Genomic DNA, 144179 nt, shown 5'->3' on the forward strand with positions numbered 1-144179 from the left:
AACTGGTTCATCATCACCTGTGTGACAGTGACATAATTGAGATCTTTCCTTTGTCTATAAATCTCATTATGTTCAACATGATATGTTGTCATACAGATTTCTTAGGGTTTTGTCCCACTGGTGGTTTCCTTGGTATGCTTACATAATTTTTTCCAGATCCAATCAGTTTTGACATGCACTCTCAGCTCCACGTCATTGTGTTCATCTTATGTTCCAGTCCAGGCATTTTAGACCTCTTGTAACTGTTGTAAGAGTATCTCATGTTCCACCTAAATGATTTAGCGTTTTATTTAGGCTGGGTTTCATCTTCCATCACTGAGTTCATTGACTTTCCTTGGGCGTAATTCCTGGGACACTGAGCCTAACTCCTGGGGGATTCCTCCAGTTATTTCTCCTTTCTTAGATAGTTTATACTCTCACTATTACTGTGAGAGTGTTTCTGTAGCAAATATTCTTCTCAAGATGAGAAGAAACTTCAATATTACAATCCATTTGTTATTGTGATTTAAATACACACACACAAACACACACAAGTTAATGCACATACACTGATGATATCTCAATTTATGGGGCCATTCTGGGGATGTCAAGATCGATATCTCTCGAGTGGTTCTCAGAAGGCCATAGGGTGACCCTCTCTAGGTACTTAAGCAGGGAGGAGAAGTTGACCACACTGTGACATGTCCCTAGGAACTATGTGTGCCTTGTCCCATAGTCAGACTGATGACTGACTATCTTGAAAACCACCATGGAACTTTTGTTTGGCAAATGATGGAGATAAAGTCAGGGTCAAATCAGAAAACTAGATGGAGCTTCCAAGCTCCAGTGGAAGAGCAGATGGATGGAGAAAAAGAGCAAGGATGTCAGGAATATAAGGGCTTGGTCCACACTATGAGACACTGTGCCTGAACTAAGGGGATTTCAACTAATCCAGTGACCTGGGAATGAAAGAACATGGGATCAAACTGGAAGCTCTGAATGTGGCTGACAATTGGGGCAGACAGAGAAGCCAAAGATAATGGCACTTGCAATTGTCTGCATATCATACACTGGCTTTTTGTGATCATATTTTTTGTGGATGCATACCTTGCTAAATCTGGATGGATGAAGGGTGGGCTTGGACTTCCCACAGCTCAAAGTACCCTGCCCTCTATTTGGACTGGTGTTTGAGTGGAGAGGTTTATTTGCGGAGCAAGAAGAATGTGGGAGGAGGAAGAGAAGTGGAAAGTTTGATAATTATTATTATGAAGTAATGGAAAAATCAATAGAAAATAACCAATGAGGACATTGGAGCTAGGAAAAAAAAACATTCATGTGAGTTGTTGATTCAGACCAAAAATTATTTTACAGAAAAATAAAAAACACATAAAGGGGTTGAGTTACTTGGAAAATATGACTCAAGTAATTGGGAAGAAGATTGGGGTTTTTATTTTGGGTCTTCATGGGGCTGTATGAGCAGCATTTTAGGACCTGTATGCTGGATATTTCTGGGGGTTAGTAGGGAAGAAACCTGGCTAGGAGGAGTTTTATGACATAAGTAGAGCCTTGATGATGTCACAAAGCTTTGGTTGGGGGTGGCAACTCTGTTCCACATGAAGCACTGGTCTTCTGTGAAGGTGGGCTTACTATGTTCACGGTGGCTGAGGAGGTCAGTTCAGCTCTTGGGATCCACAACTGTTCAACCGAATTTCCAGAAGTTGGAATCTAGAGAGCCAAGATATTTTCTTTTGGTAAATATGTTTAGGAAGCAACTAGGACCTCTGTAGTCAAAGAAAGGTTTCTTTCAAATCTGCTCTGGGTCCAAAATTTATGTCGTTAACAGCTCCTATATTTGATAGCTGGGGGACGGTTAATGTCAGGTATTCTCCCCACTCTATCTTTGCTAAAAATGTCCAATTCCTCTGTCCACTTAAATGGCAAAGATCCTCTTTGTCCATATGTGTTTTAAAAGATAATTATTTCTAATAGGTGCTGTTGCACAGATTAATGTTTTTTTCTTTTGGCAGTTTGACACACAGTACTCACTTCTCTATTGAAGATACAGAATATCTTTATGTAATCAACCTGGATCTGGATCAGGAGACACAACAGAGAGAGCCAGTGGACTGGAGTGCCATGACCTTGGGCAGGTGGTTATAGATCAGCCAACTAACCAGTAGCTTGAGTGGTAAGGAGAGGAGTGGCTGTTCTTTGAATTCTTTGCCATCTGTTCAGATATTTCTTTTTCGCTATAAGTATAGGCATAGATTCCTCTCTCATTGATATAGTAAGTCAGGAAGTAGGTTTCTCAGTAGAGGTCAATTGCATTTTGCAGCAGGAATATGTCTCTGATACACATATACTGAGCTGTAGACAAGAGTTTGATAATTTTCCTATTAATTTCTTAAGAACATATTCCATTTAGGTATCCAAATCTATTCAGCCCTGCCTTTTTCACCTGCTCCAAAGTTATTCCTAAAAAGAGCCTTGACCTCACATCCTCACCTTCTTATCCTTGCAGGCACTTATGGTGGAGGAAACCACTTTGTGTCTGATTTAAACTGAAGAGTTCTTCCTATGCAGAGATTGGCAGCTATGAAGCCCAAGCACAGAAACAGAGCCAAGAGACAGTGGAACAGGAGTGCTGTGGCCTATCTCAGAAAGTCTCCCGCCATGATGAAGATGCCTCTTAGTATGAGTGGCATGCCACATCTCCAAAAGAAGAATGGGCCATCGCTCCAGAAGCAAAAACTTAGTAAGCCTTTTGAGGCCCTGGAGAATATTGTTGGCCGCAGAATTTCTCATGGCTGGAAGGAAGCCAATGAACCAGTCACCCATTGGAAAGCCATCATTCTAGATCAACTGCCAACATATCCCTCTCTCTATTTGTTGAAATATGATGGGATTGATTGTGTCTATGGCTTGGAGCTTCATAGTGACGAAAGGATTTTAAACCTGAAGATCCTGCCTAATAATGTGCCATTTCCTCAGGTGACAGACACTCATCTCTCAAACACCATAGTTGGCAGAGCAGTGAAACATACATTCATGGGCACAAATGGCTCTAAGAATGACTGGAACGGGATGGTCCTAGAAGAGGTGCCAATCATGAAGACCTGGTTTTATATTACCTACAAGAAAGATCCGGTCTTGTACATTTACCACCTCCTGGATGACTACCTGGAAGGCAACCTCCACATCATGCCAGGCTCTAAGGAAGAGTGGAGTGGCATGGTCCCAGATGAGGTGCAGACCATAACGACCTGTTTCTACATTGTCAACGAGAATGATCCGGTCCTGTACCTTTACCACCATCATGATGATTCCATTGAAGGCAACCTCCACATCACGCCTGAATGTCCTCCAGTAGAGGTGACTTTGGAATTAGGCAGGGATTCCTTGGAGGGCAAAAGAGTGCAGTACAACAAAAAAGATGGAACCCAAGAGATAGGTAAAATTATTTGCCAAGTTCCCAACAAACCTTCTGTGTATTTCATCAAGTTTGATAATGACTTCCATATCTATGTCTATGATTTGGTGAAGATCTGTTAAAGTGAAATTCTCAAATTTTGAGGGGCAGACTTAATTCTCTCTTTGGGAATGTGTTTTTTCAGAGATACCTCAGGTCTTCTATGAATCCTGGTATCTTTTCCAATGGATTATTCTTTCTCAAAGAATAAAAATTTGTTAACATGTTGTGTTATTTGGTCAATGATGGATTGTGTTTGGTGGATGGGGCATCACAGAAATACATGCCTCAAAACAAAGTAGGATTTATGGTCTTTTCCTTTTGGACAGTAAAGGACTGGGGATGCGTGGTGCGGTAGAGGACAAGATGGCTGTCAAGGAAGCAGTGGAGAGGGGACAAAAAGTTGTATGATCTCGGGGCGGTATGAAGCTTGAGGGAAAACCATGTCAAATGGAAAGATGTGACCGATATCAGCGTGAGGTATTGGGACTTAAGAGGATAAAGAGTAGATTAATCAGGAAGGGACACAAATGTATACTCAAAATCAGAGAAAATTAGGTTTCATTTGATGAATGGTTTAATTCGTACTGGCTGTAAGTCAAAGGATGTTTGATCTCCACTAGAGCATGTTGCTTAGTGAAAAGTGTCTCCGCTCAGTTGCTCTTCTCCAGTAAGTTGGACATCAAGCTACCTACTTAGTTTTGCCAGAATTCTGTCTGCCACCTACTTTGTCATGCCTGGATTCGGTATGCCTTGAACTCTCATAGGTCTTATCCATGCCATCCAACCCTTGTCAGTTCATTTAAATAATTGCCCTGCCATATCTGGAAAACAGTGTTCCCTTTCATTGATCATGTTCTGTAGTACTTGGGCTATAAAACTCATGAACACACTCACCCACACACAGGATAAACATGTACATATGATGCCCACTAGTGTGTGACATGCACACATATGATGAATGCACCGAACTCCATAATATCAGTAAAGTAGGGAATCCATGATGCTAGGTGGAGTCTGGCAAAGACCCCACACACCCATCAAACCGCCAAATACCAGTATGGTACTGATGTCTGACTCCCATCCTGTAAGGAACCTGCCATCCTGTAACTGGGCTATTTTTGGTTCCTTCATCTTCACAAACTTGGTTAAAATGTTAGAGTTGTCAAACTGGGAGTTAGGGTCCAGCATGTAGATCAGCTGTCCCAGGTCAGGTGATTTGGCTACAATTTGGGTGAGAAATTGTACCAGGGAATTCTGGTACACCCTCTCCTCTTCTTCTCCCTGTCCTCATCATCACTCGTGTGGGTGGACCTGGAGCACAAAGAAGGTAAAATGGAATAAGCCTCCTCCTTAGTGGAAAACCTTGTCAATCCTTAATTTGACCTGACTCTCTGAGGGAATGCAGCACATTTTTTCCTACTAGGTCTTCTCATTCATTGGTTCACTCATTTTTCCAAGGAATGATTGAATTCATCCATTCTTCCTTGTCTCTCTCTCTTCTTTCTTCCCTTCTTCCATTTCCCCCTTGATTGTAGAAATTTGAGCAGCAGGGCTGCATCCCCATGGGGCCGCCTTGTAAGGTTATGCTCCGAAATAACAACACAAAACTATTCATTTCAACACTGCCTGCCCCATTATTTTCAGCCTCTTAACCCATGTCTAATAATGTATGTTGCAGCACGAGGTGCGCTTAGAAGGAAAGATTTAGCATGTCTGACCTGGTGGCTGGCTGTATCGCCATCTGCCTCAGAGTGCAGAGCTACCATTTCTGCCCATGGCAGAGGTGCATGGCATCTCTAAGCTCAATTCCTATTCCTCCCAGCATTCTCTTATGTTTATTCCACCCACCTATGTTCTAACCTTTCAGGCCAAACAGTTTCTTTATTTAATTAACCAATGACCTATACTCCATCATTACTCCTATTTCTGTTTAAACAAGAACGGAATCTTTAACTTTAACATAGCAAAATTACATATAACAAAACAGTTATCAAGCAAGAATTACAGTTACAATATTTATATCTATTTTATCTTTTATCATAACAATGGAAAACTATAACTATCTATCTATTCTTCAACTCCATCAGAGACTCCAGAATAATACAGTATTACCTAAGCAAACAAAAAGTAAGCCATTTTCAAACTCTAGAAATGACAGAGACATCTCGCTGCCTGGACAGTCACCCAAAGTTCCTCTGTACCGTTGCTGTTTCCATCCTCAGCCTACAGGCCCATAGTTTCCAGCAGACATTTCCATGAAGCAGGAAATTTCAAAGGCAGTCACTATCTGCTTGTCTGGAAGAATGTTTTGCTGACCCTTTCCTGAATCAGGAACATGAAAAGATCATCTCACCTTTAGGCAAGTTCAGTAGTCCTCTCTCTGAGTGTTTTCTGTGTACAGTTTATGCAACAATCCAGGCAAGAGCAGTTTCTTCCCCAAATGGCTATCAAACTCCATAAGGATCCTCTGTGATGCCCATCTTCTTCCTGAAGTAGATATGTGCTGCCAAGAGTAGAGTGTCTCACTGTCATGAAAAACCCTAAGGTACTAAAACATTAAATAGCCTATTTTGTAGTCTAGAGTGTAGTAGTAAGAGCGGCGGGCTGAGTCCCCACACCCGGCCGCCTGAACGGCTAGCTTTACCCGAAATAATTACACGGAAACTGTATTCTTTTAAACACTGCCTGACCCATTAGTTTCAGTTTCTTATTGGCTAGCTTTTACATATTGATCTAACCCATTTCTATTAATCTGTGTAGCCCACAAGCTGGCTTACCAGGAATGATCTTAACCTGCGTCTGTCTGGAGTGGGAGAACCATGGCGACTCCTTGACTCAGCTTCTTTCTCCCAGCATTCCATTCTGTTTACTCCGCCTACCTAAGGGTTGGCCTATCAAATGGGTCTAGGCAGTTTCTTTATTAATAAGAAATCACTCCCACATCATTTCCCCTTTTTCTGTTTAAACAAAAAAGAAAGGCTTTAACTTTAACATAATAAAATTACATATAGCAAAACAGTTATTAAGCAAGAATCACAGTTACAATATTTATATCTATTTTATCTTTTATCATAACAATGGAAAACTATAACTACCTATACATTCTTCAACTCCATCAAAGACTCCAGAAGGATATAATATTACCTAAGTAAACAAGAAAATGACAGAGACATCTCGCTGCCTGTACAGTCACCCAAAGTTCCTCTGTACCATTGGGGCATCCATCTTCAGCCTTCAGGCCCATAGTATCCAGCAGACATTTCCATGAAGCAGGCAATTTCAAAGACAGTTCAGTCACTATCTGCTGTGTCCTGCAGAATGTCTCGCAGACTCTTTCATGAGTCATGAACCCCAAAAGACCGTCTCACCTTTAGGCAAGTTCAGCAGTCCTCTCTCTGCGGGTTCTCTGTGTCCATTTTATGCAACAGTCCAGGCAAGAGCAGTTTCTTGCCCAAATGGCTATCAAACTCCATAAGGATCCTCTTCGATGCCCATCTTCTTCTTGAAGTAGATTGGTGCTACCAGGAGCAGAGTGTCTCATTGTCATGAAAAGTCCTAAGTTATTAAAACATTAAATGCCATATTCTGCAGTCTTTGAAAGATATGAAGAATGTCTATCTAACTGAAATGTATCTCTATATATCTAGAAAATCTAACTAATATGACTACAAGCTTGACTATTACTGATGATTATCCATTAACCTATATTTCTTAATTATACATTACATTTTTTAATGAACTACACAATCACAATACCTTAATCAAGATCAGAAATACATATACATATAACAAAATTGACTGTAAAATCCATACCAATGCAAACTATTCATACCTATATCATACCCCCCTTTAAATGTAAAAGAACATTTATAAACAATTTTTGGGAATATGGGCGCAGTTTTTTCTCTCCAAACTGCTTCCTGCTGAATGGGGGCGTCGTTAATTAAGTCTTTCATGGTATAACCTGTGTGCCAGGGTCATCTCAGTTGGCAGTTGAGTGAAGTAATTTTTTGAGGGTGTTACAGCAACCTTTCAGGAGGGCGTGGTCTATCATACCAAATTGGAATAGAAGAAATCCACAGGGTCTGGTCCTCTGTGAAAACAAAAGAAGACCCTTTCCGAAGCATCATATCCTTAGACCCAAATTTTGAAATCGTAATACCCTTATATCCATTCTGGTTTAGCTTGGCAGCCCATGTAATGAAATGTCTCTCTGTACTTAGCTCCTTCACAGTCAAAAATTTTAAAGAAAACACAATGTACATAATCCAGACTTTCTGTGAATTTTCCATTTTTACGTGGCTTATTTTTCTTTATTTCTTTTAATCTCTTAACTATCTGTACTCTGTCTCTTTAAAGACTTTACCTTTTTTTTTTTAAACCATTAACTTTATTCTCTATATTCTTTTTCTTCTCTCTCTCAAGCCTACGTACATTCATCCAACAGTATGGTCTTTTATGTCTGAATCTGTTTTATTGTGAATCTGTAACATTTTTTTTACTATCCAGGAGCATTTCTTAAAATGTTAAGCAGTTCTTAAAAACTTAAGTTGCACCATGTACAGGTAATACGGTAATAAGGTACAGCCTGTTTCCTGCCCAATCTAAACCTTAACTGCACTGTTTTTATGGTAATTACGGTAGTTCCTACCTGAGACCAGCACAGTTCAGCATGGCGGAGCTGCTCAGCTCCTGCCTTAGAGCCATTTGGTGCCCCTGAGCCACACACAGTTCCAGGCACACAGCAGTCCACATTGCCATCAACCAAGCCGTAGAGCTTTACTCCAAATGCTCCATTCAAAAGCTCTGTCTCCCACAGAGGCCAGACAGAGATCACAATGGCGGCACAGCCCAGAAAGCCGGCATTTTAAAACAGCCAGTTTTTTCCTGCTGCTGAGTCAGGACAATTTCTTTGTGGCGCGCAACCCACAAACAGCAAAAAGCTGTCTAAAATTCTCTCTCTCTCTCTCTCTCTCTCTCTCTCTCTCTCTCTCTCTCCTTTTTAAGCCCTCTCAGGTTTTACGTGGAGTTCATTAGCACGTTGGGTGCCACTCTGTAGTAGTAAGAGCGGCGGGCTGAGTCCCCACACCCGGCCGCCTGAACGGCTAGCTTTACCCGAAATAATTACATGGAAACTGTATTCTTTTAAACACTGCCTGACCCATTAGTTTCAGTTTCTTATTGGCTAGCTTTTACATATTGATCTAACCCATTTCTATTAATCTGTGTAGCCCACAAGCTGGCTTACCAGGAATGATCTTAACCTGCGTCTGTCTGGAGTGGGAGAACCATGGCGACTCCTTGACTCAGCTTCTTTCTCCCAGCATTCCATTCTGTTTACTCCGCCTACCTAAGGGTTGGCCTATCAAATGGGTCTAGGCAGTTTCTTTATTAATAAGAAATCACTCCCACATCACTAGAGAGTTATGAATAATGCCTATCTGACTGAAATATATATATCTATGTAGCTAGAAAATCTAACTAACATGACTACAAACTTGACTATTATTAATGATTATCCATTAATAACCTATATACATTATATTTTTAAATGAACTACACAATCAAAATACCTTAATGAAGATCAAAAATGCATATACATATAACAAAATTGACCTAAAATCTCTATCAGTAAAGCAAAATCTATACTAATGCAAATATTCATATCTATATCACATCCCACTTTAAATGTAAAAGAACGTTTATAAGCCATATTTGGGAACGTGGGTGCAGTTTCTTCTCTCCAAAATGCTTCCTGCTGAATGGTGGCATCATTATTGATTTATCTCAGTTGGCAGTTGAGCGAAGCAATTTTTTAAAGGTGTTCACAGCAACCTTTAAGTAGGGCGTGGTCCATCCTACCATATTAGGATAGAGGCATCCACAGACTATCACCCTCTGTGAAAACAAAATAGAAACTCCTTTCCAAAGCATCATGTCCTTAGATCCAAATTTCAATGACAAGGCATTTTCAAAATATCTATGTTGGATTATTTCAGCAGCTTTTATAAAGAAACATCTTTTAGCAGCTATTGCTACTGCCTCAAAATTCAAATGATTCAAAAAGAGCATAATAGCATACAATATCAAAATTCGCTGTGAATTTTCCATCTTTGTGTGCTTCAATTTAACCTCTATTTTGTTTGTTTTTCCTTTTTATTTTTTGCCTTTTCAGACAGGTTCTCTGTATCTTTGACCTGGAATAACTCTGTATACCTGTCTGTCCTTGAAGTCTCAGAGATCTGCCTCTCTCTGCCTTTCAGGCATTGGGATTAAAGGTGTATGCTACTACACATTGAACTCACAAAGATCTGTTTGTCTCTGCCTTCAAGGCACTGGGATTAAAGGTGTGTGCTACCACACCCTGAAGGTACAGAGGTCAATCTCCCTCTGGCTCCCATGTGTTGGGTTTACAGGTGTGTACTACCACACCAAACAACTCTCTTCCTTTTTTTAACTTTAAGAACTTCAAATTTTAGCCTGCACATATTTTTAACACACTGTAAATCATTTAAAAATTTTCTTTGTCTTTGAATCTCTCTTTACTCTATTTCTCTCTCTGTTTTTCTAAGCACATGAGTCTTTCATTTACCAAGCAATCTCAGTAGGACTAAAGCCGTGGCTTTGCTGGCCAGATGTAGCCCATTCCTTAGCTTTCTGCCATTCCAACCTTGTGGCTGAGGTACCGAACAGAGCCGCATTCAGTGCCACAAGTCTACAGTGTTTCAAGGTCCTTGCCATCAAAGAGGCTGCAACAGACAACACTCAAGCCTTCTTTCTGTAGCTGGCCCTCCTTCCTCAAACAGTCAGAGTTTGCCCAGGCAGGATGGCCCAGAAAGCCGGCAATTTAAAACAACACAGTTTGTTTTCCTGCTACTGCTGAAAACATACAAGCATTCAGTTGGCTTTTATCAACACCATTTAACTGTTTTGTGGCAGGACCTCTTAAGGGCTGCAGGGTTTTGCAGCTGAAGCTGAGTCAGCAAGCCTCTTTTAGATGAGAGGCCTTGCTTTCTTCTAGCAAGCAGAGCAGACCGAGAAATCGCTGCTACCAAGAAAACATGCTTTACTCTTTCCCAAGCTTTCTCAGGCTTTCAGTGGATTCAGTTGTCCACAAGGCTGCAAGCCATTCTGTAGTTATTTGAGCAGCGAGGCTGTGTCCCCAGCACCACGGCCGCATGAAGGTTATGCCTGAAATAAATACACAAAAACTGTATTCTTTTAAACACTGCTGGCCCATTAGATTCAGCATTTTAACCCATTTCTAATAATCAGTGTAGTATAATGAGGTGCACTTACCAGGAAAAATTCAGCATGTCTGACATGGTGGCTGGCTGCATCGACATCTGCCTCAGAGAGCAGAGCTATGGCATCTGCCGGGGAGAGGGGAGCATGGCTTCTCTGAGCTCACTACCTCTTCCTCCCGGCATTCTATTTTGTTTACTCCACCTACCTATGTTCTAACATATCAGCTGAAGCGGATTCTTTCTTTAATTAATCAATAAACTTCTTCTGTCACTTTATCCTTTCAACAGCTTGCCCATATAAATCTCCCATGTGTCTTCTGTTGTATAATCTTTCATTTGTAAAGAACTTGCACTCTCAGGGGAGGATTTTTCTGACATCTCTGTGGATGGAGATCATATGAGGAAGGTCAGATGAGCAACCATGACAACTCTAATTCTGTAGAGTTAGGTGGAGCAGAGATTGATGGCTGACATTCCTGTGCTATGCATCAGATGCCCCTGAACTCTGGCCCTGTTGACAGACAGGCAGACATCAAGTTGGTCACACATACTTAACTCATTCAGGTTCACAGATACTGTAAATGGAGTTTTAATTCTTCTCCTAAACTAATAAAGAAACCAAGATTAGGAGAAGAGAAGAGCCTGAGGTAAGGCTTCAAAATGGGTCATTTTGCAAAGGAAAGGTTACCTGCCTCCATGTATACTGTCTCCCTTTCTTAGTCAAATCCATCCTTCCAGTGTCTAGCTAACAGATAACCATAGGATTGAACCCAACTGCCTTTGATTTCTGAAATAAGTGCTGTCCCCTTAAGGTCTCATAACAGCACAGGAAGGTTTGTAAGACTGTCCCAGCAACAATTTAAAGCAATTCTAGGACACCAAAGATGCAGCAAATTTGGTTAATTGGTAATATAGATCGTTCTGATGGGACAAAATAATTTAGAATTAAAAAAAACAGATTGGTGTACTCACGATGAATTTATGTGATATGGCACACACAGGCTTCTGGTTCTGAATACTTCATGCTCGGTGGGTTTTGGAGATTGTCGTGACCCTGAACCTAGCTGGAGGCTTTGGGGCCTTGAAAGGACAAGACTTAATATTTCAGGACATCCTTGTACTTGGTGCCCACTGTTTACTGATTTCCTTACAGAGAATGAGCAGCCATCTACTCCTGCTGCCAAGCCTTCCCCACATGAACAGAGAGAAGACCCTATACACACAGGTCGCTTGTATCACATGTGAAGGCATAAGTCACAAACAAACTCCCACAGCAGTTTAGAATTGTGATTAATAGAATGATTAGTTCTTGAAAGGGGAAAAACTTAGAGATCACAATCCCTTACAAAAGCCCTCTGCAGGATCAGAAAAGGAGCCTAGTAGCCGGAAGGGAAGCTCAAGCAAGAGATCAAGCTGAAGGTAGAAGTTGCTTTTTAAAAGAGAGAGAGACCACAACTCAATGGGCTGGTATCTCAGTGGCTATTCAGGAAACATCACAGAGAAAGGATCTGCTTCATGCATGAGAGTCACCGATGATTTCCCTTTAAGAAAAAAATCCATCAAAACTCCAAATAACATCATCAGCATTCAACGACATGTCTATGATTTCTTTGCCTTGCCTTTGATTGTGCAGTAAATGATGCTGATAGTTAATCTGTGCAATTAATGCAAATTTCCTTGTAACTGACTAGACAGAATTGACAGGTTATCTTAAATACAGCAGGGAGTCACTCTACGATGGAACTGGTTCATCATCACCTGTGTGACAGTGACATAATTGAGATCTTTCCTTTGTCTATAAATCTCATTATGTTCAACATGATATGTTGTCATACAGATTTCTTAGGGTTTTGTCCCACTGGTGGTTTCCTTGGTATGCTTACATAATTTTTGCCAGATCCAATCAGTTTTGCCATGCACTCTCAGCTCCACGTCATTGTGTTCCCCTTATGTTCCAGTCCAGGCATTTTAGACCTCTTGTAACTGTTGTAAGAGTATCTCATGTTCCACCTAAATGATTTAGCGTTTTATTTAGGCTGGGTTTTATCTTCCATCACTGAGTTCATTGACTTTCCTTGGGCGTAATTCCTGGGACACTGAGCCTAACTCCTGGGGGATTCCTCCAGTTATTTCTCCTTTCTTAGATAGTTTATACTCTCACTATTACTGTGAGAGTGTTTCTGTAGCAAATATTCTTCTCAAGATGAGAAGAAACTTCAATATTACAATCCATTTGTTATTGTGATTTAAATACACACACACAAACACACACAAGTTAATGCACATACACTGATGATATCTCAATTTATGGGGCCATTCTGGGGATGTCAAGATCGATATCTCTCGAGTGGTTCTCAGAAGGCCATAGGGTGACCCTCTCTAGGTACTTAAGCAGGGAGGAGAAGTTGACCACACTGTGACATGTCCCTAGGAACTATGTGTGCCTTGTCCCAAAGTCAGACTGATGACTGACTATCTTGAAAACCACCATGGAACTTTTGTTTGGCAAATGATGGAGATAAAGTCAGGGTCAAAATCAGAAAACTAGATGGAGCTTCCAAGCTCCAGTGGAAGAGCAGATGGATGGAGAAAAAGAGCAAGGATGTCAGGAATATAAGGGCTTGGTCCACACTATGAGACACTGTGCCTGAACTAAAGGAATTTCAACTAATCCAGTGACCTGGGAATGAAAGAACATGGGATCAAACTGGAAGCTCTGAATGTGGCTGACAATTGGGGCAGACAGAGAAGCCAAAGATAATGGCACTTGCAATTGTCTGCATATCATACACTGGCTTTTTGTGATCATATTTTTTGTGGATGCATACCTTGCTAAATCTGGATGGATGAAGGGTGGGCTTGGACTTCCCACAGCTCAAAGTACCCTGCCCTCTATTTGGACTGGTGTTTGAGTGGAGAGGTTTATTTGTGGAGCAAGAAGAATGTGGGAGGAGGAAGAGAAGTGGAAAGTTTGATAATTATTATTATGAAGTAATGGAAAAATCAATAGAAAATAACCAATGAGGACATTGGAGCTAGGAAAAAAAAAACATTCATGTGAGTTGTTGATTCAGACCAAAAATTATTTTACAGAAAAATAAAAAACACATAAAGGGGTTGAGTTACTTGGAAAATATGACTCAAGTAATTGGGAAGAAGATTGGGGTTTTTATTTTGGGTCTTCATGGGGCTGTATGAGCAGCATTTTAGGACCTGTATGCTGGATATTTCTGGGGGTTAGTAGGGAAGAAACCTGGCTAGGAGGAGTTTTATGACATAAGTAGAGCCTTGATGATGTCACAAAGCTTTGGTTGGGGGTGGCAACTCTGTTCCACATGAAGCACTGGTCTTCTGTGAAGGTGGGCTTACTATCTTCACGGTGGCTGAGGAGGTCAGTTCAGCTCTTGGGCTCCACAACTGTTCAACCGAATTTCCAGAAGTTGGAATCTAGAGAGCCAAGATATTTTCTTTTGGTAAATATGTTTAGGAAGCAACTAGGACCTCTGTAGTCAAAGAAAGGTTTCTTTCAAATCTGCTCTGGGTCCAAAATTTATGTCGTTAACAGCTCCTATATTTGATAGCTGGGGGACGGTTAATGTCAGGTATTCTCCCCACTCTATCTTTGCTAAAAATGTCCAATTCCTCTGTCCACTTAAATGGCAAAGATCCTCTTTGTCCATATGTGTTTTAAAAGATAATTATTTCTAATAGGTGCTGTTGCACAGATTAATGTTTTTTTCTTTTGGCAGTTTGACACACAGTACTCACATCTCTATTGAAGATACAGAATATCTTTATGTAATCAACCTGGATCTGGATCAGGAGACACAACAGAGAGAGCCAGTGGACTGGAGTGCCATGACCTAGGGCAGGTGGTTATAGATCAGCCAACTAACCAGTAGCTTGAGTGGTAAGGAGAGGAGTGGCTGTTCTTTGAATTCTTTGCCATCTGTTCAGATATTTCTTTCTCGCTATAAGTATAGGCATAGATTCCTCTCTCATTGATATAGTAAGTCAGGAAGTAGGTTTCTCAGTAGAGGTCAATTGCATTTTGCAGCAGGAATATGTCTCTGATACACATATACTGAGCTGTAGACAAGAGTTTGATAATTTTCCTATTAATTTCTTAAGAACATATTCCATTTAGGTATCCAAATCTATTCAGCCCTGCCTTTTTCACCTGCTCCAAAGTTATTCCTAAAAAGAGCCTTGACCTCACATCCTCACCTTCTTATCCTTGCAGGCACTTATGGTGGAGGAAACCACTTTGTGTCTGATTTAAACTGAAGAGTTCTTCCTATGCAGAGATTGGCAGCTATGAAGCCCAAGCACAGAAACAGAGCCAAGAGACAGTGGAACAGGAGTGCTGTGGCCTATCTCAGAAAGTCTCCCGCCATGATGAAGATGCCTCTTAGTATGAGTGGCATGCCACATCTCCAAAAGAAGAATGGGCCATCGCTCCAGAAGCAAAAACTTAGTAAGCCTTTTGAGGCCCTGGAGAATATTGTTGGCCGCAGAATTTCTCATGGCTGGAAGGAAGCCAATGAACCAGTCACCCATTGGAAAGCCATCATTCTAGATCAACTGCCAACATATCCCTCTCTCTATTTGTTGAAATATGATGGGATTGATTGTGTCTATGGCTTGGAGCTTCATAGTGACGAAAGGATTTTAAACCTGAAGATCCTGCCTAATAATGTGCCATTTCCTCAGGTGACAGACACTCATCTCTCAAACACCATAGTTGGCAGAGCAGTGAAACATACATTCATGGGCACAAATGGCTCTAAGAATGACTGGAACGGGATGGTCCTAGAAGAGGTGCCAATCATGAAGACCTGGTTTTATATTACCTACAAGAAAGATCCGGTCTTGTACATTTACCACCTCCTGGATGACTACCTGGAAGGCAACCTCCACATCATGCCAGGCTCTAAGGAAGAGTGGAGTGGCGTGGTCCCAGATGAGGTGCAGACCATAACGACCTGTTTCTACATTGTCAACGAGAATGATCCGGTCCTGTACCTTTACCACCATCATGATGATTCCATTGAAGGCAACCTCCACATCATGCCTGAATGTCCTCCAGTAGAGGTGACTTTGGAATTAGGCAGGGATTCCTTGGAGGGCAAAAGAGTGCAGTACAACAAAAAAGATGGAACCCAAGAGATAGGTAAAATTATTTGCCAAGTTCCCAACAAACCTTCTGTGTATTTCATCAAGTTTGATAATGACTTCCATATCTATGTCTATGATTTGGTGAAGATCTGTTAAAGTGAAATTCTCAAATTTTGAGGGGCAGACTTAATGCTCTCTTTGGGAATGTGTTTTTTCAGAGATACCTCAGGTCTTCTATGAATCCTGGTATCTTTTCCAATGGATTATTCTTTCTCAAGGAATAAAAATTTGCTAACATGTTGTGTTATTTGGTCAATGATGGATTGTGTTTGGTGGATGGGGCATCACAGAAATACATGCCTTAAAACAAAGCAGGATTTATGGTCTTTTCCCCTTGGAGAGTAAAGGACTGGGGATGCGTGGTGCAGTAGAGGACAAGATGGCTGTCAAGGAAGCAGTGGAGAGGGGACAAAAACTTGTATGATCTCGGGGCGGTATGAAGCTTGAGGGAAAACCATGTCAAATGGAAAGATGTGACCGATATCAGCGTGAGGTATTGGGACTTAAGAGGATAAAGAGTAGATTAATCAGGAAGGGACACAAATGTATACTCAAAATCAGAGAAAATTAGGTTTCATTTGATGAAAGTGTTAATTCGTACTGGCTGTAAGTCAAAGGATGTTTGATCTCCACTAGAGCATGTTGCTTAGTGAAAAGTGTCTCCGCTCAGTTGCTCTTCTCCAGTAAGGTGGACATCAAGTTACCTACTTAGTTTTGCCAGAATTCTGTCTGCCACCTACTTTGTCATGCCTGGATTCGGTATGCCTTGAACTCTCATAGGTCTTATCCATGCCATCCAACCCTTGTCAGTTCATTTAAATAATTGCCCTGCCATATCTGGAAAACAGTGTTCCCTTTCATTGATCATGTTCTGTAGTACTTGGGCTATAAAACTCATGAACACACTCACCCACACACAGGATAAACATGTACATATGATGCCCACTAGTGTGTGACATGCACACATATGATGAATGCACCGAACTCCATAATATCAGTAAAGTAGGGAATCCATGATGCTAGGTGGAGTCTGGCAAAGACCCCACACACCCATCAAACCGCCAAATACCAGTATGGTACTGATGTCTGACTCCCATCCTGTAAGGAACCTGCCATCCTGTAACTGGGCTATTTTTGGTTCCTTCATCTTCACAAACTTGGTTAAAATGTTAGAGTTGTCAAACTGGGAGTTAGGGTCCAGCATGTAGATCAGCTGTCCCAGGTCAGGTGATTTGGCTACAATTTGGGTGAGAAATTGTACCAGGGAATTCTGGTACACCCTCTCCTCTTCTTCTCCCTGTCCTCATCATCACTCTTGTGGGTGGGCCTGGAGCACAAAGAAGGTAAAATGGAATAAGCCTCCTCCTTAGTGGAAAACCTTGTCAATCCTTAATTTGACCTGACTCTCTGAGGGAATGCAGCACATTTTTTCCTACTAGGTCTCCTCATTCATTGGTTCACTCATTTTTCCAAGGAATGATTGAATTCATCCATTCTTCCTTGTCTCTCTCTCTTCTTTCTTCCCTTCTTCCATTTCCCCCTTGATTGTAGAAATTTGAGCAGCAGGGCTGCATCCCCATGGGGCCGCCTTGTAAGGTTATGCTCCGAAATAACAACACAAAACTATTCATTTCAACACTGCCTGCCCCATTATTTTCAGCCTCTTAACCCATGTCTAATAATGTATGTTGCAGCACGAGGTGCGCTTAGAAGGAAAGATTTAGCATGTCTGACCTGGTGGCTGGCTGTATCGCCATCTGCCTCAGAGTGCAGAGCTACCATTTCTGCCCATGGCAGAGGTGCATGGCATCTCTAAGCTCAATTCCTATTCCTCCCAGCATTCTCTTATGTTTATTCCACCCACCTATGTTCTAACCTTTCAGGCCAAACAGTTTCTTTATTTAATTAACCAATGACCTATACTCCATCATTACTCCTATTTCTGTTTAAACAAGAACGGAATCTTTAACTTTAACATAGCAAAATTACATATAACAAAACAGTTATCAAGCAAGAATTACAGTTACAATATTTATATCTATTTTATCTTTTATCATAACAATGGAAAACTATAACTATCTATCTATTCTTCAACTCCATCAGAGACTCCAGAATAATACAGTATTACCTAAGCAAACAAAAAGTAAGCCATTTTCAAACTCTAGAAATGACAGAGACATCTCGCTGCCTGGACAGTCACCCAAAGTTCCTCTGTACCGTTGCTGTTTCCATCCTCAGCCTACAGGCCCATAGTTTCCAGCAGACATTTCCATGAAGCAGGAAATTTCAAAGGCAGTCACTATCTGCTTGTCTGGAAGAATGTTTTGCTGACCCTTTCCTGAATCAGGAACATGAAAAGATCATCTCACCTTTAGGCAAGTTCAGTAGTCCTCTCTCTGAGTGTTTTCTGTGTACAGTTTATGCAACAATCCAGGCAAGAGCAGTTTCTTCCCCAAATGGCTATCAAACTCCATAAGGATCCTCTGTGATGCCCATCTTCTTCCTGAAGTAGATATGTGCTGCCAAGAGTAGAGTGTCTCACTGTCATGAAAAACCCTAAGGTACTAAAACATTAAATAGCCTATTTTGTAGTCTAGAGTGTAGTAGTAAGAGCGGCGGGCTGAGTCCCCACACCCGGCCGCCTGAACGGCTAGCTTTACCCGAAATAATTACACGGAAACTGTATTCTTTTAAACACTGCCTGACCCATTAGTTTCAGTTTCTTATTGGCTAGCTTTTACATATTGATCTAACCCATTTCTATTAATCTGTGTAGCCCACAAGCTGGCTTACCAGGAATGATCTTAACCTGCGTCTGTCTGGAGTGGGAGAACCATGGCGACTCCTTGACTCAGCTTCTTTCTCCCAGCATTCCATTCTGTTTACTCCGCCTACCTAAGGGTTGGCCTATCAAATGGGTCTAGGCAGTTTCTTTATTAATAAGAAATCACTCCCACATCATTTCCCCTTTTTCTGTTTAAACAAAAAAGAAAGGCTTTAACTTTAACATAATAAAATTACATATAGCAAAACAGTTATTAAGCAAGAATCACAGTTACAATATTTATATCTATTTTATCTTTTATCATAACAATGGAAAACTATAACTACCTATACATTCTTCAACTCCATCAAAGACTCCAGAAGGATATAATATTACCTAAGTAAACAAGAAAATGACAGAGACATCTCGCTGCCTGTACAGTCACCCAAAGTTCCTCTGTACCATTGGGGCATCCATCTTCAGCCTTCAGGCCCATAGTATCCAGCAGACATTTCCATGAAGCAGGCAATTTCAAAGACAGTTCAGTCACTATCTGCTGTGTCCTGCAGAATGTCTCGCAGACTCTTTCATGAGTCATGAACCCCAAAAGACCGTCTCACCTTTAGGCAAGTTCAGCAGTCCTCTCTCTGCGGGTTCTCTGTGTCCATTTTATGCAACAGTCCAGGCAAGAGCAGTTTCTTGCCCAAATGGCTATCAAACTCCATAAGGATCCTCTTCGATGCCCATCTTCTTCTTGAAGTAGATTGGTGCTACCAGGAGCAGAGTGTCTCATTGTCATGAAAAGTCCTAAGTTATTAAAACATTAAATGCCATATTCTGCAGTCTTTGAAAGATATGAAGAATGTCTATCTAACTGAAATGTATCTCTATATATCTAGAAAATCTAACTAATATGACTACAAGCTTGACTATTACTGATGATTATCCATTAACCTATATTTCTTAATTATACATTACATTTTTTAATGAACTACACAATCACAATACCTTAATCAAGATCAGAAATACATATACATATAACAAAATTGACTGTAAAATCCATACCAATGCAAATTATTCATACCTATATCATACCCCCCTTTAAATGTAAAAGAACATTTATAAACAATTTTTGGGAATATGGGCGCAGTTTTTTCTCTCCAAACTGCTTCCTGCTGAATGGGGGCGTCGTTAATTAAGTCTTTCATGGTATAACCTGTGTGCCAGGGTCATCTCAGTTGGCAGTTGAGTGAAGTAATTTTTTGAGGGTGTTACAGCAACCTTTCAGGAGGGCGTGGTCTATCATACCAAATTGGAATAGAAGAAATCCACAGGGTCTGGTCCTCTGTGAAAACAAAAGAAGACCCTTTCCGAAGCATCATATCCTTAGACCCAAATTTTGAAATCGTAATACCCTTATATCCATTCTGGTTTAGCTTGGCAGCCCATGTAATGAAATGTCTCTCTGTACTTAGCTCCTTCACAGTCAAAAATTTTAAAGAAAACACAATGTACATAATCCAGACTTTCTGTGAACTTTCCATTTTTACGTGGCTTATTTTTCTTTATTTCTTTTAATCTCTTAACTATCTGTACTCTGTCTCTTTAAAGACTTTACCTTTTTTTTTTTAAACCATTAACTTTATTCTCTATATTCTTTTTCTTCTCTCTCTCAAGCCTACGTACATTCATCCAACAGTATGGTCTTTTATGTCTGAATCTGTTTTATTGTGAATCTGTAACATTTTTTTTACTATCCAGGAGCATTTCTTAAAATGTTAAGCAGTTCTTAAAAACTTAAGTTGCACCATGTACAGGTAATACGGTAATAAGGTACAGCCTGTTTCCTGCCCAATCTAAACCTTAACTGCACTGTTTTTATGGTAATTATGGTAGTTCCTACCTGAGACCAGCACAGTTCAGCATGGCGGAGCTGCTCAGCTCCTGCCTTAGAGCCATTTGGTGCCCCTGAGCCACACACAGTTCCAGGCACACAGCAGTCCACATTGCCATCAACCAAGCCGTAGAGCTTTACTCCAAATGCTCCATTCAAAAGCTCTGTCTCCCACAGAGGCCAGACAGAGATCACAATGGCGGCACAGCCCAGAAAGCCGGCATTTTAATACAGCCAGTTTTTTCCTGCTGCTGAGTCAGGACAATTTCTTTGTGGCGCGCAACCCACAAACAGCAAAAAGCTGTCTAAAATTCTCTCTCTCTCTCTCTCTCTCTCTCTCTCTCTCTCTCTCTCTCTCTCCTTTTTAAGCCCTCTCAGGTTTTACGTGGAGTTCATTAGCACGTTGGGTGCCACTCTGTAGTAGTAAGAGCGGCGGGCTGAGTCCCCACACCCGGCCGCCTGAACGGCTAGCTTTACCCGAAATAATTACACGGAAACTGTATTCTTTTAAACACTGCCTGACCCATTAGTTTCAATTTCTTATTGGCTAGCTTTTACATATTGATCTAACCCATTTCTATTAATCTGTGTAGCCCACAAGCTGGCTTACCAGGAATGATCTTAACCTGCGTCTGTCTGGAGTGGGAGAACCATGGCGACTCCTTGACTCAGCTTCTTTCTCCCAGCATTCCATTCTGTTTACTCCGCCTACCTAAGGGTTGGCCTATCAAATGGGTCTAGGCAGTTTCTTTATTAATAAGAAATCACTCCCACATCACTAGAGAGTTATGAATAATGCCTATCTGACTGAAATATATATATCTATGTAGCTAGAAAATCTAACTAACATGACTACAAACTTGACTATTATTAATGATTATCCATTAATAACCTATATACATTATATTTTTAAATGAACTACACAATCAAAATACCTTAATGAAGATCAAAAATGCATATACATATAACAAAATTGACCTAAAATCTCTATCAGTAAAGCAAAATCTATACTAATGCAAATATTCATATCTATATCACATCCCACTTTAAATGTAAAAGAACGTTTATAAGCCATATTTGGGAACGTGGGTGCAGTTTCTTCTCTCCAAAATGCTTCCTGCTGAATGGTGGCATCATTATTGATTTATCTCAGTTGGCAGTTGAGCGAAGCAAATTTTTAAAGGTGTTCACAGCAACCTTTAAGTAGGGCGTGGTCCATCCTACCATATTAGGATAGAGGCATCCACAGACTATCACCCTCTGTGAAAACAAAATAGAAACTCCTTTCCAAAGCATCATGTCCTTAGATCCAAATTTCAATGACAAGGCATTTTCAAAATATCTATGTTGGATTATTTCAGCAGCTTTTATAAAGAAACATCTTTTAGCAGCTATTGCTACTGCCTCAAAATTCAAATGATTCAAAAAGAGCATAATAGCATACAATATCAAAATTCGCTGTGAATTTTCCATCTTTGTGTGCTTCAATTTAACCTCTATTTTGTTTATTTTTCCTTTTTATTTTTTGCCTTTTGAGACAGGTTCTCTGTATCTTTGACCTGGAATAACTCTGTATACCTGTCTGTCCTTGAAGTCTCAGAGATCTGCCTCTCTCTGCCTTTCAGGCATTGGGATTAAAGGTGTATGCTACTACACATTGAACTCACAAAGATCTGTTTGTCTCTGCCTTCAAGGCACTGGGATTAAAGGCGTGTGCTACCACACCCTGAAGGTACAGAGGTCAATCTCCCTCTGGCTCCCATGTGTTGGGTTTACAGGTGTGTACTACCACACCAAACAACTCTCTTCCTTTTTTTAACTTTAAGAACTTCAAATTTTAGCCTGCACATATTTTTAACACACTGTAAATCATTTAAAAATTTTCTTTGTCTTTGAATCTCTCTTTACTCTATTTCTCTCTCTGTTTTTCTGACCACATGAATCTTTCATTTACAAAGCAATCTCAGTAGGACTAAAGCCGTGGCTTTGCTGGCCAGATGTAGCCCATTCCTTAGCTTTCTGCCATTCCAACGTTGTGGCTGAGGTACCGAACAGAGCCGCATTCAGTGCCACAAGTCTACAGTGTTTCAAGGTCCTTGCCATCAAAGAGGCTGCAACAGACAACACTCAAGCCCTCTTTCTGTAGCTGGCCCTCCTTCCTCAAACAGTCAGATTTTGCCCAGGCAGGATGGCCCAGAAAGCCGGCATTTTAAAACAACACAGTTTTTTTTCCTGCTACTGCTGAAAACATACAAGCATTCAGTTGGCTTTTATCAACACCATTTAAATGTTTTGTGGCAGGACCCCTTAAGGGCTGCAGGGTTTTGCAGCTGAAGCTGAGTCAGCAAGCCTCTTTTAGATGAGAGCCCTTGCTTTCTTCTAGCAAGCAGAGCAGACCGAGAAATCGCTGCTACCAAGAAAACATGCTTTACACTTTCCCAAGCATTCTCAGGCTTTCAGTGGATTCAGTTGTCCACAAGGCTGCAAGCCATTCTGTAGTTATTTGAGCAGTGAGGCTGTGTCCCCAGCACCACGGCCGCATGAAGGTTATGCCTGAAATAAATACACAAAAACTGTATTCTTTTAAACACTGCTAGCCCACCAGACTCAGCATTTTTACCCATTTCTAATAATCAGTGTAGTATAATGAGGTGCACTTACCAGGAAAAATTCAGCATGTCTGACATGGTGGCTGGCTGCATCGACATCTGCCTCAGAGAGCAGAGCTATGGCATCTGCCGGGGAGAGGGGAGCATGGCTTCTCTGAGCTCACTACCTCTTCCTCCCGGCATTCTATTTTGTTTACTCCACCTACCTATGTTCTAACCTATCAGCTGAAGCAGATTCTTTCTTTAATTAATCAATAAACTTCTTCTGTCACTTTATCCTTTCAACAGCTTGCCCATTTAAATCCTCCATGTGTCTTCTGTTGTATAATCTTTCATTTGTAAAGAACTTGCACTCTCAGGGGAGGATTTTTCTGACATCTCTGTGGATGGAGATCATATGAGGAAGGTCAGATGAGCAACCATGACAACTCTAATGCTGTAGAGTTAGGTGGAGCAGAGATTGATGGCTGACATTCCTGTGCTATGCATCAGATGCCCCTGAACTCTGGCCCTGTTGACAGACAGGCAGACATCAAGTTGGTCACACATACTTAACTCATTCAGGTTCACAGATACTGTAAATGGAGTTTTAATTCTTCTCCTAAACTAATAAAGAAACCAAGATTAGGAGAAGAGAAGAGCCTGAAGTAAGGCTTCAAAATGGGTCATTTTGCAAAGGAAAGGTTACCTGCCTCCATGTATACTGTCTCCCTTTCTTAGTCAAATCCATCCTTCCAGTGTCTAGCTAACAGCTAACCATAGGATTGAACCCAACTGCCTTTGATTTCTGAAATAAGTGCTGTCCCCTTAAGGTCTCATAACAGCACAGGAAGGTTTGTAAGACTGTCCCAGCAACAATTTAAAGCAATTCTAGGACACCAAAGATGCAGCAAATTTGGTTAATTGGTAATATAGATCGTTCTGATGGGACAAAATAATTTAGAATTGAAAAAAAAAAAACAGATTGGTGTACTCACGATGAATTTATGTGATATGGCACACACAGGCTTCTGGTTCTGAATACTTCATGCTCGGTGGGTTTTGGAGATTGTCGTGACCCTGAACCTAGCTGGAGGCTTTGGGGCCTTGAAAGGACAAGACTTAATATTTCAGGACATCCTTGTACTTGGTGCCCACTGTTTACTGATTTCCTTACAGAGAATGAGCAGCCATCTACTCCTGCTGCCATGCCTTCCCCACATGAACAGAGAGAAGACCCTATACACACAGGTCGCTTGTATCACATGTGAAGGCATAAGTCACAAACAAACTCCCACAGCAGTTTAGAATTGTGATTAATAGAATGATTAGTTCTTGAAAGGGGAAAAACTTAGAGATCACAATCCCTTACAAAAGCCCTCTGCAGGATCAGAAAAGGAGCCTAGTAGCCAGAAGGGAAGCTCAAGCAAGAGATCAAGCTGAAGGTAGAAGTTGCTTTTTAAAAGAGAGAGAGACCACAACTCAATGGGCTGGTATCTCAGTGGCTATTCAGGAAACATCACAGAGAAAGGATCTGCTTCATGCATGAGAGTCACCGATGATTTCCCTTTAAGAAAAAAACCCATCAAAACTCCAAATAACATCATCAGCATTCAACGACATGTCTATGATTTCTTTGCCTTGCCTTTGATTGTGCAGTAAATGATGCTGATAGTTAATCTGTGCAATTAATGCAAATTTCCTTGTAACTGACTAGACAGAATTGACAGGTTATCTTAAATACAGCAGGGAGTCACTCTACGATGGAACTGGTTCATCATCACCTGTGTGACAGTGACATAATTGAGATCTTTCCTTTGTCTATAAATCTCATTATGTTCAACATGATATGTTGTCATACAGATTTCTTAGGGTTTTGTCCCACTGGTGGTTTCCTTGGTATGCTTACATAATTTTTTCCAGATCCAATCAGTTTTGCCATGCACTCTCAGCTCCACGTCATTGTGTTCCCCTTATGTTCCAGTCCAGGCATTTTAGACCTCTTGTAACTGTTGTAAGAGTATCTCATGTTCCACCTAAATGATTTAGCGTTTTATTTAGGCTGGGTTTTATCTTCCATCACTGAGTTCATTGACTTTCCTTGGGCGTAATTCCTGGGACACTGAGCCTAACTCCTGGGGGATTCCTCCAGTTATTTCTCCTTTCTTAGATAGTTTATACTCTCACTATTACTGTGAGAGTGTTTCTGTAGCAAATATTCTTCTCAAGATGAGAAGAAACTTCAATATTACAATCCATTTGTTATTGTGATTTAAATACACACACACAAACACACACAAGTTAATGCACATACACTGATGATATCTCAATTTATGGGGCCATTCTGGGGATGTCAAGATCGATATCTCTCGAGTGGTTCTCAGAAGGCCATAGGGTGACCCTCTCTAGGTACTTAAGCAGGGAGGAGAAGTTGACCACACTGTGACATGTCCCTAGGAACTATGTGTGCCTTGTCCCAAAGTCAGACTGATGACTGACTATCTTGAAAACCACCATGGAACTTTTGTTTGGCAAATGATGGAGATCAAGTCAGGGTCAAAATCAGAAAACTAGATGGAGCTTCCAAGCTCCAGTGGAAGAGCAGATGGATGGAGAAAAAGAGCAAGGATGTCAGGAATATAAGGGCTTGGTCCACACTATGAGACACTGTGCCTGAACTAAGGGAATTTCAACTAATCCAGTGACCTGGGAATGAAAGAACATGGGGTCAAACTGGAAGCTCTGAATGTGGCTGACAATTGGGGCAGACAGAGAAGCCAAAGATAATGGCACTTGCAATTGTCTGCATATCATACACTGGCTTTTTGTGATCATATTTTTTGTGGATGCATACCTTGCTAAATCTGGATGGATGAAGGGTGGGCTTGGACTTCCCACAGCTCAAAGTACCCTGCCCTCTATTTGGACTGGTGTTTGAGTGGAGAGGTTTATTTGCGGAGCAAGAAGAATGTGGGAGGAGGAAGAGAAGTGGAAAGTTTGATAATTATTATTATGAAGTAATGGAAAAATCAATAGAAAATAACCAATGAGGACATTGGAGCTAGGAAAAAAAAACATTCATGTGAGTTGTTGATTCAGACCAAAAATTATTTTACAGAAAAATAAAAAACACATAAAGGGGTTGAGTTACTTGGAAAATATGACTCAAGTAATTGGGAAGAAGATTGGGGTTTTTATTTTGGGTCTTCATGGGGCTGTATGAGCAGCATTTTAGGACCTGTATGCTGGATATTTCTGGGGGTTAGTAGGGAAGAAACCTGGCTAGGAGGAGTTTTATGACATAAGTAGAGCCTTGATGATGTCACAAAGCTTTGGTTGGGGGTGGCAACTCTGTTCCACATGAAGCACTGGTCTTCTGTGGAGGTGGGCTTACTATCTTCACGGTGGCTGAGGAGGTCAGTTCAGCTCTTGGGATCCACAACTGTTCAACCGAATTTCCAGAAGTTGGAATCTAGAGAGCCAAGATATTTTCTTTTGGTAAATATGTTTAGGAAGCAACTAGGACCTCTGTAGTCAAAGAAAGGTTTCTTTCAAATCTGCTCTGGGTCCAAAATTTATGTCGTTAACAGCTCCTATATTTGATAGCTGGGGGACGGTTAATGTCAGGTATTCTCCCCACTCTATCTTTGAAAAAATGTCCAATTCCTCTGTCCACTTAAATGGCAAAGATCCTCTTTGTCCATATGTGTTTTAAAAGATAATTATTTCTAATAGGTGCTGTTGCACAGATTAATGTTTTTTTCTTTTGGCAGTTTGACACACAGTACTCACTTCTCTATTGAAGATACAGAATATCTTTATGTAATCAACCTGGATCTGGATCAGGAGACACAACAGAGAGAGCCAGTGGACTGGAGTGCCATGACCTTGGGCAGGTGGTTATAGATCAGCCAACTAACCAGTAGCTTGAGTGGTAAGGAGAGGAGTGGCTGTTCTTTGAATTCTTTGCCATCTGTTCAGATATTTCTTTCTCGCTATAAGTATAGGCATAGATTCCTCTCTCATTGATATAGTAAGTCAGGAAGTAGGTTTCTCAGTAGAGGTCAATTGCATTTTGCAGCAGGAATATGTCTCTGATACACATATACTGAGCTGTAGACAAGAGTTTGATAATTTTCCTATTAATTTCTTAAGAACATATTCCATTTAGGTATGCAAATCTATTCAGCCCTGCCTTTTTCACCTGCTCCAAAGTTATTCCTAAAAAGAGCCTTGACCTCACATCCTCACCTTCTTATCCTTGCAGGCACTTATGGTGGAGGAAACCACTTTGTGTCTGATTTAAACTGAAGAGTTCTTCCTATGCAGAGATTGGCAGCTATGAAGCCCAAGCACAGAAACAGAGCCAAGAGACAGTGGAACAGGAGTGCTGTGGCCTATCTCAGAAAGTCTCCCGCCATGATGAAGATGCCTCTTAGTATGAGTGGCATGCCACATCTCCAAAAGAAGAATGGGCCATCGCTCCAGAAGCAAAAACTTAGTAAGCCTTTTGAGGCCCTGGAGAATATTGTTGGCCGCAGAATTTCTCATGGCTGGAAGGAAGCCAATGAACCAGTCACCCATTGGAAAGCCATCATTCTAGATCAACTGCCAACATATCCCTCTCTCTATTTGTTGAAATATGATTGGATTGATTGTGTCTATGGCTTGGAGCTTCATAGTGACGAAAGGATTTTAAACCTGAAGATCCTGCCTAATAATGTGCCATTTCCTCAGGTGACAGACACTCATCTCTCAAACACCATAGTTGGCAGAGCAGTGAAACATACATTCATGGGCACAAATGGCTCTAAGAATGACTGGAACGGGATGGTCCTAGAAGAGGTGCCAATCATGAAGACCTGGTTTTATATTACCTACAAGAAAGATCCGGTCTTGTACATTTACCACCTCCTGGATGACTACCTGGAAGGCAACCTCCACATCATGCCAGGCTCTAAGGAAGAGTGGAGTGGCGTGGTCCCAGATGAGGTGCAGACCATAACGACCTGTTTCTACATTGTCAACGAGAATGATCCGGTCCTGTACCTTTACCACCATCATGATGATTCCATTGAAGGCAACCTCCACATCACGCCTGAATGTCCTCCAGTAGAGGTGACTTTGGAATTAGGCAGGGATTCCTTGGAGGGCAAAAGAATGCAGTACAACAAAAAAGATGGAACCCAAGAGATACGTAAAATTATTTGCCAAGTTCCCAACAAACCTTCTGTGTATTTCATCAAGTTTGATAATGACTTCCATATCTATGTCTATGATTTGGTGAAGATCTGTTAAAGTGAAATTCTCAAATTTTGAGGGGCAGACTTAATGCTCTCTTTGGGAATGTGTTTTTTCAGAGATACCTCAGGTCTTCTATGAATCCTGGTATCTTTTCCAATGGATTATTCTTTCTCAAAGAATAAAAATTTGCTAACATGTTGTGTTATTTGGTCAATGATGGATTGTGTTTGGTGGATGGGGCATCACAGAAATACATGCCTTAAAACAAAGCAGGATTTATGGTCTTTTCCCCTTGGAGAGTAAAGGACTGGGGATGCGTGGTGCGGTAGAGGACAAGATGGCTGTCAAGGAAGCAGTGGAGAGGGGACAAAAACTTGTATCATCTCGGGGCGGTATGAAGCTTGAGGGAAAACCATGTCAAATGGAAAGATGTGACCGATATCAGCGTGAGGTATTGGGACTTAAGAGGATAAAGAGTAGATTAATCAGGAAGGGACACAAATGTATACTCAAAATCAGAGAAAATTAGGTTTCATTTGATGAAAGTGTTAATTCGTACTGGCTGTAAGTCAAAGGATGTTTGATCTCCACTAGAGCATGTTGCTTAGTGAAAAGTGTCTCCGCTCAGTTGCTCTTCTCCAGTAAGGTGGACATCAAGTTACCTACTTAGTTTTGCCAGAATTCTGTCTGCCACCTACTTTGTCATGCCTGGATTCGGTATGCCTTGAACTCTCATAGGTCTTATCCATGCCATCCAACCCTTGTCAGTTCATTTAAATAATTGCCCTGCCATATCTGGAAAACAGTGTTCCCTTTCATTGATCATGTTCTGTAGTACTTGGGCTATAAAACTCATGAACACACTCACCCACACACAGGATAAACATGTACATATGATGCCCACTAGTGTGTGACATGCACACATATGATGAATGCACCGAACTCCATAATATCAGTAAAGTAGGGAATCCATGATGCTAGGTGGAGTCTGGCAAAGACCCCACACACCCATCAAACCGCCAAATACCAGTATGGTACTGATGTCTGACTCCCATCCTGTAAGGAACCTGCCATCCTGTAACTGGGCTATTTTTGGTTCCTTCATCTTCACAAACTTGGTTAAAATGTTAGAGTTGTCAAACTGGGAGTTAGGGTCCAGCATGTAGATCAGCTGTCCCAGGTCAGGTGATTTGGCTACAATTTGGGTGAGAAATTGTACCAGGGAATTCTGGTACACCCTCTCCTCTTCTTCTCCCTGTCCTCATCATCACTCTTGTGGGTGGGCCTGGAGCACAAAGAAGGTAAAATGGAATAAGCCTCCTCCTTAGTGGAAAACCTTGTCAATCCTTAATTTGACCTGACTCTCTGAGGGAATGCAGCACATTTTTTCCTACTAGGTCTCCTCATTCATTGGTTCACTCATTTTTCCAAGGAATGATTGAATTCATCCATTCTTCCTTGTCTCTCTCTCTTCTTTCTTCCCTTCTTCCATTTCCCCCTTGATTGTAGAAATTTGAGCAGCAGGGCTGCATCCCCATGGGGCCGCCTTGTAAGGTTATGCTCCGAAATAACAACACAAAACTATTCATTTCAACACTGCCTGCCCCATTATTTTCAGCCTCTTAACCCATGTCTAATAATGTATGTTGCAGCACGAGGTGCGCTTAGAAGGAAAGATTTAGCATGTCTGACCTGGTGGCTGGCTGTATTGCCATCTGCCTCAGAGTGCAGAGCTACCATTTCTGCCCATGGCAGAGGTGCATGGCATCTCTAAGCTCAATTCCTATTCCTCCCAGCATTCTCTTATGTTTATTCCACCCACCTATGTTCTAACCTTTCAGGCCAAACAGTTTCTTTATTTAATTAACCAATGACCTATACTCCATCATTACTCCTATTTCTGTTTAAACAAGAACGGAATCTTTAACTTTAACATAGCAAAATTACATATAACAAAACAGTTATCAAGCAAGAATTACAGTTACAATATTTATATCTATTTTATCTTTTATCATAACAATGGAAAACTATAACTATCTATCTATTCTTCAACTCCATCAGAGACTCCAGAATAATACAGTATTACCTAAGCAAACAAAAAGTAAGCCATTTTCAAACTCTAGAAATGACAGAGACATCTCGCTGCCTGGACAGTCACCCTAAGTTCCTCTGTACCGTTGCTGTTTCCATCCTCAGCCTACAGGCCCATAGTTTCCAGCAGACATTTCCATGAAGCAGGAAATTTCAAAGGCAGTCACTATCTGCTTGTCTGGAAGAATGTTTTGCTGACCCTTTCCTGAATCAGGAACATGAAAAGATCATCTCACCTTTAGGCAAGTTCAGTAGTCCTCTCTCTGAGTGTTTTCTGTGTACAGTTTATGCAACAATCCAGGCAAGAGCAGTTTCTTCCCCAAATGGCTATCAAACTCCATAAGGATCCTCTGTGATGCCCATCTTCTTCCTGAAGTAGATATGTGCTGCCAAGAGTAGAGTGTCTCACTGTCATGAAAAACCCTAAGGTACTAAAACATTAAATAGCCTATTTTGTAGTCTAGAGTGTAGTAGTAAGAGCGGCGGGCTGAGTCCCCACACCCGGCCGCCTGAACGGCTAGCTTTACCCGAAATAATTACACGGAAACTGTATTCTTTTAAACACTGCCTGACCCATTAGTTTCAGTTTCTTATTGGCTAGCTTTTACATATTGATCTAACCCATTTCTATTAATCTGTGTAGCCCACAAGCTGGCTTACCAGGAATGATCTTAACCTGCGTCTGTCTGGAGTGGGAGAACCATGGCGACTCCTTGACTCAGCTTCTTTCTCCCAGCATTCCATTCTGTTTACTCCGCCTACCTAAGGGTTGGCCTATCAAATGGGTCTAGGCAGTTTCTTTATTAATAAGAAATCACTCCCACATCATTTCCCCTTTTTCTGTTTAAACAAAAAAGAAAGGCTTTAACTTTAACATAATAAAATTACATATAGCAAAACAGTTATTAAGCAAGAATCACAGTTACAATATTTATATCTATTTTATCTTTTATCATAACAATGGAAAACTATAACTACCTATACATTCTTCAACTCCATCAAAGACTCCAGAAGGATATAATATTACCTAAGTAAACAAGAAAATGACAGAGACATCTCGCTGCCTGTACAGTCACCCAAAGTTCCTCTGTACCATTGGGGCATCCATCTTCAGCCTTCAGGCCCATAGTATCCAGCAGACATTTCCATGAAGCAGGCAATTTCAAAGACAGTTCAGTCACTATCTGCTGTGTCCTGCAGAATGTCTCGCAGACTCTTTCATGAGTCATGAACCCCAAAAGACCGTCTCACCTTTAGGCAAGTTCAGCAGTCCTCTCTCTGCGGGTTCTCTGTGTCCATTTTATGCAACAGTCCAGGCAAGAGCAGTTTCTTGCCCAAATGGCTATCAAACTCCATAAGGATCCTCTTCGATGCCCATCTTCTTCTTGAAGTAGATTGGTGCTACCAGGAGCAGAGTGTCTCATTGTCATGAAAAGTCCTAAGTTATTAAAACATTAAATGCCATATTCTGCAGTCTTTGAAAGATATGAAGAATGTCTATCTAACTGAAATGTATCTCTATATATCTAGAAAATCTAACTAATATGACTACAAGCTTGACTATTACTGATGATTATCCATTAACCTATATTTCTTAATTATACATTACATTTTTTAATGAACTACACAATCACAATACCTTAATCAAGATCAGAAATACATATACATATAACAAAATTGACTGTAAAATCCATACCAATGCAAATTATTCATACCTATATCATACCCCCCTTTAAATGTAAAAGAACATTTATAAACAATTTTTGGGAATATGGGCGCAGTTTTTTCTCTCCAAACTGCTTCCTGCTGAATGGGGGCGTCGTTAATTAAGTCTTTCATGGTATAACCTGTGTGCCAGGGTCATCTCAGTTGGCAGTTGAGTGAAGTAATTTTTTGAGGGTGTTACAGCAACCTTTCAGGAGGGCGTGGTCTATCATACCAAATTGGAATAGAAGAAATCCACAGGGTCTGGTCCTCTGTGAAAGCAAAAGAAGACCCTTTCCGAAGCATCATATCCTTAGACCCAAATTTTGAAATCGTAATACCCTTATATCCATTCTGGTTTAGCTTGGCAGCCCATGTAATGAAATGTCTCTCTGTACTTAGCTCCTTCACAGTCAAAAATTTTAAAGAAAACACAATGTACATAATCCAGACTTTCTGTGAATTTTCCATTTTTACGTGGCTTATTTTTCTTTATTTCTTTTAATCTCTTAACTATCTGTACTCTGTCTCTTTAAAGACTTTACCTTTTTTTTTTAAACCATTAACTTTATTCTCTATATTCTTTTTCTTCTCTCTCTCAAGCCTACGTACATTCATCCAACAGTATGGTCTTTTATGTCTGAATCTGTTTTATTGTGAATCTGTAACATTTTTTTTTACTATCCAGGAGCATTTCTTAAAATGTTAAGCAGTTCTTAAAAACTTAAGTTGCACCATGTACAGGTAATACGGTAATAAGGTACAGCCTGTTTCCTGCCCAATCTAAACCTTAACTGCACTGTTTTTATGGTAATTACGGTAGTTCCTACCTGAGACCAGCACAGTTCAGCATGGCGGAGCTGCTCAGCTCCTGCCTTAGAGCCATTTGGTGCCCCTGAGCCACACACAGTTCCAGGCACACAGCAGTCCACATTGCCATCAACCAAGCCGTAGAGCTTTACTCCAAATGCTCCATTCAAAAGCTCTGTCTCCCACAGAGGCCAGACAGAGATCACAATGGCGGCACAGCTCAGAAAGCCGGCATTTTAAAACAGCCAGTTTTTTCCTGCTGCTGAGTCAGGACAATTTCTTTGTGGCGCGCAACCCACAAACAGCAAAAAGCTGTCTAAAATTCTCTCTCTCTCTCTCTCTCTCTCTCTCTCTCTCTCTCTCTCTCTCTCTCCTTTTTAAGCCCTCTCAGGTTTTACGTGGAGTTCATTAGCACGTTGGGTGCCACTCTGTAGTAGTAAGAGCGGCGGGCTGAGTCCCCACACCCGGCCGCCTGAACGGCTAGCTTTACCTGAAATAATTACATGGAAACTGTATTCTTTTAAACACTGCCTGACCCATTAGTTTCAGTTTCTTATTGGCTAGCTTTTACATATTGATCTAACCCATTTCTATTAATCTGTGTAGCCCACAAGCTGGCTTACCAGGAATGATCTTAACCTGCGTCTGTCTGGAGTGGGAGAACCATGGCGACTCCTTGACTCAGCTTCTTTCTCCCAGCATTCCATTCTGTTTACTCCGCCTACCTAAGGGTTGGCCTATCAAATGGGTCTAGGCAGTTTCTTTATTAATAAGAAATCACTCCCACATCACTAGAGAGTTATGAATAATGCCTATCTGACTGAAATATATATATCTATGTAGCTAGAAAATCTAACTAACATGACTACAAACTTGACTATTATTAATGATTATCCATTAATAACCTATATACATTATATTTTTAAATGAACTACACAATCAAAATACCTTAATGAAGATCAAAAATGCATATACATATAACAAAATTGACCTAAAATCTCTATCAGTAAAGCAAAATCTATACTAATGCAAATATTCATATCTATATCACATCCCACTTTAAATGTAAAAGAACGTTTATAAGCCATATTTGGGAACGTGGGTGCAGTTTCTTCTCTCCAAAATGCTTCCTGCTGAATGGTGGCATCATTATTGATTTATCTCAGTTGGCAGTTGAGCGAAGCAATTTTTTAAAGGTGTTCACAGCAACCTTTAAGTAGGGCGTGGTCCATCCTACCATATTAGGATAGAGGCATCCACAGACTATCACCCTCTGTGAAAACAAAATAGAAACTCCTTTCCAAAGCATCATGTCCTTAGATCCAAATTTCAATGACAAGGCATTTTCAAAATATCTATGTTGGATTATTTCAGCAGCTTTTATAAAGAAACATCTTTTAGCAGCTATTGCTACTGCCTCAAAATTCAAATGATTCAAAAAGAGCATAATAGCATACAATATCAAAATTCGCTGTGAATTTTCCATCTTTGTGTGCTTCAATTTAACCTCTATTTTGTTTATTTTTCCTTTTTATTTTTTGCCTTTTGAGACAGGTTCTCTGTATCTTTGACCTGGAATAACTCTGTATACCTGTCTGTCCTTGAAGTCTCAGAGATCTGCCTCTCTCTGCCTTTCAGGCATTGGGATTAAAGGTGTATGCTACTACACATTGAACTCACAAAGATCTGTTTGTCTCTGCCTTCAAGGCACTGGGATTAAAGGCGTGTGCTACCACACCCTGAAGGTACAGAGGTCAATCTCCCTCTGGCTCCCATGTGTTGGGTTTACAGGTGTGTACTACCACACCAAACAACTCTCTTCCTTTTTTTAACTTTAAGAACTTCAAATTTTAGCCTGCACATATTTTTAACACACTGTAAATCATTTAAAAATTTTCTTTGTCTTTGAATCTCTCTTTACTCTATTTCTCTCTCTGTTTTTCTGACCACATGAATCTTTCATTTACAAAGCAATCTCAGTAGGACTAAAGCCGTGGCTTTGCTGGCCAGATGTAGCCCATTCCTTAGCTTTCTGCCATTCCAACGTTGTGGCTGAGGTACCGAACAGAGCCGCATTCAGTGCCACAAGTCTACAGTGTTTCAAGGTCCTTGCCATCAAAGAGGCTGCAACAGACAACACTCAAGCCCTCTTTCTGTAGCTGGCCCTCCTTCCTCAAACAGTCAGATTTTGCCCAGGCAGGATGGCCCAGAAAGCCGGCATTTTAAAACAACACAGTTTTTTTTCCTGCTACTGCTGAAAACATACAAGCATTCAGTTGGCTTTTATCAACACCATTTAAATGTTTTGTGGCAGGACCCCTTAAGGGCTGCAGGGTTTTGCAGCTGAAGCTGAGTCAGCAAGCCTCTTTTAGATGAGAGCCCTTGCTTTCTTCTAGCAAGCAGAGCAGACCGAGAAATCGCTGCTACCAAGAAAACATGCTTTACACTTTCCCAAGCATTCTCAGGCTTTCAGTGGATTCAGTTGTCCACAAGGCTGCAAGCCATTCTGTAGTTATTTGAGCAGCGAGGCTGTGTCCCCAGCACCACGACTGCATGAAGGTTATGCCTGAAATAAATACACAAAAACTGTATTCTTTTAAACACTGCTGGCCCACTAGACTCAGCATTTTAACCCATTTCTAATAATCAGTGTAGTATAATGAGGTGCACTTACCAGGAAAAATTCAGCATGTCTGACATAGTGGCTGGCTGCATCGACATCTGCCTCAGAGAGCAGAGCTATGGCATCTGCCGGGGAGAGGGGAGCATGGCTTCTCTGAGCTCACTACCTCTTCCTCCCGGCATTCTATTTTGTTTACTCCACCTACCTATGTTCTAACCTATCAGCTGAAGCAGATTCTTTCTTTAATTAATCAATAAACTTCTTCTGTCACTTTATCCTTTCAACAGCTTGCCCATATAAATCCTCCATGTGTCTTCTGTTGTATAATCTTTCATTTGTAAAGAACTTGCACTCTCAGTGGAGGATTTTTCTGACATCTCTGTGGATGGAGATCATATGAGGAAGATCAGATGAGCAACCATGACAACTCTAATGCTGTAGAGTTAGGTGGACCAGAGATTGATGGCTGACATTCCTGTGCTATGCATCAGATGCCCCTGAACTCTGGCCCTGTTGACAGACAGGCAGACATCAAGTTGGTCACATATACTTAACTCATTCAGGTTCACAGATACTGTAAAAGGAGTTTTAATTCTTCTCCTAAACTAATAAAAAAAACAAGATTAGGAGAAGAGAAGAGCCTGAAGTAAGGCCACAAAATGGGTCATTTTGCAAAGGAAAGGTTACCTGCCTCCATGTATACTGTCTCCCTTTCTTAGTCAAATCCATCCTTCCAGTGTCTAGCTAACAGCTAACCATAGGATTGAACCCAACTGCCTTTGATTTCTGAAATAAGTGCTGTCCCCTTAAGGTCTCATAACAGCACAGGAAGGTTTGTAAGACTGTCCCAGCAACAATTTAAAGCAATTCTAGGACACCAAAGATGCAGCAAATTTGGTTAATTGGTAATATAGATCGTTCTGATGGGACAAAATAATTTAGAATTGAAAAAAAAACAGATTGGTGTACTCACGATGAATTTATGTGATATGGCACACACAGGCTTCTGGTTCTGAATACTTCATGCTCGTTGGGTTTTGGAGATTGTCGTGACCCTGAACCTAGCTGGAGGCTTTGGGGCCTTGAAAGGACAAGACTTAATATTTCAGGACATCCTTGTACTTGGTGCCCACTGTTTACTGATTTCCTTACAGAGAATGAGCAGCCATCTACTCCTGCTGCCATGCCTTCCCCACATGAACAGAGAGAAGACCCTATACACACAGGTCGCTTGTATCACATGTGAAGGCATAAGTCACAAACAAACTCCCACAGCAGTTTAGAATTGTGATTAATAGAATGATTAGTTCTTGAAAGGGGAAAAACTTAGAGATCACAATCCCTTACAAAAGCCCTCTGCAGGATCAGAAAAAAAGCCTAGTAGCCGGAAGGGAAGCTCAAGCAAGAGATCAAGCTGAAGGTAGAAGTTGCTTTTTAAAAGAGAGAGAGACCACAACTCAATGGGCTGGTATCTCAGTGGCTATTCAGGAAACATCACAGAGAAAGGATCTGCTTCATGCATGAGAGTCACCGATGATTTCCCTTTAAGAAAAAAACCCATCAAAACTCCCAATAACATCATCAGCATTCAACAACATGTCTATGATTTCTTTGCCTTGCCTTTGATTGTGCAGTAAATGATGCTGATAGTTAATCTGTGCAATTAATGCAAATTTCCTTGTAACTGACTAGACAGAATTGACAAGTTATCTTAAACACAGCAGGGAGTCACTCTACGATGGAACTGGTTCATCATCACCTGTGTGACAGTGACATAATTGAGATCTTTCCTTTGTCTATAAATCTCATTATGTTCAACATGATATGTTGTCATACAGATTTCTTAGGGTTTTGTCCCACTGGTGGTTTCCTTGGTATGCTTACATAATTTTTTCCAGATCCAATCAGTTTTGACATGCACTCTCAGCTCCACGTCATTGTGTTCATCTTATGTTCCAGTCCAGGCATTTTAGACCTCTTGTAACTGTTGTAAGAGTATCTCATGTTCCACCTAAATGATTTAGCGTTTTATTTAGGCTGGGTTTCATCTTCCATCACTGAGTTCATTGACTTTCCTTGGGCGTAATTCCTGGGACACTGAGCCTAACTCCTGGGGGATTCCTCCAGTTATTTCTCCTTTCTTAGATAGTTTATACTCTCACTATTACTGTGAGAGTGTTTCTGTAGCAAATATTCTTCTCAAGATGAGAAGAAACTTCAATATTACAATCCATTTGTTATTGTGATTTAAATACACACACACAAACACACACAAGTTAATGCACATACACTGATGATATCTCAATTTATGGGGCCATTCTGGGGATGTCAAGATCGATATCTCTCGAGTGGTTCTCAGAAGGCCATAGGGTGACCCTCTCTAGGTACTTAAGCAGGGAGGAGAAGTTGACCACACTGTGACATGTCCCTAGGAACTATGTGTGCCTTGTCCCATAGTCAGACTGATGACTGACTATCTTGAAAACCACCATGGAACTTTTGTTTGGCAAATAATGGAGATAAAGTCAGGGTCAAATCAGAAAACTAGATGGAGCTTCCAAGCTCCAGTGGAAGAGCAGATGGATGGAGAAAAAGAGCAAGGATGTCAGGAATATAAGGGCTTGGTCCACACTATGAGACACTGTGCCTGAACTAAGGGGATTTCAACTAATCCAGTGACCTGGGAATGAAAGAACATGGGATCAAACTGGAAGCTCTGAATGTGGCTGACAATTGGGGCAGACAGAGAAGCCAAAGATAATGGCACTTGCAATTGTCTGCATATCATACACTGGCTTTTTGTGATCATATTTTTTGTGGATGCATACCTTGCTAAATCTGGATGGATGAAGGGTGGGCTTGGACTTCCCACAGATCAAAGTACCCTGCCCTCTATTTGGACTGGTGTTTGAGTGGAGAGGTTTATTTGCGGAGCAAGAAGAATGTGGGAGGAGGAAGAGAAGTGGAAAGTTTGATAATTATTATTATGAAGTAATGGAAAAATCAATAGAAAATAACCAATGAGGACATTGGAGCTAGGAAAAAAAACATTCATGTGAGTTGTTGATTCAGACCAAAAATTATTTTACAGAAAAATAAAAAACACATAAAGGGGTTGAGTTACTTGGAAAATATGACTCAAGTAATTGGGAAGAAGATTGGGGTTTTTATTTTGGGTCTTCATGGGGCTGTATGAGCAGCATTTTAGGACCTGTATGCTGGATATTTCTGGGGGTTAGTAGGGAAGAAACCTAGCTAGGAGGAGTTTTATGACATAAGTAGAGCCTTGATGATGTCACAAAGCTTTGGTTGGGGGTGGCAACTCTGTTCCACATGAAGCACTGGTCTTCTGTGAAGGTGGGCTTACTATCTTCACGGTGGCTGAGGAGGTCAGTTCAGCTCTTGGGCTCCACAACTGTTCAACCGAATTTCCAGAAGTTGGAATCTAGAGAGCCAAGATATTTTCTTTTGGTAAATATGTTTAGGAAGCAACTAGGACCTCTGTAGTCAAAGAAAGGTTTCTTTCAAATCTGCTCTGGGTCCAAAATTTATGTCGTTAACAGCTCCTATATTTGATAGCTGGGGGACGGTTAATGTCAGGTATTCTCCCCACTCTATCTTTGCTAAAAATGTCCAATTCCTCTGTCCACTTAAATGGCAAAGATCCTCTTTGTCCATATGTGTTTTAAAAGATAATTATTTCTAATAGGTGCTGTTGCACAGATTAATGTTTTTTTCTTTTGGCAGTTTGACACACAGTACTCACTTCTCTATTGAAGATACAGATTATCTTTATGTAATCAACCTGGATCTGGATCAGGAGACACAACAGAGAGAGCCAGTGGACTGGAGTGCCATGACCTTGGGCAGGTGGTTATAGATCAGCCAACTAACCAGTAGCTTGAGTGGTAAGGCGAGGAGTGGCTGTTCTTTGAATTCTTTGCCATCTGTTCAGATATTTCTTTCTCGCTATAAGTATAGGCATAGATTCCTCTCTCATTGATATAGTAAGTCAGGAAGTAGGTTTCTCAGTAGAGGTCAATTGCATTTTGCAGCAGGAATATGTCTCTGATACACATATACTGAGCTGTAGACAAGAGTTTGATAATTTTCCTATTAATTTCTTAAGAACATATTCCATTTAGGTATCCAAATCTATTCAGCCCTGCCTTTTTCACCTGCTCCAAAGTTATTCCTAAAAAGAGCCTTGACCTCACATCCTCACCTTCTTATCCTTGCAGGCACTTATGGTGGAGGAAACCACTTTGTGTCTGATTTAAACTGAAGAGTTCTTCCTATGCAGAGATTGGCAGCTATGAAGCCCAAGCACAGAAACAGAGCCAAGAGACAGTGGAACAGGAGTGCTGTGGCCTATCTCAGAAAGTCTCCCGCCATGATGAAGATGCCTCTTAGTATGAGTGGCATGCCACATCTCCAAAAGAAGAATGGGCCATCGCTCCAGAAGCAAAAACTTAGTAAGCCTTTTGAGGCCCTGGAGAATATTGTTGGCCGCAGAATTTCTCATGGCTGGAAGGAAGCCAATGAACCAGTCACCCATTGGAAAGCCATCATTCTAGATCAACTGCCAACATATCCCTCTCTCTATTTGTTGAAATATGATGGGATTGATTGTGTCTATGGCTTGGAGCTTCATAGTGACGAAAGGATTTTAAACCTGAAGATCCTGCCTAATAATGTGCCATTTCCTCAGGTGACAGACACTCATCTCTCAAACAACATAGTTGGCAGAGCAGTGAAACATACATTCATGGGCACAAATGGCTCTAAGAATGACTGGAACGGGATGGTCCTAGAAGAGGTGCCAATCATGAAGACCTGGTTTTATATTACCTACAAGAAAGATCCGGTCTTGTACATTTACCACCTCCTGGATGACTACCTGGAAGGCAACCTCCACATCATGCCAGGCTCTAAGGAAGAGTGGAGTGGCGTGGTCCCAGATGAGGTGCAGACCATAACGACCTGTTTCTACATTGTCAACGAGAATGATCCGGTCCTGTACCTTTACCACCATCATGATGATTCCATTGAAGGCAACCTCCACATCACGCCTGAATGTCCTCCAGTAGAGGTGACTTTGGAATTAGGCAGGGATTCCTTGGAGGGCAAAAGAGTGCAGTACAACAAAAAAGATGGAACCCAAGAGATAGGTAAAATTATTTGCCAAGTTCCCAACAAACCTTCTGTGTATTTCATCAAGTTTGATAATGACTTCCATATCTATGTCTATGATTTGGTGAAGATCTGTTAAAGTGAAATTCTCAAATTTTGAGGGGCAGACTTAATGTTCTCTTTGGGAATGTGTTTTTTCAGAGATACCTCAGGTCTTCTATGAATCCTGGTATCTTTTCCAATGGATTATTCTTTCTCAAAGAATAAAAATTTGCTAACATGTTGTGTTATTTGGTCAATAATGGATTGTGTTTGGTGGATGGGGCATCACAGAAATACATGCCTCAAAACAAAGCAGGATTTATGGTCTTTTCCTTTTGGACAGTAAAGGACTGGGGATGCGTGGTGCGGTAGAGGACAAGATGGCTGTCAAGGAAGCAGTGGAGAGGGGACAAAAAGTTGTATGATCTCGGGGCGGTATGAAGCTTGAGGGAAAACCATGTCAAATGGAAAGATGTGACCGATATCAGCGTGAGGTATTGGGACTTAAGAGGATAAAGAGTAGATTAATCAGGAAGGGACACAAATGTATACTCAAAATCAGAGAAAATTAGGTTTCATTTGATGAATGGTTTAATTCGTACTGGCTGTAAGTCAAAGGATGTTTGATCTCCACTAGAGCATGTTGCTTAGTGAAAAGTGTCTCCGCTCAGTTGCTCTTCTCCAGTAAGTTGGACATCAAGCTACCTACTTAGTTTTGCCAGAATTCTGTCTGCCACCTACTTTGTCATGCCTGGATTCGGTATGCCTTGAACTCTCATAGGTCTTATCCATGCCATCCAACCCTTGTCAGTTCATTTAAATAATTGCCCTGCCATATCTGGAAAACAGTGTTCCCTTTCATTGATCATGTTCTGTAGTACTTGGGCTATAAAACTCATGAACACACTCACCCACACACAGGATAAACATGTACATATGATGCCCAAAAGTGTGTGACATGCACACATATGATGAATGCACCGAACTCCATAATATCAGTAAAGTAGGGAATCCATGATGCTAGGTGGAGTCTGGCAAAGACCCCACACACCCATCAAACCGCCAAATACCAGTATGGTACTGATGTCTGACTCCCATCCTGTAAGGAACCTGCCATCCTGTAACTGGGCTATTTTTGGTTCCTTCATCTTCACAAACTTGGTTAAAATGTTAGAGTTGTCAAACTGGGAGTTAGGGTCCAGCATGTAGATCAGCTGTCCCAGGTCAGGTGATTTGGCTACAATTTGGGTGAGAAATTGTACCAGGGAATTCTGGTACACCCTCTCCTCTTCTTCTCCCTGTCCTCATCATCACTCGTGTGGATGGACCTGGAGCACAAAGAAGGTAAAATGGAATAAGCCTCCTCCTTAGTGGAAAACCTTGTCAATCCTTAATTTGACCTGACTCTCTGAGGGAATGCAGCACATTTTTTCCTACTAGGTCTCCTCATTCATTGGTTCACTCATTTTTCCAAGGAATGATTGAATTCATCCATTCTTCCTTGTCTCTCTCTCTTCTTTCTTCCCTTCTTCCATTTCCCCCTTGATTGTAGAAATTTGAGCAGCAGGGCTGCATCCCCATGGGGCCGCCTTGTAAGGTTATGCTCCGAAATAACAACACAAAACTATTCATTTCAACACTGCCTGCCCCATTATTTTCAGCCTCTTAACCAATGTCTAATAATGTATGTTGCAGCACGAGGTGCGCTTAGAAGGAAAGATTTAGCATGTCTGACCTGGTGGCTGGCTGTATCGCCATCTGCCTCAGAGTGCAGAGCTACCATTTCTGCCCATGGCAGAGGTGCATGGCATCTCTAAGCTCAATTCCTATTCCTCCCAGCATTCTCTTATGTTTATTCCACCCACCTATGTTTTAACCTTTCAGGCCAAACAGTTTCTTTATTTAATTAACCAATGACCTATACTCCATCATTACTCCTATTTCTGTTTAAACAAGAACAGAATCTTTAACTTTAACATAGCAAAATTACATATAACAAAACAGTTATCAAGCAAGAATTACAGTTACAATATTTATATCTATTTTATCTTTTATCATAACAATGGAAAACTATAACTATCTATCTATTCTTCAACTCCATCAGAGACTCCAGAATAATACAGTATTACCTAAGCAAACAAAAAGTAAGCCATTTTCAAACTCTAGAAATGACAGAGACATCTCGCTGCCTGGACAGTCACCCAAAGTTCCTCTGTACCGTTGCTGTTTCCATCCTCAGCCTACAGGCCCATAGTTTCCAGCAGACATTTCCATGAAGCAGGAAATTTCAAAGGCAGTCACTATCTGCTTGTCTGGAAGAATGTTTTGCTGACCCTTTCCTGAATCAGGAACATGAAAAGATCATCTCACCTTTAGGCAAGTTCAGTAGTCCTCTCTCTGAGTGTTTTCTGTGTACAGTTTATGCAACAATCCAGGCAAGAGCAGTTTCTTCCCCAAATGGCTATCAAACTCCATAAGGATCCTCTGTGATGCCCATCTTCTTCCTGAAGTAGATATGTGCTGCCAAGAGTAGAGTGTCTCACTGTCATGAAAAACCCTAAGGTACTAAAACATTAAATAACCTATTTTGTAGTCTAGAGTGTAGTAGTAAGAGCGGCGGGCTGAGTCCCCACACCCGGCCGCCTGAACGGCTAGCTTTACCCGAAATAATTACACGGAAACTGTATTCTTTTAAACACTGCCTGACCCATTAGTTTCAGTTTCTTATTGGCTAGCTTTTACATATTGATCTAACCCATTTCTATTAATCTGTGTAGCCCACAAGCTGGCTTACCAGGAATGATCTTAACCTGCGTCTGTCTGGAGTGGGAGAACCATGGCGACTCCTTGACTCAGCTTCTTTCTCCCAGCATTCCATTCTGTTTACTCCGCCTACCTAAGGGTTGGCCTATCAAATGGGTCTAGGCAGTTTCTTTATTAATAAGAAATCACTCCCACATCATTTCCCCTTTTTCTGTTTAAACAAAAAAGAAAGGCTTTAACTTTAACATAATAAAATTACATATAGCAAAACAGTTATTAAGCAAGAATCACAGTTACAATATTTATATCTATTTTATCTTTTATCATAACAATGGAAAACTATAACTACCTATACATTCTTCAACTCCATCAAAGACTCCAGAAGGATATAATATTACCTAAGTAAACAAGAAAATGACAGAGACATCTCGCTGCCTGTACAGTCACCCAAAGTTCCTCTGTACCATTGGGGCATCCATCTTCAGCCTTCAGGCCCATAGTATCCAGCAGACATTTCCATGAAGCAGGCAATTTCAAAGACAGTTCAGTCACTATCTGCTGTGTCCTGCAGAATGTCTCGCAGACTCTTTCATGAGTCATGAACCCCAAAAGACCGTCTCACCTTTAGGCAAGTTCAGCAGTCCTCTCTCTGCGGGTTCTCTGTGTCCATTTTATGCAACAGTCCAGGCAAGAGCAGTTTCTTGCCCAAATGGCTATCAAACTCCATAAGGATCCTCTTCGATGCCCATCTTCTTCTTGAAGTAGATTGGTGCTACCAGGAGCAGAGTGTCTCATTGTCATGAAAAGTCCTAAGTTATTAAAACATTAAATGCCATATTCTGCAGTCTTTGAAAGATATGAAGAATGTCTATCTAACTGAAATGTATCTCTATATATCTAGAAAATCTAACTAATATGACTACAAGCTTGACTATTACTGATGATTATCCATTAACCTATATTTCTTAATTATACATTACATTTTTTAATGAACTACACAATCACAATACCTTAATCAAGATCAGAAATACATATACATATAACAAAATTGACTGTAAAATCCATACCAATGCAAATTATTCATACCTATATCATACCCCCCTTTAAATGTAAAAGAACATTTATAAACAATTTTTGGGAATATGGGCGCAGTTTTTTCTCTCCAAACTGCTTCCTGCTGAATGGGGGCGTCGTTAATTAAGTCTTTCATGGTATAACCTGTGTGCCAGGGTCATCTCAGTTGGCAGTTGAGTGAAGTAATTTTTTGAGGGTGTTACAGCAACCTTTCAGGAGGGCGTGGTCTATCATACCAAATTGGAATAGAAGAAATCCACAGGGTCTGGTCCTCTGTGAAAACAAAAGAAGACCCTTTCCGAAGCATCATATCCTTAGACCCAAATTTTGAAATCGTAATACCCTTATATCCATTCTGGTTTAGCTTGGCAGCCCATGTAATGAAATGTCTCTCTGTACTTAGCTCCTTCACAGTCAAAAATTTTAAAGAAAACACAATGTACATAATCCAGACTTTCTGTGAATTTTCCATTTTTACGTGGCTTATTTTTCTTTATTTCTTTTAATGTCTTAACTATCTGTACTCTGTCTCTTTAAAGACTTTACCTTTTTTTTTTAAACCATTAACTTTATTCTCTATATTCTTTTTCTTCTCTCTCTCAAGCCTACGTACATTCATCCAACAGTATGGTCTTTTATGTCTGAATCTGTTTTATTGTGAATCTGTAACATTTTTTTTACTATCCAGGAGCATTTCTTAAAATGTTAAGCAGTTCTTAAAAACTTAAGTTGCACCATGTACAGGTAATACGGTAATAAGGTACAGCCTGTTTCCTGCCCAATCTAAACCTTAACTGCACTGTTTTTATGGTAATTACGGTAGTTCCTACCTGAGACCAGCACAGTTCAGCATGGCGGAGCTGCTCAGCTCCTGCCTTAGAGCCATTTGGTGCCCCTGAGCCACACACAGTTCCAGGCACACAGCAGTCCACATTGCCATCAACCAAGCCGTAGAGCTTTACTCCAAATGCTCCATTCAAAAGCTCTGTCTCCCACAGAGGCCAGACAGAGATCACAATGGCGGCACAGCCCAGAAAGCCGGCATTTTAAAACAGCCAGTTTTTTCCTGCTGCTGAGTCAGGACAATTTCTTTGTGGCGCGCAACCCACAAACAGCAAAAAGCTGTCTAAAATTCTCTCTCTCTCTCTCTCTCTCTCTCTCTCTCTCTCTCTCTCTCCTTTTTAAGCCCTCTCAGGTTTTACGTGGAGTTCATTAGCACGTTGGGTGCCACTCTGTAGTAGTAAGAGCGGCGGGCTGAGTCCCCACACCCGGCCGCCTGAACGGCTAGCTTTACCCGAAATAATTACACGGAAACTATATTCTTTTAAACACTGCCTGACCCATTAGTTTCAATTTCTTATTGGCTAGCTTTTACATATTGATCTAACCCATTTCTATTAATCTGTGTAGCCCACAAGCTGGCTTACCAGGAATGATCTTAACCTGCGTCTGTCTGGAGTGGGAGAACCATGGCGACTCCTTGACTCAGCTTCTTTCTCCCAGCATTCCATTCTGTTTACTCCGCCTACCTAAGGGTTGGCCTATCAAATGGGTCTAGGCAGTTTCTTTATTAATAAGAAATCACTCCCACATCACTAGAGAGTTATGAATAATGCCTATCTGACTGAAATATATATATCTATGTAGCTAGAAAATCTAACTAACATGACTACAAACTTGACTATTATTAATGATTATCCATTAATAACCTATATACATTATATTTTTAAATGAACTACACAATCAAAATACCTTAATGAAGATCAAAAATGCATATACATATAACAAAATTGACCTAAAATCTCTATCAGTAAAGCAAAATCTATACTAATGCAAATATTCATATCTATATCACATCCCACTTTAAATGTAAAAGAACGTTTATAAGCCATATTTGGGAATGTGGGTGCAGTTTCTTCTCTCCAAAATGCTTCCTGCTGAATGGTGGCATCATTATTGATTTATCTCAGTTGGCAGTTGAGCGAAGCAATTTTTTAAAGGTGTTCACAGCAACCTTTAAGTAGGGCGTGGTCCATCCTACCATATTAGGATAGAGGCATCCACAGACTATCACCCTCTGTGAAAACAAAATAGAAACTCCTTTCCAAAGCATCATGTCCTTAGATCCAAATTTCAAAGTCAAGGCATTTTCAAAATATCTATATTGGATTATTTCAGCAGCTTTTATAAAGAAACATCTTTTAGCAGCTATTGCTACTGCCTCAAAATTCAAATGATTCAAAAAGAGCATAATAGCATACAATATCAAAATTCGCTGTGAATTTTCCATCTTTGTGCACTTCAATTTAACCTCTATTTTGTTTATTTTTCCTTTTTATTTTTTGCCTTTTGAGACAGGTTCTCTGTATCTTTGACCTGGAATAACTCTGTATACCTGTCTGTCCTTGAAGTCTCAGAGATCTGCCTCTCTCTGCCTTTCAGGCATTGGGATTAAAGGTGTATGCTACTACACATTGAACTCACAAAGATCTGTTTGTCTCTGCCTTCAAGGCACTGGGATTAAAGGCGTGTGCTACCTCACCTTGAAGGTACAGAGGTCAATCTCCCTCTGCCTCCCATGTGTTGGGTTTACAGGTGTGTACTACCACACCAAACAACTCTCTTCCTTTTTTTAACTTTAAGAATTTCAAATTTTAGCCTGCACATATTTTTAACACACTGTAAATCATTTCAAATTTTTCTTTGTCTTTGAATCTCTCTTTACTCTATTTCTCTCTCTGTTTTTCTGACCACATGAATCTTTCATTTACAAAGCAATCTCAGTAGGACTAAAGCCGTGGCTTTGCTGGCCAGATGTAGCCCATTCCTTAGCTTTCTGCCATTCCAACGTTGTGGCTGAGGTACCGAACAGAGCCGCATTCAGTGCCACAAGTCTACAGTGTTTCTCTAATGCTGTAGAGTTAGGTGGACCAGAGATTGATGGCTGACATTCCTGTGCTATGCATCAGATGCCCCTGAACTCTGGCCCTGTTGACAGACAGGCAGACATCAAGTTGGTCACACATACTTAACTCATTCGGGTTCACAGATACTGTAAATGGAGTTTTAATTCTTATCCTAAACTAATAAAAAAACCAAGATTAGGAGAAGAGAAGAGCCAGAAGTAAGGCCTCAAAATGGGTCATTTTGCAAAGGAAAGGTTACCTGCCTCCATGTATTCTGTCTCCCTTTCTTAGTCAAATCAATCCTTCCAGTGTCTAGCTAACAGCTAACCATAGGATTGAACCCAACTGCCTTTGATTTCTGAAATAAGTGCTGTCCCCTTAAGGTCTCATAACAGCACAGGAAGGTTTGTAAGACTGTCCCAGCAACAATTTAAAGCAATTCTAGGACACCAAAGATGCAACAAATTTGGTTAATTGGTAATATAGATTGTTCTGATCGGACAAAATAATTTAGAATTAAAAAAAAAAACAGATTGGTGTACTCACGATGAATTTATGTGATATGGCACACAAAGGCTTCTGGTTCTGAATACTTCATGCTCGGTGGGTTTTGGAGAATGTCATGACCCTGAAACTAGCTGGAGGTTTGGGGCCTTGAAAGGACAAGACTTAATATTTCAGGACATCCTTTTACTTGGTGCCCACTGTTTACTGATTTCCTATTAGAGAATGAGCAGCCATCTACTCCTGCTGCCATGACTTCCCCACATGAACAGAGAGAAGACCCTATACACACAGGTCGCTTGTATCACATGTGAAGGCATAAGTCACAAACAAACTCCCACAGCAGTTTAGAATTGTGGTTAATAGAATGATTAGTTCTTGAAATGGGAAAAAACTTAGAGATCACAATCCCTTACAAAAGCCCTCTGAGGATCAGAAAAGGAGCCTAGTAGCCGGAAGGGAAGCTCAAGCAAGAGATCAAGCTGAAGGTAGAAGTTGCTTTTTAAAAGAGAGAGAGACCACAACTCAATGGGCTGGTATCTCAGTGGCTATTCAGGAAACATCACAGGGAAAGGATCTGCTTCATGCATGAGAGTCACCGATGATTTCCCTTTAAGAAAAACACCCATCAAAACTCCCAATAACATCATCAGCATTCAACAACATGTCTATGATTTCTTTGCCTTGCCTTTGATTGTGCAGTAAATGATGCTGATAGTTAATCTTTGCAATTAATGCAAATTTCCTTGTAACTGACTAGACAGAATTGACAGGTTATCTTAAACACAGCAGGGAGTCACTCTACGATGGAACTGGTTCATCATCACCTGTGTGACAGTGACATAATTAAGATCTTTCCTTTGTCTATAAATCTCATTATGTTCAACATGATATGTTGTCATACAGATTTCTTAGGGTTTTGTCCCACTGGTGGTTTCCTTGGTATGTTTACATATTTTTTGCCAGATCCAATCAGTTTTGCCATGCACTCTCAGCTCCACGTCATTGTGTTCCCCTTATGTTCCAGTCCAGGCATTTTAGACCTCTTGTAACTGTTGTAAGAGTATCTCATGTTCCACCTAAATGATTTAGGGTTTTATTTAGGCTGGGTTTTATCTTCCATCACTGTGTTCATTGACATTCCTTGGGCGTAATTCCTGGGACACTGAGCCTAACTCCTGAGGGATTCCTCCAGTTATTTCTCCTTTCTTAGATAGTTTACACGCACACTATTACTGTGAGAGTGTTTCTGTAGCAAATATTCTTCTCAAGATGAGAAGAAACTTCAATATTACAATCCATTTGTTATTGTGATTTAAATACACACACACAAACACACACAAGTTAATGCACATACACTGATGATATCTCAATTTATGGGGCCATTCTGGGGATGTCATGAGCGATATCTCTCGAGTGGTTCTCAGAAGGCCATAGGGTGACCCTCTCTAGGTACTTAAGCAGGGAGGAGAAGTTGACCGCACTGTGACATGTCCCTAGGAACTATGTGTGCCTTGTCCCATAGTCAGACTGATGACTGACTATCTTGAAAACCACCATGGAACTTTTGTTTTGCAAATGATGGAGATCAAGTCAGGGTCAAAATCAGAAAACTAGATGGAGCTTCCAAGCTCCAGTGGAAGAGCAGATGGATGGAGAAAAAGAGCAAGGATGTCAGGAATATAAGGGCTTGGTCCACACTATGAGACACTGTGCCTGAACTAAGGGGATTTCAACTAATCCAGTGACCTGGGAATGAAAGAACATGGGATCAAACTGGAAGCTCTGAATGTGGCTGACAATTGGGGCAGACGGAGAAGCCAAAGATAATGGCACTTGCAATTGTCTGCATATCATACACTGGCTTTTTGTGATCATAATTTTTGTGGATGCATACCTTGCTAAATCTGGATGGATGAAGGGTGGGCTTGGACTTCCCACAGCTCAAAGTACCCTGCCCTCTATTTGGACTGGTGTTTGAGTGGAGAGGTTTATTTAAGGAGCAAGAAGAATGTGGGAGGAGGAAGAGAAGTGGAAAGTTTGATAATTATTATTATGAAGTAATGGAAAAATCAATAGAAAATAACCAATGAGGACATTGGAGCTAGGAAAAAAAACATTCATGTGAGTTGTTGACTCAGACCAAAAATTATTTTACAGAAAAAAAAAACAAAACACATAAAGGGGTTGAGTTACTTGGAAAATATGACTCAAGTAATTGGGAAGAAGATTGGGGTTTTTATTTTGGGTCTTCATGGGGCTGTATGAGCAGCATTTTAGGACCTGTATGCTGGATATTTCTGGGGGTTAGTAGGGAAGAAACCTGGCTAGGAGGAGTTTTATGACATAAGTAGAGCCTTGATGATGTCACAAAGCTTTGGTTGGGGGTGGCAACTCTGTTCCACATGAAGCACTAGTCGTCTATGAAGGTGGGCTTACTATCTTCACGGTTGCTGAGGAGGTCAGTTCAGCTCTTGGGCTCCACAACTGTTCAACCGAATTTCCAGAAGTTGGAATCTAGAGAGCCAAGATATTTTCTTTTGGTAAATATGTTTAGGAAGCAACTAGGACCTCTGTAGTCAAAGAAAGGTTTCTTTCAAATCTGCTCTGGGTCCAAAATTTATGTCGTTAACAGCTCCTATATTTGATAGCTGGGGGACAGTTAATGTCAGTTATTCTCCCCAGTCTATCTTTGCTAAAAAATGTCCAATTCCTCTGTCCACTTAAATGGCAAAGATCCTCTTTGTCCATATGTGTTTTAAAAGATAATTATTTCTAATAGGTGCTGTTGCACAGATTAATGTTTCTTTCTTTTGGCAGTTTGACTCACAGTACTCACTTCTCTAATGAAGATACAGAATATCTTTATGTAATCAACCTGGATCTGGATCAGGAGACACAATAGAGAGAGCCAGTGGACTGGAGTGCCATGACCTTGGGCAGGTGGTTATAGATCAGCCAACTAACCAGTAGCTTGAGTGGTAAGGAGAGGAGTGGCTGTTCTTTGAATTCTTTGCCATCTGTTCAGATATTTCTTTCTCACTTTAGGTATAGGCATAGCTTCCTCTCTCATTGATATAGTAAGTCAGGAAGTAGGTTTCTCAGTAGAGGTCAATTGCATTTTGCAGCAGGAATATGTCTCTGATACACATATACTGAGCTGTAGACAAGAGTTTGATACTTTTCCTATTAATTTCTTAAGAACATATTCCATTTAGGTATCCAAATCTATTCAGCCCTGCCATTTTCACCTGCTCCAAAGTTATTCCTAAAAAGAGCCTTGACCTCACATGCTCACCTTCTTATCCTTGCAGGCACTTATGGTGGAGGAAACCACTTTGTGTCTGATTTAAACTGAAGAGTTCTTCCTATGCAGAGATTGGCAGCTATGAAGCCCAAGCACAGAAACAGAGCCAAGAGACAGTGGAACAGGAGTGCTGTGGCCTATCTCAGAAAGTCTCCCGCCATGATGAAGATGCCTCTTAGTATGAGTTGCATGCCACATCTCCAGAAGAAGAATGGGCCATCGCTCCAGAAGCAAAAACTTAGTAAGCCTTTTGAGGCCCTGGAGAATATTGTTGGCCGCAGAATTTCTCATGGCTGGAAGGAAGCCAATGAACCAGTCACCCATTGGAAAGCCATCATTCTAGATCAACTGCCAACATATCCCTCTCTCTATTTGTTGAAATATGATGGGATTGATTGTGTCTATGGCTTGGAGCTTCATAGTGATGAAAGGATTTTAAACCTGAAGATCCTGCCTAATAATGTGCCATTTCCTCAGGTGACAGACACTCATCTCTCAAACACCATAGTTGGCAGAGCAGTGAAACATACATTCATGGGCACAAATGGCTCTAAGAAAGACTGGAACGGGATGGTCCTAGAAGAGGTGCCAATCATGAAGACCTGGTTTTATATTACCTACAAGAAAGATCCGGTCTTGAACATTTACCACCTCCTGGATGACTACCTGGAAGGCAACCTCCACATCATGCCAGGCTCTAAGGAAGAGTGGAGTGGCGTGGTCCCAGGTGAGGTGCAGACAATAACGACCTGTTTCTACATTGTCAACGAGAATGATCCGGTCCTGTACCTTTACCACCATCATGATGATTCCATTGAAGGCAACCTCCACATCACGCCTGAATGTCCTCCAGTAGAGGTGACTTTGGAATTAGGCAGGGATTCCTTGGAGGGCAAAAGAGTGCAGTACAACAAAAAAGATGGAACCCAAGAGATAGGTAAAATTATTTGCCAAGTTCCCAACAAACCTTCTGTGTATTTCATCAAGTTTGATAATGACTTCCATATCTATGTCTATGATTTGGTGAAGATCTGTTAAAGTGAAATTCTCAAATTTTGAGGGGCAGACTTAATTCTCTCTTTGGGAATGTGTTTTTTTCAGAGATACCTCAGGTCTTCTATGAATCCTGGTATCTTTTCCAATGGATTATTCTTTCTCAAAGAATAAAAATTTGTTAACATGTTGTGTTATTTGGTCAATGATGGATTGTGTTTGGTGGATGGGGCATCACAGAAATACATGCCTCCAAACAAAGCAGGATTTATGGTCTTTTCCCCTTGGAGAGTAAAGGACTGGGGATGCGTGGTGTGGTAAAGGACAAGATGGCTGTCAAGGAAGCAGTGGAGAGGGGACAAAAATTTGTATGATCTCGGGGCGGTACGAACCTTGAGGGAAAACCATGTCAAATGGAAAGATGTGACCGATATCAGCGTGAGGTATTGGGACTTAAGAGGATAAAGAGTAGATTTATCAGGAAGGGACACAAATATATACTCAAAATCAGAGAAAATTAGGTTTCATTTGATGAATGGTTTAATTCATACTGGCTGTAAGTCAAAGGATGTTTGATCTCCACTAGAGCATGTTGCTTAGTGAAAAGTGTCTCCGCTCAGTTGCTCTTCTCCAGTAAGTTGGACATCAAGCTACCTACTTAGTTTTGCCAGAATTCTGTCTGCCACCTACTTTGTCATGCCTGGATTCGGTATGCCTTGAACTCTCATAGGTCTTATCCATGCCATCCAACCCTTGTCAGTTCATTTAAATAATTGCCCTGCCATACCTGGAAAACAGTGTTCCCTTTCATTGATCATGTTCTGTAGTACTTGGGCTATAAAACACATGAACACACTCACCCACACACAGGATAAGCATGTACATATGATGCCCACTAGTGTGTGACATGCACACATATGATGAATGCACCGAACTCCATAATATCAGTAAAGTAGGGAATCCATGATGCTAGGAGGAGTCCGGCAAAGACCCCACACACCCATCAAACCGCCAAATACCAGTATGGTACTGATGTCTGACTCCCATCCTGGAAGGAACCTGCCATCCTGTAACTGGGCTATTTTTGGTTCCTTCATCTTCACAAACTTGGTTAAAATGTTAGAGTTGTCAAACTGGGAGTTAGGGTCCAGCATGTAGATCAGCTGTCCCAGGTCAGGTGATTTGGCTACAATTTGGGTGAGAAATTGTACCAGGGAATTCTGGTACACCCTCTCCTCTTCTTCTCCCTGTCCTCATCATCACTCTTGTGGGTGGGCCTGGAGCACAAAGAAGGTAAAATGGAATAAGCCTCCTCCTTAGTGGAAAACCTTGTCAATCCTTAATTTGACCTGACTCTCTGAGGGAATGCAGCACATTTTTTCCTACTAGGTCTCCTCATTCATTGGTTCACTCATTTTTCCAAGGAATGATTGAATTCATCCATTCTTCCTTGTCTCTCTCTCTTCTTTCTTCCCTTCTTCCATTTCCCCCTTGATTGTAGAAATTTGAGCAGCAGGGCTGCATCCCCATGGGGCCGCCTTGTAAGGTTATGCTCCGAAATAACAACACAAAACTATTCATTTCAACACTGCCTGCCCCATTATTTTCAGCCTCTTAACCCATGTCTAATAATGTATGTTGCAGCACGAGGTGCGCTTAGAAGGAAAGATTTAGCATGTCTGACCTGGTGGCTGGCTGTATCGCCATCTGCCTCAGAGTGCAGAGCTACCATTTCTGCCCATGGCAGAGGTGCATGGCATCTCTAAGCTCAATTCCTATTCCTCCCAGCATTCTCTTATGTTTATTCCACCCACCTATGTTCTAACCTTGCAGGCCAAACAGTTTCTTTATTTAATTAACCAATGACCTATACTCCATCATTACTCCTATTTCTGTTTAAACAAGAACGGAATCTTTAACTTTAACATAGCAAAATTACATATAACAAAACAGTTATCAAGCAAGAATTACAGTTACAATATTTATATCTATTTTATCTTTTATCATAACAATGGAAAACTATAACTATCTATCTATTCTTCAACTCCATCAGAGACTCCAGAATAATACAGTATTACCTAAGCAAACAAAAAGTAAGCCATTTTCAAACTCTAGAAATGACAGAGACATCTCGCTGCCTGGACAGTCACCCAAAGTTCCTCTGTACCGTTGCTGTTTCCATCCTCAGCCTACAGGCCCATAGTTTCCAGCAGACATTTCCATGAAGCAGGAAATTTCAAAGGCAGTCACTATCTGCTTGTCTGGAAGAATGTTTTGCTGACCCTTTCCTGAATCAGGAACATGAAAAGATCATCTCACCTTTAGGCAAGTTCAGTAGTCCTCTCTCTGAGTGTTTTCTGTGTACAGTTTATGCAACAATCCAGGCAAGAGCAGTTTCTTCCCCAAATGGCTATCAAACTCCATAAGGATCCTCTGTGATGCCCATCTTCTTCCTGAAGTAGATATGTGCTGCCAAGAGTAGAGTGTCTCACTGTCATGAAAAACCCTAAGGTACTAAAACATTAAATAGCCTATTTTGTAGTCTAGAGTGTAGTAGTAAGAGCGGCGGGCTGAGTCCCCACACCCGGCCGCCTGAACGGCTAGCTTTACCCGAAATAATTACACGGAAACTGTATTCTTTTAAACACTGCCTGACCCATTAGTTTCAGTTTCTTATTGGCTAGCTTTTACATATTGATCTAACCCATTTCTATTAATCTGTGTAGCCCACAAGCTGGCTTACCAGGAATGATCTTAACCTGCGTCTGTCTGGAGTGGGAGAACCATGGCGACTCCTTGACTCAGCTTCTTTCTCCCAGCATTCCATTCTGTTTACTCCGCCTACCTAAGGGTTGGCCTATCAAATGGGTCTAGGCAGTTTCTTTATTAATAAGAAATCACTCCCACATCATTTCCCCTTTTTCTGTTTAAACAAAAAAGAAAGGCTTTAACTTTAACATAATAAAATTACATATAGCAAAACAGTTATTAAGCAAGAATCACAGTTACAATATTTATATCTATTTTATCTTTTATCATAACAATGGAAAACTATAACTACCTATACATTCTTCAACTCCATCAAAGACTCCAGAAGGATATAATATTACCTAAGTAAACAAGAAAATGACAGAGACATCTCGCTGCCTGTACAGTCACCCAAAGTTCCTCTGTACCATTGGGGCATCCATCTTCAGCCTTCAGGCCCATAGTATCCAGCAGACATTTCCATGAAGCAGGCAATTTCAAAGACAGTTCAGTCACTATCTGCTGTGTCCTGCAGAATGTCTCGCAGACTCTTTCATGAGTCATGAACCCCAAAAGACCGTCTCACCTTTAGGCAAGTTCAGCAGTCCTCTCTCTGCGGGTTCTCTGTGTCCATTTTATGCAACAGTCCAGGCAAGAGCAGTTTCTTGCCCAAATGGCTATCAAACTCCATAAGGATCCTCTTCGATGCCCATCTTCTTCTTGAAGTAGATTGGTGCTACCAGGAGCAGAGTGTCTCATTGTCATGAAAAGTCCTAAGTTATTAAAACATTAAATGCCATATTCTGCAGTCTTTGAAAGATATGAAGAATGTCTATCTAACTGAAATGTATCTCTATATATCTAGAAAATCTAACTAATATGACTACAAGCTTGACTATTACTGATGATTATCCATTAACCTATATTTCTTAATTATACATTACATTTTTTAATGAACTACACAATCACAATACCTTAATCAAGATCAGAAATACATATACATATAACAAAATTGACTGTAAAATCCATACCAATGCAAATTATTCATACCTATATCATACCCCCCTTTAAATGTAAAAGAACATTTATAAACAATTTTTGGGAATATGGGCGCAGTTTTTTCTCTCCAAACTGCTTCCTGCTGAATGGGGGCGTCGTTAATTAAGTCTTTCATGGTATAACCTGTGTGCCAGGGTCATCTCAGTTGGCAGTTGAGTGAAGTAATTTTTTGAGGGTGTTACAGCAACCTTTCAGGAGGGCGTGGTCTATCATACCAAATTGGAATAGAAGAAATCCACAGGGTCTGGTCCTCTGTGAAAGCAAAAGAAGACCCTTTCCGAAGCATCATATCCTTAGACACAAATTTTGAAATCGTAATACCCTTATATCCATTCTGGTTTAGCTTGGCAGCCCATGTAATGAAATGTCTCTCTGTACTTAGCTCCTTCACAGTCAAAAATTTTAAAGAAAACACAATGTACATAATCCAGACTTTCTGTGAATTTTCCATTTTTACGTGGCTTATTTTTCTTTATTTCTTTTAATCTCTTAACTATCTGTACTCTGTCTCTTTAAAGACTTTACCTTTTTTTTTTTTTAAACCATTAACTTTATTCTCTATATTCTTTTTCTTCTCTCTCTCAAGCCTACGTACATTCATCCAACAGTATGGTCTTTTATGTCTGAATCTGTTTTATTGTGAATCTGTAACATTTTTTTTACTATCCAGGAGCATTTCTTAAAATGTTAAGCAGTTCTTAAAAACTTAAGTTGCACCATGTACAGGTAATACGGTAATAAGGTACAGCCTGTTTCCTGCCCAATCTAAACCTTAACTGCACTGTTTTTATGGTAATTACGGTAGTTCCTACCTGAGACCAGCACAGTTCAGCATGGCGGAGCTGCTCAGCTCCTGCCTTAGAGCCATTTGGTGCCCCTGAGCCACACACAGTTCCAGGCACACAGCAGTCCACATTGCCATCAACCAAGCCGTAGAGCTTTACTCCAAATGCTCCATTCAAAAGCTCTGTCTCCCACAGAGGCCAGACAGAGATCACAATGGCGGCACAGCCCAGAAAGCCGGCATTTTAAAACAGCCAGTTTTTTCCTGCTGCTGAGTCAGGACAATTTCTTTGTGGCGCGCAACCCACAAACAGCAAAAAGCTGTCTAAAATTCTCTCTCTCTCTCTCTCTCTCTCTCTCTCTCTCTCTCTCTCTCCTTTTTAAGCCCTCTCAGGTTTTACGTGGAGTTCATTAGCACGTTGGGTGCCACTCTGTAGTAGTAAGAGCGGCGGGCTGAGTCCCCACACCCGGCCGCCTGAACGGCTAGCTTTACCCGAAATAATTACACGGAAACTGTATTCTTTTAAACACTGCCTGACCCATTAGTTTCAGTTTCTTATTGGCTAGCTTTTACATATTGATCTAACCCATTTCTATTAATCTGTGTAGCCCACAAGCTGGCTTACCAGGAATGATCTTAACCTGCGTCTGTCTGGAGTGGGAGAACCATGGCGACTCCTTGACTCAGCTTCTTTCTCCCAGCATTCCATTCTGTTTACTCCGCCTACCTAAGGGTTGGCCTATCAAATGGGTCTAGGCAGTTTCTTTATTAATAAGAAATCACTCCCACATCACTAGAGAGTTATGAATAATGCCTATCTGACTGAAATATATATATCTATGTAGCTAGAAAATCTAACTAACATGACTACAAACTTGACTATTATTAATGATTATCCATTAATAACCTATATACATTATATTTTTAAATGAACTACACAATCAAAATACCTTAATGAAGATCAAAAATGCATATACATATAACAAAATTGACCTAAAATCTCTATCAGTAAAGCAAAATCTATACTAATGCAAATATTCATATCTATATCACATCCCACTTTAAATGTAAAAGAACGTTTATAAGCCATATTTGGGAACGTGGGTGCAGTTTCTTCTCTCCAAAATGCTTCCTGCTGAATGGTGGCATCATTATTGATTTATCTCAGTTGGCAGTTGAGCGAAGCAATTTTTTAAAGGTGTTCACAGCAACCTTTAAGTAGGGCGTGGTCCATCCTACCATATTAGGATAGAGGCATCCACAGACTATCACCCTCTGTGAAAACAAAATAGAAACTCCTTTCCAAAGCATCATGTCCTTAGATCCAAATTTCAATGACAAGGCATTTTCAAAATATCTATGTTGGATTATTTCAGCAGCTTTTATAAAGAAACATCTTTTAGCAGCTATTGCTACTGCCTCAAAATTCAAATGATTCAAAAAGAGCATAATAGCATACAATATCAAAATTCGCTGTGAATTTTCCATCTTTGTGTGCTTCAATTTAACCTCTATTTTGTTTATTTTTCCTTTTTATTTTTTGCCTTTTGAGACAGGTTCTCTGTATCTTTGACCTGGAATAACTCTGTATACCTGTCTGTCCTTGAAGTCTCAGAGATCTGCCTCTCTCTGCCTTTCAGGCATTGGGATTAAAGGTGTATGCTACTACACATTGAACTCACAAAGATCTGTTTGTCTCTGCCTTCAAGGCACTGGGATTAAAGGCGTGTGCTACCACACCCTGAAGGTACAGAGGTCAATCTCCCTCTGGCTCCCATGTGTTGGGTTTACAGGTGTGTACTACCACACCAAACAACTCTCTTCCTTTTTTTAACTTTAAGAACTTCAAATTTTAGCCTGCACATATTTTTAACACACTGTAAATCATTTAAAAATTTTCTTTGTCTTTGAATCTCTCTTTACTCTATTTCTCTCTCTGTTTTTCTGACCACATGAATCTTTCATTTACAAAGCAATCTCAGTAGGACTAAAGCCGTGGCTTTGCTGGCCAGATGTAGCCCATTCCTTAGCTTTCTGCCATTCCAACGTTGTGGCTGAGGTACCGAACAGAGCCGCATTCAGTGCCACAAGTCTACAGTGTTTCAAGGTCCTTGCCATCAAAGAGGCTGCAACAGACAACACTCAAGCCCTCTTTCTGTAGCTGGCCCTTCTTCCTCAAACAGTCAGATTTTGCCCAGGCAGGATGGCCCAGAAAGCCGGCATTTTAAAACAACACAGTTTTTTTTTCCTGCTACTGCTGAAAACATACAAGCATTCAGTTGGCTTTTATCAACACCATTTAAATGTTTTGTGGCAGGACCCCTTAAGGGCTGCAGGGTTTTGCAGCTGAAGCTGAGTCAGCAAGCCTCTTTTAGATGAGAGCCCTTGCTTTCTTCTAGCAAGCAGAGCAGACCGAGAAATCGCTGCTACCAAGAAAACATGCTTTACACTTTCCCAAGCATTCTCAGGCTTTCAGTGGATTCAGTTGTCCACAAGGCTGCAAGCCATTCTGTAGTTATTTGAGCAGCGAGGCTGTGTCCCCAGCACCACGACCGCATGAAGGTTATGCCTGAAATAAATACACAAAAACTGTATTCTTTTAAACACTGCTGGCCTACCAGACTCAGCATTTTAACCCATTTCTAATAATCAGTGTAGTATAATGAGGTGCACTTACCAGGAAAAATTCAGCATGTCTGACATGGTGGCTGGCTGCATCGACATCTGCCTCAGAGAGCAGAGCTATGGCATCTGCCGGGGAGAGGGGAGCATGGCTTCTCTGAGCTCACTACCTCTTCCTCCCGGCATTCTATTTTGTTTACTCCACCTACCTATGTTCTAACCTATCAGCTGAAGCAGATTCTTTCTTTAATTAATCAATAAACTTCTTCTGTCACTTTATCCTTTCAACAGCTTGCCCATATAAATCCTCCATGTGTCTTCTGTTGTATAATCTTTCATTTGTAAAGAACTTGCACTCTCAGGGGAGGATTTTTCTGACATCTCTGTGGATGGAGATCATATGAGGAAGGTCAGATGAGCAACCATGACAACTCTAATGCTGTAGAGTTAGGTGGAGCAGAGATTGATGGCTGACATTCCTGTGCTATGCATCAGATGCCCCTGAACTCTGGCCCTGTTGACAGACAGGCAGACATCAAGTTGGTCACACATACTTAACTCATTCAGGTTCACAGATACTGTAAATGGAGTTTTAATTCTTCTCCTAAACTAATAAAGAAACCAAGATTAGGAGAAGAGAAGAGCCTGAAGTAAGGCTTCAAAATGGGTCATTTTGCAAAGGAAAGGTTACCTGCCTCCATGTATACTGTCTCCCTTTCTTAGTCAAATCCATCCTTCCAGTGTCTAGCTCACAGCTAACCATAGGATTGAACCCAACTGCCTTTGATTTCTGAAATAAGTGCTGTCCCCTTAAGGTCTCATAACAGCACAGGAAGGTTTGTAAGACTGTCCCAGCAACAATTTAAAGCAATTCTAGGACACCAAAGATGCAGCAAATTTGGTTAATTGGTAATATAGATCGTTCTGATGGGACAAAATAATTTAGAATTAAAAAAAAACAGATTGGTGTACTCACGATGAATTTATGTGATATGGCACACACAGGCTTCTGGTTCTGAATACTTCATGCTCGGTGGGTTTTGGAGATTGTCGTGACCCTGAACCTAGCTGGAGGCTTTGGGGCCTTGAAAGGACAAGACTTAATATTTTAGGACATCCTTGTACTTGGTGCCCACTGTTTACTGATTTCCTTACAGAGAATGAGCAGCCATCTACTCCTGCTGCCATGCCTTCCCCACATGAACAGAGAGAAGACCCTATACACACAGGTCGCTTGTATCACATGTGAAGGCATAAGTCACAAACAAACTCCCACAGCAGTTTAGAATTGTGATTAATAGAATGATTAGTTCTTGAAAGGGGAAAAACTTAGAGATCACAATCCCTGACAAAAGCCCTCTGCAGGATCAGAAAAGGAGCCTAGTAGCCGGAAGGGAAGCTCAAGCAAGATATCAAGCTGAAGGTAGAAGTTGCTTTTTAAAAGAGAGAGAGACCACAACTCAATGGGCTGGTATCTCAGTGGCTATTCAGGAAACATCACAGAGAAAGGATCTGCTTCATGCATGAGAGTCACCGATGATTTCCCTTTAAGAAAAAAACCCATCAAAACTCCAAATAACATCATCAGCATTCAACGACATGTCTATGATTTCTTTGCCTTGCCTTTGATTGTGCAGTAAATGATGCTGATAGTTAATCTGTGCAATTAATGCAAATTTCCTTGTAACTGACTAGACAGAATTGACAGGTTATCTTAAATACAGCAGGGAGTCACTCTACGATGGAACTGGTTCATCATCACCTGTGTGACAGTGACATAATTGAAATCTTTCCTTTGTCTATAAATCTCATTATGTTCAACATGATATGTTGTCATACAGATTTCTTAGGGTTTTGTCCCACTGGTGGTTTCCTTGGTATGCTTACATAATTTTTGCCAGATCCAATCAGTTTTGCCATGCACTCTCAGCTCCACGTCATTGTGTTCCCCTTATGTTCCAGTCCAGGCATTTTAGACCTCTTGTAACTGTTGTAAGAGTATCTCATGTTCCACCTAAATGATTTAGCGTTTTATTTAGGCTGGGTTTTATCTTCCATCACTGAGTTCATTGACTTTCCTTGGGCGTAATTCCTGGGACACTGAGCCTAACTCCTGGGGGATTCCTCCAGTTATTTCTCCTTTCTTAGATAGTTTAAACTCTCACTATTACTGTGAGAGTGTTTCTGTAGCAAATATTCTTCTCAAGATGAGAAGAAACTTCAATATTACAATCCATTTGTTATTGTGATTTAAATACACACACACAAACACACACAAGTTAATGCACATACACTGATGATATCTCAATTTATGGGGCCATTCTGGGGATGTCAAGATCGATATCTCTCGAGTGGTTCTCAGAAGGCCATAGGGTGACCCTCTCTAGGTACTTAAGCAGGGAGGAGAAGTTGACCACACTGTGACATGTCCCTAGGAACTATGTGTGCCTTGTCCCAAAGTCAGACTGATGACTGACTATCTTGAAAACCACCATGGAACTTTTGTTTGGCAAATGATGGAGATCAAGTCAGGGTCAAAATCAGAAAACTAGATGGAGCTTCCAAGCTCCAGTGGAAGAGCAGATGGATGGAGAAAAAGAGCAAGGATGTCAGGAATATAAGGGCTTGGTCCACACTATGAGACACTGTGCCTGAACTAAGGGGATTTCAACTAATCCAGTGACCTGGGAATGAAAGAACATGGGATCAAACTGGAAGCTCTGAATGTGGCTGACAATTGGGGCAGACAGAGAAGCCAAAGATAATGGCACTTGCAATTGTCTGCATATCATACACTGGCTTTTTGTGATCATATTTTTTGTGGATGCATACCTTGCTAAATCTGGATGGATGAAGGGTGGGCTTGGACTTCCCACAGCTCAAAGTACCCTGCCCTCTATTTGGACTGGTGTTTGAGTGGAGAGGTTTATTTAAGGAGCAAGAAGAATGTGGGAGGAGGAAGAGAAGTGGAAAGTTTGATAATTATTATTATGAAGTAATGGAAAAATCAATAGAAAATAACCAATGAGGACATTGGAGCTAGGAAAAAAAAAACATTCATGTGAGTTGTTGATTCAGACCAAAAATTATTTTACAGAAAAATAAAAAACACATAAAGGGGTTGAGTTACTTGGAAAATATGACTCAAGTAATTGGGAAGAAGATTGGGGTTTTTATTTTGGGTCTTCATGGGGCTGTATGAGCAGCATTTTAGGACCTGTATGCTGGATATTTCTGGGGGTTAGTAGGGAAGAAACCTGGCTAGGAGGAGTTTTATGACATAAGTAGAGCCTTGATGATGTCACAAAGCTTTGGTTGGGGGTGGCAACTCTGTTCCACATGAAGCACTGGTCTTCTGTGAAGGTGGGCTTACTATGTTCACGGTGGCTGAGGAGGTCAGTTCAGCTCTTGGGCTCCACAACTGTTCAACCGAATTTCCAGAAGTTGGAATCTAGGGAGCCAAGATATTTTCTTTTGGTAAATATGTTTAGGAAGCAACTAGGACCTCTGTAGTCAAAGAAAGGTTTCTTTCAAATCTGCTCTGGGTCCAAAATTTATGTCGTTAACAGCTCCTATATTTGATAGCTGGGGGACGGTTAATGTCAGGTATTCTCCCCACTCTATCTTTGCTAAAAATGTCCAATTCCTCTGTCCACTTAAATGGCAAAGATCCTCTTTGTCCATATGTGTTTTAAAAGATAATTATTTCTAATAGGTGCTGTTGCACAGATTAATGTTTTTTTCTTTTGGCAGTTTGACACACAGTACTCACTTCTCTATTGAAGATACAGAATATCTTTATGTAATCAACCTGGATCTGGATCAGGAGACACAACAGAGAGAGCCAGTGGACTGGAGTGCCATGACCTTGGGCAGGTGGTTATAGATCAGCCAACTAACCAGTAGCTTGAGTGGTAAGGAGAGGAGTGGCTGTTCTTTGAATTCTTTGCCATCTGTTCAGATATTTCTTTCTCACTTTAGGTATAGGCATAGCTTCCTCTCTCATTGATATAGTAAGTCAGGAAGTAGGTTTCTCAGTAGAGGTCAATTGCATTTTGCAGCAGGAATATGTCTCTGATACACATATACTGAGCTGTAGACAAGAGTTTGATAATTTTCCTATTAATTTCTTAAGAACATATTCCATTTAGGTATGCAAATCTATTCAGCCCTGCCTTTTTCACCTGCTCCAAAGTTATTCCTAAAAAGAGCCTTGACCTCACATCCTCACCTTCTTATCCTTGCAGGCACTTATGGTGGAGGAAACCACTTTGTGTCTGATTTAAACTGAAGAGTTCTTCCTATGCAGAGATTGGCAGCTATGAAGCCCAAGCACAGAAACAGAGCCAAGAGACAGTGGAACAGGAGTGCTGTGGCCTATCTCAGAAAGTCTCCCGCCATGATGAAGATGCCTCTTAGTATGAGTGGCATGCCACATCTCCAAAAGAAGAATGGGCCATCGCTCCAGAAGCAAAAACTTAGTAAGCCTTTTGAGGCCCTGGAGAATATTGTTGGCCGCAGAATTTCTCATGGCTGGAAGGAAGCCAATGAACCAGTCACCCATTGGAAAGCCATCATTCTAGATCAACTGCCAACATATCCCTCTCTCTATTTGTTGAAATATGATGGGATTGATTGTGTCTATGGCTTGGAGCTTCATAGTGACGAAAGGATTTTAAACCTGAAGATCCTGCCTAATAATGTGCCATTTCCTCAGGTGACAGACACTCATCTCTCAAACACCATAGTTGGCAGAGCAGTGAAACATACATTCATGGGCACAAATGGCTCTAAGAATGACTGGAACGGGATGGTCCTAGAAGAGGTGCCAATCATGAAGACCTGGTTTTATATTACCTACAAGAAAGATCCGGTCTTGTACATTTACCACCTCCTGGATGACTACCTGGAAGGCAACCTCCACATCATGCCAGGCTCTAAGGAAGAGTGGAGTGGCGTGGTCCCAGATGAGGTGCAGACCATAACGACCTGTTTCTACATTGTCAACGAGAATGATCCGGTCCTGTACCTTTACCACCATCATGATGATTCCATTGAAGGCAACCTCCACATCATGCCTGAATGTCCTCCAGTAGAGGTGACTTTGGAATTAGGCAGGGATTCCTTGGAGGGCAAAAGAGTGCAGTACAACAAAAAAGATGGAACCCAAGAGATAGGTAAAATTATTTGCCAAGTTCCCAACAAACCTTCTGTGTATTTCATCAAGTTTGATAATGACTTCCATATCTATGTCTATGATTTGGTGAAGATCTGTTAAAGTGAAATTCTCAAATTTTGAGGGGCAGACTTAATGCTCTCTTTGGGAATGTGTTTTTTCAGAGATACCTCAGGTCTTCTATGAATCCTGGTATCTTTTCCAATGGATTATTCTTTCTCAAAGAATAAAAATTTGCTAACATGTTGTGTTATTTGGTCAATGATGGATTGTGTTTGGTGGATGGGGCATCACAGAAATACATGCCTCAAAACAAAGCAGGATTTATGGTCTTTTCCCCTTGGAGAGTAAAGGACTGGGGATGCGTGGTGCAGTAGAGGACAAGATGGCTGTCAAGGAAGCAGTGGAGAGGGGACAAAAACTTGTATGATCTCGGGGCGGTATGAAGCTTGAGGGAAAACCATGTCAAATGGAAAGATGTGACCGATATCAGCGTGAGGTATTGGGACTTAAGAGGATAAAGAGTAGATTAATCAGGAAGGGACACAAATGTATACTCAAAATCAGAGAAAATTAGGTTTCATTTGATGAAAGTGTTAATTCGTACTGGCTGTAAGTCAAAGGATGTTTGATCTCCACTAGAGCATGTTGCTTAGTGAAAAGTGTCTCCGCTCAGTTGCTCTTCTCCAGTAAGGTGGACATCAAGTTACCTACTTAGTTTTGCCAGAATTCTGTCTGCCACCTACTTTGTCATGCCTGGATTCGGTATGCCTTGAACTCTCATAGGTCTTATCCATGCCATCCAACCCTTGTCAGTTCATTTAAATAATTGCCCTGCCATATCTGGAAAACAGTGTTCCCTTTCATTGATCATGTTCTGTAGTACTTGGGCTATAAAACTCATGAACACACTCACCCACACACAGGATAAACATGTACATATGATGCCCACTAGTGTGTGACATGCACACATATGATGAATGCACCGAACTCCATAATATCAGTAAAGTAGGGAATCCATGATGCTAGGTGGAGTCTGGCAAAGACCCCACACACCCATCAAACCGCCAAATACCAGTATGGTACTGATGTCTGACTCCCATCCTGTAAGGAACCTGCCATCCTGTAACTGGGCTATTTTTGGTTCCTTCATCTTCACAAACTTGGTTAAAATGTTAGAGTTGTCAAACTGGGAGTTAGGGTCCAGCATGTAGATCAGCTGTCCCAGGTCAGGTGATTTGGCTACAATTTGGGTGAGAAATTGTACCAGGGAATTCTGGTACACCCTCTCCTCTTCTTCTCCCTGTCCTCATCATCACTCTTGTGGGTGGGCCTGGAGCACAAAGAAGGTAAAATGGAATAAGCCTCCTCCTTAGTGGAAAACCTTGTCAATCCTTAATTTGACCTGACTCTCTGAGGGAATGCAGCACATTTTTTCCTACTAGGTCTCCTCATTCATTGGTTCACTCATTTTTCCAAGGAATGATTGAATTCATCCATTCTTCCTTGTCTCTCTCTCTTCTTTCTTCCCTTCTTCCATTTCCCCCTTGATTGTAGAAATTTGAGCAGCAGGGCTGCATCCCCATGGGGCCGCCTTGTAAGGTTATGCTCCGAAATAACAACACAAAACTATTCATTTCAACACTGCCTGCCCCATTATTTTCAGCCTCTTAACCCATGTCTAATAATGTATGTTGCAGCACGAGGTGCGCTTAGAAGGAAAGATTTAGCATGTCTGACCTGGTGGCTGGCTGTATCGCCATCTGCCTCAGAGTGCAGAGCTACCATTTCTGCCCATGGCAGAGGTGCATGGCATCTCTAAGCTCAATTCCTATTCCTCCCAGCATTCTCTTATGTTTATTCCACCCACCTATGTTCTAACCTTGCAGGCCAAACAGTTTCTTTATTTAATTAACCAATGACCTATACTCCATCATTACTCCTATTTCTGTTTAAACAAGAACGGAATCTTTAACTTTAACATAGCAAAATTACATATAACAAAACAGTTATCAAGCAAGAATTACAGTTACAATATTTATATCTATTTTATCTTTTATCATAACAATGGAAAACTATAACTATCTATCTATTCTTCAACTCCATCAGAGACTCCAGAATAATACAGTATTACCTAAGCAAACAAAAAGTAAGCCATTTTCAAACTCTAGAAATGACAGAGACATCTCGCTGCCTGGACAGTCACCCAAAGTTCCTCTGTACCGTTGGTGTTTCCATCCTCAGCCTACAGGCCCATAGTTTCCAGCAGACATTTCCATGAAGCAGGAAATTTCAAAGGCAGTCACTATCTGCTTGTCTGGAAGAATGTTTTGCTGACCCTTTCCTGAATCAGGAACATGAAAAGATCATCTCACCTTTAGGCAAGTTCAGTAGTCCTCTCTCTGAGTGTTTTCTGTGTACAGTTTATGCAACAATCCAGGCAAGAGCAGTTTCTTCCCCAAATGGCTATCAAACTCCATAAGGATCCTCTGTGATGCCCATCTTCTTCCTGAAGTAGATATGTGCTGCCAAGAGTAGAGTGTCTCACTGTCATGAAAAACCCTAAGGTACTAAAACATTAAATAGCCTATTTTGTAGTCTAGAGTGTAGTAGTAAGAGCGGCGGGCTGAGTCCCCACACCCGGCCGCCTGAACGGCTAGCTTTACCCGAAATAATTACACGGAAACTGTATTCTTTTAAACACTGCCTGACCCATTAGTTTCAGTTTCTTATTGGCTAGCTTTTACATATTGATCTAACCCATTTCTATTAATCTGTGTAGCCCACAAGCTGGCTTACCAGGAATGATCTTAACCTGCGTCTGTCTGGAGTGGGAGAACCATGGCGACTCCTTGACTCAGCTTCTTTCTCCCAGCATTCCATTCTGTTTACTCCGCCTACCTAAGGGTTGGCCTATCAAATGGGTCTAGGCAGTTTCTTTATTAATAAGAAATCACTCCCACATCATTTCCCCTTTTTCTGTTTAAACAAAAAAGAAAGGCTTTAACTTTAACATAATAAAATTACATATAGCAAAACAGTTATTAAGCAAGAATCACAGTTACAATATTTATATCTATTTTATCTTTTATCATAACAATGGAAAACTATAACTACCTATACATTCTTCAACTCCATCAAAGACTCCAGAAGGATATAATATTACCTAAGTAAACAAGAAAATGACAGAGACATCTCGCTGCCTGTACAGTCACCCAAAGTTCCTCTGTACCATTGGGGCATCCATCTTCAGCCTTCAGGCCCATAGTATCCAGCAGACATTTCCATGAAGCAGGCAATTTCAAAGACAGTTCAGTCACTATCTGCTGTGTCCTGCAGAATGTCTCGCAGACTCTTTCATGAGTCATGAACCCCAAAAGACCGTCTCACCTTTAGGCAAGTTCAGCAGTCCTCTCTCTGCGGGTTCTCTGTGTCCATTTTATGCAACAGTCCAGGCAAGAGCAGTTTCTTGCCCAAATGGCTATCAAACTCCATAAGGATCCTCTTCGATGCCCATCTTCTTCTTGAAGTAGATTGGTGCTACCAGGAGCAGAGTGTCTCATTGTCATGAAAAGTCCTAAGTTATTAAAACATTAAATGCCATATTCTGCAGTCTTTGAAAGATATGAAGAATGTCTATCTAACTGAAATGTATCTCTATATATCTAGAAAATCTAACTAATATGACTACAAGCTTGACTATTACTGATGATTATCCATTAACCTATATTTCTTAATTATACATTACATTTTTTAATGAACTACACAATCACAATACCTTAATCAAGATCAGAAATACATATACATATAACAAAATTGACTGTAAAATCCATACCAATGCAAATTATTCATACCTATATCATACCCCCCTTTAAATGTAAAAGAACATTTATAAACAATTTTTGGGAATATGGGCGCAGTTTTTTCTCTCCAAACTGCTTCCTGCTGAATGGGGGCGTCGTTAATTAAGTCTTTCATGGTATAACCTGTGTGCCAGGGTCATCTCAGTTGGCAGTTGAGTGAAGTAATTTTTTGAGGGTGTTACAGCAACCTTTCAGGAGGGCGTGGTCTATCATACCAAATTGGAATAGAAGAAATCCACAGGGTCTGGTCCTCTGTGAAAACAAAAGAAGACCCTTTCCGAAGCATCATATCCTTAGACCCAAATTTTGAAATCGTAATACCCTTATATCCATTCTGGTTTAGCTTGGCAGCCCATGTAATGAAATGTCTCTCTGTACTTAGCTCCTTCACAGTCAAAAATTTTAAAGAAAACACAATGTACATAATCCAGACTTTCTGTGAATTTTCCATTTTTACGTGGCTTATTTTTCTTTATTTCTTTTAATCTCTTAACTATCTGTACTCTGTCTCTTTAAAGACTTTACCTTTTTTTTTTTTAAACCATTAACTTTATTCTCTATATTCTTTTTCTTCTCTCTCTCAAGCCTACGTACATTCATCCAACAGTATGGTCTTTTATGTCTGAATCTGTTTTATTGTGAATCTGTAACATTTTTTTTACTATCCAGGAGCATTTCTTAAAATGTTAAGCAGTTCTTAAAAACTTAAGTTGCACCATGTACAGGTAATACGGTAATAAGGTACAGCCTGTTTCCTGCCCAATCTAAACCTTAACTGCACTGTTTTTATGGTAATTACGGTAGTTCCTACCTGAGACCAGCACAGTTCAGCATGGCGGAGCTGCTCAGCTCCTGCCTTAGAGCCATTTGGTGCCCCTGAGCCACACACAGTTCCAGGCACACAGCAGTCCACATTGCCATCAACCAAGCCGTAGAGCTTTACTCCAAATGCTCCATTCAAAGCTCTGTCTCCCACAGAGGCCAGACAGAGATCACAATGGCGGCACAGCCCAGAAAGCCGGCATTTTAAAACAGCCAGTTTTTTCCTGCTGCTGAGTCAGGACAATTTCTTTGTGGCGCGCAACCCACAAACAGCAAAAAGCTGTCTAAAATTCTCTCTCTCTCTCTCTCTCTCTCTCTCTCTCTCTCTCTCTCTCTCTCCTTTTTAAGCCCTCTCAGGTTTTACGTGGAGTTCATTAGCATGTTGGGTGCCACTCTGTAGTAGTAAGAGCGGCGGGCTGAGTCCCCACACCCGGCCGCCTGAACGGCTAGCTTTACCCGAAATAATTACACGGAAACTGTATTCTTTTAAACACTGCCTGACCCATTAGTTTCAATTTCTTATTGGCTAGCTTTTACATATTGATCTAACCCATTTCTATTAATCTGTGTAGCCCACAAGCTGGCTTACCAGGAATGATCTTAACCTGCGTCTGTCTGGAGTGGGAGAACCATGGCGACTCCTTGACTCAGCTTCTTTCTCCCAGCATTCCATTCTGTTTACTCCGCCTACCTAAGGGTTGGCCTATCAAATGGGTCTAGGCAGTTTCTTTATTAATAAGAAATCACTCCCACATCACTAGAGAGTTATGAATAATGCCTATCTGACTGAAATATATATATCTATGTAGCTAGAAAATCTAACTAACATGACTACAAACTTGACTATTATTAATGATTATCCATTAATAACCTATATACATTATATTTTTAAATGAACTACACAATCAAAATACCTTAATGAAGATCAAAAATGCATATACATATAACAAAATTGACCTAAAATCTCTATCAGTAAAGCAAAATCTATACTAATGCAAATATTCATATCTATATCACATCCCACTTTAAATGTAAAAGAACGTTTATAAGCCATATTTGGGAACGTGGGTGCAGTTTCTTCTCTCCAAAATGCTTCCTGCTGAATGGTGGCATCATTATTGATTTATCTCAGTTGGCAGTTGAGCGAAGCAATTTTTTAAAGGTGTTCACAGCAACCTTTAAGTAGGGCGTGGTCCATCCTACCATATTAGGATAGAGGCATCCACAGACTATCACCCTCTGTGAAAACAAAATAGAAACTCCTTTCCAAAGCATCATGTCCTTAGATCCAAATTTCAATGACAAGGCATTTTCAAAATATCTATGTTGGATTATTTCAGCAGCTTTTATAAAGAAACATCTTTTAGCAGCTATTGCTACTGCCTCAAAATTCAAATGATTCAAAAAGAGCATAATAGCATACAATATCAAAATTCGCTGTGAATTTTCCATCTTTGTGTGCTTCAATTTAACCTCTATTTTGTTTATTTTTCCTTTTTATTTTTTGCCTTTTGAGACAGGTTCTCTGTATCTTTGACCTGGAATAACTCTGTATACCTGTCTGTCCTTGAAGTCTCAGAGATCTGCCTCTCTCTGCCTTTCAGGCATTGGGATTAAAGGTGTATGCTACTACACATTGAACTCACAAAGATCTGTTTGTCTCTGCCTTCAAGGCACTGGGATTAAAGGCGTGTGCTACCACACCCTGAAGGTACAGAGGTCAATCTCCCTCTGGCTCCCATGTGTTGGGTTTACAGGTGTGTACTACCACACCAAACAACTCTCTTCCTTTTTTTAACTTTAAGAACTTCAAATTTTAGCCTGCACATATTTTTAACACACTGTAAATCATTTAAAAATTTTCTTTGTCTTTGAATCTCTCTTTACTCTATTTCTCTCTCTGTTTTTCTGACCACATGAATCTTTCATTTACAAAGCAATCTCAGTAGGACTAAAGCCGTGGCTTTGCTGGCCAGATGTAGCCCATTCCTTAGCTTTCTGCCATTCCAACGTTGTGGCTGAGGTACCGAACAGAGCCGCATTCAGTGCCACAAGTCTACAGTGTTTCAAGGTCCTTGCCATCAAAGAGGCTGCAACAGACAACACTCAAGCCCTCTTTCTGTAGCTGGCCCTCCTTCCTCAAACAGTCAGGTTTTGCCCAGGCAGGATGGCCCAGAAAGCCGGCATTTTAAAACAACACAGTTTTTTTTCCTGCTACTGCTGAAAACATACAAGCATTCAGTTGGCTTTTATCAACACCATTTAAATGTTTTGTGGCAGGACCCCTTAAGGGCTGCAGGGTTTTGCAGCTGAAGCTGAGTCAGCAAGCCTCTTTTAGATGAGAGCCCTTGCTTTCTTCTAGCAAGCAGAGCAGACCGAGAAATCGCTGCTACCAAGAAAACATGCTTTACACTTTCCCAAGCATTCTCAGGCTTTCAGTGGATTCAGTTGTCCACAAGGCTGCAAGCCATTCTGTAGTTATTTGAGCAGCGAGGCTGTGTCCCCAGCACCACGACCGCATGAAGGTTATGCCTGAAATAAATACACAAAAACTGTATTCTTTTAAACACTGCTGGCCCACCAGACTCAGCATTTTAACCCATTTCTAATAATCAGTGTAGTATAATGAGGTGCACTTACCAGGAAAAATTCAGCATGTCTGACATGGTGGCTGGCTGCATCGACATCTGCCTCAGAGAGCAGAGCTATGGCATCTGCCGGGGAGAGGGGAGCATGGCTTCTCTGAGCTCACTACCTCTTCCTCCCGGCATTCTATTTTGTTTACTCCACCTACCTATGTTCTAACCTATCAGCTGAAGCAGATTCTTTCTTTAATTAATCAATAAACTTCTTCTGTCACTTTATCCTTTCAACAGCTTGCCCATATAAATCTCCCATGTGTCTTCTGTTGTATAATCTTTCATTTGTAAAGAACTTGCACTCTCAGGGGAGGATTTTTCTGACATCTCTGTGGATGGAGATCATATGAGGAAGGTCAGATGAGCAACCATGACAACTCTAATGCTGTAGAGTTAGGTGGAGCAGAGATTGATGGCTGACATTCCTGTGCTATGCATCAGATGCCCCTGAACTCTGGCCCTGTTGACAGACAGGCAGACATCAAGTTGGTCACACATACTTAACTCATTCAGGTTCACAGATACTGTAAATGGAGTTTTAATTCTTCTCCTAAACTAATAAAGAAACCAAGATTAGGAGAAGAGAAGAGCCTGAAGTAAGGCTTCAAAATGGGTCATTTTGCAAAGGAAAGGTTACCTGCCTCCATGTATACTGTCTCCCTTTCTTAGTCAAATCCATCCTTCCAGTGTCTAGCTAACAGCTAACCATAGGATTGAACCCAACTGCCTTTGATTTCTGAAATAAGTGCTGTCCCCTTAAGGTCTCATAACAGCACAGGAAGGTTTGTAAGACTGTCCCAGCAACAATTTAAAGCAATTCTAGGACACCAAAGATGCAGCAAATTTGGTTAATTGGTAATATAGATCGTTCTGATGGGACAAAATAATTTAGAATTAAAAAAAACAGATTGGTGTACTCACGATGAATTTATGTGATATGGCACACACAGGCTTCTGGTTCTGAATACTTCATGCTCGGTGGGTTTTGGAGAATGTCGTGACCCTGAACCTAGCTGGAGGCTTTGGGGCCTTGAAAGGACAAGACTTAATATTTCAGGACATCCTTGTACTTGGTGCCCACTGTTTACTGATTTCCTTACAGAGAATGAGCAGCCATCTACTCCTGCTGCCATGCCTTCCCCACATGAACAGAGAGAAGACCCTATACACACAGGTCGCTTGTATCACATGTGAAGGCATAAGTCACAAACAAACTCCCACAGCAGTTTAGAATTGTGATTAATAGAATGATTAGTTCTTGAAAGGGGAAAAACTTAGAGATCACAATCCCTTACAAAAGCCCTCTGCAGGATCAGAAAAGGAGCCTAGTAGCCGGAAGGGAAGCTCAAGCAAGAGATCAAGCTGAAGGTAGAAGTTGCTTTTTAAAAGAGAGAGAGACCACAACTCAATGGGCTGGTATCTCAGTGGCTATTCAGGAAACATCACAGAGAAAGGATCTGCTTCATGCATGAGAGTCACCGATGATTTCCCTTTAAGAAAAAAACCCATCAAATCTCCAAATAACATCATCAGCATTCAACGACATGTCTATGATTTCTTTGCCTTGCCTTTGATTGTGCAGTAAATGATGCTGATAGTTAATCTGTGCAATTAATGCAAATTTCCTTGTAACTGACTAGACAGAATTGACAGGTTATCTTAAATACAGCAGGGAGTCACTCTACGATGGAACTGGTTCATCATCACCTGTGTGACAGTGACATAATTGAGATCTTTCCTTTGTCTATAAATCTCATTATGTTCAACATGATATGTTGTCATACAGATTTCTTAGGGTTTTGTCCCACTGGTGGTTTCCTTGGTATGCTTACATAATTTTTGCCAGATCCAATCAGTTTTGCCATGCACTCTCAGCTCCACGTCATTGTGTTCCCCTTATGTTCCAGTCCAGGCATTTTAGACCTCTTGTAACTGTTGTAAGAGTATCTCATGTTCCACCTAAATGATTTAGCGTTTTATTTAGGCTGGGTTTTATCTTCCATCACTGAGTTCATTGACTTTCCTTGGGCGTAATTCCTGGGACACTGAGCCTAAATCCTGGGGGATTCCTCCAGTTATTTCTCCTTTCTTAGATAGTTTATACTCTCACTATTACTGTGAGAGTGTTTCTGTAGCAAATATTCTTCTCAAGATGAGAAGAAACTTCAATATTACAATCCATTTGTTATTGTGATTTAAATACACACACACAAACACACACAAGTTAATGCACATACACTGATGATATCTCAATTTATGGGGCCATTCTGGGGATGTCAAGATCGATATCTCTCGAGTGGTTCTCAGAAGGCCATAGGGTGACCCTCTCTAGGTACTTAAGCAGGGAGGAGAAGTTGACCACACTGTGACATGTCCCTAGGAACTATGTGTGCCTTGTCCCAAAGTCAGACTGATGACTGACTATCTTGAAAACCACCATGGAACTTTTGTTTGGCAAATGATGGAGATCAAGTCAGGGTCAAAATCAGAAAACTAGATGGAGCTTCCAAGCTCCAGTGGAAGAGCAGATGGATGGAGAAAAAGAGCAAGGATGTCAGGAATATAAGGGCTTGGTCCACACTATGAGACACTGTGCCTGAACTAAGGGAATTTCAACTAATCCAGTGACCTGGGAATGAAAGAACATGGGATCAAACTGGAAGCTCTGAATGTGGCTGACAATTGGGGCAGACAGAGAAGCCAAAGATAATGGCACTTGCAATTGTCTGCATATCATACACTGGCTTTTTGTGATCATATTTTTTGTGGATGCATACCTTGCTAAATCTGGATGGATGAAGGGTGGGCTTGGACTTCCCACAGCTCAAAGTACCCTGCCCTCTATTTGGACTGGTGTTTGAGTGGAGAGGTTTATTTGCGGAGCAAGAAGAATGTGGGAGGAGGAAGAGAAGTGGAAAGTTTGATAATTATTATTATGAAGTAATGGAAAAATCAATAGAAAATAACCAATGAGGACATTGGAGCTAGGAAAAAAAAAACATTCATGTGAGTTGTTGATTCAAACCAAAAATTATTTTACAGAAAAATAAAAAACACATAAAGGGGTTGAGTTACTTGGAAAATATGACTCAAGTAATTGGGAAGAAGATTGGGGTTTTTATTTTGGGTCTTCATGGGGCTGTATGAGCAGCATTTTAGGACCTGTATGCTCTATATTTCTGGGGGTTAGTAGGGAATAAACCTGGCTAGGAGGAGTTTTATGACATAAGTAGAGCCTTGATGATGTCACAAAGCTTTGGTTGGGGGTGGCAACTCTGTTCCACATGAAGCACTAGTCTTCTGTGAAGGTGGGCTTACTATCTTCACGGTGGCTGAGGAGATCAGTTCAGCTCTTGGGCTCCACAACTGTTCAACCGAATTTCCAGAAGTTGGAATCTAGAGAGCCAAGATATTTTCTTTTGGTAAATATGTTTAGGAAGCAACTAGGACCTCTGTAGTCAAAGAAAGGTTTCTTTCAAATCTGCTCTGGGTCCAAAATTTATGTCGTTAACAGCTCCTATATTTGATAGCTGGGGGACGGTTAATGTCAGGTATTCCCCCCACTCTATCTTTGCTAAAAATGTCCAATTCCTCTGTCCACTGAAATGGCAAAGATCCTCTTTGTTCATATGTGTTTTAAAAGATAATTATTTCTAATAGGTGCTGTTGCACAGATTAATGTTTTTTTCTTTTGGCAGTTTGACACACAGTACTCACTTCTCTATTGAAGATACAGAATATCTTTATGTAATCAACCTGGATCTGGATCAGGAGACACAACAGAGAGAGCCAGTGGACTGGAGTGCCATGACCTTGGGCAGGTGGTTATAGATCAGCCAACTAACCAGTAGCTTGAGTGGTAAGGAGAGGAGTGGCTGTTCTTTGAATTCTTTGCCATCTGTTCAGATATTTCTTTCTCGCTATAAGTATAGGCATAGATTCCTCTCTCATTGATATAGTAAGTCAGGAAGTAGGTTTCTCAGTAGAGGTCAATTGCATTTTGCAGCAGGAATATGTCTCTGATACACATATACTGAGCTGTAGACAAGAGTTTGATAATTTTCCTATTAATTTCTTAAGAACATATTCCATTTAGGTATGCAAATCTATTCAGCCCTGCCTTTTTCACCTGCTCCAAAGTTATTCCTAAAAAGAGCCTTGACCTCACATCCTCACCTTCTTATCCTTGCAGGCACTTATGGTGGAGGAAACCACTTTGTGTCTGATTTAAACTGAAGAGTTCTTCCTATGCAGAGATTGGCAGCTATGAAGCCCAAGCACAGAAACAGAGCCAAGAGACAGTGGAACAGGAGTGCTGTGGCCTATCTCAGAAAGTCTCCCGCCATGATGAAGATGCCTCTTAGTATGAGTGGCATGCCACATCTCCAAAAGAAGAATGGGCCATCGCTCCAGAAGCAAAAACTTAGTAAGCCTTTTGAGGCCCTGGAGAATATTGTTGGCCGCAGAATTTCTCATGGCTGGAAGGAAGCCAATGAACCAGTCACCCATTGGAAAGCCATCATTCTAGATCAACTGCCAACATATCCCTCTCTCTATTTGTTGAAATATGATGGGATTGATTGTGTCTATGGCTTGGAGCTTCATAGTGACGAAAGGATTTTAAACCTGAAGATCCTGCCTAATAATGTGCCATTTCCTCAGGTGACAGACACTCATCTCTCAAACACCATAGTTGGCAGAGCAGTGAAACATACATTCATGGGCACAAATGGCTCTAAGAATGACTGGAACGGGATGGTCCTAGAAGAGGTGCCAATCATGAAGACCTGGTTTTATATTACCTACAAGAAAGATCCGGTCTTGTACATTTACCACCTCCTGGATGACTACCTGGAAGGCAACCTCCACATCATGCCAGGCTCTAAGGAAGAGTGGAGTGGCGTGGTCCCAGATGAGGTGCAGACCATAACGACCTGTTTCTACATTGTCAACGAGAATGATCCGGTCCTGTACCTTTACCACCATCATGATGATTCCATTGAAGGCAACCTCCACATCACGCCTGAATGTCCTCCAGTAGAGGTGACTTTGGAATTAGGCAGGGATTCCTTGGAGGGCAAAAGAGTGCAGTACAACAAAAAAGATGGAACCCAAGAGATAGGTAAAATTATTTGCCAAGTTCCCAACAAACCTTCTGTGTATTTCATCAAGTTTGATAATGACTTCCATATCTATGTCTATGATTTGGTGAAGATCTGTTAAAGTGAAATTCTCAAATTTTGAGGGGCAGACTTAATGCTCTCTTTGGGAATGTGTTTTTTCAGAGATACCTCAGGTCTTCTATGAATCCTGGTATCTTTTCCAATGGATTATTCTTTCTCAAAGAATAAAAATTTGCTAACATGTTGTGTTATTTGGTCAATGATGGATTGTGTTTGGTGGATGGGGCATCACAGAAATACATGCCTTAAAACAAAGCAGGATTTATGGTCTTTTCCCCTTGGAGAGTAAAGGACTGGGGATGCGTGGTGCGGTAGAGGACAAGATGGCTGTCAAGGAAGCAGTGGAGAGGGGACAAAAACTTGTATCATCTCGGGGCGGTATGAAGCTTGAGGGAAAACCATGTCAAATGGAAAGATGTGACCGATATCAGCGTGAGGTATTGGGACTTAAGAGGATAAAGAGTAGATTAATCAGGAAGGGACACAAATGTATACTCAAAATCAGAGAAAATTAGGTTTCATTTGATGAAAGTGTTAATTCGTACTGGCTGTAAGTCAAAGGATGTTTGATCTCCACTAGAGCATGTTGCTTAGTGAAAAGTGTCTCCGCTCAGTTGCTCTTCTCCAGTAAGGTGGACATCAAGTTACCTACTTAGTTTTGCCAGAATTCTGTCTGCCACCTACTTTGTCATGCCTGGATTCGGTATGCCTTGAACTCTCATAGGTCTTATCCATGCCATCCAACCCTTGTCAGTTCATTTAAATAATTGCCCTGCCATATCTGGAAAACAGTGTTCCCTTTCATTGATCATGTTCTGTAGTACTTGGGCTATAAAACTCATGAACACACTCACCCACACACAGGATAAACATGTACATATGATGCCCACTAGTGTGTGACATGCACACATATGATGAATGCACCGAACTCCATAATATCAGTAAAGTAGGGAATCCATGATGCTAGGTGGAGTCTGGCAAAGACCCCACACACCCATCAAACCGCCAAATACCAGTATGGTACTGATGTCTGACTCCCATCCTGTAAGGAACCTGCCATCCTGTAACTGGGCTATTTTTGGTTCCTTCATCTTCACAAACTTGGTTAAAATGTTAGAGTTGTCAAACTGGGAGTTAGGGTCCAGCATGTAGATCAGCTGTCCCAGGTCAGGTGATTTGGCTACAATTTGGGTGAGAAATTGTACCAGGGAATTCTGGTACACCCTCTCCTCTTCTTCTCCCTGTCCTCATCATCACTCTTGTGGGTGGGCCTGGAGCACAAAGAAGGTAAAATGGAATAAGCCTCCTCCTTAGTGGAAAACCTTGTCAATCCTTAATTTGACCTGACTCTCTGAGGGAATGCAGCACATTTTTTCCTACTAGGTCTCCTCATTCATTGGTTCACTCATTTTTCCAAGGAATGATTGAATTCATCCATTCTTCCTTGTCTCTCTCTCTTCTTTCTTCCCTTCTTCCATTTCCCCCTTGATTGTAGAAATTTGAGCAGCAGGGCTGCATCCCCATGGGGCCGCCTTGTAAGGTTATGCTCCGAAATAACAACACAAAACTATTCATTTCAACACTGCCTGCCCCATTATTTTCAGCCTCTTAACCCATGTCTAATAATGTATGTTGCAGCACGAGGTGCGCTTAGAAGGAAAGATTTAGCATGTCTGACCTGGTGGCTGGCTGTATCGCCATCTGCCTCAGAGTGCAGAGCTACCATTTCTGCCCATGGCAGAGGTGCATGGCATCTCTAAGCTCAATTCCTATTCCTCCCAGCATTCTCTTATGTTTATTCCACCCACCTATGTTCTAACCTTTCAGGCCAAACAGTTTCTTTATTTAATTAACCAATGACCTATACTCCATCATTACTCCTATTTCTGTTTAAACAAGAACGGAATCTTTAACTTTAACATAGCAAAATTACATATAACAAAACAGTTATCAAGCAAGAATTACAGTTACAATATTTATATCTATTTTATCTTTTATCATAACAATGGAAAACTATAACTATCTATCTATTCTTCAACTCCATCAGAGACTCCAGAATAATACAGTATTACCTAAGCAAACAAAAAGTAAGCCATTTTCAAACTCTAGAAATGACAGAGACATCTCGCTGCCTGGACAGTCACCCAAAGTTCCTCTGTACCGTTGCTGTTTCCATCCTCAGCCTACAGGCCCATAGTTTCCAGCAGACATTTCCATGAAGCAGGAAATTTCAAAGGCAGTCACTATCTGCTTGTCTGGAAGAATGTTTTGCTGACCCTTTCCTGAATCAGGAACATGAAAAGATCATCTCACCTTTAGGCAAGTTCAGTAGTCCTCTCTCTGAGTGTTTTCTGTGTACAGTTTATGCAACAATCCAGGCAAGAGCAGTTTCTTCCCCAAATGGCTATCAAACTCCATAAGGATCCTCTTTGATGCCCATCTTCTTCCTGAAGTAGATATGTGCTGCCAAGAGTAGAGTGTCTCACTGTCATGAAAAACCCTAAGGTACTAAAACATTAAATAGCCTATTTTGTAGTCTAGAGTGTAGTAGTAAGAGCGGCGGGCTGAGTCCCCACACCCGGCCGCCGGAACGGCTAGCTTTACCCGAAATAATTACACGGAAACTGTATTCTTTTAAACACTGCCTGACCCATTAGTTTCAGTTTCTTATTGGCTAGCTTTTACATATTGATCTAACCCATTTCTATTAATCTGTGTAGCCCACAAGCTGGCTTACCAGGAATGATCTTAACCTGCGTCTGTCTGGAGTGGGAGAACCATGGCGACTCCTTGACTCAGCTTCTTTCTCCCAGCATTCCATTCTGTTTACTCCGCCTACCTAAGGGTTGGCCTATCAAATGGGTCTAGGCAGTTTCTTTATTAATAAGAAATCACTCCCACATCATTTCCCCTTTTTCTGTTTAAACAAAAAAGAAAGGCTTTAACTTTAACATAATAAAATTACATATAGCAAAACAGTTATTAAGCAAGAATCACAGTTACAATATTTATATCTATTTTATCTTTTATCATAACAATGGAAAACTATAACTACCTATACATTCTTCAACTCCATCAAAGACTCCAGAAGGATATAATATTACCTAAGTAAACAAGAAAATGACAGAGACATCTCGCTGCCTGTACAGTCACCCAAAGTTCCTCTGTACCATTGGGGCATCCATCTTCAGCCTTCAGGCCCATAGTATCCAGCAGACATTTCCATGAAGCAGGCAATTTCAAAGACAGTTCAGTCACTATCTGCTGTGTCCTGCAGAATGTCTCGCAGACTCTTTCATGAGTCATGAACCCCAAAAGACCGTCTCACCTTTAGGCAAGTTCAGCAGTCCTCTCTCTGCGGGTTCTCTGTGTCCATTTTATGCAACAGTCCAGGCAAGAGCAGTTTCTTGCCCAAATGGCTATCAAACTCCATAAGGATCCTCTTCGATGCCCATCTTCTTCTTGAAGTAGATTGGTGCTACCAGGAGCAGAGTGTCTCATTGTCATGAAAAGTCCTAAGTTATTAAAACATTAAATGCCATATTCTGCAGTCTTTGAAAGATATGAAGAATGTCTATCTAACTGAAATGTATCTCTATATATCTAGAAAATCTAACTAATATGACTACAAGCTTGACTATTACTGATGATTATCCATTAACCTATATTTCTTAATTATACATTACATTTTTTAATGAACTACACAATCACAATACCTTAATCAAGATCAGAAATACATATACATATAACAAAATTGACTGTAAAATCCATACCAATGCAAATTATTCATACCTATATCATACCCCCCTTTAAATGTAAAAGAACATTTATAAACAATTTTTGGGAATATGGGCGCAGTTTTTTCTCTCCAAACTGCTTCCTGCTGAATGGGGGCGTCGTTAATTAAGTCTTTCATGGTATAACCTGTGTGCCAGGGTCATCTCAGTTGGCAGTTGAGTGAAGTAATTTTTTGAGGGTGTTACAGCAACCTTTCAGGAGGGCGTGGTCTATCATACCAAATTGGAATAGAAGAAATCCACAGGGTCTGGTCCTCTGTGAAAGCAAAAGAAGACCCTTTCCGAAGCATCATATCCTTAGACCCAAATTTTGAAATCGTATTACCCTTATATCCATTCTGGTTTAGCTTGGCAGCCCATGTAATGAAATGTCTCTCTGTACTTAGCTCCTTCACAGTCAAAAATTTTAAAGAAAACACAATGTACATAATCCAGACTTTCTGTGAATTTTCCATTTTTACGTGGCTTATTTTTCTTTATTTCTTTTAATCTCTTAACTATCTGTACTCTGTCTCTTTAAAGACTTTACCTTTTTTTTTTTTTAAACCATTAACTTTATTCTCTATATTCTTTTTCTTCTCTCTCTCAAGCCTACGTACATTCATCCAACAGTATGGTCTTTTATGTCTGAATCTGTTTTATTGTGAATCTGTAACATTTTTTTTACTATCCAGGAGCATTTCTTAAAATGTTAAGCAGTTCTTAAAAACTTAAGTTGCACCATGTACAGGTAATACGGTAATAAGGTACAGCCTGTTTCCTGCCCAATCTAAACCTTAACTGCACTGTTTTTATGGTAATTACGGTAGTTCCTACCTGAGACCAGCACAGTTCAGCATGGCGGAGCTGCTCAGCTCCTGCCTTAGAGCCATTTGGTGCCCCTGAGCCACACACAGTTCCAGGCACACAGCAGTCCACATTGCCATCAACCAAGCCGTAGAGCTTTACTCCAAATGCTCCATTCAAAAGCTCTGTCTCCCACAGAGGCCAGACAGAGATCACAATGGCGGCACAGCCCAGAAAGCCGGCATTTTAAAACAGCCAGTTTTTTCCTGCTGCTGAGTCAGGACAATTTCTTTGTGGCGCGCAACCCACAAACAGCAAAAAGCTGTCTAAAATTCTCTCTCTCTCTCTCTCTCTCTCTCTCTCTCTCTCTCTCTCTCTCCTTTTTAAGCCCTCTCAGGTTTTACGTGGAGTTCATTAGCACGTTGGGTGCCACTCTGTAGTAGTAAGAGCGGCGGGCTGAGTCCCCACACCCGGCCGCCTGAACGGCTAGCTTTACCCGAAATAATTACACGGAAACTGTATTCTTTTAAACACTGCCTGACCCATTAGTTTCAGTTTCTTATTGGCTAGCTTTTACATATTGATCTAACCCATTTCTATTAATCTGTGTAGCCCACAAGCTGGCTTACCAGGAATGATCTTAACCTGCGTCTGTCTGGAGTGGGAGAACCATGGCGACTCCTTGACTCAGCTTCTTTCTCCCAGCATTCCATTCTGTTTACTCCGCCTACCTAAGGGTTGGCCTATCAAATGGGTCTAGGCAGTTTCTTTATTAATAAGAAATCACTCCCACATCACTAGAGAGTTATGAATAATGCCTATCTGACTGAAATATATATATCTATGTAGCTAGAAAATCTAACTAACATGACTACAAACTTGACTATTATTAATGATTATCCATTAATAACCTATATACATTATATTTTTAAATGAACTACACAATCAAAATACCTTAATGAAGATCAAAAATGCATATACATATAACAAAATTGACCTAAAATCTCTATCAGTAAAGCAAAATCTATACTAATGCAAATATTCATATCTATATCACATCCCACTTTAAATGTAAAAGAACGTTTATAAGCCATATTTGGGAACGTGGGTGCAGTTTCTTCTCTCCAAAATGCTTCCTGCTGAATGGTGGCATCATTATTGATTTATCTCAGTTGGCAGTTGAGCGAAGCAATTTTTTAAAGGTGTTCACAGCAACCTTTAAGTAGGGCGTGGTCCATCCTACCATATTAGGATAGAGGCATCCACAGACTATCACCCTCTGTGAAAACAAAATAGAAACTCCTTTCCAAAGCATCATGTCCTTAGATCCAAATTTCAATGACAAGGCATTTTCAAAATATCTATGTTGGATTATTTCAGCAGCTTTTATAAAGAAACATCTTTTAGCAGCTATTGCTACTGCCTCAAAATTCAAATGATTCAAAAAGAGCATAATAGCATACAATATCAAAATTCGCTGTGAATTTTCCATCTTTGTGTGCTTCAATTTAACCTCTATTTTGTTTATTTTTCCTTTTTATTTTTTGCCTTTTGAGACAGGTTCTCTGTATCTTTGACCTGGAATAACTCTGTATACCTGTCTGTCCTTGAAGTCTCAGAGATCTGCCTCTCTCTGCCTTTCAGGCATTGGGATTAAAGGTGTATGCTACTACACATTGAACTCACAAAGATCTGTTTGTCTCTGCCTTCAAGGCACTGGGATTAAAGGCGTGTGCTACCACACCCTGAAGGTACAGAGGTCAATCTCCCTCTGGCTCCCATGTGTTGGGTTTACAGGTGTGTACTACCACACCCAACAACTCTCTTCCTTTTTTTAACTTTAAGAACTTCAAATTTTAGCCTGCACATATTTTTAACACACTGTAAATCATTTAAAAATTTTCTTTGTCTTTGAATCTCTCTTTACTCTATTTCTCTCTCTGTTTTTCTGACCACATGAATCTTTCATTTACAAAGCAATCTCAGTAGGACTAAAGCCGTGGCTTTGCTGGCCAGATGTAGCCCATTCCTTAGCTTTCTGCCATTCCAACGTTGTGGCTGAGGTACCGAACAGAGCCGCATTCAGTGCCACAAGTCTACAGTGTTTCAAGGTCCTTGCCATCAAAGAGGCTGCAACAGACAACACTCAAGCCCTCTTTCTGTAGCTGGCCCTCCTTCCTCAAACAGTCAGATTTTGCCCAGGCAGGATGGCCCAGAAAGCCGGCATTTTAAAACAACACTGTTTTTTTTCCTGCTACTGCTGAAAACATACAAGCATTCAGTTGGCTTTTATCAACACCATTTAAATGTTTTGTGGCAGGACCCCTTAAGGGCTGCAGGGTTTTGCAGCTGAAGCTGAGTCAGCAAGCCTCTTTTAGATGAGAGCCCTTGCTTTCTTCTAGCAAGCAGAGCAGACCGAGAAATCACTGCTACCAAGAAAACATGCTTTACACTTTCCCAAGCATTCTCAGGCTTTCAGTGGATTCAGTTGTCCACAAGGCTGCAAGCCATTCTGTAGTTATTTGAGCAGCGAGGCTGTGTCCCCAGCACCACGACCGCATGAAGGTTATGCCTGAAATAAATACACAAAAACTGTATTCTTTTAAACACTGCTGGCCCACTAGACTCAGCATTTTAACCCATTTCTAATAATCAGTGTAGTATAATGAGGTGCACTTACCAGGAAAAATTCAGCATGTCTGACATAGTGGCTGGCTGCATCGACATCTGCCTCAGAGAGCAGAGCTATGGCATCTGCCGGGGAGAGGGGAGCATGGCTTCTCTGAGCTCACTACCTCTTCCTCCCGGCATTCTATTTTGTTTACTCCACCTACCTATGTTCTAACCTATCAGCTGAAGCAGATTCTTTCTTTAATTAATCAATAAACTTCTTCTGTCACTTTATCCTTTCAACAGCTTGCCCATATAAATCCTCCATGTGTCTTCTGTTGTATAATCTTTCATTTGTAAAGAACTTGCACTCTCAGTGGAGGATTTTTCTGACATCTCTGTGGATGGAGATCATATGAGGAAGATCAGATGAGCAACCATGACAACTCTAATGCTGTAGAGTTAGGTGGACCAGAGATTGATGGCTGACATTCCTGTGCTATGCATCAGATGCCCCTGAACTCTGGCCCTGTTGACAGACAGGCAGACATCAAGTTGGTCACATATACTTAACTCATTCAGGTTCACAGATACTGTAAAAGGAGTTTTAATTCTTCTCCTAAACTAATAAAAAAAACAAGATTAGGAGAAGAGAAGAGCCTGAAGTAAGGCCTCAAAATGGGTCATTTTGCAAAGGAAAGGTTACCTGCCTCCATGTATACTGTCTCCCTTTCTTAGTCAAATCCATCCTTCCAGTGTCTAGCTAACAGCTAACCATAGGATTGAACCCAACTGCCTTTGATTTCTGAAATAAGTGCTGTCCCCTTAAGGTCTCATAACAGCACAGGAAGGTTTGTAAGACTGTCCCAGCAACAATTTAAAGCAATTCTAGGACACCAAAGATGCAGCAAATTTGGTTAATTGGTAATATAGATCGTTCTGATGGGACAAAATAATTTAGAATTGAAAAAAAAACAGATTGGTGTACTCACGATGAATTTATGTGATATGGCACACACAGGCTTCTGGTTCTGAATACTTCATGCTCGTTGGGTTTTGGAGATTGTCGTGACCCTGAACCTAGCTGGAGGCTTTGGGGCCTTGAAAGGACAAGACTTAATATTTCAGGACATCCTTGTACTTGGTGCCCACTGTTTACTGATTTCCTTACAGAGAATGAGCAGCCATCTACTCCTGCTGCCATGCCTTCCCCACATGAACAGAGAGAAGACCCTATACACACAGGTCGCTTGTATCACATGTGAAGGCATAAGTCACAAACAAACTCCCACAGCAGTTTAGAATTGTGATTAATAGAATGATTAGTTCTTGAAAGGGGAAAAACTTAGAGATCACAATCCCTTACAAAAGCCCTCTGCAGGATCAGAAAAAAAGCCTAGTAGCCGGAAGGGAAGCTCAAGCAAGAGATCAAGCTGAAGGTAGAAGTTGCTTTGTAAAAGAGAGAGAGACCACAACTCAATGGGCTGGTATCTCAGTGGCTATTCAGGAAACATCACAGAGAAAAGATCTGCTTCATGCATGAGAGTCACCGATGATTTCCCTTTAAGAAAAAAACCCATCAAAACTCCGAATAACATCATCAGCATTCAACAACATGTCTATGATTTCTTTGCCTTGCCTTTGATTGTGCAGTAAATGATGCTGATAGTTAATCTGTGCAATTAATGCAAATTTCCTTGTAACTGACTAGACAGAATTGACAAGTTATCTTAAACACAGCAGGGAGTCACTCTACGATGGAACTGGTTCATCATCACCTGTGTGACAGTGACATAATTGAGATCTTTCCTTTGTCTATAAATCTCATTATGTTCAACATGATATGTTGTCATACAGATTTCTTAGGGTTTTGTCCCACTGGTGGTTTCCTTGGTATGCTTACATAATTTTTTCCAGATCCAATCAGTTTTGACATGCACTCTCAGCTCCACGTCATTGTGTTCATCTTATGTTCCAGTCCAGGCATTTTAGACCTCTTGTAACTGTTGTAAGAGTATCTCATGTTCCACCTAAATGATTTAGCGTTTTATTTAGGCTGGGTTTCATCTTCCATCACTGAGTTCATTGACTTTCCTTGGGCGTAATTCCTGGGACACTGAGCCTAACTCCTGGGGGATTCCTCCAGTTATTTCTCCTTTCTTAGATAGTTTATACTCTCACTATTACTGTGAGAGTGTTTCTGTAGCAAATATTCTTCTCAAGATGAGAAGAAACTTCAATATTACAATCCATTTGTTATTGTGATTTAAATACACACACACAAACACACACAAGTTAATGCACATACACTGATGATATCTCAATTTATGGGGCCATTCTGGGGATGTCAAGATCGATATCTCTCGAGTGGTTCTCAGAAGGCCATAGGGTGACCCTCTCTAGGTACTTAAGCAGGGAGGAGAAGTTGACCACACTGTGACATGTCCCTAGGAACTATGTGTGCCTTGTCCCATAGTCAGACTGATGACTGACTATCTTGAAAACCACCATGGAACTTTTGTTTGGCAAATGATGGAGATCAAGTCAGGGTCAAATCAGAAAACTAGATGGAGCTTCCAAGCTCCAGTGGAAGAGCAGATGGATGGAGAAAAAGAGCAAGGATGTCAGGAATATAAGGGCTTGGTCCACACTATGAGACACTGTGCCTGAACTAAGGGGATTTCAACTAATCCAGTGACCTGGGAATGAAAGAACATGGGATCAAACTGGAAGCTCTGAATGTGGCTGACAATTGGGGCAGACAGAGAAGCCAAAGATAATGGCACTTGCAATTGTCTGCATATCATACACTGGCTTTTTGTGATCATATTTTTTGTGGATGCATACCTTGCTAAATCTGGATGGATGAAGGGTGGGCTTGGACTTCCCACAGCTCAAAGTACCCTGCCCTCTATTTGGACTGGTGTTTGAGTGGAGAGGTTTATTTGCGGAGCAAGAAGAATGTGGGAGGAGGAAGAGAAGTGGAAAGTTTGATAATTATTATTATGAAGTAATGGAAAAATCAATAGAAAATAACCAATGAGGACATTGGAGCTAGGAAAAAAAAACATTCATGTGAGTTGTTGATTCAGACCAAAAATTATTTTACAGAAAAATAAAAAACACATAAAGGGGTTGAGTTACTTGGAAAATATGACTCAAGTAATTGGGAAGAAGATTGGGGTTTTTATTTTGGGTCTTCATGGGGCTGTATGAGCAGCATTTTAGGACCTGTATGCTGGATATTTCTGGGGGTTAGTAGGGAAGAAACCTGGCTAGGAGGAGTTTTATGACATAAGTAGAGCCTTGATGATGTCACAAAGCTCTGGTTGGGGGTGGCAACTCTGTTCCACATGAAGCACTGGTCTTCTGTGAAGGTGGGCTTACTATCTTCACGGTGGCTGAGGAGGTCAGTTCAGCTCTTGGGATCCACAACTGTTCAACCGAATTTCCAGAAGTTGGAATCTAGAGAGCCAAGATATTTTCTTTTGGTAAATATGTTTAGGAAGCAACTAGGACCTCTGTAGTCAAAGAAAGGTTTCTTTCAAATCTGCTCTGGGTCCAAAATTTATGTCGTTAACAGCTCCTATATTTGATAGCTGGGGGACGGTTAATGTCAGGTATTCTCCCCACTCTATCTTTGCTAAAAATGTCCAATTCCTCTGTCCACTTAAATGGCAAAGATCCTCTTTGTCCATATGTGTTTTAAAAGATAATTATTTCTAATAGGTGCTGTTGCACAGATTAATGTTTTTTTCTTTTGGCAGTTTGACACACAGTACTCACTTCTCTATTGAAGATACAGAATATCTTTATGTAATCAACCTGGATCTGGATCAGGAGACACAACAGAGAGAGCCAGTGGACTGGAGTGCCATGACCTTGGGCAGGTGGTTATAGATCAGCCAACTAACCAGTAGCTTGAGTGGTAAGGAGAGGAGTGGCTGTTCTTTGAATTCTTTGCCATCTGTTCAGATATTTCTTTCTCACTTTAGGTATAGGCATAGCTTCCTCTCTCATTGATATAGTAAGTCAGGAAGTAGGTTTCTCAGTAGAGGTCAATTGCATTTTGCAGCAGGAATATGTCTCTGATACACATATACTGAGCTGTAGACAAGAGTTTGATAATTTTCCTATTAATTCCTTAAGAACATATTCCATTTAGGTATGCAAATCTATTCAGCCCTGCCTTTTTCACCTGCTCCAAAGTTATTCCTAAAAAGAGCCTTGACCTCACATCCTCACCTTCTTATCCTTGCAGGCACTTATGGTGGAGGAAACCACTTTGTGTCTGATTTAAACTGAAGAGTTCTTCCTATGCAGAGATTGGCAGCTATGAAGCCCAAGCACAGAAACAGAGCCAAGAGACAGTGGAACAGGAGTGCTGTGGCCTATCTCAGAAAGTCTCCCGCCATGATGAAGATGCCTCTTAGTATGAGTGGCATGCCACATCTCCAAAAGAAGAATGGGCCATCGCTCCAGAAGCAAAAACTTAGTAAGCCTTTTGAGGCCCTGGAGAATATTGTTGGCCGCAGAATTTCTCATGGCTGGAAGGAAGCCAATGAACCAGTCACCCATTGGAAAGCCATCATTCTAGATCAACTGCCAACATATCCCTCTCTCTATTTGTTGAAATATGATGGGATTGATTGTGTCTATGGCTTGGAGCTTCATAGTGACGAAAGGATTTTAAACCTGAAGATCCTGCCTAATAATGTGCCATTTCCTCAGGTGACAGACACTCATCTCTCAAACACCATAGTTGGCAGAGCAGTGAAACATACATTCATGGGCACAAATGGCTCTAAGAATGACTGGAACGGGATGGTCCTAGAAGAGGTGCCAATCATGAAGACCTGGTTTTATATTACCTACAAGAAAGATCCGGTCTTGTACATTTACCACCTCCTGGATGACTACCTGGAAGGCAACCTCCACATCATGCCAGGCTCTAAGGAAGAGTGGAGTGGCGTGGTCCCAGATGAGGTGCAGACCATAACGACCTGTTTCTACATTGTCAACGAGAATGATCCGGTCCTGTACCTTTACCACCATCATGATGATTCCATTGAAGGCAACCTCCACATCACGCCTGAATGTCCTCCAGTAGAGGTGACTTTGGAATTAGGCAGGGATTCCTTGGAGGGCAAAAGAGTGCAGTACAACAAAAAAGATGGAACCCAAGAGATAGGTAAAATTATTTGCCAAGTTCCCAACAAACCTTCTGTGTATTTCATCAAGTTTGATAATGACTTCCATATCTATGTCTATGATTTGGTGAAGATCTGTTAAAGTGAAATTCTCAAATTTTGAGGGGCAGACTTAATGCTCTCTTTGGGAATGTGTTTTTTCAGAGATACCTCAGGTCTTCTATGAATCCTGGTATCTTTTCCAATGGATTATTCTTTCTCAAAGAATAAAAATTTGCTAACATGTTGTGTTATTTGGTCAATGATGGATTGTGTTTGGTGGATGGGGCATCACAGAAATACATGCCTTAAAACAAAGCAGGATTTATGGTCTTTTCCCCTTGGAGAGTAAAGGACTGGGGATGCGTGGTGCGGTAGAGGACAAGATGGCTGTCAAGGAAGCAGTGGAGAGGGGACAAAAACTTGTATCATCTCGGGGCGGTATGAAGCTTGAGGGAAAACCATGTCAAATGGAAAGATGTGACCGATATCAGCGTGAGGTATTGGGACTTAAGAGGATAAAGAGTAGATTAATCAGGAAGGGACACAAATGTATACTCAAAATCAGAGAAAATTAGGTTTCATTTGATGAATGGTTTAATTCGTACTGGCTGTAAGTCAAAGGATGTTTGATCTCCACTGGAGCATGTTGCTTAGTGAAAAGTGTCTCCGCTCAGTTGCTCTTCTCCAGTAAGTTGGACATCAAGCTACCTACTTAGTTTTGCCAGAATTCTGTCTGCCACCTACTTTGTCATGCCTGGATTCGGTATGCCTTGAACTCTCATAGGTCTTATCCATGCCATCCAACCCTTGTCAGTTCATTTAAATAATTGCCCTGCCATATCTGGAAAACAGTGTTCCCTTTCATTGATCATGTTCTGTAGTACTTGGGCTATAAAACTCATGAACACACTCACCAACACACAGGATAAACATGTACATATGATGCCCAAAAGTGTGTGACATGCACACATATGATGAATGCACCGAACTCCATAATATCAGTAAAGTAGGGAATCCATGATGCTAGGTGGAGTCTGGCAAAGACCCCACACACCCATCAAACCGCCAAATACCAGTATGGTACTGATGTCTGACTCCCATCCTGTAAGGAACCTGCCATCCTGTAACTGGGCTATTTTTGGTTCCTTCATCTTCACAAACTTGGTTAAAATGTTAGAGTTGTCAAACTGGGAGTTAGGGTCCAGCATGTAGATCAGCTGTCCCAGGTCAGGTGATTTGGCTACAATTTGGGTGAGAAATTGTACCAGGGAATTCTGGTACACCCTCTCCTCTTCTTCTCCCTGTCCTCATCATCACTCGTGTGGGTGGACCTGGAGCACAAAGAAGGTAAAATGGAATAAGCCTCCTCCTTAGTGGAAAACCTTGTCAATCCTTAATTTGACCTGACTCTCTGAGGGAATGCAGCACATTTTTTCCTACTAGGTCTCCTCATTCATTGGTTCACTCATTTTTCCAAGGAATGATTGAATTCATCCATTCTTCCTTGTCTCTCTCTCTTCTTTCTTCCCTTCTTCCATTTCCCCCTTGATTGTAGAAATTTGAGCAGCAGGGCTGCATCCCCATGGGGCCGCCTTGTAAGGTTATGCTCCGAAATAACAACACAAAACTATTCATTTCAACACTGCCTGCCCCATTATTTTCAGCCTCTTAACCCATGTCTAATAATGTATGTTGCAGCACGAGGTGCGCTTAGAAGGAAAGATTTAGCATGTCTGACCTGGTGGCTGGCTGTATCGCCATCTGCCTCAGAGTGCAGAGCTACCATTTCTGCCCATGGCAGAGGTGCATGGCATCTCTAAGCTCAATTCCTATTCCTCCCAGCATTCTCTTATGTTTATTCCACCCACCTATGTTCTAACCTTTCAGGCCAAACAGTTTCTTTATTTAATTAACCAATGACCTATACTCCATCATTACTCCTATTTCTGTTTAAACAAGAACGGAATCTTTAACTTTAACATAGCAAAATTACATATAACAAAACAGTTATCAAGCAAGAATTACAGTTACAATATTTATATCTATTTTATCTTTTATCATAACAATGGAAAACTATAACTATCTATCTATTCTTCAACTCCATCAGAGACTCCAGAATAATACAGTATTACCTAAGCAAACAAAAAGTAAGCCATTTTCAAACTCTAGAAATGACAGAGACATCTCGCTGCCTGGACAGTCACCCAAAGTTCCTCTGTACCGTTGCTGTTTCCATCCTCAGCCTACAGGCCCATAGTTTCCAGCAGACATTTCCATGAAGCAGGAAATTTCAAAGGCAGTCACTATCTGCTTGTCTGGAAGAATGTTTTGCTGACCCTTTCCTGAATCAGGAACATGAAAAGATCATCTCACCTTTAGGCAAGTTCAGTAGTCCTCTCTCTGAGTGTTTTCTGTGTACAGTTTATGCAACAATCCAGGCAAGAGCAGTTTCTTCCCCAAATGGCTATCAAACTCCATAAGGATCCTCTGTGATGCCCATCTTCTTCCTGAAGTAGATATGTGCTGCCAAGAGTAGAGTGTCTCACTGTCATGAAAAACCCTAAGGTACTAAAACATTAAATAGCCTATTTTGTAGTCTAGAGTGTAGTAGTAAGAGCGGCGGGCTGAGTCCCCACACCCGGCCGCCTGAACGGCTAGCTTTACCCGAAATAATTACACGGAAACTGTATTCTTTTAAACACTGCCTGACCCATTAGTTTCAGTTTCTTATTGGCTAGCTTTTACATATTGATCTAACCCATTTCTATTAATCTGTATAGCCCACAAGCTGGCTTACCAGGAATGATCTTAACCTGCGTCTGTCTGGAGTGGGAGAACCATGGCGACTCCTTGACTCAGCTTCTTTCTCCCAGCATTCCATTCTGTTTACTCCGCCTACCTAAGGGTTGGCCTATCAAATGGGTCTAGGCAGTTTCTTTATTAATAAGAAATCACTCCCACATCATTTCCCCTTTTTCTGTTTAAACAAAAAAGAAAGGCTTTAACTTTAACATAATAAAATTACATATAGCAAAACAGTTATTAAGCAAGAATCACAGTTACAATATTTATATCTATTTTATCTTTTATCATAACAATGGAAAACTATAACTACCTATACATTCTTCAACTCCATCAAAGACTCCAGAAGGATATAATATTACCTAAGTAAACAAGAAAATGACAGAGACATCTCGCTGCCTGTACAGTCACCCAAAGTTCCTCTGTACCATTGGGGCATCCATCTTCAGCCTTCAGGCCCATAGTATCCAGCAGACATTTCCATGAAGCAGGCAATTTCAAAGACAGTTCAGTCACTATCTGCTGTGTCCTGCAGAATGTCTCGCAGACTCTTTCATGAGTCATGAACCCCAAAAGACCGTCTCACCTTTAGGCAAGTTCAGCAGTCCTCTCTCTGCGTGTTCTCTGTGTCCATTTTATGCAACAGTCCAGGCAAGAGCAGTTTCTTGCCCAAATGGCTATCAAACTCCATAAGGATCCTCTTCGATGCCCATCTTCTTCTTGAAGTAGATTGGTGCTACCAGGAGCAGAGTGTCTCATGGTCATGAAAAGTCCTAAGTTATTAAAACATTAAATGCCATATTCTGCAGTCTTTGAAAGATATGAAGAATGTCTATCTAACTGAAATGTATCTCTATATATCTAGAAAATCTAACTAATATGACTACAAGCTTGACTATTACTGATGATTATCCATTAACCTATATTTCTTAATTATACATTACATTTTTTAATGAACTACACAATCACAATACCTTAATCAAGATCAGAAATACATATACATATAACAAAATTGACTGTAAAATCCATACCAATGCAAACTATTCATACCTATATCATACCCCCCTTTAAATGTAAAAGAACATTTATAAACAATTTTTGGGAATATGGGCGCAGTTTTTTCTCTCCAAACTGCTTCCTGCTGAATGGGGGCGTCGTTAATTAAGTCTTTCATGGTATAACCTGTGTGCCAGGGTCATCTCAGTTGGCAGTTGAGTGAAGTAATTTTTTGAGGGTGTTACAGCAACCTTTCAGGAGGGCGTGGTCTATCATACCAAATTGGAATAGAAGAAATCCACAGGGTCTGGTCCTCTGTGAAAAGAAAAGAAGACCCTTTCCGAAGCATCATATCCTTAGACCCAAATTTTGAAATCGTAATACCCTTATATCCATTCTGGTTTAGCTTGGCAGCCCATGTAATGAAATGTCTCTCTGTACTTAGCTCCTTCACAGTCAAAAATTTTAAAGAAAACACAATGTACATAATCCAGACTTTCTGTGAATTTTCCATTTTTACGTGGCTTATTTTTCTTTATTTCTTTTAATCTCTTAACTATCTGTACTCTGTCTCTTTAAAGACTTTACCTTTTTTTTTTAAACCATTAACTTTATTCTCTATATTCTTTTTCTTCTCTCTCTCAAGCCTACGTACATTCATCCAACAGTATGGTCTTTTATGTCTGAATCTGTTTTATTGTGAATCTGTAACATTTTTTTTACTATCCAGGAGCATTTCTTAAAATGTTAAGCAGTTCTTAAAAACTTAAGTTGCACCATGTACAGGTAATACGGTAATAAGGTACAGCCTGTTTCCTGCCCAATCTAAACCTTAACTGCACTGTTTTTATGGTAATTACGGTAGTTCCTACCTGAGACCAGCACAGTTCAGCATGGCGGAGCTGCTCAGCTCCTGCCTTAGAGCCATTTGGTGCCCCTGAGCCACACACAGTTCCAGGCACACAGCAGTCCACATTGCCATCAACCAAGCCGTAGAGCTTTACTCCAAATGCTCCATTCAAAGCTCTGTCTCCCACAGAGGCCAGACAGAGATCACAATGGCGGCACAGCCCAGAAAGCCGGCATTTTAAAACAGCCAGTTTTTTCCTGCTGCTGAGTCAGGACAATTTCTTTGTGGTGCGCAACCCACAAACAGCAAAAAGCTGTCTAAAATTCTCTCTCTCTCTCTCTCTCTCTCTCTCTCTCTCTCTCTCCTTTTTAAGCCCTCTCAGGTTTTACGTGGAGTTCATTAGCACGTTGGGTGCCACTCTGTAGTAGTAAGAGCGGCGGGCTGAGTCCCCACACCCGGCCGCCTGAACGGCTAGCTTTACCCGAAATAATTACACGGAAACTGTATTCTTTTAAACACTGCCTGACCCATTAGTTTCAATTTCTTATTGGCTAGCTTTTACATATTGATCTAACCCATTTCTATTAATCTGTGTAGCCCACAAGCTGGCTTACCAGGAATGATCTTAACCTGCGTCTGTCTGGAGTGGGAGAACCATGGCGACTCCTTGACTCAGCTTCTTTCTCCCAGCATTCCATTCTGTTTACTCCGCCTACCTAAGGGTTGGCCTATCAAATGGGTCTAGGCAGTTTCTTTATTAATAAGAAATCACTCCCACATCACTAGAGAGTTATGAATAATGCCTATCTGACTGAAATATATATATCTATGTAGCTAGAAAATCTAACTAACATGACTACAAACTTGACTATTATTAATGATTATCCATTAATAACCTATATACATTATATTTTTAAATGAACTACACAATCAAAATACCTTAATGAAGATCAAAAATGCATATACATATAACAAAATTGACCTAAAATCTCTATCAGTAAAGCAAAATCTATACTAATGCAAATATTCATATCTATATCACATCCCACTTTAAATGTAAAAGAACGTTTATAAGCCATATTTGGGAACGTGGGTGCAGTTTCTTCTCTCCAAAATGCTTCCTGCTGAATGGTGGCATCATTATTGATTTATCTCAGTTGGCAGTTGAGCGAAGCAATTTTTTAAAGGTGTTCACAGCAACCTTTAAGTAGGGCGTGGTCCATCCTACCATATTAGGATAGAGGCATCCACAGACTATCACCCTCTGTGAAAACAAAATAGAAACTCCTTTCCAAAGCATCATGTCCTTAGATCCAAATTTCAATGACAAGGCATTTTCAAAATATCTATGTTGGATTATTTCAGCAGCTTTTATAAAGAAACATCTTTTAGCAGCTATTGCTACTGCCTCAAAATTCAAATGATTCAAAAAGAGCATAATAGCATACAATATCAAAATTCGCTGTGAATTTTCCATCTTTGTGTGCTTCAATTTAACCTCTATTTTGTTTATTTTTCCTTTTTATTTTTTGCCTTTTGAGACAGGTTCTCTGTATCTTTGACCTGGAATAACTCTGTATACCTGTCTGTCCTTGAAGTCTCAGAGATCTGCCTCTCTCTGCCTTTCAGGCATTGGGATTAAAGGTGTATGCTACTACACATTGAACTCACAAAGATCTGTTTGTCTCTGCCTTCAAGGCACTGGGATTAAAGGCGTGTGCTACCACACCCTGAAGGTACAGAGGTCAATCTCCCTCTGGCTCCCATGTGTTGGGTTTACAGGTGTGTACTACCACACCCAACAACTCTCTTCCTTTTTTTAACTTTAAGAACTTCAAATTTTAGCCTGCACATATTTTTAACACACTGTAAATCATTTAAAAATTTTCTTTGTCTTTGAATCTCTCTTTACTCTATTTCTCTCTCTGTTTTTCTGACCACATGAATCTTTCATTTACAAAGCAATCTCAGTAGGACTAAAGCCGTGGCTTTGCTGGCCAGATGTAGCCCATTCCTTAGCTTTCTGCCATTCCAACTTTGTGGCTGAGGTACCGAACAGAGCCGCATTCAGTGCCACAAGTCTACAGTGTTTCAAGGTCCTTGCCATCAAAGAGGCTGCAACAGACAACACTCAAGCCCTCTTTCTGTAGCTGGCCCTCCTTCCTCAAACAGTCAGATTTTGCCCAGGCAGGATGGCCCAGAAAGCCGGCATTTTAAAACAACACAGTTTGTTTTCCTGCTACTGCTGAAAACATACAAGCATTCAGTTGGCTTTTATCAACACCATTTAAATGTTTTGTGGCAGGACCCCTTAAGGGCTGCAGGGTTTTGCAGCTGAAGCTGAGTCAGCAAGCCTCTTTTAGATGAGAGCCCTTGCTTTCTTCTAGCAAGCAGAGCAGACCGAGAAATCGCTGCTACCAAGAAAACATGCTTTACACTTTCCCAAGCATTCTCAGGCTTTCAGTGGATTCAGTTGTCCACAAGGCTGCAAGCCATTCTGTAGTTATTTGAGCAGCGAGGCTGTGTCCCCAGCACCACGACCGCATGAAGGTTATACCTGAAATAAATACACAAAAACTGTATTCTTTTAAACACTGCTGGCCCACCAGACTCAGCATTTTAACCCATTTCTAATAATCAGTGTAGTATAATGAGGTGCACTTACCAGGAAAAATTCAGCATGTCTGACATGGTGGCTGGCTGCATCGACATCTGCCTCAGAGAGCAGAGCTATGGCATCTGCCGGGGAGAGGGGAGCATGGCTTCTCTGAGCTCACTACCTCTTCCTCCCGGCATTCTATTTTGTTTACTCCACCTACCTATGTTCTAACCTATCAGCTGAAGCAGATTCTTTCTTTAATTAATCAATAAACTTCTTCTGTCACTTTATCCTTTCAACAGCTTGCCCATATAAATCTCCCATGTGTCTTCTGTTGTATAATCTTTCATTTGTAAAGAACTTGCACTCTCAGGGGAGGATTTTTCTGACATCTCTGTGGATGGAGATCATATGATGAAGGTCAGATGAGCAACCATGACAACTCTAATGCTGTAGAGTTAGGTGGAGCAGAGATTGATGGCTGACATTCCTGTGCTATGCATCAGATGCCCCTGAACTCTGGCCCTGTTGACAGACAGGCAGACATCAAGTTGGTCACACATACTTAACTCATTCAGGTTCACAGATACTGTAAATGGAGTTTTAATTCTTCTCCTAAACTAATAAAGAAACCAAGATTAGGAGAAGAGAAGAGCCTGAAGTAAGGCTTCAAAATGGGTCATTTTGCAAAGGAAAGGTTACCTGCCTCCATGTATACTGTCTCCCTTTCTTAGTCAAATCCATCCTTCCAGTGTCTAGCTAACAGCTAACCATAGGATTGAACCCAACTGCCTTTGATTTCTGAAATAAGTGCTGTCCCCTTAAGGTCTCATAACAGCACAGGAAGGTTTGTAAGACTGTCCCAGCAACAATTTAAAGCAATTCTAGGACACCAAAGATGCAGCAAATTTGGTTAATTGGTAATATAGATCGTTCTGATGGGACAAAATAATTTAGAATTAAAAAAAACAGATTGGTGTACTCACGATGAATTTATGTGATATGGCACACACAGGCTTCTGGTTCTGAATACTTCATGCTCGGTGGGTTTTGGAGATTGTCGTGACCCTGAACCTAGCTGGAGGCTTTGGGGCCTTGAAAGGACAAGACTTAATATTTCAGGACATCCTTGTACTTGGTGCCCACTGTTTACTGATTTCCTTACAGAGAATGAGCAGCCATCTACTCCTGCTGCCATGCCTTCCCCACATGAACAGAGAGAAGACCCTATACACACAGGTCGCTTGTATCACATGTGAAGGCATAAGTCACAAACAAACTCCCACAGCAGTTTAGAATTGTGATTAATAGAATGATTAGTTCTTGAAAGGGGAAAAACTTAGAGATCACAATCCCTTACAAAAGCCCTCTGCAGGATCAGAAAAGGAGCCTAGTAGCCGGAAGGGAAGCTCAAGCAAGAGATCAAGCTGAAGGTAGAAGTTGCTTTTTAAAAGAGAGAGAGACCACAACTCAATGGGCTGGTATCTCAGTGGCTATTCAGGAAACATCACAGAGAAAGGATCTGCTTCATGCATGAGAGTCACCGATGATTTCCCTTTAAGAAAAAAACCCATCAAAACTCCCAATAACATCATCAGCATTCAACGACATGTCTATGATTTCTTTGCCTTGCCTTTGATTGTGCAGTAAATGATGCTGATAGTTAATCTGTGCAATTAATGCACATTTCCTTGTAACTGACTAGACAGAATTGACAGGTTATCTTAAACACAGCAGGGAGTCACTCTACGATGGAACTGGTTCATCATCACCTGTGTGACAGTGACATAATTGAGATCTTTCCTTTGTCTATAAATCTCATTATGTTCAACATGATAGGTTGTCATACAGATTTCTTAGGGTTTTGTCCCACTGGTGGTTTCCTTGGTATGCTTACATAATTTTTTCCAGATCCAATCAGTTTTGACATGCACTGTCAGCTCCACGTCATTGTGTTCATCTTATGTTCCAGTCCAGGCATTTTAGACCTCTTGTAACTGTTGTAAGAGTATCTCATGTTCCACCTAAATGATTTAGCGTTTTATTTAGGCTGGGTTTTATCTTCCATCACTGAGTTCATTGACTTTCCTTGGGCGTAATTCCTGGGACACTGAGCCTAACTCCTGGGGGATTCCTCCAGTTATTTCTCCTTTCTTAGATAGTTTATACTCTCACTATTACTGTGAGAGTGTTTCTGTAGCAAATATTCTTCTCAAGATGAGAAGAAACTTCAATATTACAATCCATTTGTTATTGTGATTTAAATACACACACACAAACACACACAAGTTAATGCACATACACTGATGATATCTCAATTTATGGGGCCATTCTGGGGATGTCAAGATCAATATCTCTCGAGTGGTTCTCAGAAGGCCATAGGGTGACCCTCTCTAGGTACTTAAGCAGGGAGGAGAAGTTGACCACACTGTGACATGTCCCTAGGAACTATGTGTGCCTTGTCCCAAAGTCAGACTGATGACTGACTATCTTGAAAACCACCATGGAACTTTTGTTTGGCAAATGATGGAGATCAAGTCAGGGTCAAAATCAGAAAACTAGATGGAGCTTCCAAGCTCCAGTGGAAGAGCAGATGGATGGAGAAAAAGAGCAAGGATGTCAGGAATATAAGGGCTTGGTCCACACTATGAGACACTGTGCCTGAACTAAGGGAATTTCAACTAATCCAGTGACCTGGGAATGAAAGAACATGGGATCAAACTGGAAGCTCTGAATGTGGCTGACAATTGGGGCAGACAGAGAAGCCAATATAATGGCACTTGCAATTGTCTGCATATCATACACTGGCTTTTTGTGATCATATTTTTTGTGGATGCATACCTTGCTAAATCTGGATGGATGAAGGGTGGGCTTGGACTTCCCACAGCTCAAAGTACCCTGCCCTCTATTTGGACTGGTGTTTGAGTGGAGAGGTTTATTTGCGGAGCAAGAAGAATGTGGGAGGAGGAAGAGAAGTGGAAAGTTTGATAATTATTATTATGAAGTAATGGAAAAATCAATAGAAAATAACCAATGAGGACATTGGAGCTAGGAAAAAAAAAACATTCATGTGAGTTGTTGATTCAGACCAAAAATTATTTTACAGAAAAATAAAAAACACATAAAGGGGTTGAGTTACTTGGAAAATATGACTCAAGTAATTGGGAAGAAGATTGGGGTTTTTATTTTGGGTCTTCATGGGGCTGTATGAGCAGCATTTTAGGACCTGTATGCTGGATATTTCTGGGGGTTAGTAGGGAAGAAACCTGGCTAGGAGGAGTTTTATGACATAAGTAGAGCCTTGATGATGTCACAAACCTTTGGTTGGGGGTGGCAACTCTGTTCCACATGAAGCACTGGTCTTCTGTGAAGGTGGGCTTACTATCTTCACGGTGGCTGAGGAGGTCAGTTCAGCTCTTGGGATCCACAACTGTTCAACCGAATTTCCAGAAGTTGGAATCTAGAGAGCCAAGATATTTTCTTTTGGTAAATATGTTTAGGAAGCAACTAGGACCTCTGTAGTCAAAGAAAGGTTTCTTTCAAATCTGCTCTGGGTCCAAAATTTATGTCGTTAACAGCTCCTATATTTGATAGCTGGGGGACGGTTAATGTCAGGTATTCTCCCCACTCTATCTTTGCTAAAAATGTCCAATTCCTCTGTCCACTGAAATGGCAAAGATCCTCTTTGTCCATATGTGTTTTAAAAGATAATTATTTCTAATAGGTGCTGTTGCACAGATTAATGTTTTTTTCTTTTGGCAGTTTGACACACAGTACTCACTTCTCTATTGAAGATACAGAATATCTTTATGTAATCAACCTGGATCTGGATCAGGAGACACAACAGAGAGAGCCAGTGGACTGGAGTGCCATGACCTTGGGCAGGTGGTTATAGATCAGCCAACTAACCAGTAGCTTGAGTGGTAAGGAGAGGAGTGGCTGTTCTTTGAATACTTTGCCATCTGTTCAGATATTTCTTTCTCGCTATAAGTATAGGCATAGATTCCTCTCTCATTGATATAGTAAGTCAGGAAGTAGGTTTCTCAGTAGAGGTCAATTGCATTTTGCAGCAGGAATATGTCTCTGATACACATATACTGAGCTGTAGACAAGAGTTTGATAATTTTCCTATTAATTTCTTAAGAACATATTCCATTTAGGTATCCAAATCTATTCAGCCCTGCCTTTTTCACCTGCTCCAAAGTTATTCCTAAAAAGAGCCTTGACCTCACATCCTCACCTTCTTATCCTTGCAGGCACTTATGGTGGAGGAAACCACTTTGTGTCTGATTTAAACTGAAGAGTTCTTCCTATGCAGAGATTGGCAGCTATGAAGCCCAAGCACAGAAACAGAGCCAAGAGACAGTGGAACAGGAGTGCTGTGGCCTATCTCAGAAAGTCTCCCGCCATGATGAAGATGCCTCTTAGTATGAGTGGCATGCCACATCTCCAAAAGAAGAATGGGCCATCGCTCCAGAAGCAAAAACTTAGTAAGCCTTTTGAGGCCCTGGAGAATATTGTTGGCCGCAGAATTTCTCATGGCTGGAAGGAAGCCAATGAACCAGTCACCCATTGGAAAGCCATCATTCTAGATCAACTGCCAACATATCCCTCTCTCTATTTGTTGAAATATGATGGGATTGATTGTGTCTATGGCTTGGAGCTTCATAGTGACGAAAGGATTTTAAACCTGAAGATCCTGCCTAATAATGTGCCATTTCCTCAGGTGACAGACACTCATCTCTCAAACACCATAGTTGGCAGAGCAGTGAAACATACATTCATGGGCACAAATGGCTCTAAGAATGACTGGAACGGGATGGTCCTAGAAGAGGTGCCAATCATGAAGACCTGGTTTTATATTACCTACAAGAAAGATCCGGTCTTGTACATTTACCACCTCCTGGATGACTACCTGGAAGGCAACCTCCACATCATGCCAGGCTCTAAGGAAGAGTGGAGTGGCGTGGTCCCAGATGAGGTGCAGACCATAACGACCTGTTTCTACATTGTCAACGAGAATGATCCGGTCCTGTACCTTTACCACCATCATGATGATTCCATTGAAGGCAACCTCCACATCACGCCTGAATGTCCTCCAGTAGAGGTGACTTTGGAATTAGGCAGGGATTCCTTGGAGGGCAAAAGAGTGCAGTACAACAAAAAAGATGGAACCCAAGAGATAGGTAAAATTATTTGCCAAGTTCCCAACAAACCTTCTGTGTATTTCATCAAGTTTGATAATGACTTCCATATCTATGTCTATGATTTGGTGAAGATCTGTTAAAGTGAAATTCTCAAATTTTGAGGGGCAGACTTAATGCTCTCTTTGGGAATGTGTTTTTTCAGAGATACCTCAGGTCTTCTATGAATCCTGGTATCTTTTCCAATGGATTATTCTTTCTCAAAGAATAAAAATTTGCTAACATGTTGTGTTATTTGGTCAATGATGGATTGTGTTTGGTGGATGGGGCATCACAGAAATACATGCCTTAAAACAAAGCAGGATTTATGGTCTTTTCCCCTTGGAGAGTAAAGGACTGGGGATGCGTGGTGCGGTAGAGGACAAGATGGCTGTCAAGGAAGCAGTGGAGAGGGGACAAAAACTTGTATCATCTCGGGGCGGTATGAAGCTTGAGGGAAAACCATGTCAAATGGAAAGATGTGACCGATATCAGCGTGAGGTATTGGGACTTAAGAGGATAAAGAGTAGATTAATCAGGAAGGGACACAAATGTATACTCAAAATCAGAGAAAATTAGGTTTCATTTGATGAAAGTGTTAATTCGTACTGGCTGTAAGTCAAAGGATGTTTGATCTCCACTAGAGCATGTTGCTTAGTGAAAAGTGTCTCCGCTCAGTTGCTCTTCTCCAGTAAGGTGGACATCAAGTTACCTACTTAGTTTTGCCAGAATTCTGTCTGCCACCTACTTTGTCATGCCTGGATTCGGTATGCCTTGAACTCTCATAGGTCTTATCCATGCCATCCAACCCTTGTCAGTTCATTTAAATAATTGCCCTGCCATATCTGGAAAACAGTGTTCCCTTTCATTGATCATGTTCTGTAGTACTTGGGCTATAAAACTCATGAACACACTCACCCACACACAGGATAAACATGTACATATGATGCCCACTAGTGTGTGACATGCACACATATGATGAATGCACCGAACTCCATAATATCAGTAAAGTAGGGAATCCATGATGCTAGGTGGAGTCTGGCAAAGACCCCACACACCCATCAAACCGCCAAATACCAGTATGGTACTGATGTCTGACTCCCATCCTGTAAGGAACCTGCCATCCTGTAACTGGGCTATTTTTGGTTCCTTCATCTTCACAAACTTGGTTAAAATGTTAGAGTTGTCAAACTGGGAGTTAGGGTCCAGCATGTAGATCAGCTGTCCCAGGTCAGGTGATTTGGCTACAATTTGGGTGAGAAATTGTACCAGGGAATTCTGGTACACCCTCTCCTCTTCTTCTCCCTGTCCTCATCATCACTCTTGTGGGTGGGCCTGGAGCACAAAGAAGGTAAAATGGAATAAGCCTCCTCCTTAGTGGAAAACCTTGTCAATCCTTAATTTGACCTGACTCTCTGAGGGAATGCAGCACATTTTTTCCTACTAGGTCTCCTCATTCATTGGTTCACTCATTTTTCCAAGGAATGATTGAATTCATCCATTCTTCCTTGTCTCTCTCTCTTCTTTCTTCCCTTCTTCCATTTCCCCCTTGATTGTAGAAATTTGAGCAGCAGGGCTGCAAACCCATGGGGCCGCCTTGTAAGGTTATGCTCCGAAATAACAACACAAAATTATTCATTTCAACACTGCCTGCCCCATTATTTTCAGCCTCTTAACCCATGTCTAATAATGTATGTTGCAGCACGAGGTGCGCTTAGAAGGAAAGATTTAGCATGTCTGACCTGGTGGCTGGCTGTATCGCCATCTGCCTCAGAGTGCAGAGCTACCATTTCTGCCCATGGCAGAGGTGCATGGCATCTCTAAGCTCAATTCCTATTCCTCCCAGCATTCTCTTATGTTTATTCCACCCACCTATGTTCTAACCTTTCAGGCCAAACAGTTTCTTTATTTAATTAACCAATGACCTATACTCCATCATTACTCCTATTTCTGTTTAAACAAGAACGGAATCTTTAACTTTAACATAGCAAAATTACATATAACAAAACAGTTATCAAGCAAGAATTACAGTTACAATATTTATATCTATTTTATCTTTTATCATAACAATGGAAAACTATAACTATCTATCTATTCTTCAACTCCATCAGAGACTCCAGAATAATACAGTATTACCTAAGCAAACAAAAAGTAAGCCATTTTCAAACTCTAGAAATGACAGAGACATCTCGCTGCCTGGACAGTCACCCAAAGTTCCTCTGTACCGTTGCTGTTTCCATCCTCAGCCTACAGGCCCATAGTTTCCAGCAGACATTTCCATGAAGCAGGAAATTTCAAAGGCAGTCACTATCTGCTTGTCTGGAAGAATGTTTTGCTGACCCTTTCCTGAATCAGGAACACGGAAAGATCATCTCACCTTTAGGCAAGTTCAGTAGTCCTCTCTCTGAGTGTTTTCTGTGTACAGTTTATGCAACAATCCAGGCAAGAGCAGTTTCTTCCCCAAATGGCTATCAAACTCCATAAGGATCCTCTGTGATGCCCATCTTCTTCCTGAAGTAGATATGTGCTGCCAAGAGTAGAGTGTCTCACTGTCATGAAAAACCCTAAGGTACTAAAACATTAAATAGCCTATTTTGTAGTCTAGAGTGTAGTAGTAAGAGCGGCGGGCTGAGTCCCCACACCCGGCCGCCTGAACGGCTAGCTTTACCCGAAATAATTACACGGAAACTGTATTCTTTTAAACACTGCCTGACCCATTAGTTTCAGTTTCTTATTGGCTAGCTTTTACATATTGATCTAACCCATTTCTATTAATCTGTGTAGCCCACAAGCTGGCTTACCAGGAATGATCTTAACCTGCATCTGTCTGGAGTGGGAGAACCATGGCGACTCCTTGACTCAGCTTCTTTCTCCCAGCATTCCATTCTGTTTACTCCGCCTACCTAAGGGTTGGCCTATCAAATGGGTCTAGGCAGTTTCTTTATTAATAAGAAATCACTCCCACATCATTTCCCCTTTTTCTGTTTAAACAAAAAAGAAAGGCTTTAACTTTAACATAATAAAATTACATATAGCAAAACAGTTATTAAGCAAGAATCACAGTTACAATATTTATATCTATTTTATCTTTTATCATAACAATGGAAAACTATAACTACCTATACATTCTTCAACTCCATCAAAGACTCCAGAAGGATATAATATTACCTAAGTAAACAAGAAAATGACAGAGACATCTCGCTGCCTGTACAGTCACCCAAAGTTCCTCTGTACCATTGGGGCATCCATCTTCAGCCTTCAGGCCCATAGTATCCAGCAGACATTTCCATGAAGCAGGCAATTTCAAAGACAGTTCAGTCACTATCTGCTGTGTCCTGCAGAATGTCTCGCAGACTCTTTCATGAGTCATGAACCCCAAAAGACCGTCTCACCTTTAGGCAAGTTCAGCAGTCCTCTCTCTGCGGGTTCTCTGTGTCCATTTTATGCAACAGTCCAGGCAAGAGCAGTTTCTTGCCCAAATGGCTATCAAACTCCATAAGGATCCTCTTCGATGCCCATCTTCTTCTTGAAGTAGATTGGTGCTACCAGGAGCAGAGTGTCTCATTGTCATGAAAAGTCCTAAGTTATTAAAACATTAAATGCCATATTCTGCAGTCTTTGAAAGATATGAAGAATGTCTATCTAACTGAAATGTATCTCTATATATCTAGAAAATCTAACTAATATGACTACAAGCTTGACTATTACTGATGATTATCCATTAACCTATATTTCTTAATTATACATTACATTTTTTAATGAACTACACAATCACAATACCTTAATCAAGATCAGAAATACATATACATATAACAAAATTGACTGTAAAATCCATACCAATGCAAATTATTCATACCTATATCATACCCCCCTTTAAATGTAAAAGAACATTTATAAACAATTTTTGGGAATATGGGCGCAGTTTTTTCTCTCCAAACTGCTTCCTGCTGAATGGGGGCGTCGTTAATTAAGTCTTTCATGGTATAACCTGTGTGCCAGGGTCATCTCAGTTGGCAGTTGAGTGAAGTAATTTTTTGAGGGTGTTACAGCAACCTTTCAGGAGGGCGTGGTCTATCATACCAAATTGGAATAGAAGAAATCCACAGGGTCTGGTCCTCTGTGAAAGCAAAAGAAGACCCTTTCCGAAGCATCATATCCTTAGACCCAAATTTTGAAATCGTAATACCCTTATATCCATTCTGGTTTAGCTTGGCAGCCCATGTAATGAAATGTCTCTCTGTACTTAGCTCCTTCACAGTCAAAAATTTTAAAGAAAACACAATGTACATAATCCAGACTTTCTGTGAATTTTCCATTTTTACGTGGCTTATTTTTCTTTATTTCTTTTAATCTCTTAACTATCTGTACTCTGTCTCTTTAAAGACTTTACCTTTTTTTTTTAAACCATTAAATTTATTCTCTATATTCTTTTTCTTCTCTCTCTCAAGCCTACGTACATTCATCCAACAGTATGGTCTTTTATGTCTGAATCTGTTTTATTGTGAATCTGTAACATTTTTTTTACTATCCAGGAGCATTTCTTAAAATGTTAAGCAGTTCTTAAAAACTTAAGTTGCACCATGTACAGGTAATACGGTAATAAGGTACAGCCTGTTTCCTGCCCAATCTAAACCTTAACTGCGCTGTTTTTATGGTAATTACGGTAGTTCCTACCTGAGACCAGCAAAGTTCAGCATGGCGGAGCTGCTCAGCTCCTGCCTTAGAGCCATTTGGTGCCCCTGAGCCACACACAGTTCCAGGCACACAGCAGTCCACATTGCCATCAACCAAGCCGTAGAGCTTTACTCCAAATGCTCCATTCAAAAGCTCTGTCTCCCACAGAGGCCAGACAGAGATCGCAATGGCGGCACAGCCCAGAAAGCCGGCATTTTAAAACAGAGAGTTTTTTCCTGCTGCTGAGTCAGGACAATTTCTTTGTGGCGCGCAACCCACAAACAGCAAAAAGCTGTCTAAAATTCTCTCTCTCTCTCTCTCTCTCTCTCTCTCTCTCTCTCTCTCTCTCCTTTTTAAGCCCTCTCAGGTTTTACGTGGAGTTCATTAGCACGTTGGGTGCCACTCTGTAGTAGTAAGAGCGGCGGGCTGAGTCCCCACACCCGGCCGCCTGAACGGCTAGCTTTACCCGAAATAATTACACGGAAACTGTATTCTTTTAAACACTGCCTGACCCATTAGTTTCAGTTTCTTATTGGCTAGCTTTTACATATTGATCTAACCCATTTCTATTAATCTGTGTAGCCCACAAGCTGGCTTACCAGGAATGATCTTAACCTGCGTCTGTCTGGAGTGGGAGAACCATGGCGACTCCTTGACTCAGCTTCTTTCTCCCAGCATTCCATTCTGTTTACTCCGCCTACCTAAGGGTTGGCCTATCAAATGGGTCTAGGCAGTTTCTTTATTAATAAGAAATCACTCCCACATCACTAGAGAGTTATGAATAATGCCTATCTGACTGAAATATATATATCTATGTAGCTAGAAAATCTAACTAACATGACTACAAACTTGACTATTATGAATGATTATCCATTAATAACCTATATACATTATATTTTTAAATGAACTACACAATCAAAATACCTTAATGAAGATCAAAAATGCATATACATATAACAAAATTGACCTAAAATCTCTATCAGTAAAGCAAAATCTATACTAATGCAAATATTCATATCTATATCACATCCCACTTTAAATGTAAAAGAACGTTTATAAGCCATATTTGGGAACGTGGGTGCAGTTTCTTCTCTCCAAAATGCTTCCTGCTGAATGGTGGCATCATTATTGATTTATCTCAGTTGGCAGTTGAGCGAAGCAATTTTTTAAAGGTGTTCACAGCAACCTTTAAGTAGGGCGTGGTCCATCCTACCATATTAGGATAGAGGCATCCACAGACTATCACCCTCTGTGAAAACAAAATAGAAACTCCTTTCCAAAGCATCATGTCCTTAGATCCAAATTTCAATGACAAGGCATTTTCAAAATATCTATGTTGGATTATTTCAGCAGCTTTTATAAAGAAACATCTTTTAGCAGCTATTGCTACTGCCTCAAAATTCAAATGATTCAAAAAGAGCATAATAGCATACAATATCAAAATTCGCTGTGAATTTTCCATCTTTGTGTGCTTCAATTTAACCTCTATTTTGTTTATTTTTCCTTTTTATTTTTTGCCTTTTGAGACAGGTTCTCTGTATCTTTGACCTGGAATAACTCTGTATACCTGTCTGTCCTTGAAGTCTCAGAGATCTGCCTCTCTCTGCCTTTCAGGCATTGGGATTAAAGGTGTATGCTACTACACATTGAACTCACAAAGATCTGTTTGTCTCTGCCTTCAAGGCACTGGGATTAAAGGCGTGTGCTACCACACCCTGAAGGTACAGAGGTCAATCTCCCTCTGGCTCCCATGTGTTGGGTTTACAGGTGTGTACTACCACACCAAACAACTCTCTTCCTTTTTTTAACTTTAAGAACTTCAAATTTTAGCCTGCACATATTTTTAACACACTGTAAATCATTTAAAAATTTTCTTTGTCTTTGAATCTCTCTTTACTCTATTTCTCTCTCTGTTTTTCTGACCACATGAATCTTTCATTTACAAAGCAATCTCAGTAGGACTAAAGCCGTGGCTTTGCTGGCCAGATGTAGCCCATTCCTTAGCTTTCTGCCATTCCAACGTTGTGGCTGAGGTACCGAACAGAGCCGCATTCAGTGCCACAAGTCTACAGTGTTTCAAGGTCCTTGCCATCAAAGAGGCTGCAACAGACAACACTCAAGCCCTCTTTCTGTAGCTGGCCCTTCTTCCTCAAACAGTCAGATTTTGCCCAGGCAGGATGGCCCAGAAAGCCGGCATTTTAAAACAACACAGTTTTTTTTCCTGCTACTGCTGAAAACATACAAGCATTCAGTTGGCTTTTATCAACACCATTTAAATGTTTTGTGGCAGGACCTCTTAAGGGCTGCAGGGTTTTGCAGCTGAAGCTGAGTCAGCAAGCCTCTTTTAGATGAGAGCCCTTGCTTTCTTCTAGCAAGCAGAGCAGACCGAGAAATCGCTGCTACCAAGAAAACATGCTTTACACTTTCCGAAGCATTCTCAGGCTTTCAGTGGATTCAGTTGTCCACAAGGCTGCAAGCCATTCTGTAGTTATTTGAGCAGCGAGGCTGTGTCCCCAGCACCACGGCTGCATGAAGGTTATGCCTGAAATAAATACACAAAAACTGTATTCTTTTAAACACTGCTGGCCCACTAGACTCAGCATTTTAACCCAATTCTAATAATCAGTGTAGTATAATGAGGTGCACTTACCAGGAAAAATTCAGCATGTCTGACATGGTGGCTGGCTGCATCGACATCTGCCTCAGAGAGCAGAGCTATGGCATCTGCCGGGGAGAGGGGAGCATGGCTTCTCTGAGCTCACTACCTCTTCCTCCCGGCATTCTATTTTGTTTACTCCACCTACCTATGTTCTAACCTATAAGCTGAAGCAGATTCTTTCTCTAATTAATCAATAAACTTCTTCTGTCACTTTATCCTTTCAACAGCTTGCCCATATAAATCCCCCATGTGTCTTCTGTTGTATAATCTTTCATTTGTAAAGAACTTGCACTCTCAGTGGAGGATTTTTCTGACATCTCTGTGGATGGAGATCATATGAGGAAGATCAGATGAGCAACCATGACAACTCTAATGCTGTAGAGTTAGGTGGACCAGAGATTGATGGCTGACATTCCTGTGCTATGCATCAGATGCCCCTGAACTCTGGCCCTGTTGACAGACAGGCAGACATCCAGTTGGTCACATATACTTAACTCATTCAGGTTCACAGATACTGTAAAAGGAGTTTTAATTCTTCTCCTAAACTAATAAAAAAAACAAGATTAGGAGAAGAGAAGAGCCTGAAGTAAGGCCTCAAAATGGGTCATTTTGCAAAGGAAAGGTTACCTGCCTCCATGTATGCTGTCTCCCTTTCTTAGTCAAATCCATCCTTCCAGTGTCTATGTAACAGATAACCATAGGATTGAACCCAACTGCCTTTGAATTCTGAAATAAGTGCTGTCCCCTTAAGGTCTCATAACAGCACAGGAAGGTTTGTAAGACTGTCCCAGCAACAATTTAAAGCAATTCTAGGACACCAAAGATGCAGCAAATTTGGTTAATTGGTAATATAGATCGTTCTGATGGGACAAAATAATTTAGAATTGAAAAAAAAACAGATTGGTGTACTCACGATGAATTTATGTGATATGGCACACACAGGCTTCTGGTTCTGAATACTTCATGCTCGGTGGGTTTTGGAGATTGTCGTGACCCTGAACCTAGCTGGAGGCTTTGGGGCCTTGAAAGGACAAGACTTAATATTTCAGGACATCCTTGTACTTGGTGCCCACTGTTTACTGATTTCCTTACAGTGAATGAGCAGCCATCTACTCCTGCTGCCATGCCTTCCCCACATGAACAGAGAGAAGACCCTATACACACAGGTCGCTTGTATCACATGTGAAGGCATAAGTCACAAACAAACTCCCACAGCAGTTTAGAATTGTGATTAATAGAATGATTAGTTCTTGAAAGGGGAAAAACTTAGAGATCACAATCCCTTACAAAAGCCCACTGCAGGATCAGAAAAGGAGCCTAGTAGCCGGAAGGGAAGCTCAAGCAAGAGATCAAGCTGAAGGTAGAAGTTGCTTTGTAAAAGAGAGAGAGACCACAACTCAATGGGCTGGTATCTCAGTGGCTATTCAGGAAACATCACAGAGAAAGGATCTGCTTCATGCATGAGAGTCACCGATGATTTCCCTTTAAGAAAAAAACCCATCAAAACTCCCAATAACATCATCAGCATTCAACAACATGTCTATGATTTCTTTGCCTTGCCTTTGATTGTGCAGTAAATGATGCTGATAGTTAATCTGTGCAATTAATGCAAATTTCCTTGTAACTGACTAGACAGAATTGACAGGTTATCTTAAACACAGCAGGGAGTCACTCTACGATGGAACTGGTTCATCATCACCTGTGTGACAGTGACATAATTGAGATCTTTCCTTTTTCTATAAATCTCATTATGTTCAACATGATATGTTGTCATACAGATTTCTTAGGGTTTTGTCCCACTGGTAGTTTCCTTGGTATGCTTACATAATTTTTGCCAGATCCAATCAGTTTTGACATGCACTCTCAGCTCCACGTCATTGTGTTCCCATTATGTTCCAGTCCAGGCATTTTAGACCTCTTGTAACTGTTGTAAGAGTATCTCATGTTCCACCTAAATGATTTAGTGTTTTATTTAGGCTGGGTTTCATCTTCCATCACTGAGTTCATTGACTTTCCTTGGGCGTAATTCCTGGGACACTGAGCCTAACTCCTGGGGGATTCCTCCAGTTATTTCTCCTTTCTTAGATAGTTTATACTCTCACTATTACTGTGAGAGTGTTTCTGTAGCAAATATTCTTCTCAAGATGAGAAGAAACTTCAATATTACAATCCATTTGTTATTGTGATTTAAATACACACACACAAACACACACAAGTTAATGCACATACACTGATGATATCTCAATTTATGGGGCCATTCTGGGGATGTCAAGATCGATATCTCTCGAGTGGTTCTCAGAAGGCCATAGGGTGACCCTCTCTAGGTACTTAAGCAGGGAGGAGAAGTTGACCGCACTGTGACATGTCCCTAGGAACTATGTGTGCCTTGTCCCAAAGTCAGACTGATGACTGACTATCTTGAAAACCACCATGGAACTTTTGTTTTGCAAATGATGGAGATAAAGTCAGGGTCAAATCAGAAAACTAGATGGAGCTTCCAAGCTCCAGTGGAAGAGCAGATGGATGGAGAAAAAGAGCAAGGATGTCAGGAATATAAGGGCTTGGTCCACACTATGAGACACTGTGCCTAAACTAAGGGGATTTCAACTAATCCAGTGACCTGGGAATGAAAGAACATGGGATCAAACTGGAAGCTCTGAATGTGGCTGACAATTGGGGCAGACGGAGAAGCCAAAGATAATGGCACTTGCAATTGTCTGCATATCATACACTGGCTTTTTGTGATCATATTTTTTGTGGATGCATACCTTGCTAAATCTGGATGGATGAAGGGTGGGCTTGGACTTCCCACAGCTCAAAGTACCCTGCCCTCTATTTGGACTGGTGTTTGAGTGGAGAGGTTTATTTGCGGAGCAAGAAGAATGTGGGAGGAGGAAGAGAAGTGGAAAGTTTGATAATTATTATTATGAAGTAATGGAAAAATCAATAGAAAATAACCAATGAGGACATTGGAGTTAGGAAAAAAAAAACATTCATGTGAGTTGTTGACTCAGACCAAAAATTATTATACAGAAAAAAAAACCACACATAAAAAGGTTGAGTTACTTGGAAAATATGACTCAAGTAATTGGGAAGAAGATTGGGGTTTTTATTTTGGGTCTTCATGGGGCTGTATGAGCAGCATTTTAGGACCTGTATGCTGGATATTTCTGGGGGTTAGTAGGGAAGAAACCTGGCTAGGAGGAGTTTTAGGACATAAGTAGGGCCTTGATGATGTCACAAAGCTTTGGTTGGGGGTGGCAACTCTGTTCCACATGAAGCAGTAGTCTTCTGTGAACGTGGGCTTACTATCTTCACGGTGGCTGAGGAGGTCAGTTCAGCTTTTGGGCTCCACAATTGTTCAACCGAATTTCCAGAAGTTGGAATCTAGAGAGCCAAGATATTTTCTTTTGGTAAATATGTTTAGGAAGCAACTAGGACCTCTGTAGTCAAAGAAAGGTTTCTTTCAAATCTGCTCTGGGTCCAAAATTTATGTCGTTAACAGCTCCTATATTTGATAGCTGGGGGACGGTTAATGTCAGGTATTCTCCCCACTCTATCTTTGCTAAAAATGTCCAATTCCTCTGTCCACTGAAATGGCAAAGATCCTCTTTGTCCATATGTGTTTTAAAAGATAATTATTTCAATAGGTGCTGTTGCACAGATTAATGTTTCTTTCTTTTGGCAGTTTGACTCACAGTACTCACTTCTCTAATGAAGATACAGAATATCTTTATGTAATCAACCTGGATCTGGATCAGGAGACACAATAGAGAGAGCCAGTGGACTGGAGTGCCATGACCTTGGGCAGGTGGTTATAGATCAGCCAACTAACCAGTAGCTTGAGTGGTAAAGAGAGGAGTGGCTGTTCTTTGAATTCTTTGCCATCTGTTCAGATATTTCTTTCTCACTATATGTATAGGCATAGCTTCCTCTATCATTGATATAGTAAGTCAGGAAGTATTTTTCTCAGTAGAGGTCAATTGCATTTTGCAGCAGGAATATGTCTCTGATACTGAGCTGTAGACAAGAGTTTGATACTTTTCCTATTAATTTCTTAAGAACATATTCCATTTAGGTATCCAAATCTATTCAGCCCTGCCTTTTTCACCTGCTCCAAAGTTATTCCTAAAAAGAGCCTTGACCTCACATCCTCACCTTCTTATCCTTGCAGGCACTTATGGTGGAGGAAACCACTTTGTGTCTGATTTAAACTGAAGAGTTCTTCCTATGCAGAGATTGGCAGCTATGAAGCCCAAGCACAGAAACAGAGCCAAGAGACAGTGGAACAGGAGTGCTGTGGCCTATCTCAGAAAGTGTCCCACCATGATGAAGATGCCTCTTAATATGAGTGGCATGCCACATCTCCAGAAGAAGAATGGGCCATCGATCCAGAAGCAAAAACTTAGTAAGCCTTTTGAGGCCCTGGAGAATATTGTTGGCCGCAGAATTTCTCATGGCTGGAAGGAAGCCAATGAACCAGTCACCCATTGGAAAGCCATCATTCTAGATCAACTGCCAACATATCCCTCTCTCTATTTGTTGAAATATGATGGGATTGATTGTGTCTATGGCTTGGAGCTTCATAGTGATGAAAGGATTTTAAACCTGAAGATCCTGCCTAATAATGTGCCATTTCCTCAGGTGACAGACACTCATCTCTCAAACACCATAGTTGGCAGAGCAGTGAAACATACATTCATGGGCACAAATGGCTCTAAGAATGACTGGAACGGGATGGTCCTAGAAGAGGTGCCAATCATGAAGACCTGGTTTTATATTACCTACAAGAAAGATCCGGTCTTGTACATTTACCACCTCCTGGATGACTACCTGGAAGGCAACCTCCACATCATGCCAGGCTCTAAGGAAGAGTGGAGTGGCGTGGTCCCAGGTGAGGTGCAGACCATAACGACCTGTTTCTACATTGTCAACGAGAATGATCCGGTCCTGTACCTTTACCACCATCATGATGATTCCATTGAAGGCAACCTCCACATCACGCCTGAATGTCCTCCAGTAGAGGTGACTTTGGAATTAGGCAGGGATTCCTTGGAGGGCAAAAGAGTGCAGTACAACAAAAAAGATGGAACCCAAGAGATAGGTAAAATTATTTGCCAAGTTCCCAACAAACCTTCTGTGTATTTCATCAAGTTTGATAATGACTTCCATATCTATGTCTATGATTTGGTGAAGATCTGTTAAAGTGAAATTCTCAAATTTTGAGGGGCAGACTTAATTCTCTCTTTGGGAATGTGTTTTTTCAGAGATACCTCAGGTCTTCTATGAATCCTGGTATCTTTTCCAATGGATTATACTTTCTCAAAGAATAAAAATTTGTTAACATGTTGTGTTATTTGGTCAATGATGGATTGTGTTTGGTGGATGGGGCATCACAGAAATACATGCCTCAAAACAAAGCAGGATTTATGGTCTTTTCCCCTTGGAGAGTAAAGGACTGGGGATGCGTGGTGTGGTAAAGGACAAGATGGCTGTCAAGGAAGCATTGAAGAGGGGACAAAAAGTTGTATGATCTCGGGGCAGTACGAAGCTTGAGGGAAAACCATGTCAAATGGAAAGATGTGACTGATATCAGCGTGAGGTATTGGGACTTAAGAGGATAAAGAGTAGATTAATCAGGAAGGGACACAAATGTATACTCAAAATCAGAGAAAATTAGGTTTCATTTGATGAATGGTTTAATTCGTACTGGCTGTAAGTCAAAGGATGTTTGATCTCCACTAGAGCATGTTGCTTAGTGAAAAGTGTCTCCGCTCAGTTGCTCTTCTCCAGTAAGTTGAACATCAAGCTACCTACTTAGTTTTGCCAGAATTCTGTCTGCCACCTACTTTGTCATGCCTGGATTCGGTATGCCTTGAACTCTCATAGGTCTTATCCATGCCATCCAACCCTTGTCAGTTCATTTAAATAATTGCCCTGCCATATCTGGAAAACAGTGTTCCCTTTCATTGATCATGTTCTGTAGTACTTGGGCTATAAAACTCATGAACACACTCACCCACACACAGGATAAACATGTACATATGATGCCCACTAGTGTGTGACATGCACACATATGATGAATGCACCGAACTCCATAATATCAGTAAAGTAGGGAATCCATGATGCTAGGTGGAGTCTGGCAAAGACCCCACACACCCATCAAACCGCCAAATACCAGTATGGTACTGATGTCTGACTCCCATCCTGTAAGGAACCTGCCATCCTGTAACTGGGCTATTTTTGGTTCCTTCATCTTCACAAACTTGGTTAAAATGTTAGAGTTGTCAAACTGGGAGTTAGGGTCCAGCATGTATTTCAGCTGTCCCAGGTCAGGAGATTTGGCTACAATTTGGGTGAGAAATTGTACCAGGGAATTCTGGTACACCCTCTCCTCTTCTTCTCCCTGTCCTCATCATCACTCTTGTGGGTGGGCCTGGAGCACAAAGAAGGTAAAATGGAATAAGCCTCCTCCTTAGTGGAAAACCTTGTCAATCCTTAATTTGACCTGACTCTCTTTGGGAATGCAGCACATTTTTTCCTACTAGGTCTCCTCATTCATTGGTTCACTCATTTTTCCAAGGAATGATTGAATTCATCCATTCTTCCTTGTCTCTCTCTCTTCTTTCTTCCCTTCTTCCATTTCCCCCTTGATTGTAGAAATTTGAGCAGCAGGGCTGCATCCCCATGGGGCCGCCTTGTAAGGATATGCTCCGAAATAACAACACAAAACTATTCATTTCAACACTGCCTGCCCCATTATTTTCAGCCTCTTAACCCATGTCTAATAATGTATGTTGCAGCACAGGTGCGCTTAGAAGGAAAGATTTAGCATGTCTGACCTGGTGGCTGGCTGTATTGCCATCTGCCTCAGAGTGCAGAGCTACCATTTCTGCCCATGGCAGAGGTGCATGGCATCTCTAAGCTCAATTCCTATTCCTCCCAGCATTCTCTTATGTTTATTTCACCCACCTATGTTCTAACCTTTCAGGCCAAACAGTTTCTTTATTTAATTAACCAATGACCTATACTCCATCATTACTCCTATTTCTGTTTAAACAAGAACGGAATCTTTAACTTTAACATAGCAAAATTACATATAACAAAACAGTTATCAAGCAAGAATTACAGTTACAATATTTATATCTATTTTATCTTTTATCATAACAATGGAAAACTATAACTATCTATCTCTTCTTCAACTCTATCAGAGACTCCAGAATAATACAGTATTAATTAAGCAAACAAAAAGTAAGCCATTTTCAAACTCTAGAAATGACAGAGACATCTCGCTGCCTGGACAGTCACCCAAAGTTCCTCTATACCGTTGGTGTTTCCATCCTCAGTCTACAGGCCCATAGTTTCCAGCAGACATTTCCATGAAGCGGGAAATTGCAAGGCAGTCACTATTGCTTGTCTTGAAGAATGTTTTGCTGACCCTTTCCTGAATCAGGAACACGGAAAGATCATCTCACCTTTAGGCAAGTTCAGTAGTCCTCTCTCTGAGTGTTTTCTGTGTATAGTTTATGCAACAATCCAGGCAAGAGCAGTTTCTTCCCCAAATGGCTATCAAACTCCATAAGGATCCTCTTTGATGCCCATCTTCTTCCTGAAGAAGATATGTGCTGCCAAGAGTAGAGTGTCTCAGTGTCATGAAAACCCCTAAGGTACTAAAACATTAAATAGCCTATTTTGTAGTCTAGAGGGATATGAATAATGCCTATCTAACTGAAATATATGGAGCTAGAAAATCTAACTAACATGACTACAAACTTGACTATTATTAATGATTATCCATTAATAACCTATATGCATTATATTTTTTAATGAACTACACAATCACAATACCTTAATTAAGATGAAAAATGCATATACATATAACAAAATTGACCTAAAATCTCTATCAGTAAAGCAAAATCTATACTAATGCAAATATTCATATCTATATCACATCCCACTTTAAATGTAAAAGAACGTTTATAAGCCATATTTGGGAACGTGGGTGCAGTTTCTTCTCTCCAAAATGCTTCCTGCTGAATGGTGGCATCATTATTGATTTATCTCAGTTGGCAGTTGAGCGAAGCAATTTTTTAAAGGTGTTCACAGCAACCTTTAAGTAGGGCGTGGTCCATCCTACCATATTAGGATAGAGGCATCCACAGACTATCACCCTCTGTGAAAACAAAATAGAAACTCCTTTCCAAAGCATCATGTCCTTAGATCCAAATTTCAAAGTCAAGGCATTTTCAAAATATCTCTGTTGGATTATTTCAGCAGCTTTTATAAAGAAACATCTTTTAGCAGCTATTGCTACTGCCTCAAAATTCAAATGATTCAAAAAGAGCATAATAGCATACAATATCAAAATTCGCTGTGAATTTTCCATCTTTGTGCGCTTCAATTTAACCTCTATTTTGTTTATTTTTCCTTTTTATTTTTTGCCTTTTGAGACAGGTTCTCTGTATCTTTGACCTGGAATAACTCTGTATACCTGTCTGTCCTTGAAGTCTCAGAGATCTGCCTCTCTCTGCCTTTCAGGCATTGGGATTAAAGGTGTATGCTACTACACATTGAACTCACAAAGATCTGTTTGTCTCTGCCTTCAAGGCACTGTGATTAAAGGCGTGTGCTACCTCACCTTGAAGGTACAGAGGTCAATCTCCCTCTGCCTCCCATGTGTTGGGTTGACAGGTGTGTACTACCACACCCAACAACTCTCTTCCTTTTTTTAACTTTAAGAACTTCAAATTTTAGCCTGCACATATTTTTAACACACTGTAAATCATTTAAAAATTTTCTTTGTCTTTGAATCTCTCTTTACTCTATTTCTCTCTCTGTTTTTCTGAGCACATGAGTCTTTCATTTACCAAGCAATCTCAGTAGGACTAAAGCCGTGGCTTTGCTGGCCAGATGTAGCCCATTCCTTAGCTTTCTGCCATTCCAACCTTGTGGCTGAGGTACCGAACAGAGCCGCATTCAGTGCCACAAGTCTACAGTGTTTCAAGGTCCTTGCCATCAAAGAGGCTGCAACAGACAACACTCAAGCCTTCTTTCTGTAGCTGGCCCTCCTTCCTCAAACAGTCAGAGTTTGCCCAGGCAGGATGGCCCAGAAAGCCGGCAATTTAAAACAACACAGTTTGTTTTCCTGCTACTGCTGAAAACATACAAGCATTCAGTTGGCTTTTATCAACACCATTTAACTGTTTTGTGGCAGGACCTCTTAAGGGCTGCAGGGTTTTGCAGCTGAAGCTGAGTCAGCAAGCCTCTTTTAGATGAGAGGCCTTGCTTTCTTCTAGCAAGCAGAGCAGACCGAGAAATCGCTGCTACCAAGAAAACATGCTTTACTCTTTCCCAAGCTTTCTCAGGCTTTCAGTGGATTCAGTTGTCCACAAGGCTGCAAGCCATTCTGTAGTTATTTGAGCAGCGAGGCTGTGTCCCCAGCACCACGGCCGCAGGAAGGTTATGCCTGAAATAAATACACAAAAACTGTATTCTTTTAAACACTGCTGGCCCATTAGATTCAGCATTTTAACCCATTTCTAATAATCAGTGTAGTATAATGAGGTGCACTTACCAGGAAAAATTCAGCATGTCTGACATGGTGGCTGGCTGCATCGACATCTGCCTCAGAGAGCAGAGCTATGGCATCTGCCGGGGAGAGGGGAGCATGGCTTCTCTGAGCTCACTACCTCTTCCTCCCGGCATTCTATTTTGTTTACTCCACCTACCTATGTTCTAACATATCAGCTGAAGCGGATTCTTTCTTTAATTAATCAATAAACTTCTTCTGTCACTTTATCCTTTCAACAGCTTGCCCATATAAATCTCCCATGTGTCTTCTGTTGTATAATCTTTCATTTGTAAAGAACTTGCACTCTCAGTGGAGGATTTTTCTGACATCTCTGTGGATGGAGATCATATGAGGAAGGTCAGATGAGCAACCATGACAACTCTAATTCTGTAGAGTTAGGTGGAGCAGAGATTGATGGCTGACATTCCTGTGCTATGCATCAGATGCCCCTGAACTCTGGCCCTGTTGACAGACAGGCAGACATCAAGTTGGTCACACATACTTAACTCATTCAGGTTCACAGATACTGTAAATGGAGTTTTAATTCTTCTCCTAAACTAATAAAGAAACCAAGATTAGGAGAAGAGAAGAGCCTGAAGTAAGGCTTCAAAATGGGTCATTTTGCAAAGGAAAGGTTACCTGCCTCCATGTATACTGTCTCCCTTTCTTAGTCAAATCCATCCTTCCAGTGTCTAGCTAACAGCTAACCATAGGATTGAACCCAACTGCCTTTGATTTCTGAAATAAGTGCTGTCCCCTTAAGGTCTCATAACAGCACAGGAAGGTTTGTAAGACTGTCCCAGCAACAATTTAAAGCAATTCTAGGACACCAAAGATGCAGCAAATTTGGTTAATTGGTAATATAGATCGTTCTGATGGGACAAAATAATTTAGAATTAAAAAAAAACAGATTGGTGTACTCACGATGAATTTATGTGATATGGCACACACAGGCTTCTGGTTCTGAATACTTCATGCTCGTTGGGTTTTGGAGATTGTCGTGACCCTGAACCTAGCTGGAGGCTTTGGGGCCTTGAAAGGACAAGACTTAATATTTCAGGACATCCTTGTACTTGGTGCCCACTGTTTACTGATTTCCTTACAGAGAATGAGCAGCCATCTACTCCTGCTGCCATGCCTTCCCCACATGAACAGAGAGAAGACCCTATACACACAGGTCGCTTGTATCACATGTGAAGGCATAAGTCACAAACAAACTCCCACAGCAGTTTAGAATTGTGATTAATAGAATGATTAGTTCTTGAAAGGGGAAAAACTTAGAGATCACAATCCCTTACAAAAGCCCTCTGCAGGATCAGAAAAGGAGCCTAGTAGCCGGAAGGGAAGCTCAAGCAAGAGATCAAGCTGAAGGTAGAAGTTGCTTTTTAAAAGAGAGAGAGACCACAACTCAATGGGCTGGTATCTCAGTGGCTATTCAGGAAACATCACAGAGAAAGGATCTGCTTCATGCATGAGAGTCACCAATGATTTCCCTTTAAGAAAGAAACCCATCAAAACTCCAAATAACATCATCAGCATTCAACGACATGTCTATGATTTCTTTGCCTTGCCTTTGATTGTGCAGTAAATGATGCTGATAGTTAATCTGTGCAATTAATGCAAATTTCCTTGTAACTGACTAGACAGAATTGACAGGTTATCTTAAACACAGCAGGGAGTCACTCTACGATGGAACTGGTTCATCATCACCTGTGTGACAGTGACATAATTGAGATCTTTCCTTTGTCTATAAATCTCATTATGTTCAACATGATATGTTGTCATACAGATTTCTTAGGGTTTTGTCCCACTGGTGGTTTCCTTGGTATGCTTACATAATTTTTGCCAGATCCAATCAGTTTTGCCATGCACTCTCAGCTCCACGTCATTGTGTTCCCCTTATGTTCCAGTCCAGGCATTTTAGACCTCTTGTAACTGTTGTAAGAGTATCTCATGTTCCACCTAAATGATTTAGCGTTTTATTTAGGCTGGGTTTTATCTTCCATCACTGAGTTCATTGACTTTCCTTGGGCGTAATTCCTGGGACACTGAGCCTAACTCCTGGGGGATTCCTCCAGTTATTTCTCCTTTCTTAGATAGTTTATACTCTCACTATTACTGTGAGAGTGTTTCTGTAGCAAATATTCTTCTCAAGATGAGAAGAAACTTCAATATTACAATCCATTTGTTATTGTGATGTAAATACACACACACAAACACACACAAGTTAATGCACATACACTGATGATATCTCAATTTATGGGGCCATTCTGGGGATGTCAAGATCGATATCTCTCGAGTGGTTCTCAGAAGGCCATAGGGTGACCCTCTCTAGGTACTTAAGCAGGGAGGAGAAGTTGACCACACTGTGACATGTCCCTAGGAACTATGTGTGCCTTGTCCCAAAGTCAGACTGATGACTGACTATCTTGAAAACCACCATGGAACTTTTGTTTGGCAAATGATGGAGATAAAGTCAGGGTCAAAATCAGAAAACTAGATGGAGCTTCCAAGCTCCAGTGGAAGAGCAGATGGATGGAGAAAAAGAGCAAGGATGTCAGGAATATAAGGGCTTGGTCCACACTATGAGACACTGTGCCTGAACTAAAGGAATTTCAACTAATCCAGTGACCTGGGAATGAAAGAACATGGGATCAAACTGGAAGCTCTGAATGTGGCTGACAATTGGGGCAGACAGAGAAGCCAAAGATAATGGCACTTGCAATTGTCTGCATATCATACACTGGCTTTTTGTGATCATATTTTTTGTGGATGCATACCTTGCTAAATCTGGATGGATGAAGGGTGGGCTTGGACTTCCCACAGCTCAAAGTACCCTGCCCTCTATTTGGACTGGTGTTTGAGTGGAGAGGTTTATTTGCGGAGCAAGAAGAATGTGGGAGGAGGAAGAGAAGTGGAAAGTTTGATAATTATTATTATGAAGTAATGGAAAAATCAATAGAAAATAACCAATGAGGACATTGGAGCTAGGAAAAAAAAAACATTCATGTGAGTTGTTGATTCAGACCAAAAATTATTTTACAGAAAAATAAAAAACACATAAAGGGGTTGAGTTACTTGGAAAATATGACTCAAGTAATTGGGAAGAAGATTGGGGTTTTTATTTTGGGTCTTCATGGGGCTGTATGAGCAGCATTTTAGGACCTGTATGCTGGATATTTCTGGGGGTTAGTAGGGAAGAAACCTGGCTAGGAGGAGTTTTATGACATAAGTAGAGCCTTGATGATGTCACAAAGCTTTGGTTGGGGGTGGCAACTCTGTTCCACATGAAGCACTGGTCTTCTGTGAAGGTGGGCTTACTATCTTCACGGTGGCTGAGGAGGTCAGTTCAGCTCTTGGGCTCCACAACTGTTCAACCGAATTTCCAGAAGTTGGAATCTAGAGAGCCAAGATATTTTCTTTTGGTAAATATGTTTAGGAAGCAACTAGGACCTCTGTAGTCAAAGAAAGGTTTCTTTCAAATCTGCTCTGGGTCCAAAATTTATGTCGTTAACAGCTCCTATATTTGATAGCTGGGGGACGGTTAATGTCAGGTATTCTCCCCACTCTATCTTTGCTAAAAATGTCCAATTCCTCTGTCCACTTAAATGGCAAAGATCCTCTTTGTCCATATGTGTTTTAAAAGATAATTATTTCTAATAGGTGCTGTTGCACAGATTAATGTTTTTTTCTTTTGGCAGTTTGACACACAGTACTCACTTCTCTATTGAAGATACAGAATATCTTTATGTAATCAACCTGGATCTGGATCAGGAGACACAACAGAGAGAGCCAGTGGACTGGAGTGCCATGACCTTGGGCAGGTGGTTATAGATCAGCCAACTAACCAGTAGCTTGAGTGGTAAGGAGAGGAGTGGCTGTTCTTTGAATTCTTTGCCATCTGTTCAGATATTTCTTTCTCGCTATAAGTATAGGCATAGATTCCTCTCTCATTGATATAGTAAGTCAGGAAGTAGGTTTCTCAGTAGAGGTCAATTGCATATTGCAGCAGGAATATGTCTCTGATACACATATACTGAGCTGTAGACAAGAGTTTGATAATTTTCCTATTAATTTCTTAAGAACATATTCCATTTAGGTATCCAAATCTATTCAGCCCTGCCTTTTTCACCTGCTCCAAAGTTATTCCTAAAAAGAGCCTTGAGCTCACATCCTCACCTTCTTATCCTTGCAGGCACTTATGGTGGAGGAAACCACTTTGTGTCTGATTTAAACTGAAGAGTTCTTCCTATGCAGAGATTGGCAGCTATGAAGCCCAAGCACAGAAACAGAGCCAAGAGACAGTGGAACAGGAGTGCTGTGGCCTATCTCAGAAAGTCTCCCGCCATGATGAAGATGCCTCTTAGTATGAGTGGCATGCCACATCTCCAAAAGAAGAATGGGCCATCGCTCCAGAAGCAAAAACTTAGTAAGCCTTTTGAGGCCCTGGAGAATATTGTTGGCCGCAGAATTTCTCATGGCTGGAAGGAAGCCAATGAACCAGTCACCCATTGGAAAGCCATCATTCTAGATCAACTGCCAACATATCCCTCTCTCTATTTGTTGAAATATGATGGGATTGATTGTGTCTATGGCTTGGAGCTTCATAGTGACGAAAGGATTTTAAACCTGAAGATCCTGCCTAATAATGTGCCATTTCCTCAGGTGACAGACACTCATCTCTCAAACACCATAGTTGGCAGAGCAGTGAAACATACATTCATGGGCACAAATGGCTCTAAGAATGACTGGAACGGGATGGTCCTAGAAGAGGTGCCAATCATGAAGACCTGGTTTTATATTACCTACAAGAAAGATCCGGTCTTGTACATTTACCACCTCCTGGATGACTACCTGGAAGGCAACCTCCACATCATGCCAGGCTCTAAGGAAGAGTGGAGTGGCGTGGTCCCAGATGAGGTGCAGACCATAACGACCTGTTTCTACATTGTCAACGAGAATGATCCGGTCCTGTACCTTTACCACCATCATGATGATTCCATTGAAGGCAAGCTCCACATCACACCTGAATGTCCTCCAGTAGAGGTGACTTTGGAATTAGGCAGGGATTCCTTGGAGGGCAAAAGAGTGCAGTACAACAAAAAAGATGGAACCCAAGAGATAGGTAAAATTATTTGCCAAGTTCCCAACAAACCTTCTGTGTATTTCATCAAGTTTGATAATGACTTCCATATCTATGTCTATGATTTGGTGAAGATCTGTTAAAGTGAAATTCTCAAATTTTGAGGGGCAGACTTAATGCTCTCTTTGGGAATGTGTTTTTTCAGAGATACCTCAGGTCTTCTATGAATCCTGGTATCTTTTCCAATGGATTATTCTTTCTCAAAGAATAAAAATTTGTTAACATGTTGTGTTATTTGGTCAATGATGGATTGTGTTTGGTGGATGGGGCATCACAGAAATACATGCCTTAAAACAAAGCAGGATTTATGGTCTTTTCCCCTTGGAGAGTAAAGGACTGGGGATGCGTGGTGCGGTAGAGGACAAGATGGCTGTCAAGGAAGCAGTGGAGAGGGGACAAAAACTTGTATGATCTCGGGGCGGTATGAAGCTTGAGGGAAAACCATGTCAAATGGAAAGATGTGACCGATATCAGCGTGAGGTATTGGGACTTAAGAGGATAAAGAGTAGATTAATCAGGAAGGGACACAAATGTATACTCAAAATCAGAGAAAATTAGGTTTCATTTGATGAAAGGGTTAATTCGTACTGGCTGTAAGTCAAAGGATGTTTGATCTCCACTAGAGCATGTTGCTTAGTGAAAAGTGTCTCCGCTCAGTTGCTCTTCTCCAGTAAGGTGGACATCAAGTTACCTACTTAGTTTTGCCAGAATTCTGTCTGCCACCTACTTTGTCATGCCTGGATTCGGTATGCCTTGAACTCTCATAGGTCTTATCCATGCCATCCAACCCTTGTCAGTTCATTTAAATAATTGCCCTGCCATATCTGGAAAACAGTGTTCCCTTTCATTGATCATGTTCTGTAGTACTTGGGCTATAAAACTCATGAACACACTCACCCACACACAGAATAAACATGTACATATGATGCCCACTAGTGTGTGACATGCACACATATGATGAATGCACCGAACTCCATAATATCAGTAAAGTAGGGAATCCATGATGCTAGGTGGAGTCTGGCAAAGACCCCACACACCCATCAAACCGCCAAATACCAGTATGGTACTGATGTCTGACTCCCATCCTGTAAGGAACCTGCCATCCTGTAACTGGGCTATTTTTGGTTCCTTCATCTTCACAAACTTGGTTAAAATGTTAGAGTTGTCAAACTGGGAGTTAGGGTCCAGCATGTAGATCAGCTGTCCCAGGTCAGGTGATTTGGCTACAATTTGGGTGAGAAATTGTACCAGGGAATTCTGGTACACCCTCTCCTCTTCTTCTCCCTGTCCTCATCATCACTCGTGTGGGTGGACCTGGAGCACAAAGAAGGTAAAATGGAATAATCCTCCTCCTTAGTGGAAAACCTTGTCAATCCTTAATTTGACCTGACTCTCTGAGGGAATGCAGCACATTTTTTCCTACTAGGTCTCCTCATTCATTGGTTCACTCATTTTTCCAAGGAATGATTGAATTCATCCATTCTTCCTTGTCTCTCTCTCTTCTTTCTTCCCTTCTTCCATTTCCCCCTTGATTGTAGAAATTTGAGCAGCAGGGCTGCATCCCCATGGGGCCGCCTTGTAAGGTTATGCTCCGAAATAACAACACAAAACTATTCATTTCAACACTGCCTGCCCCATTATTTTCAGCCTCTTAACCCATGTCTAATAATGTATGTTGCAGCACAGGTGCGCTTAGAAGGAAAGATTTAGCATGTCTGACCTGGTGGCTGGCTGTATTGCCATCTGCCTCAGAGTGCAGAGCTACCATTTCTGCCCATGGCAGAGGTGCATGGCATCTCTAAGCTCAATTCCTATTCCTCCCAGCATTCTCTTATGTTTATTCCACCCACCTATGTTCTAACCTTTCAGGCCAAACACTTTCTTTATTTAATTAACCAATGACCTATACTCCATCATTACTCCTATTTCTGTTTAAACAAGAACGGAATCTTTAACTTTAACATAGCAAAATTACATATAACAAAACAGTTATCAAGCAAGAATTACAGTTAGAATATTTATATCTATTTTATCTTTTATCATAACAATGGAAAACTATAACTATCTATCTATTCTTCAACTCCATCAGAGACTCCAGAGTAATACAGTATTACCTAAGCAAACAAAAAGTAAGCCATTTTCAAACTCTAGAAATGACAGAGACATCTCGCTGCCTGGACAGTCACCCAAAGTTCCTCTGTACCGTTGCTGTTTCCATCCTCAGCCTACAGGCCCATAGTTTCCTTCAGACATTTCCATGAAGCAGGAAATTTCAAAGGCAGTCACTATCTGCTTGTCTTGAAGAATGTTTTGCTGACCCTTTCCTGAATCAGGAACACGAAAAGATCATCTCACCTTTAGGCAAGTTCAGTAGTCCTCTCTCTGAGTGTTTTCTGTGTACAGTTAATGCAACAATCCAGGCAAGAGCAGTTTCTTCCCCAAATGGCTATCAAACTCCATAAGGATCCTCTTTGATGCCCATCTTCTTCCTGAAGTAGATATGTGCTGCCAAGAGTAGAGTGTCTCACTGTCATGAAAAACCCTAAGGTACTAAGACATTAAATAGCCTGTTTTGTAGTCTAGAGAGATATGAATAATGCCTATCTAACTGAAATATACATATCTCTGTGTAGCTAGAAAATCTAACTAACATGACTACAAACTTGACTATTATTAATGATTATCCATTAATAACCTATATACATTATATTTTTAAATGAACTACACAATCACAATACCTTAATTAAGATCAAAAATGCATATACATATAACAAAATTGACCTAAAATCTCTATCAGTAAAGCAAAATCTATACTAATGCAAATATTCATATCTATATCACATCCCACTTTAAATGTAAAAGAACGTTTATAAGCCATATTTGGGAACGTGGATGCAGTTTTTTCTCTCAAAAAGGCTTCCTGCTGAATGGTGGCATCATTATTGATTTATCTCAGTTGGCAGTTGAGCGAAGCAAATTTTTAAAGGTGTTCACAGCAACCTTTAAGTAGGACGTGGTCCATCCTACCATATTAGGATAGAGGCATCCACAGACTATCACCCTCTGTGAAAACAAATAGAAACTCCTTTCCAAAGCATCATGTCCTTAGATCCAAATTTCAAAGTCAAGGCATTTTTAAAATATCTATGTTGGATTATTTCAGCAGCTTTTATAAAGAAACATCTTTTAGCAGCTATTGCTACTGCCTCAAAATTCAAATGATTCAAAAAGAGCATAATAGCATACAATATCAAAATTTGCTGTGAATTTTCCATTTTGTGCGCTTCAATTTAACCTCTATTTTGTTTATTTTTCCTTTTTATTTTTTGCCTTTTGAGACAGGTTCTCTGTATCTTTGACCTGGAATAACTCTGTATACCTGTCTGTCCTTGAAGTCTCAGAGATCTGCCTCTCTCTGCCTTTCAGGCATTGGGATTAAAGGTGTATGCTACTACACATTGAACTCACAAAGATCTGTTTGTCTCTGATTTCAAGGCACTGGGATTAAAGGCGTGTGCTACCTCACCTTGAAGGTACAGAGGTCAATCTCCCTCTGCCTCCCATGTGTTGGGTTTACAGGTGTGTACTACCACACCCAACAACTCTCTTCCTTTTTTTAACTTTAAGAACTTCACATTTTAGCCTGCACATATTTTTAACACACTGTAAATCATTTAAAAATTTTCTTTGTCTTTGAATCTCTCTTTACTCTATTTCTCTCTCTGTTTTTCTGACCACATGAGTCTTTCATTTACCAAGCAATCTCAGTAGGACTAAAGCCGTGGCTTTGCTGGCCAGATGTAGCCCATTCCTTAGCTTTCTGCCATTCCAACCTTGTGGCTGAGGTACCGAACAGAGCCGCATTCTGTGCCACAAGTCTACAGTGTTTCAAGGTCCTTGCCATCAAAGAGGCTGCAACAGACCACACTCAAGCCCTCTTTCTGTAGCTGGCCCTCCTTCCTCAAACAGTCAGAGTTTGCCCAGGCAGGATGGCCCAGAAAGCCGGCATTTTAAAACAACACAGTTTTTTATCCTGCTACTGCTGAAAACATACAAGCATTCAGTTGGCTTTTATCAACACCATTTAAATGTTTTGTGGCAGGACCTCGTAAGGGCTGCAGGGTTTTGCAGCTGAAGCTGAGTCAGCAAGCCTCTTTTAGATGAGAGCCCTTGCTTTCTTCTAGCAAGCAGAGCAGACCGAGAAATTGCTGCTACCAAGAAAACATGCTTTACACTTTCCCAAGCTTTCTCAGGCTTTCAGTGGATTCAGTTGTCCACAAGGCTGCAAGCCATTCTGTAGTTATTTGAGCAGCGAGGCTGTGTCCCCAGCACCACGGCCGCATGAAGGTTATGCCTGAAATAAATACACAAAATCTGTATTCTTTTAAACACTGCTGGCACATTAGATTCAGCATTTTAACCCATTTCTAATAATCAGTGTAGTATAACGAGGTGCACTTACCAGGAAAAATTCAGCATGTCTGACATGGTGGCTGGCTGCATTGACATCTGCCTCAGAGAGCAGAGCTATGGCATCTGCCGGGGAGAGGGGAGCATGGCTTCTCTGAGCTCACTACCTCTTCCTCCCGGCATTCTATTTTGTTTACTCCACCTACCTATGTTCTAACCTATCAGCTGAAGCGGATTCTTTCTTTAATTAATCAATAAACTTCTTCTGTCACTTTATCCTTTCAACAGCTTGCCCATATAAATCTCCCATGTGTCTTCTGTTGTATAATCTTTCATTTGTAAAGAACTTGCACTCTCAGGGGAGGATTTTTCTGACATCTCTGTGGATGGAGATCATATGAGGAAGGTCAGATGAGCAACCATGACAACTCTAATTCTGTAGAGTTAGGTGGAGCAGAGATTGATGGCTGACATTCCTGTGCTATGCATCAGATGCCCCTGAACTCTGGCCCTGTTGACAGACAGGCAGACATCAAGTTGGTCACATATACTTAACTCATTCAGGTTCACAGACTGTAAATGGAGTTTTAATTCTTCTCCTAAACTAATAAAAAAACCAAGATTAGGAGAAGAGAAGAGCCTGAAGTAAGGCCTCAAAATGGGTCATTTTGCAAAGGAAAGGTTACCTGCCTCCATGTATGCTGTCTCCCCTTCTTAGTCAAATCCATCCTTCCAGTGTCTAGCTAACAGCTAACCATAGGATTGAACCCAACTGCCTTTGATTTCTGAAATAAGTGCTGTCCCCTTAAGGTCTCATAACAGCACAGGAAGGTTTGTAAGACTGTCCCAGCAACAATTTAAAGCAATTCTAGGACACCAAAGATGCAGCAAATTTGGTTAATTGGTAATATAAATCGTTCTGATGGGACAAAATAATTTAGAATTAAAAAAAAACAGATTGGTGTACTCACGATGAATTTATGTGATATGGCACACACAGGCTTCAGGTTCTGAATACTTCATGCTCGGTGGGTTTTGGAGATTGTCGTGACCCTGAACCTAGCTGGAGGCTTTGGGGCCTTGAAAGGACAAGACTTAATATTTCAGGACATCCTTGTACTTGGTCCCCACTGTTTACTGGTTTCCTTACAGAGAATGAGCAGCCATCTACTCCTGCTGCCATGCCTTCCCCATATGAACAGAGTGAAGACCCTATAGACACAGGTCGCTTGTATCACATGTGAAGGCTTAAGTCACAAACAAACTCCCACAGCAGTTTAGAATTGTGATTAATAGAATGATTAGTTCTTGAAAGGGGAAAAACTTAGAGATCACAATCCCTTAAAAAAGCCCTCTGCAGGATCAGAAAAGGAGCCTAGTAGGCGGAAGGGAAGCTCAAGCAAGGGATCAAGCTGAAGGTAGAAGTTGCTTTTTAAAAGAGAGACAGACCACAACTCAATGGGTTGGTATCTCAGTGGCTATTCCGAAACATCACAGAGAAAGGATCTGCTTCATGCATGAGAGTCACCGATGATTTCCCTTTAAGAAAAAAACCCATCAAAACTCCCAATAACATCATCAGCATTCAACAACATGTCTATGATTTCTTTGCCTTGCCTTTGATTGTGCAGTAAATGATGCTGATTGTTAATCTGTGCAATTAATGCAAATTTCCTTGTAACTGACTAGACAGAATTGACAGGTTATCTTAAACACAGCAGGGAGTCACTCTACGATGGAACTGGTTCATCATCACCTGTGACAGTGACATAATTAAGATCTTTCCTTTGTCTATAAATCTCATTATGTTCAACATGATATGTTGTCATACAGATTTCTTAGGGTTTTGTCCCACTGGTGGTTTCCTTGGTATGCTTACATAATTTTTGCCAGATCCAATCAGTTTTGCCATACACTCTCAGCTCCACGTCCTTTTGTTCCCCTTATGTTCCAGTCCAGGCATTTTAGACCTCTTGTAACTGTTGTAAGAGTATCTCATGTTCCACCTAAATGATTTAGGGTTTTATTTAGGCTGGGTTTTATCTTCCATCACTGAGTTCATTGACTTTCCTTGGGCGTAATTCCTGGGACACTGAGCCTAACTCCTGGGGGATTCCTCCAGTTATTTCTCCTTGCTGAGAGAGTTTACACTCTCACGATTACTGTGAGAGTGTTTCTGTAGCAAATATTCTTCTCAAGATGAGAAGAAACTTCAATATTACAATCCATTTGTTATTGTGATTTAAATACACCACACAAACACACACAAGTTAATGCACATACACTGATGATATCTCAATTTATGGGGCCATTCTGGGGATGTCAAGATCGATATCTCTCGAGTGGTTCTCAGAAGGCCATAGGGTGACCCTCTCTAGGTACTTAGGCAGGGAGGAGAAGTTGACCGCACTGTGACATGTCCCTAGGAACTATGTGTGCCTTGTCCCATAGTCAGACTGATGACTGACTATCTTGAAAACCACCATGGAACTTTTGTTTGGCAAATGATGGAGATCAAGTCAGGGTCAAAATCAGAAAACTAGATGGAGCTTCCAAGCTCCAGTGGAAGAGCAGATGGATGGAGAAAAAGAGCAAGGATGTCAGGAATATAAGGGCTTGGCCACACTATGAGACACTGTGCCTGAACTAAGGGGATTTCAACTAATCCAGTGACCTGGGAATGAAAGAACATGGGATCAAACTGGAAGCTCTGAATGTGGCTGACAATTGGGGCAGACGGGGAAGCCAAAGATAATGGCACTTGCTATTGTCTGCATATCATACACTGGCTTTTTGTGATCATATTTTTGTGGATGCATACCTTGCTATATCTGGATGGATGAAGGGTGGGCGTGGACTTCCCACAGCTCAAAGTACCCTGCCCTCTATTGGGACTGGTGTTTGTGTAGAGAGGTTCATTTGCGGAGCAAGAAGAATGTGGGAGGAGGAAGAGAAGTGGAAAGTTTGATAATTATTATTATGAAGTAATGGAAAAATCAATAGAAAATAACCAATGAGGACATTTGAGCTAGGAAAAAAAAACATTCATGGGAGTTGTTGACTCAGACCAAAAATTATTTTACAGAAAAAAAAAAACACATAAAGGTGTTGAGTTACTTGGAAAATATGACTCAAGTAATTGGGAAGAAGATTGGGGTATTTATTTTGGGTCTTCATGGGGCTGTATGAGCAGCATTTTAGGACCTGTATGCTAGATATTTCTGGGGGTTAGTAGGGAAGAAACCTGGCTAGGAGGAGTTTTATGACATAAGTAGGGCCTTGATGATGTCACAAAGCTTTGGTTGGGGGTGGCGACTCTGTTCCACATGAAGCACTAGTCTTCTGTGAAGGTGGGCTTACTATCTTCATGGTGGCTGAGGAGGTCAGTTCAGCTCTTGGGCTCCACAACTGTTCAACCGAATTTCCAGAAGTTGGAATCTAGAGAGCCAAGATATTTTCTTTTGGTAAATATGTTTAGGAAGCAACTAGGACCTCTGTAGTCAAAGAAAGGTTTCTTTCAAATCTGCTCTGGGTCCAAAATTTATGTCGTTAACAGCTCCTATATTTGATAGCTGGGGGACGGTTAATGTCAGGTATTCTCCCCACTCTATCTTTGCTAAAAATGTCCAATTCCTCAGTCCACTTAAATGGCAAAGATCCTCTTTTTCCATATGTGTTTTAAAAGATAATTATTTCTAATAGGTGCTGTTGCACAGATTAATGTTTCTTTCTTTTGGCAGTTTGACTCACAGTACTCACTTCTCTAATGAAGATACAGAATATCTTTATGTAATCAACCTGGATCTGGATCAGGAGACACAATAGAGAGAGCCAGTGGACTGGAGTGCCATGACCTTGGGCAGGTGGTTATAGATCAGCCAACTAACCAGGAGCTTGAGTGGTAAGGAGAGGAGTGGCGGTTCTTTCAATTCTTTGCCATCTGTTCAGATATTTCTTTCTCTCTTTAGGTATAGGCATAGCTTCCTCTCTCATTGATGTAGTAAGTCAGGAAGTAGGTTTCTCAGTAGAGGTCAATTGCATTTTGCAGCAGGAATATGTCTCTGATACACATATACTGAGCTGTAGACAAGAGTTTGATACTTTTCCTATTAATTTCTTAAGAACATATTCCATTTAGGTATCCAAATCTATTCAGCCCTGCCTTTTTCACCTGCTCCAAAGTTATTCCTAAAAAGAGCCTTGACCTCACATCCTCACCTTCTTATCCTTGCAGGCACTTATGGTGGAGGAAACCACTTTGTGTCTGATTTAAACTGAAGAGTTCTTCCTATGCAGAGATTGGCAGCTATGAAGCCCAAGCACAGAAACAGAGCCAAGAGACAGTGGAACAGGAGTACTGTGGCCTATCTCAGAAAGTCTCCCGCCATGATGAAGATGCCTCTTAGTATGAGTCGCATGCCACATCTCCAGAAGAAGAATGGGCCATCGCTCCAGAAGCAAAAACTTAGTAAGCCTTTTGAGGCCCTGGAGAATATTGTTGGCCGCAGAATTTCTCATGGCTGGAAGGAAGCCAATGAACCAGTCACCCATTGGAAAGCCATCATTCTAGATCAACTGCCAACATATCCCTCTCTCTATTTGTTGAAATATGATGGGATTGATTGTGTCTATGGCTTGGAGCTTCATAGTGATGAAAGGATTTTAAACCTGAAGATCCTGCCTAATAATGTGCCATTTCCTCAGGTGACAGACACTCATCTCTCAAACACCATAGTTGGCAGAGCAGTGAAACATACATTCATGGGCACAAATGGCTCTAAGAATGACTGGAACGGGATGGTCCTAGAAGAGGTGCCAATCATGAAGACCTGGTTTTATATTACCTACAAGAAAGATCCGGTCTTGTACATTTACCACCTCCTGGATGACTACCTGGAAGGCAACCTCCACATCATGCCAGGCTCTAAGGAAGAGTGGAGTTTCGTGGTCCCAGATGAGGTGCAGGCCATAACGACCTGTTTCTACATGGTCAACGAGAATGATCCGGTCCTGTACCTTTACCACCATCATGATGATTCCATTGAAGGCAACCTCCACATCACGCCTGAATGTCCTCCAGTAGACGTGACTTTGGAATTAGGCAGGGATTCCTTGGAGGGCAAAAGAGTGCAGTACAACAAAAAAGATGGAACCCAAGAGATAGGTAAAATTATTTGCCAAGTTCCCAACAAACCTTCTGTGTATTTCATCAAGTTTGATAATGACTTCCATATCTATGTCTATGATTTGGTGAAGATCTGTTAAAGTGAAATTCTCAAATTTTGAGGGGCAGACTTAATTCTCTCTGTGGGAATGTGTTTTTTTCAGAGATACCTCAGGTCTTCTATGAATCCTGGTATCTTTTCCAATGGATTATTCTTGCTCAAAGAATAAAAATTTGTTAACATGTTGTGTTATTTGGTCAATGATGGATTGTGTTTGGTGGATGGGGCATCACAGAAATACATGCCTCAAAACAAAGCAGGATTTATGGTCTTTTCCCCTTGGAGAGTAAAGGACTGGGGATGCGTGGTGTGGTAAAGGACAAGATGGCTGTCAAGGAAGCAGTGGAGAGGGGACAAAAAGTTGTATGATCTCGGGGCAGTACGAAGCTTGAGGGAAAACCATGTCAAATGGAAAGATGTGACCGATATCAGCGTGAGGTATTGGGACTTAAGAGGATAGATAGTAGATTAATCAGGAAGGGACACAAATGTATACTCAAAATCAGAGAAAATTACGTTTCATTTGATGAATGGTTTAATTCGTAATGGCTGTAAGTCAAAGGATGTTTGATCTCCACTAGAGCATGTTGCTTAGTGAAAAGTGTCTCCGCTCAGTTGCTCTTCTCCAGTAAGTTGGACATCAAGCTACCTACTTAGTTTTGCCAGAATTCTGTCTGCCACCTACTTTGTCATGCCTGGATTCGGTATGCCTTGAACTCTCATAGGTCTTATCCATGCCATCCAACCCTTGTCAGTTCATTAAAATAATTGCCCTGCCATATCTGGAAAACAGTGTTCCCTTTCATTGATCATGTTCTGTAGTACTTGGGCTATAAAACTCATGAACACACTCACCCTCACACAGGATAAACATGTACATATGATGCCCACTAGTGTGTGACATGCACACATATGATGAATGCACCGAACTCCATAATATCAGTAAAGTAGGGAATCCATGATGCTAGGTGGAGTCTGGCAAAGACTCCACACACCCATCAAACCGCCAAATACCAGTATGGTACTGATGTCTGACTCCCATCCTGTAAGGAACCTGCCATCCTGTAACTGAGCTATTTTTGGTTCCTTCATATTCACAAACTTGGTTAAAATGTTAGAGTTGTCCAACTGGGAGTTAGGGTCCAGCATGTAGATCAGCTGTCCCAGGTCAGGTGATTTGGCTACAATTTGGGTGAGAAATTGTACCAGGGAATTCTGGTACACCCTCTCCTCTTCTTCTCCCTGTCCTCATCATCACTCTTGTGGGTGGGCCTGGAGCACAAAGAAGGTAAAATGGAATAAGCCTCCTCCTTAGTGGAAAACCTTGTCAATCCTTAATTTGACCTGACTCTCTGAGGGAATGCAGAACATTATTTCCTACTAGGTCTCCTCATTCATTTGTTCACTCATTTTTCCAAGGAATGATTGAATTCATCCATTCTTCCTTGTCTCTCTCTCTTCATTCTTCCCTTCTTCCATTTCCCCCTTGATTGTAGAAATTTGAGCAGCAGGGCTGCATCCTCATGGGGCCGCCTTGTAAGGTTATGCTCCGAAATAACAACCCAAAACTATTCATTTCAACACTGCCTGCCCCATTATTTTCAGCCTCTTAACCCATGTCTAATAATGTATGTTGCAGCACAGGTGCGCTTAGAAGGAAAGATTTAGCATGTCTGACCTGGTGGCTGGCTGTATTGCCATCTGCCTCAGAGTGCAGAGCTACCATTTCTGCCCATGGCAGAGGTGCATGGCATCTCTAAGCTCAATTCCTATTCCTCCCAGCATTCTCTTATGTTTATTCCACCCACCTATGTTCTAACCTTTCAGGCCAAACAGTTTCTTTATTTAATTAACCAATGACCTATACTCCATCATTACTCCTATTTCTGTTTAAACAAGAACGGAATCTTTAACTTTAACATAGCAAAATTACATATAACAAAACAGTTATCAAGCAAGAATTACAGTTAGAATATTTATATCTATTTTATCTTTTATCATAACAATGGAAAACTATAACTATCTATCTATTCTTCAACTCCATCAGAGACTCCAGAGTAATACAGTATTACCTAAGCAAACAAAAAGTAAGCCATTTTCAAACTCTAGAAATGACAGAGACATCTCGCTGCCTGGACAGTCACCCAAAGTTCCTCTGTACCGTTGCTGTTTCCATCCTCAGCCTACAGGCCCATAGTTTCCTTCAGACATTTCCATGAAGCAGGAAATTTCAAAGGCAGTCACTATCTGCTTGTCTTGAAGAATGTTTTGCTGACCCTTTCCTGAATCAGGAACACGAAAAGATCATCTCACCTTTAGGCAAGTTCAGTAGTCCTCTCTCTGAGTGTTTTCTGTGTACAGTTAATGCAACAATCCAGGCAAGAGCAGTTTCTTCCCCAAATGGCTATCAAACTCCATAAGGATCCTCTTTGATGCCCATCTTCTTCCTGAAGTAGATATGTGCTGCCAAGAGTAGAGTGTCTCACTGTCATGAAAAACCCTAAGGTACTAAGACATTAAATAGCCTGTTTTGTAGTCTAGAGAGATATGAATAATGCCTATCTAACTGAAATATACATATCTCTGTGTAGCTAGAAAATCTAACTAACATGACTACAAACTTGACTATTATTAATGATTATCCATTAATAACCTATATACATTATATTTTTAAATGAACTACACAATCACAATACCTTAATTAAGATCAAAAATGCATATACATATAACAAAATTGACCTAAAATCTCTATCAGTAAAGCAAAATCTATACTAATGCAAATATTCATATCTATATCACATCCCACTTTAAATGTAAAAGAACGTTTATAAGCCATATTTGGGAACGTGGATGCAGTTTTTTCTCTCAAAAAGGCTTCCTGCTGAATGGTGGCATCATTATTGATTTATCTCAGTTGGCAGTTGAGCGAAGCAAATTTTTAAAGGTGTTCACAGCAACCTTTAAGTAGGACGTGGTCCATCCTACCATATTAGGATAGAGGCATCCACAGACTATCACCCTCTGTGAAAACAAATAGAAACTCCTTTCCAAAGCATCATGTCCTTAGATCCAAATTTCAAAGTCAAGGCATTTTTAAAATATCTATGTTGGATTATTTCAGCAGCTTTTATAAAGAAACATCTTTTAGCAGCTATTGCTACTGCCTCAAAATTCAAATGATTCAAAAAGAGCATAATAGCATACAATATCAAAATTTGCTGTGAATTTTCCATTTTGTGCGCTTCAATTTAACCTCTATTTTGTTTATTTTTCCTTTTTATTTTTTGCCTTTTGAGACAGGTTCTCTGTATCTTTGACCTGGAATAACTCTGTATACCTGTCTGTCCTTGAAGTCTCAGAGATCTGCCTCTCTCTGCCTTTCAGGCATTGGGATTAAAGGTGTATGCTACTACACATTGAACTCACAAAGATCTGTTTGTCTCTGATTTCAAGGCACTGGGATTAAAGGCGTGTGCTACCTCACCTTGAAGGTACAGAGGTCAATCTCCCTCTGCCTCCCATGTGTTGGGTTTACAGGTGTGTACTACCACACCCAACAACTCTCTTCCTTTTTTTAACTTTAAGAACTTCACATTTTAGCCTGCACATATTTTTAACACACTGTAAATCATTTAAAAATTTTCTTTGTCTTTGAATCTCTCTTTACTCTATTTCTCTCTCTGTTTTTCTGACCACATGAGTCTTTCATTTACCAAGCAATCTCAGTAGGACTAAAGCCGTGGCTTTGCTGGCCAGATGTAGCCCATTCCTTAGCTTTCTGCCATTCCAACCTTGTGGCTGAGGTACCGAACAGAGCCGCATTCTGTGCCACAAGTCTACAGTGTTTCAAGGTCCTTGCCATCAAAGAGGCTGCAACAGACCACACTCAAGCCCTCTTTCTGTAGCTGGCCCTCCTTCCTCAAACAGTCAGAGTTTGCCCAGGCAGGATGGCCCAGAAAGCCGGCATTTTAAAACAACACAGTTTTTTATCCTGCTACTGCTGAAAACATACAAGCATTCAGTTGGCTTTTATCAACACCATTTAAATGTTTTGTGGCAGGACCTCGTAAGGGCTGCAGGGTTTTGCAGCTGAAGCTGAGTCAGCAAGCCTCTTTTAGATGAGAGCCCTTGCTTTCTTCTAGCAAGCAGAGCAGACCGAGAAATTGCTGCTACCAAGAAAACATGCTTTACACTTTCCCAAGCTTTCTCAGGCTTTCAGTGGATTCAGTTGTCCACAAGGCTGCAAGCCATTCTGTAGTTATTTGAGCAGCGAGGCTGTGTCCCCAGCACCACGGCCGCATGAAGGTTATGCCTGAAATAAATACACAAAATCTGTATTCTTTTAAACACTGCTGGCACATTAGATTCAGCATTTTAACCCATTTCTAATAATCAGTGTAGTATAACGAGGTGCACTTACCAGGAAAAATTCAGCATGTCTGACATGGTGGCTGGCTGCATTGACATCTGCCTCAGAGAGCAGAGCTATGGCATCTGCCGGGGAGAGGGGAGCATGGCTTCTCTGAGCTCACTACCTCTTCCTCCCGGCATTCTATTTTGTTTACTCCACCTACCTATGTTCTAACCTATCAGCTGAAGCGGATTCTTTCTTTAATTAATCAATAAACTTCTTCTGTCACTTTATCCTTTCAACAGCTTGCCCATATAAATCTCCCATGTGTCTTCTGTTGTATAATCTTTCATTTGTAAAGAACTTGCACTCTCAGGGGAGGATTTTTCTGACATCTCTGTGGATGGAGATCATATGAGGAAGGTCAGATGAGCAACCATGACAACTCTAATTCTGTAGAGTTAGGTGGAGCAGAGATTGATGGCTGACATTCCTGTGCTATGCATCAGATGCCCCTGAACTCTGGCCCTGTTGACAGACAGGCAGACATCAAGTTGGTCACATATACTTAACTCATTCAGGTTCACAGACTGTAAATGGAGTTTTAATTCTTCTCCTAAACTAATAAAAAAACCAAGATTAGGAGAAGAGAAGAGCCTGAAGTAAGGCCTCAAAATGGGTCATTTTGCAAAGGAAAGGTTACCTGCCTCCATGTATGCTGTCTCCCCTTCTTAGTCAAATCCATCCTTCCAGTGTCTAGCTAACAGCTAACCATAGGATTGAACCCAACTGCCTTTGATTTCTGAAATAAGTGCTGTCCCCTTAAGGTCTCATAACAGCACAGGAAGGTTTGTAAGACTGTCCCAGCAACAATTTAAAGCAATTCTAGGACACCAAAGATGCAGCAAATTTGGTTAATTGGTAATATAAATCGTTCTGATGGGACAAAATAATTTAGAATTAAAAAAAAACAGATTGGTGTACTCACGATGAATTTATGTGATATGGCACACACAGGCTTCAGGTTCTGAATACTTCATGCTCGGTGGGTTTTGGAGATTGTCGTGACCCTGAACCTAGCTGGAGGCTTTGGGGCCTTGAAAGGACAAGACTTAATATTTCAGGACATCCTTGTACTTGGTCCCCACTGTTTACTGGTTTCCTTACAGAGAATGAGCAGCCATCTACTCCTGCTGCCATGCCTTCCCCATATGAACAGAGTGAAGACCCTATAGACACAGGTCGCTTGTATCACATGTGAAGGCTTAAGTCACAAACAAACTCCCACAGCAGTTTAGAATTGTGATTAATAGAATGATTAGTTCTTGAAAGGGGAAAAACTTAGAGATCACAATCCCTTAAAAAAGCCCTCTGCAGGATCAGAAAAGGAGCCTAGTAGGCGGAAGGGAAGCTCAAGCAAGGGATCAAGCTGAAGGTAGAAGTTGCTTTTTAAAAGAGAGACAGACCACAACTCAATGGGTTGGTATCTCAGTGGCTATTCCGAAACATCACAGAGAAAGGATCTGCTTCATGCATGAGAGTCACCGATGATTTCCCTTTAAGAAAAAAACCCATCAAAACTCCCAATAACATCATCAGCATTCAACAACATGTCTATGATTTCTTTGCCTTGCCTTTGATTGTGCAGTAAATGATGCTGATTGTTAATCTGTGCAATTAATGCAAATTTCCTTGTAACTGACTAGACAGAATTGACAGGTTATCTTAAACACAGCAGGGAGTCACTCTACGATGGAACTGGTTCATCATCACCTGTGACAGTGACATAATTAAGATCTTTCCTTTGTCTATAAATCTCATTATGTTCAACATGATATGTTGTCATACAGATTTCTTAGGGTTTTGTCCCACTGGTGGTTTCCTTGGTATGCTTACATAATTTTTGCCAGATCCAATCAGTTTTGCCATACACTCTCAGCTCCACGTCCTTTTGTTCCCCTTATGTTCCAGTCCAGGCATTTTAGACCTCTTGTAACTGTTGTAAGAGTATCTCATGTTCCACCTAAATGATTTAGGGTTTTATTTAGGCTGGGTTTTATCTTCCATCACTGAGTTCATTGACTTTCCTTGGGCGTAATTCCTGGGACACTGAGCCTAACTCCTGGGGGATTCCTCCAGTTATTTCTCCTTGCTGAGAGAGTTTACACTCTCACGATTACTGTGAGAGTGTTTCTGTAGCAAATATTCTTCTCAAGATGAGAAGAAACTTCAATATTACAATCCATTTGTTATTGTGATTTAAATACACCACACAAACACACACAAGTTAATGCACATACACTGATGATATCTCAATTTATGGGGCCATTCTGGGGATGTCAAGATCGATATCTCTCGAGTGGTTCTCAGAAGGCCATAGGGTGACCCTCTCTAGGTACTTAGGCAGGGAGGAGAAGTTGACCGCACTGTGACATGTCCCTAGGAACTATGTGTGCCTTGTCCCATAGTCAGACTGATGACTGACTATCTTGAAAACCACCATGGAACTTTTGTTTGGCAAATGATGGAGATCAAGTCAGGGTCAAAATCAGAAAACTAGATGGAGCTTCCAAGCTCCAGTGGAAGAGCAGATGGATGGAGAAAAAGAGCAAGGATGTCAGGAATATAAGGGCTTGGCCACACTATGAGACACTGTGCCTGAACTAAGGGGATTTCAACTAATCCAGTGACCTGGGAATGAAAGAACATGGGATCAAACTGGAAGCTCTGAATGTGGCTGACAATTGGGGCAGACGGGGAAGCCAAAGATAATGGCACTTGCTATTGTCTGCATATCATACACTGGCTTTTTGTGATCATATTTTTGTGGATGCATACCTTGCTATATCTGGATGGATGAAGGGTGGGCGTGGACTTCCCACAGCTCAAAGTACCCTGCCCTCTATTGGGACTGGTGTTTGTGTAGAGAGGTTCATTTGCGGAGCAAGAAGAATGTGGGAGGAGGAAGAGAAGTGGAAAGTTTGATAATTATTATTATGAAGTAATGGAAAAATCAATAGAAAATAACCAATGAGGACATTTGAGCTAGGAAAAAAAAACATTCATGGGAGTTGTTGACTCAGACCAAAAATTATTTTACAGAAAAAAAAAAAACACATAAAGGTGTTGAGTTACTTGGAAAATATGACTCAAGTAATTGGGAAGAAGATTGGGGTATTTATTTTGGGTCTTCATGGGGCTGTATGAGCAGCATTTTAGGACCTGTATGCTAGATATTTCTGGGGGTTAGTAGGGAAGAAACCTGGCTAGGAGGAGTTTTATGACATAAGTAGGGCCTTGATGATGTCACAAAGCTTTGGTTGGGGGTGGCGACTCTGTTCCACATGAAGCACTAGTCTTCTGTGAAGGTGGGCTTACTATCTTCATGGTGGCTGAGGAGGTCAGTTCAGCTCTTGGGCTCCACAACTGTTCAACCGAATTTCCAGAAGTTGGAATCTAGAGAGCCAAGATATTTTCTTTTGGTAAATATGTTTAGGAAGCAACTAGGACCTCTGTAGTCAAAGAAAGGTTTCTTTCAAATCTGCTCTGGGTCCAAAATTTATGTCGTTAACAGCTCCTATATTTGATAGCTGGGGGACGGTTAATGTCAGGTATTCTCCCCACTCTATCTTTGCTAAAAATGTCCAATTCCTCAGTCCACTTAAATGGCAAAGATCCTCTTTTTCCATATGTGTTTTAAAAGATAATTATTTCTAATAGGTGCTGTTGCACAGATTAATGTTTCTTTCTTTTGGCAGTTTGACTCACAGTACTCACTTCTCTAATGAAGATACAGAATATCTTTATGTAATCAACCTGGATATGGATCAGGAGACACAATAGAGAGAGCCAGTGGACTGGAGTGCCATGACCTTGGGCAGGTGGTTATAGATCAGCCAACTAACCAGGAGCTTGAGTGGTAAGGAGAGGAGTGGCGGTTCTTTCAATTCTTTGCCATCTGTTCAGATATTTCTTTCTCTCTTTAGGTATAGGCATAGCTTCCTCTCTCATTGATGTAGTAAGTCAGGAAGTAGGTTTCTCAGTAGAGGTCAATTGCATTTTGCAGCAGGAATATGTCTCTGATACACATATACTGAGCTGTAGACAAGAGTTTGATACTTTTCCTATTAATTTCTTAAGAACATATTCCATTTAGGTATCCAAATCTATTCAGCCCTGCCTTTTTCACCTGCTCCAAAGTTATTCCTAAAAAGAGCCTTGACCTCACATCCTCACCTTCTTATCCTTGCAGGCACTTATGGTGGAGGAAACCACTTTGTGTCTGATTTAAACTGAAGAGTTCTTCCTATGCAGAGATTGGCAGCTATGAAGCCCAAGCACAGAAACAGAGCCAAGAGACAGTGGAACAGGAGTACTGTGGCCTATCTCAGAAAGTCTCCCGCCATGATGAAGATGCCTCTTAGTATGAGTCGCATGCCACATCTCCAGAAGAAGAATGGGCCATCGCTCCAGAAGCAAAAACTTAGTAAGCCTTTTGAGGCCCTGGAGAATATTGTTGGCCGCAGAATTTCTCATGGCTGGAAGGAAGCCAATGAACCAGTCACCCATTGGAAAGCCATCATTCTAGATCAACTGCCAACATATCCCTCTCTCTATTTGTTGAAATATGATGGGATTGATTGTGTCTATGGCTTGGAGCTTCATAGTGATGAAAGGATTTTAAACCTGAAGATCCTGCCTAATAATGTGCCATTTCCTCAGGTGACAGACACTCATCTCTCAAACACCATAGTTGGCAGAGCAGTGAAACATACATTCATGGGCACAAATGGCTCTAAGAATGACTGGAACGGGATGGTCCTAGAAGAGGTGCCAATCATGAAGACCTGGTTTTATATTACCTACAAGAAAGATCCGGTCTTGTACATTTACCACCTCCTGGATGACTACCTGGAAGGCAACCTCCACATCATGCCAGGCTCTAAGGAAGAGTGGAGTTTCGTGGTCCCAGATGAGGTGCAGGCCATAACGACCTGTTTCTACATGGTCAACGAGAATGATCCGGTCCTGTACCTTTACCACCATCATGATGATTCCATTGAAGGCAACCTCCACATCACGCCTGAATGTCCTCCAGTAGACGTGACTTTGGAATTAGGCAGGGATTCCTTGGAGGGCAAAAGAGTGCAGTACAACAAAAAAGATGGAACCCAAGAGATAGGTAAAATTATTTGCCAAGTTCCCAACAAACCTTCTGTGTATTTCATCAAGTTTGATAATGACTTCCATATCTATGTCTATGATTTGGTGAAGATCTGTTAAAGTGAAATTCTCAAATTTTGAGGGGCAGACTTAATTCTCTCTGTGGGAATGTGTTTTTTTCAGAGATACCTCAGGTCTTCTATGAATCCTGGTATCTTTTCCAATGGATTATTCTTGCTCAAAGAATAAAAATTTGTTAACATGTTGTGTTATTTGGTCAATGATGGATTGTGTTTGGTGGATGGGGCATCACAGAAATACATGCCTCAAAACAAAGCAGGATTTATGGTCTTTTCCCCTTGGAGAGTAAAGGACTGGGGATGCGTGGTGTGGTAAAGGACAAGATGGCTGTCAAGGAAGCAGTGGAGAGGGGACAAAAAGTTGTATGATCTCGGGGCAGTACGAAGCTTGAGGGAAAACCATGTCAAATGGAAAGATGTGACCGATATCAGCGTGAGGTATTGGGACTTAAGAGGATAGATAGTAGATTAATCAGGAAGGGACACAAATGTATACTCAAAATCAGAGAAAATTACGTTTCATTTGATGAATGGTTTAATTCGTAATGGCTGTAAGTCAAAGGATGTTTGATCTCCACTAGAGCATGTTGCTTAGTGAAAAGTGTCTCCGCTCAGTTGCTCTTCTCCAGTAAGTTGGACATCAAGCTACCTACTTAGTTTTGCCAGAATTCTGTCTGCCACCTACTTTGTCATGCCTGGATTCGGTATGCCTTGAACTCTCATAGGTCTTATCCATGCCATCCAACCCTTGTCAGTTCATTAAAATAATTGCCCTGCCATATCTGGAAAACAGTGTTCCCTTTCATTGATCATGTTCTGTAGTACTTGGGCTATAAAACTCATGAACACACTCACCCTCACACAGGATAAACATGT

This window comes from Microtus pennsylvanicus (genome assembly GCF_037038515.1).
Source record: "Microtus pennsylvanicus isolate mMicPen1 chromosome Y unlocalized genomic scaffold, mMicPen1.hap1 SUPER_Y_unloc_3, whole genome shotgun sequence".
NCBI lineage: Eukaryota > Metazoa > Chordata > Mammalia > Rodentia > Cricetidae > Microtus > Microtus pennsylvanicus.